Source organism: Nuphar pumila, chromosome 2 (genome assembly GCF_984573655.1).
Source record: "Nuphar pumila chromosome 2, dmNupPumi1.hap1.1, whole genome shotgun sequence".
Lineage (NCBI taxonomy): Eukaryota > Viridiplantae > Streptophyta > Magnoliopsida > Nymphaeales > Nymphaeaceae > Nuphar > Nuphar pumila.
Window position 1 is genome coordinate 14015959 of NC_143250.1, and position 144179 is coordinate 14160137.

General features: G+C 36.7%; 2 protein-coding genes across 4 annotated transcripts in view; both read right to left on the minus strand.

The window, feature by feature from the left end:
• Positions 1 to 44205: 44205 nt before the first annotated feature.
• Positions 44206 to 118825, minus strand: PEX1 (peroxisome 1). 3 transcript variants are annotated; one of them, XM_089995299.1, is made up of 18 exons: positions 118567 to 118825; positions 118150 to 118323; positions 103013 to 103112; positions 101015 to 101509; positions 92459 to 93199; positions 92242 to 92333; positions 69186 to 69259; positions 68835 to 69057; positions 68580 to 68673; positions 68319 to 68473; positions 66569 to 66796; positions 64274 to 64474; positions 54362 to 54487; positions 53805 to 53866; positions 45307 to 45424; positions 44764 to 45048; positions 44549 to 44686; positions 44206 to 44456 (listed from the first exon to the last, which is right to left on the minus strand). In XM_089995299.1, the coding sequence occupies exons 1-17, from the start codon at positions 118768 to 118770 to the stop codon at positions 44648 to 44650; spliced, it is 3411 nt and encodes a 1136-aa protein (XP_089851425.1). In that variant the 5' UTR covers positions 118771 to 118825; the 3' UTR covers positions 44206 to 44456; positions 44549 to 44647. The 3 variants fall into 3 exon arrangements, with proteins under 3 accessions (XP_089851425.1, XP_089851424.1, XP_089851426.1); XM_089995298.1 differs by having other exon boundaries at positions 44549 to 44689; XM_089995300.1 differs by lacking the exons at positions 118150 to 118323; positions 118567 to 118825 and having other exon boundaries at positions 44549 to 44689; positions 103017 to 103097.
• A 19077-nt stretch (positions 118826 to 137902) lies between these two features.
• The window catches only part of LOC149844823 (disease resistance protein Roq1-like), a 12088-nt gene continuing 5811 nt past the window's right edge, over positions 137903 to 144179 (minus strand). The window contains exons 2-4 of the mRNA XM_089997353.1: positions 140081 to 141185; positions 139690 to 139986; positions 137903 to 139609 (exon numbers count right to left, since the gene is read on the minus strand). Of these exons, the coding sequence (XP_089853479.1) occupies positions 138272 to 139609; positions 139690 to 139986; positions 140081 to 141185 (2740 nt within the window). The 3' untranslated portion in view covers positions 137903 to 138271. The remainder of the gene's footprint in view (positions 139610 to 139689; positions 139987 to 140080; positions 141186 to 144179) is intronic.

Sequence of the window (144179 nt, forward strand, 5' to 3'; positions counted from 1 at the left end):
TATAAAAGCAATGATTGTGATGATATGAACTATATTTTGGAACTATTAGAGGTTTTTCTTCCCTCTGGTTCAGAATAGATTGGTTTTGGATATCCATGAGTGTCCCCTCTTCTTTCTCTCCTTCGATTTCGTTCCTCTAGGATGGAGCTAACTTTGGGTTTGTGAGATTGATATCAGCTATACATGATACCCCAAAAAGGAATCCAAACATGGCCTAAACAAACAAGACGATATTTTAAAAAATAATAAGTACTCTAATTCTCTTAGTAAATTGCTCCAAGGATATGTGCGGTCACTTCGGGTTCTACGGGTTAAGGTTCCTTCCTAGGTCCACTACTCTATACCACGCAAGGTACTGATGTACAGATTATCAAACTTCATGGTACCACCACTTATATACCCAAACTAACAATTTAAAGGTATTGGTGGAGGGATACGAACATCCAAATAATATGATATGAGATTTTGAAAATCCAAATAAAAGAGAGGGCTCTAAATCCTAAAAGAATGATAATAAAACTTAAGGAACATACAATGTTTCAAACAAGTTCCTAACTTGCTGGAGGTGATATTTTCCTAATTTCTTGAAATGTCTCCAGGAAGTGTGTCTAATCAAGTGACAAGCTTGAGCCTAATATTTATACATGCACGTAATGCAAACCCCTAAATTTAGGATTCAAGAAAGAATAGGCACTTGATTATGATATTAACTTTTGAAAGAAACAAAAATCATGGTATTTGGATGTCGACGTGCAATGACATGCTACCTAGGATACCAACTACCCAATGAGGTTATTTATCCTGAAATGACATAATGAAATTTTTTGGGGAGCTTTTCACCAAAAAATTTATTTTTTTAGATTTTACTCTCAGAAGGTCAGAATTTTTTTTTGTTATGAAATAGGAACAACAATTTTCTAGGAACTTTTGAGGCATAAATATATTATTCAAAAATTTCTAGGCTCCTTACTAAAAATATCAAAGAAATTTATGCATCTCGACTTTTCAATTCATCCAAAATTGCTCAATTTTGATTTGGAGCACTGAGATAAACCTTTAGAAGAAAATTGTTCAGAAAATAGGCACAGTGACTTAAAGGCAAAAGGTGGTGATGGCAAAAAGGTTTTTGTCGTCCAAGTCTCTGATGACAAAATTATTTTTCTGTTTTGGTCCCTAATGACAAAATTTTATGTCCTTTCAATCCTTGATGTTGATCTTGTTTTTTTGTTTTAGTCCCTAATAACAAACTTTGTTTGTCATTTTGTTTGAAACCTTTTCAATCTCGAAATGAAGCTATTCTTTCTATGACTTTGTGTCCCACAAAACCCCAAATCTCCTACATTATACATTTCTAAACTACAAAAAATAAAAAATATAGTGTCCCATTGTGATCGCCAAAAACTATTAACAAAAAAATTATGATAAATAAAGTGCAGTCACCTTGATTTCGCAAAATCCATTTCTAAAATCAATTTAAAAGATGAAGGATACCCACTTCTAGCCTTATCTGTCATTCTCCATGAGAAGGTGAAGCAGAGGTAGGTTCGACCTTTGTAGCTCAAAATCCACTATCAAGAAAATCTAGATTCAGAGTCCAAAATTTCACTGAAACGATATGATATACAATTCAAATCAAGAGAGCGTATAAGTACTTATGCAGTCAATAATGAAAAATTAACATAAAACAAAAATTAACATAAAACAAAATTAAAGTAGGAATAACTGAATGGATTCAAATATTACCTTTATCAGACTCAGGGTTTGTTTAGTCTTTTAGGCTTTAAATTACAGTTTTTTTTTGCAAAGCCCCCTACTGGGGCATGTATGGTGGTCTAAGAGTCACCTCCCCACTACCCAACAACAACACAACATAGTTGTGATGATGTGAGGAATGGATCTGGCAGCACCTCTATGTAGGGGTCTAGGATCATGGCAATACAGAGACAGAGTGATGTAAGGGTTAGTGAATTCCTTCTCTCTAGGGTCAACACTTAGGTATGAGTCTCTTAGATGGGTCAGTTTCTATTGGTCAGTCCCTATTTATAGGTATCAAGAATAGGATAGAGGAGTTTTTGAATTTGGAACCACCTCAAATGGATCCATGTTCATCCATATGGATAGGATAAAGTTTATTTAGAGGATTTTCATAGAGGAATCTACACCTAAAATGCGCATGGAGGTTGGGGATAGAGGATAATGATGAGACCCTAGGCCTATCCAGACATTTGGGATAATAAACGACAAAAGTTTTGCCATCACTATGGCAAAAAGTTTTATCATCTAGACCAAAAGGGGGCAGGACTGAAGGGGGACAACAAAAACATTTGTCATCCGGCGATCAAACGAAAAAAAGCTTTTTTCATCCAAACCAAAAGGGAATGGCAAAAACTTTTGTTGTCCAGTGATTAGACGGTAAAAAGTTTTTGTCATCTAGCAATCAGATGACAAATTTTTTTTTGTTTGGACCAAATGGGGGCCAACTAAAGGGAGACAGTTATTGGTTAGACAAAAAAAAGTTTTTTGCCATCTGTAAAGAAAATTGAAAAAATTGGGTGTTATGGACAATTTTGGTGGTTTTTCCTAGAATTCTTTGGTTTGCGTCTATCTTTTAGAGATTTCCTAAGCTAAGGTGTGCAAAATGACCCAAGATTTTGAGACTTTCATCAGAGAACCTGAAAAAAATACTTTTTGAATTATCAACACTTGGGCATCATAAAAAATCGAGTGTCTACAATAGGGAAGGGGGTCATCCATCCAAAAGAAGGTCCAAAATCCATAACTAATGATGATCAGATGGATCTCTTTCTCCAATGTTTGAATGTTCCATTGCGCAAACCTTAAATATTTGTTCTTTAAAATTTATTTGGTAAGAAATATGCTTTACATTAAGATTTTACATCTAAGCATGTTTTTTTAAACGTGAAAAATTGATGGTTTAAAATGCATTTATACAAAGTAATTTGGATTGTCATTTTTAGTGCTTTAAAAATGCATCTAAATATCAAAAATTCATAATCTAAAATATGTTGCTTACTAAATAAATGACAAAGTTTCAATATATAGAGTTTAATCAATTAAAAACTTGATCATTAGAGAAGGAATGCTATCTAATCAACATTGGTTAGATTTTGGAATCTTTGGTTGGACAATCTAAATTCCTTGTGTGTGTGTGTATATATATATATATATATATATATATATATATATATAGTAGGAGTTGACTGCCTACCTCCTATTGGGCGAACCCCCACTTGATGACTTAGCAAACAATGTTATTTTTTCATTTTTTTGCTTTTTCTCACATCTAATACCACATATGTGATTTGCATATTTTTTTAGTGTGGACCAACTCTTGTATCGCTGGAATCTAACATGTACATAGTTTTTTTTCACAATCTAAACATCAAAGGCTATGAATGAAACAATTTTTTTGACTTAACAAACAATGTAGTTTCTTATGTTTTTGCTTTTTTCTCACATCTAACATATATGTGATCTGCATGTTTTTTAAGTGAGGGCCAAATTTTTGTATCAATGGAAACCAACATGTACATAGGTTTTTTTGGTAATCCGAACAATCAAAGGCTATGAATGTTACAATTTTTTCCAACTCATAAAAATATTTTTTTTTGTTGAAAAACATGATACGATGGTTAATTTCTACTAAATTAACCATACTAGACACATCTATGAGGTTAGATTGAGTAAAAATTATATTACATGATGAAATTCTAAGTTGATTGTAGCATATATATTGTAATGCCCAATTTTTTTTTGTAAACATTATTTTGAACTTACCTTTTTAAAAGGGAAAACACAACAAAAGATATTTTTTTAAAAAACCCTTTTTTTGCAACACAGGTTCAAAACCAGGACCTCAAATATTTAAATACTTTGTATATCTTTAAAAAATCACTATTTTCTTTACGTACCATTACAACACCAGCTATAGGTCAACATTACCATGTTCACACGTACCATTTCAGCATTGACATTACAATGTTCACACCGCATGAGAGGGTTGGGATGGATAAAGACTATGATCCTAGGAGTAGGATCCCAAGACTTAACCAACCCACTTCCTCTCATACACCCTTTCTTGGGGCGGGGGGGGGGGGGTCTTAGGAGTAGGATCCCAAGACTTAACCATATATGGATAAAGACTTTTTCCTAACAAAAAAAGGCATGTTGTCATTTTTATAAAAACTGAAAACAATCATATTTTTTGTCATGCATGCACTTTTTTTTTAATTCCATAGCCTTTAAAAAATTAATTTTTGGAGGGAGTGGTTGGGTCTTATCTTATCCTTCTATCTCCATGATTTAATCATAGCCACACATCACTAAAACTTTCACAAAACCCTAATTGAAATCTATAAATGAAGTGAAAAAGAAGAGAAGCTCATTTTTAAAATTTATTTCTCTCTTTTTCCTTACGCTCTCTCCTCTCCACTGAATTCTCTAAGTGTGCACTTGAGCTTGGAGTTGGTCTTCTTCCCTAATCTCAAAAGTGTAAAGTGAGATACCAAGAGGGACTTCACTCTACACGATTTCAAAAGAGGGGATTCTTCACGTTTCCTTGATTTTTCATGAGGTTCTATTCTTCAAAAAAAGGTAAGAAAAAACCCACTAAACATCTTTTATATATTCTATGGCATTTATCTCTCGTACTTGCATGTATTCTAGAAATACATGTGGGTCTGTGCATGGATATACATAGAAAATTCATGTTTATGTTTTTAAAGCTTTTATTAGTATTAATAGATGTATTTCAAGGCTGGTTTTATTTTTAATCAAAGTTGATGGCCTATTTTATTTATTTTTTCAGTGGATGGTTTCCACGTCAATGCATATTTTAATGATTAGCATGCATGTAAAATAACTTTTCTATGGCTAGTATGCATGTAGATTCTTTTTTTTTTACAGTTAAAATGCATGTTTTATGGTGAAAAAATAGATTTAGACCTTGTTTGATGATTTATAAATTTTTTTTTATGCATGTTTAATGGTTAACAAATAGTTCTAAACATTTGTATTTGTATGCATGTTTAACATCAAAAAGTTCTTTATCAAACATAAGCATATGTTAGACATTCGAAAATCTAGACTAATGTACATGTATAAGGTTTAAAAAAAAATTATATAGCCAAGAGATTCTTAAGATGCATATATATATATATATATATATATGTTTTGATTCAAGGATGAACCTTGCTTAGGTTCTGAATCTGGAACTAAGCAAGAGTTCTAGAATCTAGTCGAGTTTGAACTTGTTTTAAAAGAAATATATATATATATATATATATATATATATATATATATATATATATATATATATATATATATATATATATATATATATATATATATATATATATATATATACATAAATCCTTTTTTGTTTCTGTGTAGAGCAAGGCTGAGTGGGTGGGCCATGGCCTCAACCAAGATGGTCCAGACCATGGTCTTCCTTTTGGCTAGACCGTTGATGCGATTTTGCAAATGATTATTTTTTTAAAACAAGAACAGTGCATCAAATAATAAATTTAAAACTAGTCCTTGCACTCGTGTAGGGTGGCAAGTCAGATCATCTCCTAAGGGAACAGAAGATAAGGCACCCAAATTCACTTAGAAACCTCACTTTATTAATACCTCAAAAAAAAAAATTACACTATCTTTTCAATTATAATGCCATAAAAGTAAATATGCTTAAAATGAAAGCAAATCCTAAACTAACCTTGGGACTTTCTCTCTTTAGGCTTAAGGAAAGGAGTAATAATAGACATCCTTCCCTCCAAAGAAGCAACCTCTAAGAGAAAATACCTGCAAAATAAATTAACACAACTATTTCTATACTAACAAGACTATTATCAAAATAACAAAAGGGCCTTGGAACTAACAATTAAAAACTCACATAAATTAAATCTAACTAAAATTGAGAACAATTGAAAGAAAATCAACAACTAATCAACAATAAATCTATCTAATGTAACATTACTAAAAAAACAAAAACAAAAACAAAAAGATTATACTAATGGTCAACATAAAAAGATTGTGCTAACGTTCACTACTAAAAAGAAAACTAAATAAAGACACCACTAAATAAATCTCATTTGCACGATAATGTAATTTAAAAACTAATTGAACTAAACAATGCAATCTAATTAAATACTAATCAAAATGTAAACTATACGAGAATCAATTCTAAACTAAAAATAATCACTAACATAATGATGCAATGCTGAAAATTAATTAAAAACACTAAAACAAACAGAACCACATGATATTCTATCTACCGCTAACTTAAACAAGACCCGACTAATATAGACTAAATTAATCCGAAAAACATGGGTGATGATAGAATTTAAAGCAAAATAGAAAGATAAAAAAGAAAATGTAGTATAACTACTATTGAACTAAAATTAATAAATGACCGAAATTAACTAGGACACACTAGAACCGCAGGACACGCTATATTGATTGACACTATTCAAATAAATCTAATTTATCTAACTCTAATTAATATAATCTAAATAAACTTTCTAAAGTATGAGAGAACAATTTAATTAAAAAATTGATTTAACAAATTAACATTAAACTATATGTCTAATCAAATTAAATTTATTCTATGTTTAACTATAAGCAGTGGTTGAGAAGACTCACCTCAAGGGCTATTTGACGATTTCTAGGAAGAAAAGAGCGGTCCGCCTTCCTTGGAACCATGTACCCACGTCTCTTCGTTGCAACTTTGAAGCCCTCTTGCTGAAACACATCCTAGAGTGGAGTTGTCGAAGGGGAAGAATGGTAGAAAAGAAAAGAGATGTTGGCGGTTGATAGAAGAGGAGTCTCGGCTGCCAATGGTAAAGGTAAGTGGTATAACTGCACCACATTCGAGTTCTTGCTCCAAGATGATGTTCCTGTAGAGAACAACAAAAAAATAGCGAGGCACATGCCAAATACAAAGAAAAACAATGGAGGTGGAGGAGACAAATAAGAAGAAAACGATGTAAGAAGAAGAAAAAGAAATGTGAAAAAGAAGGTGGAAGAGGGGGCGGGTTTCCCAAAGAGTGATGGACAACTGCTAGAGTTGCTGCAGCCTTGATTTTAAACAAAATATTTAAAACAATTCCAAAGATAGTCTTATATTAAAATTATTTTCAAAACACCACCTAAACTATAAAATTATTCTAGGCACCACTTTTGAGGGTGGTTTGGTATTTCTCACCTTGGATCTTGGGTTCTTAGATAAATTTAGACTTGGATCCGATCCAATGTCCATGGTGGTATCTTTGGGTTGGATCTGGATCCAATTCTTATCGAAAACTGATCCAATTACTTTGAAGTCACTCTATCTCCCTCATTTTGACTCAATTTTGCATGAAATTAGAACCGAAGCCTCATTGCACCTCAAACATAACAAACAAGGGTACTTAAGCTATAAAATCAAATACAAATGCATGAATTTATGATAAAATACTATGCATCTCATGCATTATCAACCATCCAGGTCTGAACCGACTAGGTTCAGACCATGGTTTGAATCTGGCAGCGCCAAACCACCCTAGCAAACTAAGAGCATGGGCTGGCGAGCTTGCAATTCAAAAAAATGTTACACTGTTTTTTGTTTTAAAAAGGGATTCAAATCAGCTTGATAAAACTGATCAACTATGTTTAAAAAGAAAATCAGATCAGTTGTAAAACTCTAATCAGGTTTGGCCTTGTTTAAAAATACATATATCAAAACACTTGGCCTTTGAAAATATATCAGATATATATATTTTGCATTATGAAAATCTAATCAGGTTTATGACTTTGAAAGATATATATATATATATATATATATATATATATATATATATATATATATATATATATATATATATCAGATCAGTTGCTATTCGAGATACTGATAAGATGAAGTGTTGAGATCTAATCAGGTTCGTGCTAAAAAAAAATTGTTGTTCAAAATTCGACCAGGTATGATGGTCGTATCAGTCCGAGTATGGGTTTGAAAACTCAAATTTCCCATGTTTGAGAACTATATTGCCTATGGGTTTGTAAATTCAGATTTACAAGTGTATGTGGTCGAATATATATATATATATATATATATATATATATATATATATATATATATATATATATATATATATATATATATATAAGCACAATTATAAGGTATACACATATAGTAAATATCTATAAACAATTGTAATTTCATATGTGAGCATGTGTTTGGATTTGCATGAGCTTCTTAATGGTGTTATGAATGTAAAGCACATTTGTTATAAGTCATACAAATGATATCATGATTTTATTATCTTGCTTAAGTTTGCGTGAATGGTTCAAGGGACCTTCACGGTGCAATGTGCACACATGTGTGGATGTTTTTAATGTTGAAATTGGATATATGAATCACGTAAGCCATTGTTTACACATGGTTAGCTCATGAGCAAGCTGAGGTCTATTAAGAACTTATAAGGCACGTAAAGAAGTGTCATAATACATGAATAAATCCACACTTATAATTTTTGGCCGCCTTCAATGGTGGTATGCTCTTGTGGGCTAAAAGCGCTTGAGCATAAGTGGAAATGGGTTGGGTTCACATAATGACATTGATGTGACTGTGCACTAAGGGGGTACTTGGTCTTCTAGGCCGTGAATGGCCTTAAGGAATGAGGTGCATGATATAATAATAAATTTAATTAATATAATAGACCCAGTTACTCATCAACAACAAATCTACTTGGAGAAGGTAGAAGGTATAGCCTCGAGTGATGTTTGACATGTAGGTTCACCTGCTGTGCCACTTTGTTTTGGAAGTAAGGCATCCCATTGGTCTCGAATCACTTGAAGTAAGGGAGGCCAAGGTTTTCAATGTGTCATAGGTGATTACTCCATCTACTGCAGTAGTGTTGGGTTACCATTTTGAGAATTCTCTTAGTCAAGGGCCACCTGTTTTGGAACCCCTGGTCAGGTTGACTCTTCAAAAACATTAAATAATACACACCTGAAGTAGCATTGTTGATATAGTGAGAGCTTGAGAAATGCGAGCCCAATAATTAAAATGAAACAAAGATTTATTTATACAATTTGAGATTTGTTATCAATTGTTGATATTCATCTCGTATCACTGATATGTAGTTGATGAATTGTGAGATTTATGTAAATTATTGCATTATTATCGTATCGTGGATATGTCACTGAATGAATCATGTTGTCCATGCATTGTTGTTAGGTGAATGCTTTGATTAAAATTGTGACCACTGTGAGAAAATGAATACTTTAGAATGTACATGCTTTATGTGGTGTTGCATCTTACCAACTCAAAAGAGAGTAACCCCATTTTATGGGGAATACAGGTGAGAAATGTTAGTTAGAGCGATAACGCGGTGCAGGATCAAAGTCGATGAACCATGACACTATCGGTAGTTGTTCTTAAGATTATTTGAGGTTTCAGTTAGACGAGAACTATTTTGATAATATACATTGATGTCATACTCTGATGTTAAATTAATTGCATTTTTATTTTGATGGATGAATAACAAAGTTGAATGTATGAAATCGTTGGTTTCGAATCGGGATCAAAGTCCTAAGGGGAATGAATCCAGTCCTATGTAGTTGTATTTTCATTATAACTTGCACGGAATTGTTTAACTTGTATTCAAACATTTTTGTTGTTTGAAATATTCGTATTTACAAAAAAAAAAATCTCAAATTTTTAAGTTGAAAATTTTGGGGCGTTACACCAGCGGTGTTGGGTGTGGCTTGTGGTGGCGAGGTGCCAACGTTAGGTGAGGCTGACGGAGTTGTGTGAGACCGGTGGTGGCAAGGTGCTAGTGTTGGGCGAGGTCGACATTCATGCTTTCCGCACACTGTAAAACAAACATTGGATACAAGGAGCACAACCTCTTGTACAGTCAAAACAAATGTTTGACTTGAAATGAGTGTTTATTCAGTTTTGTTTGTTCATTTCATTCAATCCTCAACAAGCTATCAAACAAGCCAAAAAAGTTACAATAGATCTTGTGAACCCTCAAGGATCCCTTCAATTGAAAGGATCACGGGTTGCATCCTCCAACATCCATCATCCATTAGTTCAACGCATGTATTGGTCAAACTGCATGAAATTGGCCTTGAACTTTTGAAAAAAACTAGTACTTGTAAGTAAATAAGGACCATATTGGAACAATACGCCAAACTATGTTCTGTTCAAAACAAAAAATTTAAGCTTTGTCCTCGTCTTTCTCGAGCTTGATTTTCCTTTTCTTAAGTAAAATATTTAAGTATTAGGTCAATTACCTAGAAGACTGATCTTAACTAGGAATTAAACCCGACCACTCACGTGAGCAATTTGGTGTTTCTTATGAAAGTGATGAAAGATATTTTTTGCATTATAGCACACTACCAACATACGTCACATAGGTGCGGGATACACAGATGTGATTTAGATTCGAGACACGATTATATGATTTTTATCAAGACATGAACATGCGAACGTGATTTCTAAAATATTTAACATCAATTGTATGTTGAATAATTTAAATTTATAGACAACAAATGCAAAAATTAATTAAAACTTATAAATAGTGTTCGATACATGTCATAATGTGTCATGTGGTGTGTCCATGTGTCTTGTCAAGTCATGTCCTGTCTTCTAGGCATGTGACCACTAGCTTGCATGTCCCTATTACATAAATTCAACATTACCATTTATGAAAGATGGCAAGCTTTAGGCGTCAATGAGATAACATGATGGTTAAGTTGCACTATCATTATAACTGAAAGGTCTTGGCTTCGAATCCGGCGGGAGTTATTTTTCAGCTTGCTTATCAAAACAAAAGAAAAAAAACGATGTTAAGCTTTAGCTAAGCAATTTAAGTATACTAAATGCTTGATGATTACAAGTTCGAAGTAACTTTATACTGGAAAAGGCTGAGCTGAAATATGCGATGTGCGTTTGCTAACATAAGCAAGATATGGCTAGTTCATACTGCAAGCATGAACTTTTATAGACTAATTGCAAATTATAACATATTTATTAAAGAGAGAAGCATAACTTTCAAAGCCGCTAAACACGAAAATCACCTTGTAAACATGTAGGTTGAATACTCTCTTGGGGTCTCATTGGGATTTCTATACGAAGGCTTGTCACGAAAAGATGCCTTTGTTTTCATGTTACTCTGTTTTCCTAACATTGTATTACTTTCTGGATTAATTAAATTTATTGCTGCACATAAAAAAAATTTAATACATAACATTCCTATAGTCCACAGTGCATAACAACAAAGTGTTCTTTCTCAATCAAAGTACAAGTGAGATCCAAGTAAGATCTTCAAGTTTGAAATAGTGTACTATTGATTTTGGACGTTACACTACTACATAATGTCCTTCAATTTGCTTAGCCCTTGTGACATGGATTGTGTTTTATATGTTATGATATATTCTTGGCAATTTTATCACTGCCAAAAGAGAATTATTCTAAGGTATCAAACATTGTGATTTCGGATCCTCCAATCTTGCCCCCACAAAATTTAAGTTGCGGCGAATGCATCCGATGCCTATAATCTACTTGTAACATAAAAAACAAATTAGGTTCACGTTATACAAGTTAGACCCCTACAAAGATCCTAGAATCCAAATTACTCAATGTAGACTGCTAGACAACGTTAAACACTAAATGCATAATGGATACTACCAATCAGTTGCCCAAGATTGAGATTGATGGCAACTACCAGTAAGGCACCATATTTTTATGTCTCATGTAAAATCTTGGAACATTTGAAAATGGTGCAATAGACATTTGTAAATGGGACCAAAAATTCCAAACACAACCACAAATACAAAGAATAATCAATTCTTGATATCAATAACTTTGTATTGGATCAGTTTCTCCCAAACGAATACGTGTTTGTTCCAAAAAAATCCAATCAAATATAGAGATAGAGATGATAAAATCCTATATTAATCATTACAAAGCCAAATAAAGCAGAAAAAGATGGGTTGCTTTGTGAAAGAATTTTTGGGCCCAGTAAAAGTAATTGTGTTTGAGGAAATCATCAAGTAATCAAGGGTGAAAAAGAAGAACCAAAATTTTGCCAAGAGTCAAGTCTATTGATTCTTGAATTCAAAAAGATATCAAATGAGATACATCAAAATAGCATGTCTAGTGACTCGTGTGGTAAACTTTTTTTTATGACGAAGTTATCTGCCGAAATGGGTAAGCTTCGGGTGGCGTCACCGATACCCAAACCCTTACGCAACCCGCATACCTGGTGGAAGTCGAACCTGGGATGAAAGGGTGAGCACCTTCCCCTCAAATCCGCTACCACTATAGCGACACAGGCAGGTGTGGCAATTAATATTTAGTTTTTTTTTTTTTAATTTATAACCAGAAGAAACTTCACCCGGCACGAAGACCTAGTCGCGCTGGCTCAGCCTGCCATTACATCATGAATCTTTTGGATAAACCTCTTAAGGAATTAAAAGGTATAATGCAATGCATTATTTGACTAAAATTATAATTTTTCATCATGTGACATGAAAATCTACAAGTTCTAGAGAAGAGCTAGCTCGTGAATAATGGCATTTTAGCACTAGAGAAGAAATGATAATCACACCAAAAAAAAGTGGGGCAATGTGCAATGAGATGGGCCACCATGCAAATTATGGGCAGCACCATGAGGGCAACCGTGGCCCATCATTGAGACTCAGAGACTAGAGAGGTGGCCACGTTGGGACCCCATCGAGTGTGCTTGTGAAGTCATATAATGGTTTGGTGGGGTCTCATGAATCTTGTGTCCTATGGCCTGGCTAGATAATGGATTGTGGGGGTTCCATAATGCAGCATGACAAACCACATGATGCCCTGGTCTTCCAAATCATGAGACTCTTGGCTTATTTTTTTCTTCTTTATAGATATATATCACAAGTTACTCCACCCCGTTTCCCTCCCTTATTACCCCACAACAGGGAGAACCTAGGCCTCTCATTCATCTAAGATCTTATCCGATAAATAATGTTTTTCATCAAGATAAACTAGGTTAGTAAATCTGAAACGTGTGTATTTGCGCGTGTCTAGGGGTGGGCAACAGGTCGTGCCCGGCTCGGCTCGGCCCGGCCCAGTTTTTTCTGGGGGCGCCAGGCTTGGTTGGTGAGAATCAGCTCTTGGATTGTCCGATTACTATTTTATGAGTTTAAAGAATAAATCGCTTACTCTGTGATAATTTTTGGACTCGTCTTTTTTTTTTTTATCGAAAAACATGATCCAAGATCCGGCTTCTAGCATTTGGACCTTGCTGAATCCATATATGAGATCTGATGGGGTCGACGCAGACCTAACCTGTAATTTCTAGTTCATTTGAATGGTCAGGTTGACATGACCAAATATATATAAAATGATGAACACGGGCTGGAGTTAGAGCTTGTCTCAATTCAAACTGTCCAACCAAGATTGAAATTTGTTTAGTTATGTTCACTACTTCAATTCGTTTTGTTCAGAGTTTCGTTTGTTTTGTTTTTTCGATGTATTATTGATTTGAGCCTGTAAACGTCCCGTTATATGTACAAAAACTAAGTATATAAACTGACATCCTGCCATATGTAAAGGTAGTGTACTTTTTTCAGGAATCTCATCTTTTTCTTCCAATTCCCTAAATGCTTTTGTTCACTTGTGAACATTGAAGCACCTAATCCAGAAAGCAGCTCCACTGCTCGGGCTGTGCAAGACGGAGAAAATCACTGCCGGCCGCCTACATGCATCTGCCATGCACAGCAATTTTCTGTACTGTTTTGTGTGGCCTGAGTACTTTGTTAAGCACTCGGCCCCCGAATTCTGGATCTGCTCTCCTCGATCCACTACTATATATATATATCATAGCTATACCAGCAGCCTAGTTGGTAGGAGCTCTCAGTTCATGTCTCCTTGTGGTGGGATGTTGCAGATTCAAAACCCAGTGATACGTTGAATAATAACTGGTGGAGGTCTGCCGAACCCCACCTTGCCTTTCAAAAAATATATATATCATAACTACCTGACCCAGGATGGGTCTGGTTAGGGCTGCTTGTGCAGCCCAAAACCCAATAAGATCTCAGGTTAAGTGAATGACAGTTCAGGATTGAGGCCTGGCCCGTAGGCGCTAAGGGGCAGTGGATCTGGTCTGTCAGGCTAGCCTGATATCCACCCCTAATTCAAATCCTCACTGCTGTAATCAGTGGAACAGATCTCATCTTGTTGCTGTTGCATCTGGGTCTCCCAAGTGAGTCCAACATGCTACTGGGTACAGTTAGGTGTTATATAAAACACCTTTCATCGAGGCCCCATTTGGATATTGACACGGATGCAGATCCGACCAATCTCGGCGACATCTTCTTTCTTGTTTTTTTCTTCTTCGCAAGCTGGGGTTGGTCAGATCCCTACCAGTTATTCAATGACCTATGTACCAGTAGGTTTCGATCTTGCAACATCCCATCACATGGTGACATGCACAAACTGCTCCTACCAGATGAGTAGAGTAGGTGATGCCTGATACGGTCCGGGTAAGGGTCCTTGAAGCCCAAACTGGGTTGAAGGCCACCAAAGCTAACCATCCATCACTGATTGACTGTGTCCAAAGTCAATAATTATGTCCTTAACAATTTCATTAATTCATGTAGGATGAGCGATGCACAAAAAACTGTTCTGGAAGAAAAGTCCCTATAACAAAATTAAATCCAGATCCATTTGTAGTTATGGATTGAGATCAAGATCAAGTCACACGGAAACATATGAAAGCTAGTTGCATCCATATTCTTCTAGCAGATGTCCATATATACTGCATTAATTGATGCAATGGGAGTATATGCAGACAGACTTTGAGCGTGAACTGCATATAGATGGACTACTTTCATTGTGGCTTTTACAAATCTGACCTCACAGATGTATTCAATATGGAATTCATTTGCTAGGAATCAGCACTTAGATCATGTTTTTCATGAAAAAAAAATTATGATTTTTGAGCATTAATTACTTGTGAAAACTTTAGGCCATTGATTTTTCAAACACTATAAAAGCCTACTCATGTGTCAGAATCAAACAATCTTAAAGCCAAATCCTATAAAATCAAGCATGTAGATCACATCTAGATGGTTCAATTAAAAAAAAAAAAAAACTCCAGAAGACACTCGTTCATACGCATCTCACACCTACACCCTACTTTTGATTTGGCAAGGAAAGAATGAAAGAATATAATGGAGGATATATACATATTTTATTTTCTTATGATAACATAGTTTGTTCTTTTCTATGATATTTCCCTCTAGTTTGTTTTCTTGTGATATTTCCCTCTTAACCTAGCTTAGTTTCCCCCATTGTCCTTCTAGAGAAATGTTTTTTTATTTTATTTGCTAGCAGAGATGCATAGGGCTTTTAGGCCTCTTTATAATGCTGATGCACAAGACATTTTGTAACATTTTATGGACTATAGCATGATGTTGATTAAGTCAATAGCACCAAGATGATGGCTGCCAAAATTGTCCACTTTTATGCATGCACCATCACCATGATGTTTGTCTTTGAATTTATGAACCACTTGGTGCCCTAAGCCTATGTTGTCACCTATGTGTTCCCTCCCCTCCTCTAGGCCTTGGATAAAGCCTATGACTTAGATTGAAATCAATAGCTCAGTTTATGGGGTCCCAAAGAAGAGGTGTGGTCCATTAGGTTATGTTTGGGAATAATAGGAAATGCAACCAAAATCATGAACTACGAATTTTTTCTTATTTTAGATTTTCATTAAAGTATGGTGTCAGTTGGAAACATGGAACATCACCGTGCAAGCTTTGGAGTACCCTAAAGACGTGCTGTCCCTTAGATAGACAAAAGCCAATGTTTATTGTCTCCAGGGAACAGACTTAGATTTTGCAACAAGTATTAAGATTTGTTATATTTTATATAGATTGATTAAAATAGATCGTGTTTCATAAGATGCCAAAAAATCTTAATAAGTTTATTAAAATAGGTACCAACGGGGGCTCCGCTTGTTTGGCACAGGAGCAGTTAGTCTACGTTACCTTGTGTTCAGGGGTGTCAACCGGTCAGGTTTACCCGGACCGGTCCGGCTATGGTGACAAATAAGAAGACCCGATTAAGACCCAGGTCCAGACCCAAAGCTACGATTAATACATGGACCTGGGTATAGTTTGTGAAATTTTATACCAGACCCAGGCCCGACCCAAGTTCCGATTAAGACCCGCAATTTTCAATGTAAAAATGATAAAAAAAAAATATTATTTTACTGGGTATGGTCCAAGTCTGGTTCATGTAGTTCTTATTGGGTCTGGGTATGGTTTCTCTTATAGTAGACCCCATTAAACCTGGGTCCGGACCCGATACCATATCCGAAATTCTGCTCCAAGTCTGGTTCCACCTGGGTCTGAACCAAACCCGACCCATTGACACCCCTACTTGTGTTGCGACGAATCCCAATGGTATGGTTGTATAGCTGGTAGGGGTCTGCCAAACCCCAGCTTTCTCTGTCGAAAAAAGTTTATTAAAGTAGGTCTTGATTTATAAGCTGCCAAAAATCTTAATAAGTACATAATCAATAACTTGAGTGGGATCTAATGAGTTAGCTGGATGGTTACGTCACACTATCATAACCTTAGGTTCTCGGGTTTGGATCCCACGGGGGTTATTCCCCAGTTTGCCTATCCAAAAATATATAAAATTGAGAAGTTTACGTGACCATACCCTCATTAAGACCCGGATGAACCTCGGAGTAAAGTTGCATGTTTTATTTAGTATGGATTGTAAATTTACAAAATTGGTTCCTTGATCCTTTTAATCTGCAGCTTTTATGGTGACAGTACTGAACCATTTTAGGATCGGTTCAATCATATTTCCAAGGGTTCACATCCAAACACCACCACATAAATTAGTAAATGGCAAGGTTGCATTCCTTGCTTAGTCCAGGTAAGTAGTTTTTTTTTTTCATAATAGGGAAAACTGCCTCCTTCACTGAGTTCATTGGTGCATACCTCATATCCCTCTTTCACAAAAGGGATTACAATTAGGGGTGTCAACGGGTCTGGTTTACCCAGACCTGACCTGGACCAAAACCCTATAGGGTCCGAGTATGGTGATAAATAAGAAGACCCATTAAGACCTGGAACTGGACCGGAAGGTCCGAATAATACATGGATCCGGGTATAGTTTGTGAAATTTTATGCCAGAGTCAGGCCCGACCCGAGTTCTGATTAAGACCTGAAATTTTTCAATATAAAAATGATAAAAAAATTATTATTTTACCAGGTATGGTCTGGGTCTGGTTCATGTAATTCTTATTGGGTCCGGTATGGTTTTGCTTATAGTAGACCCGATTAAATTTGGGTCCAGACCCGATACCATACCTAAAAAAATGGGTCCAGGTCTGGTTCCACCTGGGTCCGAACCAAACCTGACCCGTTGACACCCCTAATTACAACCCAGTTTCTCATTGCAACAAAAGGACACACACCCTCAGGTTCCAAACTCATGACATGCCCTTAACTTGGACTTCACGAAACAGTAGAGATGCAAATGGATCGGGTTCAGGATGGAGGTTTTGCAAATTTTGGCTTTTCCAGATCGGACCGGACAGCTCCCCAATGCATTTCAGCTGTTCTGGATCCCAATCCTTTGAATCTCTACCGAGTCACCCCTAGCAGAAGCAGAGAGGAATGAAATGATGGAGAAAAGAAAGGTCCCTGGGAGAAATAAACTAAACTAAACATATCCAATTTAGGGCATGGTGACATAGTAGACTTTATAATAAAGAAAAAGAATAATGTGATCTATTTACAATAAGAACATGACAAGAACAAGGGAAGGAATGGCTCATACCCTGTACCTCATACCCATGGCCATAGATGCTGAAACTTGCCAAGAGCCATGACCATGAATAATGATCCAAAATTATAACATCCTTTGATAGGAAGGAACCTTACATGTATAAGGTCCAAAGACTTCAGCCCTAAGGAAACTCTGTTCTCCCATCCTGTTCTTTTTTTAAGAGGGAAGAGGGTGGAACAAAAATAATGATGTTTAAAAGTAGGGGTGGCAAAACCTGACACGACCGGCCAACCCGACCCGCCAACACGTCTCTTAGGTGGGTTCGGGTTGGGCTTAAGCCAACCCGTTTAATAAACGGGTCGACCCGCCTAACCCGTTTATTAAACGGGTCAGGTTCGGATTGGGGGTATGCCAACCCGCCAACCCGGCTGACCTGTTTAATAAACGGGTTAGGCGGACGGGTCAACCCGTCAACCTGTCTGCCAACCCGTCAACCCGCCAACCTGACCCGTCGACCCGCCAACCCGACCTGTCAACCCATCAACCTGACCCGCCAACCTGAGAACCCATTTACCCGACCCAACCCATTTATTAAATGGGTTGGCGGGTCGTGTCGGGTTACCCGTTTATTAAACGGGCCGGGTTCGTGTTTGCCACAACCGACCCGTTTAATAAACGGGTCGGGTTCAGGTTGAGGTATGCTGACCCGCCAACCCGTCCGGTCGTTCGGGTCGACCTGCCAACCCGACACGATTGCCACCCCTATTTAAAAGGATGCGATTAACGGTGTTTCACGCGTCTGCAGCATTGTTAAAAATATTGGTAACGATGTCACATAGACATTAGATATGGGTATGACCCGATACCTGACTCGGATGTGACAAGTTCAAATTTCTTTTTTATTTTTTGGAAAACAGGACACAAAGACATAGATTTTTTTGAATTTGAATAAATAAAAAAAAGTAACCTTTTTGATATTTTAACATATAAAAATGAATTTGGTTAAAAAGTTATTAAAAACTATGAAAAATATAAAGATCATTTTTATACGTGTCAGAATCATGTTAGTGTGTCATAGTGCGATTGACGTGTGTCACACGCTAGATGGCGTGTCACTATGACACCGCTAAGGGAAAACCAATCTCGCTATAAGAAATTAATCTTAAATAAATGTAAATAACAAAAAGTGCAAGATTTTGTAATGTAGTCAGAATTTTTAAAAGATCTGTCTCTTGGATCTAGACAATTTGGTTTGAACATCCAAGGTCCAATTTATTGGCTTTATCATAATTAGGGATGTCAATCGTTTTGATTTGGGTTGAATATCCATATATAGTTGGATCCATTTAGCCAGATTGATAAGACTGAGATTTGGTCTAGAATTTTGGCTCGCTTTCGCTTCTCAAATCGCTTTCCGCTCCCGCTTCTCTAAGATGCAAACTAATTCTGAGCAAAAACACCCTTTAGCGGCAGTCTCGACAGCACTAAAGGGTTTGTTATGCGCACAAGCGACTTGCTGAGCACGTCCGATGCTTGTTCGATGAGATGGGCCTCTAGTGTTATGCCCATCTTATGTGAAGTATATCTTGTTTATTACTACTTAACGAGTCTATATATGAGCTGAGCCAAGCCGACTGCTGTTCATGTTTGACTTGCTGGTAGTATGTTTTTGAGTTCAAAATGGTCTCTTCGCGAGCCCCCTCAGCTATGAGCAGCTCGTCTTGTTTCCTAGCCCTAGTGATAAGCATATCTAATAATTAGCTATTTCTATATTCAATGTTTGCTTTTTCATCCCAATATAACTTTGGCTCTAAATCTGATTAGGCCATATGACCATACCCAACTAAGTTGGATGCAGTAAGGCACTTACCGAATCCAACCCATTTATATCCCTAATTAAATGTGACACATTGCCTTCTATAGGACCTTGATGATGAACCAAGTCCATACAACGTCAGGCACATGGACCACAAATGGAGCTACCATTGGGATGATGATGCTTTTCAATTAAAATCTGCAAAAGCCTAGTTACTTAGTGACTAAATTGAGAGGACTCTACAATAGACTACTTTTACTATCAATAAAATCAGAAAAATACAAGAAATTCAAGAAAATAATTGAAAACTTAACAAGAAAGAAACTTGGATTCTCGTATCAATTCTGCCTAAACTCTTATATCTCTCCTCTTTTTATAGATAAAAGTTTTCTAATTATAATCAAATTAATTAACGTATATAAATAACTTTTCCAAAAGATAAAACTTATCTAATAACATGAATCAGACATGTTAATCCAATATCTAAGCACAAAGTTTCAAAACAAAATCTAATATCTAAACCAGATTCTTTATGGACCCAAGTCTTCTGCTTTACTCTTGCATTATTCTCCTTAGGTTGAAGCATACTTGCCCACAAGTATGAATCTAGCTTGCAATTTTTTTAATCTCGTTTTACCTTGTGGGTTATGGGTCCACAATATGAAATCGGGTCCCTGCACCATAAGCTAAGTTGATTGAGCAAGATCTTCTCCAATATTTATCTAAAACCTGAAGCATCATTTTCAAATAATCCAAAATCACATGAGATGCCTTCAAAGTAAAACAAGTCAAACAGAAATAAAGCAGATGGCTTAAATAAAATTTAGATTCACTCTAAAGGAACCTCATTTGTGGCTTCTTGTAGAAGTCCATACTAATCTGGTTTGAGCAAGTACAATGTCTTTAATGAGATTGGGTTGTGAGATATGGATATACAAAAATATTAGATCTAGATATTGGGGTTTGGATCTGAAATATATTTGAGTATGGATAAGGTTTCCAAAACGTCACTCTCGATTGGGTCATATGGATCTAATGTCGGATCTTTGGGACTTAAGGTAGTTTTAAATGGATTTGCTAAAAAAGGGTTTGGATTCATTAAGAGATATCATATCCAAATCATCTTTAATTCAATCTGAGACTTCAAATAGGTCTTGAATGGATGAAGCCTCATTTAAGATAGGCTCTAATTGGGTTTGGATATCTATTGGGCCAAAAGTGAGAAGTAGTGAACCCATTAAAAGTACCAGCCTTGATCCATATAGGATCACTCATTCCTCAAGCGAATAGCATATCCTTGAACTATCTTTTAGCTTTCTTGTGCAATGCAATCATGGTTAGGAGTGTTTTATGGCATTATGAGGTCCGGTGCTCTTTGAAGATCTGCTCCATTGCTTGAATCCAATCAAAGAATGTTTTTAGATCATTGTGGCATGTGAATTCTAAAAAACTAAATTCTTTGCCATATTCAACATAGATCAAATTTTTTATCCATTGTTTTGGAGTTTTTTATAGATATTTAAGAACTATGGCTTGTGCAAGTTGTGAGTGTTTGGTTAAGGTTTGAATTTGGCTTTGTTGTTCATAATGGGTGTTTGGGTTACACTGGATCCAAATAGATGGATTTTCAGACAATAGTGAATCCAAATACAAGTGGAGTTTGGAGTTGGTTCGGATCCAAAAGAAGGTTAAAATTAGTTAAAACAGGTTTTGGGTTAGGGTCAGTTGTTGCGTGTTCTCCCCGGAACACACTGTAGCTACAGTATGTGTTTCCGGGTCCTAACTGAGCACCACCGTACACCTGCCTGCAGGATGTACGGTGGTGTACGGCGTACCCGACTGAACGCCAGGCTGCACTCAGTTAAGACCCCGGAACACGCACTGTACCGGGGAAACATATAACCTGACCCGGGGTCAGACATGGGTTTTGAGAATGGATTTGCATTGAAAACTGGTATTGACTAACAAAGCTAGTTTACCAAGAGAGAACCAGGTGAAAAATGCAAAGGAGAATGGGTTGAAGACAAAAAGAAACGGTTCAAAATAAAATTAGTTCATCCCATCTCCTTCTCACCCACGATGGGTTGAGGGAGGGGGGCGTGGGAGTTAGGATTTTGGTAACCCCCTCCCACCACCCGTGTTAAAGGGAGGTCGGTCGAGACACCGCCGAACGACCAAGTGCTGCCAGCCTGAGGTGGTTTTCGGACACCCTTCGGCAGGATCCTGGCTACTGCGAACGTTGTCGGCGGCAACCGGATCAGAAGGAGAACAAGGGGAGGCTGACGAAAGGCCGACCCTGGTTGGACCACCGGCTAACGGCCAGGAGTGTCGTCGTTCTGGTGTGGCCAGCGGCAACCCCTCGGCGGCGTCTCGGCCAGCTCTCTCATCACCAACAACAGTCGGGTGAGGAGGGGAACCAGGATACGATGCCTCCCCTAGCACCAACTGCGTCGGAGCAAGGGAGGTTCCTCCGACTTCTGGCCAGCCACTCCGCCGATCAGAGAGCATTGGCGGGTGGTGGCCGGTAGCACAACCGTGGGTGGTGAGTCCGAACAAATGTGGTCGTGAGGGTTTAGTCAGAAGGTAGTAGGAGGATGGGGGCAGTGTAGGGCCAAGAACCAGGTGGCCTCCCAGCCGGCCAATGCTCGATGGTCAGGCAATGTCGATGGAGGGAAAGAAGGTACGTGTTGGGATAAGCCATACATACTGGCAGTTACCTACATATGATAACTTTCCATTAGAGTGTCCCTTTGGATAAACATAAGGAAACTAAGAGACGATTACGTTAACCGTTTTTTTCCTGCTACTATATAAACGGGTGTCAATGAGAAACCTGTACGAGGAAAAAATGCAGAAAAAGGTTAATAAAAATAAATACCTTCTCTGAGTTTTTCAACTAAAGCGGGAAGAAGAATCCTGCTAACCGACTGCTGAAGGAGCCTGTGCTCATTGGAGGATTGCAGTCCAAATGAGGAGCAAAGCTCACCCTATTCCAGCCACCAGCGCCACCACCATCGATCTGATTCTCCGATGGCCGCATCAGGTACGCACTCCATGCTTCCTCTTGTTGTGCACAGGTTCCTGTTTTTTCCAACATCGGGTTATGGGCCCATGCTCGCATCCGTTGCGGGTTCGTTGGGGTTTTTCAGCGACTGTCACCATGAGGAAACAAAGCTTTTCCGACAGAGCGACATCTCCATGGGGAGATGTTGAGGTGATGGCAGTCGTCAGCAGGTCACGCATGTCACCGGTAGTCGGCGACTCGTCGTGGGGCGATAGAGTAAAAAAAAAACAACTGATCTGGTTGTTTACCTATGGTCGTCGGGCTGCAGGAGTTTTCGTCGTCGTGGGGGGCAACCTCGAAATGTCACAGAGAAGGGGGGTTGTTTTCGTCGGATCTCCGGTATTCTGTCTGGTGACATGCAACATAAGGGTTTTAAAACCCCTTCTCCATGTTTTATCTGTCGTCGACAGCAGGGTTTTCTCACCGCCGTCTGCAGGATACCGTGGGTGCATCATCGGAAAGAGGCAGCTTTCGCCGACCACTTTGCCAGTGTCGTGGTCCGTCTGACGTCATGCGGCATTCGGGGCGACAGAAACCCCTTTTCATCATTCCCCTCTACCGTCGGGCGATGGGGGTTGCCATGAGGGTGTGTCACCGGTAAATGGCCGCGTTCGATGGCTGATTCGCCGGTGTCAGGGGTCGTCCGACGACTTGCAACTTCCGGATGTCGTATTCCTTTTCTTCTCAGGCGTTCGGGGTTTCTTCTTTCAGTCGTGGGGTTGTGTCAGGCGGCAAGGGCTCCGGTGTGGATTGCCGAAGATACATGGCTGACAGAGCTCCGGTGTGGGTCTCCGGCAGGTGACATCGGTCGTCGGCAAGCCAAGAGGGTAAACCCTCTTTTTTATTTTTACAGAAAACAAGAACCCTCAGGTTTTGTATTTTTTTTCTGATTTTAATGAAGGATTCAGATCGGGTTCAGGTATGGGTCCATTCTGGTTCATACCGGGTCGGACCCGGATATGGTTCTTGCCGGGTCTGACCCGGATTCAGTTAATACTAGGTCCGACCCAGATCCAGTTAATATCGGGTCTGACCCAGATCCAGTTAATATCGGGTCTGACCCAGATCCGGCCAGTAACTGGGTCAGACCCGGATCAAGTTGTAACTGGATCAAACCCGGATCTAGTAAGGGTTCAGGCACTATTTGGCCTGAAACGAATCAGGGACTGATTTGGCCCCTTTAGGGACCGATTCAGAGTCATTTTTGACTGATTTCTTCCAGTTTCTCACCAGTTCTGAGATCCTAAGACCCTATTTTCATAGATATAAGAAAATACAGGGATTTTGACATACGGTTATAGGGTTTTATGAACTTTTGTTCATACTTGACACCAGTTTATTAGGTTCGAAACCGGTTCGGACCCTTGGATAACTGATTTGGGGTTGTTTTATACTGAATCAGAGTGCTTTTAGACCGGTTTATGCTTATAGACCCAGGGTTTTACCCATTTAAGCGTGAATTTTGTTATTGTTCATGCATTTATTTATAATTATGCATGCATAAATGAATGTATAACATTGGCATCAAGGATACCTAGAAGACTTAGTGAATTTATGTCACCAAAGTAACTGAATACACGTATGTTGTCAAAATTTTATAGAATCATATGGATTTAACCAATATTACTGTTGTACTTAGATTCATAAAATGATAAACGATCCAAAGATAATTTTATCGTGTTTAGAATTTAGGTAGGGTAAAATAAGGTAAATGTGTTGAGATACATTGCACATGTGTATCCAAATGTACCATGTGTTGATGGTTTAACTTTACATGAGCCTCGGTTTTATCAACTATGGTCGATAGGCGTAGTGATTAAGTGTGTCGAAGCTCTTACCAAAGTAGGACTCTGATGACTCCCTACACTCGCCTGAAAATAAACAAATTCAAGGCCTTTTATTTATTGTTTTTTCCATCAAGATTGTCTTGTATATGTTTTTTTTTTTATATGTGTCTTTTGTTATGCAGTTTCTAGTTCTGTGATTTTAGATGACTCAAATTCTATATTTTTTCTTGATGAATCTAACTTTAGTGATTAGAAATAAATTATTCTATGTACATTAAGGTATATGGATTTACATCTGGCCCTAATGATAGATTAACCCACTGCCTTGACTGATCAAAAGATTGCTTTTGAGAAGTGGGAGTGTTCAAATTGGCTTAGCTTGTTGAATAATGACAATGAAGGAAACAAAATGAAATGGGACATCGTCCCTACAGAATGTGAGCATCCCTATGACGAAGATGGTGTTTTTATGAGATCTCCTGCCCGTAAATCTCAATCCTGCCCTGTGCGGATGATGGCTAGGGACTACCGACTCTAGTCGACCGTCTTCATTCTTGCCTAAACCCTTGAAAGGTTGATAGTCATGCTTCAGTAAAAGGTCAAATCCTCTCTTGGCTTTTATAAAGTGTGAGAATAAAGGATGATCTCTGAAACTGCTGTAATCAAGACGACCTCCGATCTTGAAAAAATATGGTCCTTGTCGTCGGACCATCGTTGCGATATGGTCAGTTGGTCGTGCTTCTTCTAGCTTCAATATTTTGAGGCTTTCGCTGAGGATTACCTCATCACTTTCCCTGATGCTAGGGATATCAACTGTATAGGTTGGTCTGAGAATTATAGGTTGCAACAGCCTCTCTTTTGGATCTTCACCCAAGATTGTGGTGATCATGCCGCCTTTGGACCACTTGATGCATTGATAAAGGGTGGATGGTACGGTATTTACGTTATGAATCCATGTACGTCCCAATAAAAGATTGTATGTCAGTGGCACGTTGACGACATGAAAGAGGACCATATGGACAGAATAGTTGATGAAGATCTCGAGGAAAATCTTTTCCTTCATAGTCTATCCATGGTTATCGAAACCATAAATGGTGATGGGATCAGGGAGGTATTCTTCTTTCTTCAATCACAAAGCCTTAGCAGTCACCTTCGGGCAAATATTGAGGCTACTACCTCCATCAACAAGTACGTGGGGTACGGTCATTCCCCTGGTCTATATTATAATATATAATGCATTATTATGAAACGCGTGAGGCCTTGGCAGGTCCTCATCTGAAAAGGTGATAGGGGCATTGGTCATGGCCTAGTTGACAATCTAAGTCATATCTTTAAGAGTTGTGCCTGGTTTAACCTTGATTTTTTGAAGTAAGTCATTCAGGACTTGTTGGTGCTCAGAAGAGGCATGCGCCAACTCAAGGATTGACACATTTGATAGGGCAGTGATCGATTTCTGGACCGAATTGGTGTTTTCATTAACTGTCCTGCTCTTATCTTGAGTAGTCTTGATAAACCGCTTTGGAAAACCCCAGAATTCTCTTGGCAACTTCAGCAGACGTCTTGGCGGGCTCACCCGAAACATTTAGCTTACTGAAGGTTGAAACGAGGTTCATCCTTTGGGCACTGGATTGGGCCCGCTGTAGCACCAAGACCTGATGCTGAACATGAATATCATCACTAGGACACGGTTGAATATGATCCTAAGGTTGGAATGGCCGATCAGATATTACTATTGTTGAATGCTGAATGAAGGGATAATTCAGTATAGTCATTTTTTCATCATTGCCACCCTCTATAAGGAGATTCTTATCAATATAATCTTGAATGATGTTTTTGAGAATGAAGCAGTTCTCAGTGTCATGTCCCACTATCCGATGAAACTTGCAGAATTTGTCCTTCATTTTTTTCATGACAACGGGTGGATCAGATACCTTTGGGAGCTTTATCATTTCACTCGTAAGCATATACTCAAGCACAATCTCGAGCGATTGATCCAAAGGGATGAATTTGCGGTTATAGCTCCACCCTTCATGTTTCACTTTTTGTTGTGGTTTTGGCTCCTGTTCGATGGCTGATAGAGGTGGTTTATTATTCTATATGGGCGACTTACTCTTCTACTCATTCTTGTTAGGATTCGGGTGATTCTTGTTGTGACCCGCATTGGCGGAGTAAGTGAAATGAGTCTTCTTTTTCGACTCCTGCTTGCAATCTAAGGTGACTAAGAATATTCACAGTGTCAACCCACAATGCAGGACAACAAAGGAATTCCTGAGTGTCATTGAGGCACAATTTGTGAGTTCAAATAAGGCCAGAGCTAGTACCTTAATGTCAAAGCTTATAACTATGAAATATTCTTGAGGGGGTAATATTTGCCAGCACATTTTGGAAATAAGGAACATAGCGTCTCAGCTGAATGACATGAAGCTAACAATTTCTGATTTTTTTCTAGCGCATTTGATTCTGGCGTCCTTACCTTTGGAGTATGGACCTTTCAAAATCTCTTACAACACACATAATGATGAATGTATATTCAATGAACTTATATCCAAGTGTGTTGAAGAAGAAGAAAGATTGAAAAGAGAGAATGTGCAAAGTGCACATATGGCTTCTCATGGCTCCAAGGTAGGACCAAAGAAGAATGCATTCAAGAAAAATGCTAGGAAGAAGCCAACAGGGGATAAGACATCCCAAGGCAAACAATCTGACTCTGCTCTCATAAAGTACTTCTTTTGCAAGAAGAAGGGACACAGGAAGGCATATTACATAAAGTACAATAAGTGGTTGGAAAAGAAATGTAATTTGTCATTTGTTTTTCATGAATGTAATTTATTACAAATTCCTGAAAATAGCTGGTAGATTGACTCTGGTGCTACTGTTTATATTTCCAATTGTTTACAGTCGTTCCTGAACAGAAGGGAACCAACAATGCATGAGAAGAACATCTATTCGGGGAACAAGATACGTTCACATGTGAATGGTGTTGGGACCAACAGGATCACTTTAGACACATGCGTAAATTTGGATCTTCATGATGTCTTTTATGTTTCATCATATAATAGAAACTTAATTTCAATTTCAAAATTAGATAAATTTAGATATTTCTTTAAATTTGAAAATTCCAAGTTATTTATATACAAAAATTCTATTGAAATTGGTTATGCATCAATTTATGATGGTTTGTATAAATTGAACGTGAGGATCCAAACCTAAGAGTCTTTGACTTCTGAATACGCATTGGTTGAGAATAAACGTAGCATGATTAATGATAAATTCTATATGCTTTGGCATCGAAGGTTGGGTTATATATCTGAAAAGAGAATAAAGAGACTCGTAAATGAAGGGATCTTGAAATCTCTAGATTTTATCGATAATGACCCATATGTTGATTGTATAAAGGCTAAACAAATAAACACATATAAAGAGGGTGTCAAATATAGTAGTGAGATATTGGAAATAGTCCATACAGATGTATGTGGACTGTTTACCCCCTGTTACAAGGGCGAGAAATATTTTGTTACATTTATTGATGACTACTTACAGTATATGTATCTCTACTTGATTTTCGAAAAATCTGATATTTTTCAGATGTTTAAGGAATTCAAGAAAGAAGTAGAGAAACAAACTGATAAAGTTATTAAGATAGTCAGGTCTAATAGAAGTGGCGAATATTATGGTAGGTTTACTAAGATGGGGCAAAGAGAAGGACCATCAGCGCGATTTCTAAAAGAAAAAGGCATTGTGCTTCAATATACCATGCCTGGTAGTGCCTACCAGAATGATGTAGTTGAAAAGAGAAATTGTATGCTTAAAGAAATGGTCAGAGTCATGTTGAATTATTCAACACTTCTCATGAAGTTGTGGGGTGAATCCTTAAGAACTGTTGTGCATATTTTGAATAAGGTTCCTACGAAATTCGTGACTAAAACTTTCTACGAGTTATGGACAGATAGAAAACCATCACTGTCTTATATGCACATATGGGGATGTCCTACAGAGGCTAAGTTGTATAACCCCCACATTAAAGCCTTTGATCCAAGAACAACTAGTGGATATTTCATTGGTTATCCAGAGAGATCAAAAGAACCATCACTGTCTTATATGCACATATGGGGATGTCCTACAGAGGCTAAGTTGTATAACCCCCACATTAAAGCCTTTGATCCAAGAACAACCAGTGGATATTTTATTGGTTATCCAGAGAGATCAAAAGGATACCGATTTTATTGTTCATCTCATTCACTACAAATTGTTGAAACAGATAAGGCAAAATTCATTGAAGATGGTTCAGTTGGATTAAGTGCACTTCAAAACCTTAGTTTTGAGGAAATACAGGATCCAGTTTCATTACCTGTTAAGGAAAATATCGAAAGATACTATATTATTATTCCTAATGATGATGTGGTTGATCACCCGGTTGTTGATGCACAAATCCAAAATAAACCTATTATGGACAATTCAGAAGAGCACGAATAGGATGAACAAGTTCAATTTGAGCCTGAAGAATGACCTGTTTGGAGATCCACAAGAGTTAGAAAATCTGCCATACATCCTGATTATGTGGTGTACCTTCAGAAGCCTGATGATTTCATAGATATAGATGATGACCCATTGACTTTTATGAAAGTTGTTGAAAGCAAATAATCTTCGCACTGTATAAAAGCCATGACAGAAGAGTTGGACTCTATGGCTAAGAATCAAGTATGAGATCTTGTCGAGTCACCTAAAGGAGTAAAACCCATAGGGTGTAAATGGGTCTTTAAGACCAAAAGGGACTTCAAAGGTGAGATAGAAAGACATAAGGCAAGATTGGTTGCTAAAGGTTTCACCTAGATGGAGGGCATTGGCTATAATGAGACATTTTCTTCTGTCTCAATGAAGGAGTCAATGAGGATAATTTTGGCCCTCGTAGCTCATTATGACTTAGAGCTACATCAGATGGATATGAAAATAGTGATCCTCAATAGGGATCTGAATGAAGAGGTATACATGAAACAACCTCTTGGTTTCTCTGAAGATGATCGTTTTGTTTGCAAGCTTAACAAATCAATATATGGACTTAAACATGCCTCCCAACTGTGGTATATTAAATTTTTTCAAGTCATTGTGACTTTCGAGTTTATAGAAAACATTATTGATCAATGTATATACCTTAAGGAAAGGGGGAATAAGTTCATTATATTGATGTTATATGTGGATGACATTTTGCTTGCAACCAACGATATAAAGTTGCTTTTGAAGACAAAACAATTTCTTGTATCACATTTTAATATGAAAGATATGGGTGAGGCTGCTTATGTTCTTGGCATTGAGATCCGTCGAGATAGAACAAAAGTTTTTTTAGGCCTCTCCCAAAGATCCTACATAAATAAGGTATTAAAGCGATATGGGATGGAGAATTGTTCTCCTGGTTCAACACCCATATTAAAAGGTGACAAATTGAGCCTAAAGAATTATCCACAGAACGAAGTTGACAAAGCACATTTGAGTTCTTATCCATATGCATCAGTTGTTGGCAGCTTGCAATACGCGTAGACTTGTTCACGTCCAGATATTTCTTTACAGTAGGGATGCTTGATAGATTCTAGTCTAATCCAGGCATATCTCATTGGAATGCTGCTAAAAAAGTCTTGCGGTGTTTGCAAGGGACAAAAGTCTATATGTTGACGTATCATAAAGTTGATCACCTCAAGGTCGTTGGCTACTTAGATGTGGACTTATGAAGATGCCTTGATAATAGAAAGTCTACTACTGAGTATCTCTTCTTACTTGCTCGAGGGGCGATCTCTTGGAGGAGTGCAAAGCAGACGACCATTGTTGCTCACACCATGAAAGCAAAATTCATAGCATTGTACGAGACTACCTCGCAGGCCATATGGTTGAAGAACTTCATATCATAGTTAAAGGTGGTCGATTCCATTGAGAAGCCACTGAAGGTCTACTGTGATAATGAAGTTGCGGTGTCCTTTTCGAACAACAACAAAAGTACTACGTCATGGAATCATATGAAGCTAAAGTATTTTGTTGTTAAAGAAAGGACAAAGAATCATCTTGTGCATATTATTAATATTGGTACCAAAGAGATGATTGTTGATCCTCTTACCAAAGGGCTAGCACCGAGATTATATTCCGAACATGTATTGAGGATGGGCTTGTTAAACTCTTTTTAACATATGCATATGAATAAAGTGATCACATACAGTTTATTAATTTTCATTATGGTTGTTGTTAATCTCATAAGGATTAGAGATTTAACTAAGGATCTGTAAAATAGATTTGTAAAGGCCAATCTATTCATCAAGTCATTCCCATAAAGTTTATTGGTTTATCATCGAAACAAGTGGAAGAATGTTGGGATAAGCCACACATAGTGGCAATTACCCACATATGGTAACATTCCCCTTACAATGTCCATTCCGATAAACATAAGAAAATTAAGAGAGGGAATGGTTACGCTAACAGTTTCCCTGTTGCTACTATATAAACGAGTGTCAATGAGAAACCCGTATGAGGGAAAAACGCAGAAAAGGGTTAAGGAAAATAAATGCCTTCTCTGAGTTTTTCAGCTAAAGAGGGAAGAGGGATCCTACTCACCAACTGTTGAAGGAGCCTGCACTCATTGGAGGGTTACTGTCCGACTGAGGAGCGAAGCTCACCCTATTCCAGCCACCAGTGCCACCGCCATCAATCTGGTTTTCCGATGGCTACATCAGGTACACACTCCATGCTTCCTCTTGTTGTGCACGTCCTTGTTTTTTCCAGCAACATGTGTTTATGGTGGTAGTGGTGGGTGAGAAGGCAACATGGAAGGTGGAGATGAGGTGGCATTAGGCTTGGGTGGCATGCTGGGGTATGGTGAGCAATGGAGGTGGCTGGTTGGGTGGGCGACAACAATATAAGATGCTGGGAAAAAGGAAGAGGTGATGGGGTAGCTAGGGGACAGAGGTTTTGGGAACGTCTGACACCGGCATGCGAGGATCTCGGCAGCCAGCCTCGACCAGCATAGGATTGTTGGATAGGGTCCAGCTGGCTGCAAGGTTTTGGCTGGCTGAAGGTTAGGTCAAGGAAGAGGGTGATGGGGATGGTGGTGGAGATGAGTATACTTGGGTGATGAATTGGACTACCATGTGGTATAGCTGGTTGCAGTGGAGACATGTAAATTGAGAGGGCTCGATTTACAATAAAATCTACGTTGAGGTACTTTTATGCTCAAGAATTTAGAAAAACAAAAAAATATGAGAAATTCAAACAAATAACTAAAAATTTAACAATATAGAAACTTGGACTCTCATATCAACTCCGCCCAACCTTTTAGATCTTTCATTTTTTATAAATGAGAGTTTTCTAATTATAATTAAATTAATTAACATATTTAGATACCTTTCTCAAAATATAAAACTTATTTTATTAATATAGATTAGATATATTGATCTAATATTTAAGTACAAAGATCCAAAACAAAATCTAAAATTTAAAACGGATTCTTTATGGACCTAGGTCCTGCTCATCACTTAGCTTCATATTTATTTCTCATTTTTTAGAATATTTATGAAATTTCTCAATTACTCTCTCTTTTTCCTTCATTTTGAGAATCTAACTATTTCATTCCTTATTATTCTCAAGCTTTCCTATTTAAAGCTACTCAAGTGATTGTGACGTGGTAGGCAACATTGGCAATGCAATTTGGGGTCATGTTTAATGCAAGAAAGTATGGCTTGTTTCTTAAAATCAAGTTCACAGTCAACATTTTTGCATAAAGTAGTCAACATGAGAAACGACAACTATCTCTTTAAAGATAGTGTGTGCATGTGTGTCTTCAAGAAAAAACTTAGTTTTATAAGTATTTAACTAATTGATGTTGTCGAGTTTGACTATATGAAGTGGTAATTTCCAGCACGTATTTGGTTTAGATTGAGTCTGGATTCTGGTCATGTGAATTGCAACCATTGAATAGATTAATAGTTATCGGGTGATTAAGGTGTATAAAGCTACCTGCTAGCTTGCAAATTATCACCATTACTCTTATAAAAACTGATTTTCTCAACAATTCCTATGGCCATCCATGGAGCAGATCTTATCATGTCCTCTTTTTATATTTGTTTTAAGTATTGCTCAAGATTTAATTTGGTCGAAATTAGTATTAATAAAAATAGAGCTCCACCAAGAGTCGTGATCATATTGAAGTGGAGGGGAAACTCTTCACTCACGCTCGTTTAAAGAAGTTGAGCCATTATTTGCCAAGCAGATGTGTATTTTGTGAAGGAGAAGAAAAAGAAAAAGAAAGAAGAACATCTCTTAGGTGGAAAGAGACAGCATGGTACTTTGGGGAAGAATGAAAGCCAGACATGAATATTAAACAAGATAGTTTCTTAGGGTTCACTAGATATTATAGGCGATTCATTCAAGACTTTTCCAGGATTGTGAAAGGAGATTACTAAATTAGTTACGGAGCATGTGATGAAAATCATATCTTACTCAGATCATAAAATAGCAAATCGGTGGAGACATATGCGTGATTGGGATCCTCCTCCTCAAAGGTGGACCAAGCTGAGTATATACAGTGTTCTAAAATGAATGGCATATCAGTTACACATTGTGAGTGAGCGGTGGAAACATCCTTCAAGCAGGTTGCTTTACAAAAACAGGGAATGGACAGGATGGACGACGCCCTTCAAAGAAACAAAGGTTTCAGGTAAGATTATTATGGAAATAGGTAGGGTGGATGTGGCTCAAATGGTCAGATCAGTTTTGGTTCACAAAGCAAAATCATATTGTTTCCACATCACTCAGAAAAAGTGTATTATTTTGATAGAATACGGGTGGAATAAATCTCATTTTTTTGTGGAAAGTTCTTGCCAAATTAGCTAGGAGGGGGGGGGGGGGGGGTCTCTTAATGAATTTGGGAAAGACCGACCTCATATAGGAGTGGGATTTGGAAGAAGATTGGAAGCATTCGAAAAACATTTGACTTTGACCGTGAAAAGCTCCAAATAGGCACACGGTAGTTTAGAGTAGAAGGAGCTCGAAGTTGGAATTCAATAGTCTACAAGCTTGGAACCCCTTATTATGAGGGTGATTTTTTATACAGATGTAATTTCCTTAAGTTAATACACAAATAGGGCCTAAACCCAGCTTAACTATAAAATAAAAATAAGGCCCCATACCAACTATCTGTGATAAAGTGAAAAATATCATATGTTGCTTTCACAAATGTGGTTTGGATCTTATAAATTGGCTTGCCAACACCAATACCCACCCCCTCCCCTTCCCTCTTACCTTTTTCCTATTTTATAAGGAACGTGGGGCGGTGGTTGAGAATATTGGTATATAGGCGGCCTTGTGATTTTCAACATGCAATTGACATTGATGCCCACAATTACCTAGGGTGTATGTCCTTTGCCTTTAGGCCTAAGCCAAATGGAAAATTGTTATCAATGGTTGGTGGGAGGGAACTTATGGAGCTTTACACTGCGGACACTGTGTGACACCTCTCAGACTGTAGTGAGACTATAATTGATAAACCAATCGAGCAGCTTGTGACTCAGCTCAATTCAGCTTGTCATGAACTTGTTTGTGATCGATTCGTATAGCTGCCGAATTGAGCCACGAGCAGCTCGTTTAGCTTAAATGAGTCAACCTTGAAAACAGGGTGCTTGTCTAGGCTCGGCTTGGCTCAAGAAAGCTTGCATATATAATATATATATTTATATTATGTATAATATATATTTTAAGTATAATTTATAAAAATAATAATGCATAATATATATATATAAAGACAGATGAATGAAAAATATATACATAAAATATGAACTATTAAGTGTAATAATATATATGGTAATTCATTTGTGCTAAGTGAAACATGCTAAATGAGTTTTTTGGCTTTTTCATTATTTTTTTTGTTGTTCTGACCCCATAAATGTGTTGGTCATGCTAAATTTACTAGGAATTCACACCTGAATCATGTGCTTTCGATGAAAAAAAATGATATTTTGAGACTCAAAATTTTATAAAGATTTTGGACCATTGATCTTTCAAACCTTATAAAAACCCACCCATGTGTCAGAATTAAACGCTTCAAGAGATCATCCTTATAAAATCAAGTACATAGATCACATTTGCATAGTCAAAATTTAAAACTAAAACAAAAAAAGTCCAAAAAACTCATTTAGCATGTTTCATTCAACATATTTCATTTAACATTGTAAGCATATAATTTTTTAGGATTATAAATAAATAAAAAAATTTCTTTTATCCTCAAGTTAGAAATATGTTTTTGGCTTTTAAATTTTATTTATTGGTATTTTACAGGTTCATTTACTCATTTATGGCCAATAAGGGCATAATTAGCATTTTTAAAATTGTTTTGGACCATTAACTATTTAAAATATTTAATTTATAATTAAAAATATATACTTTAGTGAGTTATGACTTATCAAGGTATGTTCAAAGTGTTTTGAGCTTAACTAGATGTATTTTAAAAGCTTGTGAAAGGATTTTGATCAAAAGGATATTTTCGTTATAAATAATTTAATTAAAATATTTTAATCAATATAATTCTTAATTTAAGAAAGTACTAAAACAATAGAATATTTAAAGTTAGAATAGTTTGTTTTGTTTAAGCAAGATGTAAGATTTAGTTTTGGAAAAGAAATAGATTTGTATTATGGACCCAAAGTCTAGATGGGTTTGGACCCAAATGGGCCAACCTAAATTAGGATTTTAAAGAGAATTTAATAATTTTATTTTTAATTTAGAAAATATATATGTAAGATATAAGATTTAGTGTGCATTTTTTAGAAGTTTTTAGGCAAACTCGATTTGGGGGTTTGAGTTGGATGGATCCAAACCGGATCTGAATAGGACCTGGTTTGAATAGGCAGATAAGTGGGACTAGGTGCAGCCCACTAGGGCACCCCAACCCCCTTATCCTCTCTTTTCACTCCCTAGGAGGTCGACACCCCCATTTTTACCCTTTTTCCCTTTGAGTTTTAGAGAAAAACCCATCTCCTCTCTCTTCTTCACCCTAGCTGACCTCACCTAGGGATTCATGTCACCCTCTTTCTTGGGATCTGCATCACAGCTCCAACAGCATTGAGGTGAGTGTCATCTTCCCCATCTCCTTCTTCCTCTCTTTTTTTTTTGAGGATTTTTCATAGTTTTTTTTGCTTAAAGTTGATATTTCTTGAGATTTATGCCATTTCCATCCTTGGGAATCATGTCCCAACATATTTGAGTCATACCACAACACCATTGTCGTGTAGAGGCATGTATTTCTTGTCCTCTATCATCTTCTTCATTGATTCCTTCCTTTTTTAGCATTTTCCTCCAAACTGATTTTTCTAAATTAGGATTTCTTGATTTGTGTGCACATTCTCAACATTGGAAACCATGCTCAGCTGATTTAGCTCTATTCTATGTGTAGAGAAACATCATCTCCATTCATGCCACCCCTTTCTTCTTCCATTTCTTCAATTTTCCCAAGGAAATTGGGTTCTTATTGAGAATTGGGTGCCTTAGTAACCATGCAACAATGTAGGAGGCATCTTGAGGTGTGTACAAAATATGGAGGTCGTCCAGTCATAGAGGTTCAGTCATCTTGGGGTGCATGCAGAATGGTGTTATAATTTAATTATTTAGTGTAGTGAGCATATAATTGGCATGATTAAATTAGTTATTTATTTCTGAAATACATGTTTATATTTTTAAAATTTTAATTTATACTTTGGAAAATGTGTCGCATGCTAAGTGTTCGGTAAAATGTCTAATAGAACATAATTTCTAAAATTAGAAGCGGTTTTAAACAGGACTTAAAACCATTTTCCAAATATGAATCATGTGTATTTAAAACTCAACTTTGATGAGGTTTTATACATAATTGCATCATGTTTATGATTATGTATAAAATACGTCATAAAAATGCATGTGAGTAACAACGAATATGCATAGTTAACAAGGTTAATACATACATCGCAAATACGGTTTGTGCACGTACTCATGCATTTTTTATGTTCGCTATTGAAAGTGCTTAAGGACACATGACAATTTAGTTTAAAATTAAATAATGCTTAAATATGTGTATCATGCGAATATGTAAAATGTCATGCAGGTACTGCAAATAACACAATATTTAATGCTAAGTATCGTAAGTGGCTAAAAAGCCAAAGTGCATTAAAAATGCAATGGTATATGAAAATCAGGTAAATGCTCACGATAAGTGAATATGAGGCAAAAGTATTGACTAAAAAAATGATTGAAGTTTGGATATCATGCTGAGTATGATTTGAATGTATGAGAATAAAAATGTTCTTTTATTGTGGTTCAAAAAATCATGCTTGACATGATTTTAGATAGCAGAATATGGAGTGTTTGTGTAGGTACATGTGTGTATATGTATGATTAAAATGAATGTTGCGTAAATGATGTGAATGCATGATTGAATTGTATGTTTGTGCAAATGATTGCATGTGAAACCCGTCATGTATGCAATGAATGAATCATGTGTGTGAGCATGAATAAATTATGACATGTATCATGCATCAAAGCTTAGTTAAATGTGTCATGTATCATGCATAAGAGCATGAATTAAATATAACATGAACCATACATAAGAGCATGAGAGGGTTATCATGTGAGATAATGACACTGAAATGTGACCTATGACTTTAAAAAAAAATAACCCTAGAACCAGGGGTTCATATGAGGCACCAGTGGAACTGAGCTCTCAGAGATGACTGGGTCTGTCCTAATCTCAACGAGATGGCTGGGTTTGTCTCGATCTCATGTCTTCCTTGGAAAGGAAAATGCGGTACAAACCTCGTAGGGTATTATGATGTTGGAGGATTATGTGTGCCTCATCCACATCCCACGGTGGTTGTATGGATATGCCTACTCGAGGATTCATAGGGTAGGGCTAAAAACTCTGCAGAGTAAGGAAAGACGTTCTTTTTGTTTATAACCTAGGCAGCGCACACAAGCATAGGTCAATACAAGGAGTCTGTGTTATTCTCTTAATCACTGCATTGCAGGATTGACCGCCTGGGATAGACTCGATTAAGTCATAGGAGAAAAAATGAAATACATAGAATAATAAATACTCTTACAGTTGTTTCTAGGCGGTTATATCCTCTATTGTACCAGATGAGTTTAAATAATCAAGAAAAGCAATGCATTAAATTCGTAGAATCACTTGTATTATGTGCATAAATATATAAAAGTAGACATGTATAATTTCTAATGTTTATATATGTCATTGCATATGAGCATACATGTGAATGAAAAAAACATGTATAGGGTCTCGTGATGGACCTGATGATTCAAGTCATGGAATTGATAGTCTTGCACGTAAGGTGCATGCATGTAAAACACACAAGAAAGGTCGAGAGAAAGGACCTATTCCTATTTGATAAAAATGCAAAAAGTGCACAAGTGGTCATGAGAATTAACCAAATTCTTATAAAGTGTAATAATGCATAATATAGTCATAAGATTAACGTAATTATGCTTTTCTGTAAAAAATGAATGTGAATGCTTTTGTTGTCATAGACTTATATATTTTATTTACTTGAAAAGCATGCACGTATACAATACACTGGAATGGTAGAATATGATTTTGACCTATTTATCATATGCAATATTGTGTAAATGCATATGTTATGATTGCAAGGGACTCTTATGTCCTAACTTGTTTGAAAAGCATGTGCATGTGTTTCACACTGAATATGGTTAATGTGATTTTACTTACTTTACACAATTATATGTGAATTGCTTGATTATTATTCATTTATGTGAATGAATGTCATGCATGTGAATGAATGAATAAATGTTATGCATATGAATGATTATTATGATGTAGATTCCCTCATTTTATAAATGATGAGAATCACACTTTGGTTGTATTATTACAAACTTTATTTTTATTTTTCAAGTTTGGTTTTTGGTTTTTTACAGACATGTTGTTAATGCCCCACCATATTATAGATATCATCCTTGAAGATTAGAGCGAAGAATGAGTTGATGAGTACTCAGAAGGACACTATTACCTATTGCAATCCATGAGAGATCTAGACTTTATTCTTTTTTAGACATGTAAACATTAAACATTTGTTCTGGATCATTACCATTCCAACGACTTAAATATTTTGGAATAAGATAAACTCGTGGATGTTGTCATTTCTTTTCTGCAATAATTAATATATGATTGCAAATATCAACTTTTATGTAACTCCTCATCTGCCTTAACCTTTAAATAAGTCTTAACTTTTATATGTGGTAACTTCAATCGAATTGTGTCTATGGATGGTTCTGTACTATATTTGATACTGAAAGACTAATATATACTTGTGTTTGCGTTCAGGCATGCCGTCCAATATTTGGAACGTGACCGTAGATGAACTCGTTGATACATTACTCTCGAGAGTCATGTAAAACTTTATAACAAATGAAAACTTTTAAATTTTTTTGAAATTTCAGGTTTTAGAAAAAGTTTTACAAGGTTATTTTAGGGACGGTACAAGCACAAATGTGTGTGTGTGTGTGTGTATATATATATATATATATATAACATGAAATGTTTTTACACGAGCCAACTCGTGTTCTACTTGTCTCATTCACAGAAAAGGTTAGCTCAAGCTCGGCTCAGCTAAAAATGAATATGAGCCAAGCCATGAGCCAATCCCATACATGCCCTGTTTGGTTGGTTTGGCTCAAACCTAAGTGTGATGTACAAGCCTTAGTGGTGGTGGGTTCTTCACGCTAGAAAAAAAAATCAACATTGATACTTAGGGCCTGTTTGGAATCTCGACGTTGGGATGGGTGTTTATGCATTTGGTGGTTCCAAAGTAAAATCTTGGTCAAACTATTTTGGTGATCCTGTTTGAAAACTCGATGTGGGATGGGACGTTTATGCATTTGGGATGGGAAGTTAGGCCCTTTCTCCTTTGTATTTACACTAAATCATGGATTTGGCAGCCACCAGCTCCTAGAGGTAGGCAGCTACCAGCTCTTCAAATGCATAAACTCCATTTACGCCCATCCTAGATTCCAAACAGTCCCTTAGATATGAAAATTTTAGTAGTATATTCCTAGATATGCCATATGGACATGCCAAAAAGGATTGGAGACATGCCTTTTTTAATTTTCCATTATAAATAACATATATGGCAAAGAACAAGGAGCAAATTAGAGTATCCTTATGACAGATTCTTAGTCTCCCTCTTTCAGGGATGAAAATTTAAACATTATCATGGCTTTGTTTGGTAGCCTGCATTGAGATGAAAACTTCATTTTCTTGTGTTCCTAAAATATCATTTTACAAAAATGTGCTGTTGCTAAAATATGGATAGAATTGTCAAATACAGCTTTTCCTGAATGGTGTTGAAATGTAATGGTTAGGGTTGCCAACTTCATCTCCTAAGATAGGTTTTTGACAACACTATTGTTTCCAAAGATCTGATATTCGGATAACCACACTGAACTACTCTCAAACAGCAAAGGGTCTTGGAAAAACTGCAAGACACCTCCAAATTCAAAACTCCCAAACAAAGCCTTGATGATGGTGATAGCTATGGAACTTGACAAACCCATCAATTGTAAATGTTGGGTGGCTTCAAATCATAGGTCATGGTGGATGTGAATCTCCTTAAATAGGAACAACTAAAATGTTGTTTATTCAAGTTAATAGAGCATGTTTCTATTTCAATTTTGGAATACAAAAACGAGAACCTTAGAGGGGTTTTCAGTTTTGACTCAAAACAGAAAAGTTACATGCCTATGTCTCAACCTTTCAACGACTATAAAAACACAAGTTTTCAACATCGGATCAGAGAGATACAGATATGAGGATAGAGTATTTTTCAAAAAATAATCACATATTTGAGAGAAAATTTGCATATATTAAGAAAATCGCATGTGCAAAAGGTAAAAAAGGTCTTTTTAAAATAATATATTTGTGATTTTAAACATGAAAAGAATAGCAAAAATTATAAAGCATTTTAAAAAATGCATCATATTTTTCATACAACAAGATCATTTTTCGTTGTTTATATATATATATATATATATCATGGTGGTACACACTCTTGTTTATATAGAATTAGCCACCAAATGGTAAATCTAACCGTACATGTGTTTAGTATGGTTTATTTACTATCTTATAAGATTTTGTTTTATTATGTCTAATACACCATAAAATTTCATTTTTGAGAAGGTGAAAATCAATGGCTCACAATTTATGTAAATAAGGGTGATTTAAAAATAGTATAAAGCATCATATTCGAGTCAACTTTAACACATAAAAATAATAAAATAGAATAGGCTGAACATTATCCAACAATTAGATTTTGCTTTTCAAGCTTAGTTCTATGTAAGTGTCTACCACCTAAGCTATGGTGATACAATGTAAAGTGACTATATATAGGAAAAATATATGGTGGTTTTGTTCCATGATACCATGGTGGTACACTTTTATTTGCATAAATCTATTCAATATTGTGAAAAGCATTGAGGCATAGCCTAGCGCTCTACCAACATATGAAGTGAGGCATAAGCCTCAAGGCGTAAAGTCGTAAGCTTAAAAAATATAGTTTTAAAAATTAAAAAAACTTTAAAAATATTTTAAAATATAAATAAATAAATAAAATATGTTTTTTTAGGCAAGTTGAGTTTAGGCAGACCCCTACCGGTTACACTATACCATTGGGTTTTACTTGCAACGTCCCAACACAAGGTGGCGTGCACTAGTTGCTCCTACCACACAAATGGAGCCCTTGTCGGTAAAAAAAATATGTTATTGACGAAGCAACAACAATTAAGAAATCAGAAATCTTAAATAAATATCGAAAAATATGATAATAACATGTAAAAGTAATATTAATTCAACAACTTGATCTAGGTAAGTATTTACCAAATAAAATATGAGCTTTCAATCAAAATTTAAGTAACAAAATCACTAACAATCAAATTCTTCAATATCATGTTATCATAATATAATGCATATTAGCATTAAGAACCAAAAGTTAATGTATTTGTCCAAAACTCTAGAAAATGAGTTTTAAAAACATAGTTATCATAACTCATAAGAAAAGACAAAAATCAAAGAGTTCTAGAAACAAAGAATCAATTAAAATTTATATATAAAGCACAAATAAAGAGTTATGAAAACAAATAATCAATAACAATTACACATAAATCACAAACAAAGAGGTAGATAAACAAATCAATGAATCAATGCATATATTAGAAAAATATACATATTAGAATTACTATATATATATATATATATATATATATATATATATATATATATATATATATATATATTGATTGAAACGTTTGCCTATATTGAGAAACACTTGGTAAATTAAAAAGGAAAAAAGCACTTTGTGATCTTTAATTTACCTTTACATCTTGAGAAAGTACTTTGTGATCATGAGAATGAAGTTAACATGCGGATTTAATCATCCCTCCACTGTGTATCTAAATCCTTTGAATTTAAATTTTTTCCTTTTATGTTGTTTGAATTATAGTTTATGTTCATAACAAGAAATTTTTTATTACTACCTTAAAGTCTTAAAAACCATGAATAAAAAAAACTTATAATAACTGAAAGCTTCAATTTAATTTTTACATTTCACTAACCATCTAAAGAAAATAAGACAACATTTATTTATGATATTTTTCTTAAACTAATTACATTTATTGCTGAGTTTTTTAATCAAATTGTTATACATATGTCTATCAACTTTTGGAAAGAATTTTATTGATTTCTAAGCAAATAAAAAAAAGATTCACATTATGGATGGTTTTCTTTGCTATTTGCAGTTGGAATGACTAAACGGAGCAATAAAAAGAAGGGACGAATAAAAAGAAGAGAGAGAGAGAGAGAGAGAGAGAGAGAGAGAGAGAGAGACCTAAAGGGGTCAAAGTCCCATAATTTGTGTCAAATGGGGCCTTTGACACCCATTTGACCCAAATTACTTGAGGTGTGCACCTTAGCCTGAGGGGTGCGCCTCATGGTCTATGAGGCGCACGCCTCACCAAAGGTGCACTATTTCAGCGTGCCTCAACCCTTGAGGCAATGCACCCTTTTCACAACATTGGATATATCTATCAAATGGTAAATATAACCGTGCAGATGTGTTTAACATGATTTATTTTCTATATTATAAGATTTTTATCATGTTTAATACACCGTAAGAGTCCATTTTTTAGACTGAAAATCAATGGCTCATAATCCATGAAAATGAGGGTGGTTTAAAAATGATATAAATCATATTTGAGACAGCTTTAATACATGAAAATAATATGTAGAATATGCTAAACATGATCTAACAGTTAGATTTTGGGTTCTGAGCATAGATCTATGTGAATCAAATATGTACCACCATAAGCTATGGTGAAACAGTATCACCATAGACCCATTTATATATATATATATATATATATATATATATATATATATATATATATATATATATATATATATATATATATATATATATATATATATATATATAGAAACCTACAAAATACAAAACCTACTGAATGAAACATGATAATGGATTCAGTGTTTTTTCGAAATTCCGACCCCATAGATTTACTAGAAATTGACACTTGGATCATGCATTTTGGATAGAAAAATGGTATTTGGAGCCTCAAAAATTTATGAAAATGGTAAGCTGTTGATTTTTGAAACCTTATAAAAACCTATCCATGCATCCGAATCAAATGTTCCAAGAAGTGATTCCTATAAAAACAAGCATATACATCACATCTATACAGTCAGAATTTCAAAAAAACACTAAAAATTCATGAAAATCCACTATCATGTTTCACTTAGTAGGTTTTGTATTTTGTTATATATATATATATATATATATAGTATTTGACCCTACAAAAAAACTCATGTATAACTTTATATGATCAATCCAACCTCGTATATGCTTTGGGCACAGTTTTCATTTATTAAGAACTGCACCTTATCTTGATAGGTTTCAGCATAAAAACATGATTTTTTTTCAATCATTAAATTTTGGTTCATTTTGGCCATTGAATTTTATTGTCTTTTAGGAGGAAGTAAAATTCGTTCGGAAGGTGGTGATGAGAGGTCACCACAGGAAGGAGAAACAGAATAGAGATGTAGCAGAATGCACCCAAAAACAAACTGAAGACACCTCGGTCCACAGTACTTGTACTCCTGATCAGGCCATTTGTAGCCATTGAATTTTAAAGCCACTAAAAAACTTGCCTCAGCATATAAATGTATTATTGGCAAGCTCATACAAGCACAACATAGTTGAGAACATCACTTAGCAGCCTGTCCATATATGGTTAGATGTACTAAACGCTTGCCATACATCCATACTGCAATACAAAGCATTGGCCAGTCGCCACACTATGGTGTTCCCGAGATGTAGCTTTCTTGTTATTGTGTTTGCCTTTTTTTTTACTGAGGAGCTGGACTATTGGTCTCTTCATGCCATTTTTACCACTCCAGACAACAATATTTCTCCCCTTTTTAATTTTATCTTATATTTCTCATTCAATAACTTCTTAGAAAGGGGTCAATTTTCCCCTACAGGTTGATGGGCGGCAAATTCTGCAAATGCTTCAGCCCTTTTATTCCATATAAAAAAATGCACAAGAAGACATCACAATTTTACGTTAGGATTAAAAAACATTTATTCACAAGGTAAATAACTTACAAAAACTATACAAGCCAATATGAAGCTAGCTTTGGAAGAAGCATGTGTTGAAAGCAATAATCAAAACATATATCGATATGTACAATGTGGTTTGCTTTGCCCTTCTTTGATGTAGCAGGTAACTGAGTAGTGCTTAGTAATACAGCTAAAAATGATTATTCACAATTTGGTGATGAAAACAAGTGGAAAATAAGAATAATAAGAAGAGCATAACTCCATCAACAAACGGACTGCATCAGCACCCGTATTACCAAGAACTTGACAAACAAATATATGTTGTTTCCTGCATAAACCAGGAGGGATAAAAATCATGTGATAATTTTACTAAACACTCCCTAAATGGAAAAGGCATCATGATGGCTTTCATAAATCTACCTTGGTAAGGGTTTTACCCAAGCATAAGACAGTATCATAGTATCACGCTGCTGAGCCCAGTATATTGATGCCATGAACGAAATTCTGGCAGGTGGTCTATCAAGCTAAAGTAGCCCTTTTGCCCTTCACATCTCTTGACTGCTAGAATATAGAGATTTCAATAAATGAGAGAGAGAGAGTGTGTGAGAGAGAGAGAAGGAGAGAGAGAGAGAGACCTGTGCACCAACAGATTTTTTTGACTCCAAAAACTGACTGTAGATTCCATAAAGTCTCTGCCTCTCAGATGGTGAGACAGACGGCCTTGCTTTCGAAGCTACCGACTTTAAAAGTGCATTGTCAATAACTGGAACTTTTCCAGGCTTTGGACCATCCATGCTTTCCAAAATTTTATGAACAGATACAAGTTGTGCATCAGATAAAAGAGCTTGCAGGTCGGCACCACTAAATCCATCAGTTAAGGAAGCTATAACCTCTAAATTAACATCACTTTCCATAGGAAGCTAACCAAAAAACATAATACAATCAATAGGTTCCCAGAAACAAAGGGAATACAAATAATACTCGAGAGTAAAAATAACAGCTGATAAATTTCACCAAACGAAAAGCCTATTGCAGATGTAAAAGTAACATTGAAGTGCATCCAAAGTTATTAATAAGAGTAATATTCAAATACATTCAAGATGATCAATTCTAATCATCAGACATATAGAGCAACTAATATAACATTACATGGTTTTAAGCAAGGATATCATACTAACCTTTCGAGATAGAACTTTAAGAATATCCAGCCTCTCATCTTTTGATGGAAAATCACAGAAAAGAAGTCGATCAAGTCTTCCAGGACGCAAAAGAGCAGCATCAAGCAGGTCCGGCCGACTGTTGCATTGTGCATAAAGATAAGCTTGAATTACAAGCAGCAGATCGCGGAAAAAACAGAATTGGCTAGGATATATTTTAATATGTTATGTTTGATAACCAATTTAATGGCATTTATAAAGTTGAACCCGAAACATGCTTTGGATGAACTAGAAAAATTCCACGTGGTGGTAAGGGCCGACCATTTAAAAGATAATTAGACAATAAGATTAAGTATTGTTCAAACAAAGTGAACATCATAAAGTAGTAGAGTAATACTTCTGATATTTCAAACAAAGTGAACATCACAACTCAGCTAGATGTGCAAGCAAGCATGACGATTTTTCTTAAAACTACATCACATATGAAACCGCTTGCACAAATATCAGGAAAAATCAAAGATAGAAAGTAATTTTCATAGCATGGAAAAGAACTTATGGCACAACTAAGGAAATAGGTTACATACAGTCTATGATTAGTGAGAATTTTTGTTTGAAATAATGAAACTATCGCTCAAATAAAAATAAAATCTGGCAATATAATGCCCCTAAAATCTAGGTTAACATGGTGCTACATTATACATTTAGTGGAAGGGCATGCTTGTCACTTCACAGGTTCAGATGAACAAGGTCCAACTATAGCTTCATTTGTTAACTTATTCATCAATTGAACCACCAGAATGTGTATGATCTGATATTTTGGAGGCCCTTGAATTTGTGTCCAGCACGCAAGAGGAAAGAAGAAGAAAGAAACGCAAAAAAGGAAAGCAATTAAGGCACGCCTAACCTGTTGGGGCATCCCTTCTTTTATATTAGAAAACATATCACTATTTACAAACATGCCCTTAATGAATAAAATACAAAGCTGGACCAAAATGCCCTCAAGTTACAAACATATATACGTTCCAACACGCCCCCTCAAACTGTACATGGGTTTTTAACAATCATGTCTTAGAAACCAATGTCTCATGATAGGTAAAAGCTTGGTGAACAAATCTGCAACTTAATCTTCTCCACGGACAAAAATTGGTTGTAGTTCTCGACCTTCAACCTTTTCTCACACAAAATGTTGATCTCAACATGTTTCATCTTATCATGTTGTACGGGATTAGTAGCAACGGATACTACACTTCGATTGTCATAGAATAGAAGTGATTGGGAATCTCTGTTGTAACATATGTCATTGCTCTATACTCTACCTCTGTACTAGATCTCACCACAGTCTTTTGCTTTCGACTTGACCATGATACTAAGTGTGAACCCAAGAAAACAGTATATCCTGTTACTGATCTCCTGGTTGATATATCACTAGACCAATCTACATCTGAATATGCAAGAACCACCAATTCCATGTTCACATATTTACCTGGATCATGTTTTTTATACACAAGACCATCTCCAATGGTACCTTTAATATATCTGAGCACTCTTTTGGCTGCCTCCATATGGCTAACTTAGGAGCATGCATATATTGAGAAACCTGATTCACAACAAAGATCAAATCTGGTCTAGTGATTGTAAGATATTGTACAGCTCCAATTAGACTTCTAAACTTTTCAGGTTCTGACAGTAACTCGTCCCCATCAACATCATGAGATAGCTTTACATTTATTGTTGCAGGTGTTTAAACTAGTTTGTAATCAATCATGCCAAAACGAGTAAGCAAGTCAAAGGCATACTTACGTTGTGTAAGGACTAAATGATCAAGTCATTGATCAACCTCGACGCCGAGAAAATACCTTAGAGTGCCCAAATCTTTCATGAAGAATTTTTGTGTAAGCATGTTCTTCAATTTCAGTATCCTTGATGGGTCACTTCCTGTGATAACAATATCATCTACATAGACCAAGATAATGGTGATGTGCAAACCATCATGAGTAAAAAGTGAATAATCACACCAACTTCTAACAAAGCCCATAGAGCAAACTGCATTGCTAAAAGTTCCAAACCAAATGACATTCTTTAACCAAAGAACCGTGCTTTGGACATCTGATTCTGGATACCCTAGTGGATGCTCCATATATACTTCCTCTTGCAAATGCCCATATATAAATGCATTTTTTACACCCATTTGGCTAAGACTCCATCCATATATTGCTGCCAATGATAAAGAAACTCGTACAGTACCCATTTTGACAACGGGACTAAAAGTTTCATCAAAGTCCATTCATGCTCTTGAGTGTAGCCTTTTGCCACCAACCTGGCTTTATATTTAATTTTGTATACCCATCGACACCCCCACAACATTTTTATCTTTGAATCTTGGGACAACTTCCCAAGTATCACATTCATGTAGTGTATAGATATCTTCATTTATGGCTTCAACCCATTTAATGTTGGTTCTAGCTTCACTATAGAATTTGGGTTCTCGATTAACATCCATGGAAGAGGCAAAAATTTGAAAATCAGCTGAAAAGGTCTCATAACTAACCCATCTCTAAATAAGATGTCGAATTCTGGTCGATCTTCTAACTTCATTGGGCTGTTTCTGTGACTCCTTCAACAATGTCATTTCTGGACTGCACTGTTGAGATGGCTTGTTTACTATTTTCCTGATATGTTGGTTGTACCTCTGGTTGCTTGTTCCTATGATAAACCTGATTATAGAAGTAGAAGCTTGAAGATTTTGCTGGAATCTCCATCTGTCTTTCACTGTTCACGGCATCTTCATCAAAAGTGCTTTGGAAAATTGTTTGTTCTTCATTTGCCTGATGAGTTGTTTAATTCATAACATGCTGGTCACGTTAGGAAGAGAGGGCAGCGGCTTTATCAATTCCATGATCATTATTAAATTATATGTAATATCCTAGGCTAACTAGGAATTGTTTAAGTCTAGTTAGAATAAGATTAGTCTAGTTAGAATAGGATTTTTATTTTTTCATTTTTGTACTGATTTAGGCTTTTTGACTAGTCAATGTTTGACTTAGTCAAAAAGCAAGAGAGTCGTTGGACTCCCAACGACTCCCTCTCCTACTTCCCTCCAATGTATTATAAATATGGGGCAAAGCCCCCTCACTATGTATGATTTTCCAAGGGTGTTTACCCATTCAATAAATATATTTTTCTTCTCTTTATTGTATACCCTTTTTTTGGGTATTTTTGTATGCAACCCTGTGGTTCATGTGAGTGATCTTTTTTGGTATTTTGGTTGGAGCTATTTGAAGCTTCGTTTGGTGATGATCCAAGAACTCATTTTCTTACATGGTATCAGAGCTTGGTGATCAAGCTAAGTTTATTTTTGGTGCATCAGGAAACGTGTCATTCAAAGTTTGAAAAAAGAGTGAAGTTCTTTTCAAAATCGTGATCGTGTAAAGAGCTTGGAAGAGCACTCGTACTCATTATCGGTGGTGGAGTACTTATTATCCTCTCTTTCATCTCTTCTCTTTTATATCTCTATTCTTTCTTTATTTATTTTTTCTCAAAACCATGTAAAATGGATGAGAATGATAATGTCACCATTAAACCCATCAAGCTTAACGACTCTAACTATGTTACATGGGCTTCAATAATGAAACACCTCATATGGAGAAAGGGGTTGTGGTGATTAGTTAATGAAACCGATTTGGAACCTAAGCTAATCCTTACAAAGGTATAAGGAGACAAATAAATACCTCTTACGGAGGTTGAGAAAAACAAAGTCATTACCACTTACGAAAAAAAGTTAAAAGAATAGAGAATGAGACATGCCAAGATTATGTCTTGGCTCATAAGTAGTGTCGACCAAGGTTTTAAAACACAGTGACTCAGGACTCGACTCGTTCTTTATTGACTCGTGACCCAGCGGGTCAACTCGGTGACTCGGACCGGGTTTTGTTAACTTTTGATTTTAAAAGAAAAACAATTTATAATTTGTCTCAAACCATGTTTTTCAGTAAACAAGAGATCCTTGGATTGTGTTAAGGCATGTAATCACTGAAACTGTGAGAGAGATGTGACTCTTTGTTAGGTTGCTTTTGAACTGATAACAATTGGCATCAACTAAATTAGCTTGGTTTTTGTTTGTATTACTTCCTGGGTTTGTTATTTTCTAGTTAAACCATCCAATTAAAATATGATAGAATCCTTTAACTGCAATTGTTTGACAAGGGAGATAAGTCATCTACTTGCAATATCTTGAGCTTTTGACATTTAAAATGAAAACATTTCTCGGGTGGTGACCCTAAAAGTAAAATCCAACATTTGAAGGAAAAAGCAAAAACTTTAATAATCAGTTGACATGACTAGATGACAGCCACATACACATGCATGCACAGGCAAATAAAAGAGCAGGTTCAACCCAAGTTTGCAGATGGATGACAAGTTTAAAGAAAAAAGACAAAAGGGAAGATGCTCGCTCCACTGGAAGTGTGAGGAGAGCCTTGCTACTAATCACAAAAATCACCTTTAACAGAAAGAACTGTACTACAAAAATTCTGTCTCTGCAAATGGAAGAAAGCTCTTAGATAGGAGTAGGCGGCACAGGAATTTCTGGAAGAGATCCCATACAATCAATTCAATGTGGAGGAAATCATTTCAGACAGAGCTTGCCTCCATGCACCACGGGCAGGCAATGGATTATATGAAACATACTCTATGTTTAGATGAGAGGCAACTATGTGAAAATGACATGACACCAGTTTGTTGTACCATAAATACCTTTCTTTTCTTTCTCCAAAACTTACAAACTTTTTCCTTGGTGATATTCTAAGTTGTGAGCACAAGATAATTGAGAAGAAACTGCAATCTGCCCCAGAATCAAGGCATTAGGCCTTAAATCTGAAGTAGGTTGCATTCTTATTAAGGATAAAATGCATGACAAAAGAACATGAAAAAATCCATCATTGAGGGAAGTCATTGATAAGATAATATAAGTTATAAAACAAAGAGCTATTTTATTAGCCAATCATAGAACCCAAACAAAGGGTTCATTGTGGAAGTTGTTCTTTATTTTAATGAGGAGAATACAAGGATCTCCTACATCTTTTCTATGAACTGTAGTCTTGGTATTTTTTGTTAGTGTAAACAACACAACCCAAATCATCACTCTTATTATGTGGTCATGTTTATTCTGAAATACCCAAATACCATTAGCTCGGTATCAATTTTTTATTCTGAAATACCCAAAAAATCAAATTTCAAACATCCCAGAACTCGCCCAAGTCAAGCCGTCTGGCCGAGTCAGCAGCCGAGTCTTTGCAAACCGAGTTTGCCTTGCCGGATTGACTCGCTGGAGGGCTGAGCCGAGCCGAGTCAGCCGAGTCACCGAGTTGACTCGGCGAGTTTTAAAACCATGGTGTCGACATCAAAAAATGTTCAAGTCTTGCAAAATTTGAACATGCTAACGATGTTGGAGACTATCTTAAGATAATGTATTCTCTTAAAGACATTGCACATGTGTGCAACTTGTAAGACAAAGCTCGAAATATAGTTCAAGGGAACAACAGTATTAGAAAATATTATAATATTTTATCCGAATTATGGGAAGAAATGGATCTCCTTGAACCAAAGTGGCATTCTCCACAAGACATAGAACTCCGCCAAAATCAAATAAATGTGTAGCACTTCTTTCAATTTATTAGTGGCTTAAGATCGAAGTTTGAATCAACCAAATATGTTCTTCTTCATCGAGGAAAGGTTCCTTCCATAAAAGACACAATAGAAGAGTTAAGTGTGAAAGAGAATAAGTTTAAGAAAAGAATCTCTAAGAGTGATGATGACTCGGTTTTAGCCGTATCTAGACCGGGAAATCTTGTTTGTACATACAAACCTCCACACCATGGGAGGAAAAATAATGAAAAGCAAAGGAATGAATTTGAAAAAAGAAAAGTCATTTGTTACTATTGTCGAGAACCAGGACATGTAAAGACTTATTATCCAAAATTGAAGAAACCCTATGAAAAGAAGGTCGCTTTGATCGAATCTCCACAAAATTCAAGTGATCCATCCATTGAAAGCATGTCCTTAACACAATTAGTAGAGGCACTTCAACCACTACTCAAAGGAGCATCTTTACCCACTGGAAGAAAATTTAGCAGTTTGTCGAAATGGATCCGGAGTCGGATCGGATTGGATCGCCTAAGATCCGAACTAATATGGATTTGGGTCTTATTTAAGTCCTACTTTAATCTGGATTTAATCCAGATCTTGATCCATTTTCGTTTTGGGTATGAGTTTGGATCTTGGACCCGGATCCGGATCCAAATCCAAGCCCAACGTTTTTCCAGCTTTAAATTCATTATAAAGCCTTAATTTGAAGTCTAATAAGGTTGAGAAGCCTTTTGGGTTAATTTGGTAATTTTTGGAAGTTTTTAGATAATATTTAATAATTAATTAATTAATATTAATCCTGGATTTTATTTTTGGGTCTGAGTAGAACTCTTTAAAACAGTCCTTATTCCAGCTTAAGAGAGGTTAGGAAAGTGTTTTAAAAGAATTGGAAGTTTTTGTTTTGAAAAGTCAACATTTGGTAGTATTTCCAAAAAATTAGGAAACTAGACGAAGGAGAGAGAGTTTCTATCTTTTTGGGAACTCTCTTAGAGAGGGCTGGAGAAGGAGGGGCGACCTCCCCTATGGGGGCTTATAAAAAGACTTCAAAAAGAGAGAGAAAAGAGAAAGAGAAGGAAAAAAAGAAGGGGGAGAGATAAAGTAAGAAAAAGAGAGGTAAAAGGAGGAAGAAGAGGAGGATATTTGATCTTTTTCAGCCATCCAACCCTTGATCCATCATTATTTTCCTTCAATTCACGCAAAGGTACGGGTCTTTCTCTTGAATTGAACGAGAAAAAGATTTTTTATGAGAGTATCACTTAGAAACCTTGAGAAAAAGATGTTGGACACGCATCGGACACGTGACGTGCCCGACACGGGTTGGACACGCGACGTGTCCGACACGACACGCGATTTTTTTTTTCACGGGTGTTACAGAAACTGTATTACAATGGGCACAAATGGCCCTTATTTATAGAGTGCTGGCTCACTTGAAAGAGTTGTTGGGTTGTTCCCAACGGCTCTAATTAGAGCCGTTGGGAGTAGCCCAACAGCTCTTTGTCAACAGTCAAATATTGACTGTTGACTGTACATTGACAATCATTATGACTATACAGTGACAGTCATTATGACTGTTAGGGAAAAAGACAAAACATAAAAAAAAAAAGAATAAAAAGCAATAAAACAAAAATACTGAAAAATAATGATTACAAAGATATACATATATACTTTAAATATATATTTATATACATATACATACTCTTTTATTACGAAGAGTATATATATATATATATATATATATTCAAGTATATACATATATATGTTATTTTCTAACACTGATGTCATCCAATGATGTGAGCATGTGTCTCGAAATACGTGTATGCAGATCTGATCTAACAAGTCTAAATGCACAAACGATTGAAGGATTTGAAAAAACTTGGATATTTAGAGACAAGAAGAGAGTATTTATGAAAGCAATAAGAAAGAATCTATAAAACATGGGCAGAATATTGAATATAGACTCTGAGATAGACTTTGGGAATGACCCAACAAATCTGGTCTGTGCAAACTGACAATAGATCCTGTTACGGTGAGGAAAAAGGAATTTGATTGAAATAGAATAAGTTAAAGACCAAAAGGAATGTAAAATAATGTGGGTTTAAAGAAATCGCAGATCTGGATTGATTTCTGCATGAAAAGTCGATCTGCTGTTTAGAGCTGATCAGATCTGACCCAAAATAGATCAAATCTAAGGCAGAGAGAATGGACTCAATCAATGAAAGAATAAAGAAAAAGAATAAAAAAATGACAAGGGAAAAACTGATTTGAATATAGAAAGAGATGAGAGAAAGAATATGTTGTTTGATCTGCGGGACTTACCCAAGAACCTGCTCTGATACCATGATATTTTGGAGGCCCTTGAATTTGTGTCCTGCACACAAGAAGAAAGAAGAAGAAAGAAAAGCAACAAAGGGAAGCAAATAGGGCACGCCTAACCTGGGACGTCCCTTCTTTTATATTAGAAAACATATCACTATTTACAAACATGCCCTTAATGAATAAAATACAAAGCTGGACCAAAATGCCCTTAAGTTACAAACATATATACTTTCCAACATGACCAAGTCCTCCAAACTTATTAGGGACTTCAATTGACTACATTGCTTGATAGCATGCCCAATCCATATTAATTTGGATAAATTATCCAAGTTAACAAAAGGAAGTGATTAACCAAGTCTTAGATCAATTCTTTTGTTGAAATTTACTCAGGAATGTTGGAATCTTATCCCTTAATACCTATAAATGCATAATTAGCTAAGAAAGCAAAGTAATATTTAACCAAGGAATACAGAAAAAGACACATTGCAGCATTATAAGTTTAATTATCCCACACATATATACACACCCAGGAAAAAAAAAGAAAAGGAAAAGAGGCCAACCTGGTTGCAGCAAACATAAAGACTCCAGTTAGTGCTTCAACACCATCGAGTTCAGTTAAAAGCTGCCAATCATAATGGGCAACATAAGGAAAATGATAAACTTACTGTTTAGGTAGTAACCAGAATACTCTACAACAGTCATCGATATCGCCAATATTTTGAAAAGATCGCGATATTATCGGTATTTCAAGGTCTGATGATATTTTTCCAAGATTTTCAAAATATCACCAGAACCAAAAATATCACAATATTATCGAGATACTTTCCTAAGATTTTCAAAAAAAAAAACTTTTTTTATATGTTTTTAAGTACCTTTTATTGTTTCTTTTATATTTTAAAACTTTTCTAATTGTTTCTTTATATTTTTGCAAGAAAAATACTATAAAACCTTTTTTTCTTATCTTTTTCAATCTTCATTATATTTTTTCGAATTTTAAAACTTCTGATATTCTCCCAAGTTTTTTCCGAGAAAAAAACTTTTTAAAAGACTCCCAAGAAAAACCTTGCCAAGAAATTGCCAAGAACGATGCTGTTGATTATGCTCTATAATAATATACCTGGTTGACAACACGATCAGTAACACCAGTATTATCATGTCCTCTTTTGGGAGCAATGGAATCAAACTCATCAAAGAATAGGAGACATGGTGCTGCCGAGGCTGCTTTTGAGAATATATCACGGACCTGAAGTGATATGTAATATTACCAAAATAGAAAAAACTGATATGCAACATAAAGACATAAATGTTCAGACAATATACAATAATATGGTTTCAAAGCTTTCACTACACAACAAAGAAGATCTGTAAGAGTAGCAGATGATCATTTTTTCCTTCCAATCATAACCATGTCAAACTATCAAACTGGGGATTTACAAGTTTAAGTCAAGCTTGAACCTAACCATCAAACTTACTGAATGAACCAAGCTTGAGAAATATTAGTTTGGCATACAAAAGACCTCTCTTTTTCCTTTCTTTTTATCATCTTTAGAATGAGAGTGTTAAGAAATGTAATATATTGTACCATTACTGTGAGTGCTACCCCTTCATGTACATTGTTAAGACATATGTAGCATTTCCCTATGTTGTATTTGTCTTGTATATACAAAATTACACCTAAGTGTACATTTAATTTGAGTTGTATTCAAGGTATACTTTATGTAGAACTTTTATGTTTTTTAGGATAGGTATACTCTATGTATACCTATTATATTAGTAAGTATACTTATACTTATGGTTAGATTAGGTTTTTTGTCATTATTAAAATGACTAAATATTTTATTTTTGTATTTTTTTTGTCATTTTTGAATGACCAACTAGTCGTTGGGGCTTGTAACGGCTAGCTTGACTAGTCAAACTAGCTGTTGGGATTTGCTTTTGTAATGAAAATCACAGAAGCACCAATAATCAAAAGATCTCTTTGAAAGAGACAAACCAAGAGCCAAGAACACAAGCTCGTAAAGTGCACAAATAACCCACTAAGGGGTGAAGAGCCTAAAAGGCAAAAGGATATTATTGAAGAGAGAGACAACTTGGGCTGAAAAAGCCTATCTTTACAAGTGAGAGAGCTCCTCTATTTATAGAGGAGCCAACATATTAGAGAGGGACCACAAAGGGGATCCCTTCTAGTCGTTGAGAGCCCCAACGACTAGATGGGTGGGGCCCCTTAGTGGTCCAAGTACAATGAAATAAAAAAAGAAAAAAGGAAAAAATAAAAGGATAAAAAGAAATAAAAACCTAAAAACAAAAAGTATAAAGTAATTTACCAAAATACCCCTATCGGGTATTTGGATGAAAAAGGAAATATATGTATATATATATATATATATATATATATATATATATATATATATATATATATATATATATATATAAGTATTATATATATATATGTATATATAAGTATTATATATATATGTATATATATACATATTTTAACACACCTCCTCAACTTTACGGGGAGAAGACCGAAAATTTGTCAAGAAGAAACATAAAACGCAGAGTCGAAAGCACTTTGGTGAAGAAGTCAGTCAACCGATATTCTAAAGTAACATGGTAGTTGATGGTTCCTCTGAGAAATTCGTCTCGAATATAGTGACAATCCATTTCAATATGCTTGGTACGCTCGATGAATGTATGATTGCTTGCGATGTAGATCGCGCTCTTGTTATCACAACACATCTCGGTGGAAGAAGAAATGAGGATGCCCATGTCACAGAGGAGACTTCTAAGTCACACAATTTCCATAGTTGTCATTGTCATGGCCTGATATTCAGCTTCAATGGATGATAGAAAAACTTTTTGTTGCTTCTTACATCTCCACGAAATGAGGGAATCTCCTAAAAAAATACAAAAATAAGTAGTTGAGATTCGATCATTGGGATTCCCCCCCACCAAATCAGCATCAGTATAAGCAGTTAATTCAAGAGATGAAGAAGAGGATAAGAAAAGCCCTTTGGAGATAGAGTTCTTGATATATAACACAATTCGCACTACGGCCGCCATGTGAATTGTACTTGGAGCATGCTGAAATTGACTTGCAGCCTATGTCACATGGTTGTGGGTGCGGGTGCGGGTGTGACACGAGTGCGGCGCAATTTTAAAAAATTTAGACACGGGGACTCGGCTATATATATATATATATATATATATATATATATATATATATATATATATATTTAAAAAAAAAGTGCACAGCACACAATCACTGTGACTGTGAATAGTGCACAGCACAGTGACTGTGCATAGCATAGTTGTGACTGTGTGCAGCACAGTCTCTCTCTCTCTCTCTCTCTCTCTCTCTCTCTCTATATATATATATATATATATATATATATATATATATATATATATATATATATTTTTAAATATATAAAAAAATAAAAACAACAACTACGCCTTCATCCCAAAACAATTGGGGTCAGCGATATGAACCAAAAAAGAAATTCATTTTGGGTCTTCCACATGAATCCTTTTCCTCCAATCATTTCTATCCAACGCCATGTCCTCGGTGAGGTTCAAAGCATTCATATCCTTTCCTATCATCTCCATCCAAGTCTTCCTAGGCCTACCCCGACCTCTTTTAACTAATATATTTTCCCATTTCTCCAACCTTCTAACTGGAGCATCATTAGGCCTTCGCCGAATATGTCCAAACCACCGTAAACGATTCTCTCGCCGAAAATTTTGTTTTTTTTTTATATAAAAAAATGGTTTTTTTAGTTTTTTCACTCTCAAAATGGACGAATATAGACTCAGTCAATGTTGACCGAGTCCAAAACAACGACGGACTCGGCCTCAATTTGTTGACCGAGTCTGACTCGTCGTTAACTAAGTCTGGACCGTGTCCTAAGCCGCACCCGTGTCGGGGCGTGTCGACTCGGGTGATGCGCCTCCCTAGCTGAGTCCGTGTGACTTAGCTTGCAGCATGAACCGCATGAGCAATATCCAAACGGGTGATGGATAAGTAAAGGATCCAATCAATTGTCGATAGGGGGTAGGATCCTGAAGAAGAACGCCATCCTCAAGTCTCAACTTTGTATTTATAACTTCAGGAGTTTCTACTTTCTTTTCATCTGAAACTCCTGATTTTGTACAGATGTCTACTACTAATTTCATTTGAGATAGAATGTATCCTCGAGGAGAATACGCCACTTCAATACCTAAAAAATATCTCAAAAACCCCAAGTCAGACATATCAAAAGTTTTCTTTAACATAATCTTAACATCATTTACTCCCTTTTTGTCACTTCCAGTGATGATCATATCATCAACATACAGAAGTAGAATAACAATGGAGTCATATGTTTTCTTAACAAAAAGAGCAGCGTCAGTATAACAAGAGATAAAACCCAAATTGATTAATACATTACTAAACTTGTCATACCAAACTTTGGAAGCTTTCTTAAGACAATATAATGCCTTTTTTAATTTCAAAATTTTACCATTTAAATTCATGTCAGGAAGTGGTTCCAAATAAACTTCTTCACCCAGTTCTCCATCTAAAAAGGCATTATTTACATCAAGTTAAAAAATGGGTCATTTTTTAATAGAGGCTATTGCAATAAGGGTTCGAACACTAGTCATTCGAGCAACAGGTGCAAAAGTCTCATCATAATCCACTCCATATTCTTGGGCATATCTTTTGGCTACCAACCGAGCCTTAAATCTTTCCAAAGAACCATCACTTTTAGTTTTTACTTTGAAAACTCATCTAAATCTAATGGGTTTCTTGCCATTAGAGGGATCAATGATTTCCCAAGTTTGTGCTTTATTAAGTGCATTAAGTTCAAGTTTCATTGCTTCATTCCAATGGGCATATTGTTTGGCATCATTATAATGGGATGGTTCCTGGAAGGAATGAAGAGCTAACAAACAAGCTCAAAAATTTAGAGAAAAAGAATCATAAGATACAAATCTATTAGGTTTTTTAGAAATACGATTTGATCTCCTTTGAGAGGATTCTTCTAACGATTCGTTTTGAGAGAATTTTCAAGGGCACAAGGAAGATTAGTTTCATTTCTTCTAGTATAAACTTGTGTATGAATTGTTATATTTTCATTTAGATTTTCATGTAGATCATGTTGCTCATCATTTTGAGGTTCAATATGATCCTCAATGGCAACTTCAGGAGGATCAATAGTTTCAACATGATTGTCCATGCAATTTTCTTAAGGTAACAAGTCAAACAAAAAAGAATAATCAACATTTTCATTTAGGTTATGCGAAAAACCATTTTCTTTTTCTAGAAAAGTGACGTCTTTTGAAATATAAAGTTTGTTATTTAATAGGTCAAAACAGCGGTAACCTTTTTGCTTTTCGCCATATCCTAAGAAAATACATTCAATTGCCCTTGAAGAAAGTTTATCGTTTTTGTGGGGGTTTTAAGAGATGCGTGAGGGTCGGTGAGAGAGAGAATCTGGGAGGAGAAATTGGTTACCAAAACCGTGAGAAGGAGGGGTGGGGGAGTCGTGGTCGGTTGTTGCATACGCAGCCGCCTCCACCCTCCTCCCCTTTCTGTTTTAAAAGAAATCGCAAACCCCCCTTAGGGTTTGCGGTTTCTTTAATATATAATTTATTTTTTAACTTAACTTGTTATTGTTTTTAACACATGTTATTATCCCTTCCTCATTGTATTTTTAACGCGCATACATCTGCGGGTTTGGGTCGACCAAACTCGTGACCCGCGACCCACCAACAGTTGGGTCCACGCCTTAGGCTTATCCGGATCCATCCGCGGATCCGGATCTCTTCTTCTTTTTTAAACACTAATATTTAAAATTCTGAAGGATCCAACATGAATTATTATGGATCCAAAATCCGTTGTGTTCATAAAACTCCTTAAGAAAAATCTGGATTTAAGGGTTCAAACGTTCTTCATACTATGCTTTGGACCCATGGATCCAAGCAAATTATGCATGGATCTAAATTACACTATCGTGGATCCAAGTAATTTTAATTGGATCCCTACCCTACTTACCTCTCTGATATCCAGGATTCAAAAGGAGTAATGTAGATCCAACTATCGCTTGTGCTATTATGGATCCCTCTAAAATGTTATAGGTCCAATATATAATTTTTCTCATTAAAAATCCGATATAAACACCACTGATCCACTCAATTTGTCATTCATCCAATATCAAATTTGATTATGATATTGAGGATCCAATACAAGAGATTCCATTTGACCGCAATCTATTATTAAATATCAATTTAATGACCCGATATCTAAAATCCAAATGGAATATCGAAGATCTGAATAGGATATTATGGATCCGATATTAAAGATTCCAACAAAATATCTGAGATATGAATATGAATAAACAAATAAAACAACAAAAATATCTTTGTTTCAGCTTAAGTACATAAATTTCAAGTGTTTTTATCTGATAAAATTCGCGGTTATTATACAGGGAACAAGTACTAAATAAGAGGGAATAATTATTTATGCAATAAAGAGCACACATCATGCAATCGCTCATATAACATAAGGGAACAAGTAAATATACATGATCTAATGCTTAGCATGAATATACATGATTTTTATGCATATGCATGAATAACTTATTATCTTTTATTAGGGTATTATTTCATATGCATGTCCCTATTAAATGCACATAATTTAAGTTTCGCTTTTTATTACCGTTGCCCGACACCAAACGGATAGAAATTCTCAAGGTCAAATAGGGTTCTCAAGGTAACTTAGCACACAAGTTGTATTTTATTACTGGGTTTCAAACTTAGCCCTCGACTGAATTACCTTCGGAACATTAAACCTCAACATCTAATGTCAGGACACTAAGGACCTCCATATCTACAAGTGTCATTTTTTGGTATACCAAAACAGCAGCTGTGTTTACACACCACACCGAGGTAAAGTGACGGACTCTCCCTAAAACCGTGGCTAGAAGAAAGAACCTCAATATCGGGTTCAAAGGTAACAATAATGCACACAGAGTTTTTGTATACTGGTGGTCCCCTAAAACCAAAACTCTAAGAGTCGCATTTTAACAACGGAATATCTTAGAACGTATATTACATTGTTCTTTTATCTTTATTTGATTATTATTAACTAATTCTTTAATTTGCAATTCAGCATGCAAACAAAGGCACAAACTCGCATATTCTCCTGCGAGAACCATCACGGGACCACCGCCCATAGAAAAGTATAGAACAATGTAATTCAGTGCAACAATATTAATGTGATTTTTGATATGCATTTAAAACAAATAAAGGATCAAACCAAAGCTTGAGGCCCACTAGGCCAACGATGATTCACTTCGATCATCGATGCACCATATGCAAAAACCATAACAATATGCCATATATGAAATAAATCACATGCTTTCCAAATGCACATTCATATATGCAAATTTTAACTATGTGCATGAAACAAGGATATTCACAAACATGGTTTTATTCAATTCATAAGCTAGTGACAAGTGCACGCTTTCATTTAATACACATATTCAAGTCAACTACATGATTCCGTTTATTAGGCATAATCATGTCAAATGCATACTTTCATTGCGTACACATATCCACGTCAATGCATGTTTTCTTTGAGTATACATATTCATGTCAATGCATGTTTCCACTTATTAATCACATGTGAACATTTGTGCCGCTGCATTCATATGTTCCCATATCAATTTAGGTAGGCACCTGCACATGAAACAATTATGCAATATTTCTTTGTTTGAACATAACATAATGTGCCTTAACCATACACCATCTGTTACTCATGTGTATGCACAACCACATGTATACAAATGTATACCAGTCCAATTCAATTCCAATGCAAACATCTGGAAATTTATATTTGCATAAGTGAACACTTATGTATAGCATCCCTTTTTTTTTAAAGAGGGGGGGGGAGGGGGGTTACACCCAGCCGACCTAGTCGGACCTAGTCGGTTGGGGTCCCAAACAGGCTCAACCGACCCTTGCCGGCTGGGTCTAGTCTTGACAGACCCCCAGGTTGGGCCTGGCAGTGGACTGCCAGGCCTGTCCCAGTCCTGCCTAAGGGCTGGACTGGGCCTGGCAAGTCCCTGCCAGCCCAACCAAGCCCATCGGTTGGGCCTGATAGCTCATGCACAGACCCAGCCCGGGCCTGTGTATGTTGTAACGGTCGTACTGCCCACCAACAAGAATACATTTTTTTTTTATACAGAACTTTCTGTTTTTTTTTAACCTGAGCCGACTCAGCCGAGCCACTCGGTTGAGCACTGCGGCTTGGCAGACCCTGTCAGGCCGGATGGATTCAGTCCAGCCGGGCCTGGCAGATCTATCAATGCCTTGACAGGTCTGACCAGACCTGGCCAGCCAAGCCATGCTTGGCTTGTCTGTTCTGCCAGACCGTGAGGTCCAAAAACACAAGGGTCCCTACTGACCTGGTTTCCTTCTTTCTCGTATTTTATAGAGTTATGCATGAACTATGCACATTTATATGAATGAAAAACATGTATTAAAACATCTTCAGATTGTACATACATGCATTTACAGATTCGTGGCCCAGATATGCAATGTTTAAATATGATCACATTCACGTAAGGTTATAAACAAATCAAACCATGTGCATGTTCAAAAATGTAACATGGACATTAAGCCTACTTGTGAATACCTATTCAAGAATGCATGTATATTCAATGTTTTCAATAAGCACACCATTACACACACGTTTACTGAAAAATACTTGCATACAACATGGTTTCAACATATATTTTCATGCATATACTCAGTTCATATCATGATCCATCCATGGAAATCGATATTCATCAAAGAGGTTTCTAAAAGAACCACTCTTACCACCCATAAAAATTCTGTTATAGCATGTACAGAATCTTATTTCATGAAAAAGATGAAAGAAAAATCAAGAATACAGCCATGGAGGAAGATCCATGAATCATCCTCCATGTATTTTTGAGAAAACCATCACATAACATTTTCTCATGGATTTTCATCCAAGATATTAAACCGGCATTCGATTTCTCACTTGAATCCAAAAGAAGAGACGTGTACCTTTGCAAAGATTGAAAGAACAAGGAAAACCACCAGTGAAAAATATCGGATGGCTGGAGAAGAAGGCTCCTCCTTCTTCCTTACTCTCTTCCTTTTTCTCATTTCTTTCTTTCGTTCTCCTCCTTGACATTTTTTTTTCTAGGCCCTAAGGCCTATTTATAAGCATAGGGGGTGATGCCCCTTCCCCCCCCGCCCCCTCTCTCCAGCCCCTTCTAGTATGGACTGGAGAGACAGCCTTCAGCTTATGTGACTCTCTTCCCAAGTTTTCGAAATTTTTTAAATTCCTCAAGTGCTGACTTTTCCAAATTTGGTATTTTTAAAAGTCTTTTTTAATCCCTCTTAGATAAGAATAAGAACTCTTTTAAGAAGTCCTAATCAACCCCAAGATAAAATTTCGAAATTAATAAAATTTAATTAATTAATTATTAATTGTTTAATAATTAATTAAATATTTTTGAAATTCCAAAGTTAGTTTAATTACTTTAGGAGTCTTCCTAACTCCAACTAGCTTTAGTTTAAAGCTTTAAACTGAATTTAAAGTTATGTCACATGGGTGCGGGTGCGGCACAATTTTTAAAATTTTGGACACGGGGACTCGGCTATATATATATATATATATATATATATATATAAAGTGCACAGTCTGTGACTGTGCACACAGCACAGTCTGTGCACACAATACAGTTTGTGCACATCACAGTCTCTTTATATATATATATATATATATATATATATATATATATATATATATATATATATATATATATTAAAAAATATATATATATTAAAAAATATATAAAAAATTTATTTTTTTTAGTTTTTTCACCTTAAAAATAGACGAATATAGACTCGATCAACGTTGACCGAGTCCAAAACGAGGATGGACTCGGCCTTGATTCGTTGACCGAGTCTGACTCGTTGTTGACTGAGTCCGGACCGTGTCCTAAGCCGCACCCATGTCAGCACCCGTGTCTGGGCGTGTCGACTCGGGTGTGGCCCCTCCCTAGCCAAGCCCGTGTGACTTAGATTTAAAGCTAAATTTTTATTGGACATGGATTTGGGTCTGGATCCAAATCCAAATCCATATCCAAAATGAAATTTGATCATGATTTGGATTAAATCTTGATTAAAATGGGCCTTGAATAAGATCCAAATCCATATTAATTTGGATCATATGCATTGGATCCAATCCGATCCAACTTCGGATCCAATTCGACAAATTGCTCAATTTTTTAAAAAATATGATTTTCGTGACAACCGGAACTCGAATTCAAAAGAGTAAAATATTGTTGCACTCAGAATTTTGAGACGCACCCAACGACATATTACACGAATATCAAATTCTGAATTTTGCACAAAAATAACCCAAATTTCGCTTGAATTTAAAGGTCAAAAATAAAACTCTTTCTCACGCTTCGATTGGTTTATCTCGACCTTGTTGATGAGACCTGAGCTAAGCCCAAACTCAAAAACATCGGTCTAAAATCGAGTTTCAAACGATTTTTCTCTCAGACTTAGACAAATTTTCGACAAAATCATAAAATGACTTAAGTACAAAAATATGTGACATTACACTTTCCATGAGTGCTACTCCTCTATGTACATTTCATTATTTATAGAGGCATTCTTGTACTTTTTAGCTTTTTGTTGTTAAGTCAAAGATAGAAGTCTATTTTAATCCATTTTCAGGTTGTCTTTTAGTGAGAGGGATCATTCCCTTATATTGTTGTAACCTCTCCTTTTTGGCTCAATGAAGTTCCTAGTTTCCTCTCTCTTTTGTGCTGACTTTCCATGTATGCATCTATGAAGCTATGAGTGTTCATAGATAGGACCAGTTTTAATATGGGGAAAGAAGTCTTATTGACACTGCATAGCTACTATAAAAACCTTTCACTCAACCACCTTAAACACCTTGAAAACAAACAAGTGAAGGACTCAGAGATAAACTTACAGCCTGTTCCGATGCGCCAATATACTTGTTTAAAAGTTCAGGACCTTTCACAGAAATAAATCTCAATTTACATGCTGCTGCTGCTGCGCCAACTATGTGTGTTTTCCCACAACCAGGGGGGCCATATAATAGTATGTTCGATCGTAACCTAAGAGGAGCTTGCTTAAAGACATTTGGGAACCTTGAAGGTAGCTCAACCATCTTCAACCAGAACAGCATGCAAAACATATGACCAACAAAAGAAGTAAAAACAACAAAAATTAGTAAAGAGAGCCAAAACAATCTATACAAAGTGGATAGTATCATGTGTAGTGTTCTTATATGAAAAAAGAATCTTTGAATGGAAAAAAAGCAAGACATTTGCATATAAGGGTTCAATCTATCTTTAATATACAAGAAAATAATTTACAACTGATAATATTAATAGGATCACATACATCAGCCACAATGAGGAGCCACAACTAGATAAAAAACCTAGATCGTGATCAAGAGCAGGACCACGGTTTAGAAGGTTGAAAAGGAACCCCCCACAAAGCAATTGCCCTTAAATATGTGAAAGGTGTGAAAATGTGCATGTGTACGCATGTAGTTTATGGGTTGAGGAAATTGAAATAAAACAGCAAGGAAAGAAAGCAATGCATTAGGTTCAGATGGTCTCCTTATACAATTTTTGGACTTCAATGGGCACGAACAGCATGATTAGCTAAATTACTCAACAATAACTAAATTACTCAACAATACAAGAGAGATGCCCAACGAATAAAAGGATGCATCTTGGCCCCTATGTAAGTCCAAGTAGGATGCTCCAAACTACACCAACAATTGGGGTGTCCTTATGAGCCACACTATGAAGTTCTAGAACAAAGAAACTGGATTCATGTCAGAAAAATCAACAACCATTTTCTATTAGAATGATTTATCAAAAATTTAGGGAGTAAAAATTTGCATGTACTTTTCTTTAATTTGAGAAAGGCTTATAATTGAGTTTTGAAACAACTATAGTAAAAAATAAGAAATGAATCTCCTGTAGATATATGAAAATAATCTAAACTCTAGACTGAAACTGCTCAAACAAAAAGTACAAAGAGACAAGTATTTTTCCAGATAAAGTTGGGTTACAATAAGTATCAGATTTATGTCAAAATTTATTTGCATTAGTCATGTCATTATACAACAAAATGGTGTGTTTGATGAAAAGGATGAAATCAAGACTAGCTAGTGAAGAATTAAGTTTAGGCAAATGCCTCTGTGATTGAGAAACACACTCTTATATGATGTTGGTTGTTGGAAAATTAAACAGGACAAAAGAGAACATAAGTTGTGCATGATAGGATGGTATTTGAAAGCAGATATATGGGGGTAATAAAGAGGGATAAAAGTTGGAGTTTTTGGGTTTTTCAAAAAAAAAAAATACAGTAGAGCATGTAAAGATTTTTGCCAAAAAATTAGAATGAAAAAACAAAAAAACCTATCTAGCCATAATGGTTTAAACATGCATGGAATCCCACCACGCCACTAGTAAAAAGGTTGATAGATGTGAACGGAAGAAACTAGTAAAGGGCCAGCAGCAAGGACTTGGAGAGATTATGAAGGATGTGAAAGATGCCATGATGATGACATAGGCTTGGTAAAAAAGAACCCAAAAGCTGACTGTATGTAATTGAGATAAGGTTTGATATTGATAATGTTTTTGTTGGCATGTATGTGTGTGTATACGTGCATGCATTGCGAAAAAGTATTCATGGATACAATTACCTTTTATACTTTCTAGAAGTAAAAATAGATTTATGAATGACAAAATGTTTGTTTGATGGTCAAACTGCCAAAATGAAAATGTTTTTAATCTAAGTAATTTTAAGATTTTAGTATTCCTTGCTAAATTATGATTAAAAGCTCGCACATCATGACAGAAAGTTCCACAGCTGTTCAAGCAAACAATGAAAGGGAATAAAACTGAAAACAAGTGCTAGCAAACATCAGGCTCCAACCCTCAGGAATGCACTACATACTCGTACAGCACACAAAAGAAATGATCATCGCAAGTGGTAAGAGAATGCTCATTCAAGAGTATATCTTTCCACATTTTTATAGATTTAAATCTCATGTTTCTTCTAAAATGCTACATGGAAACCTTCTTTCAAAGAGAATATAGAATACATATGCATATGCCTGCTATAAGTGAATGTATATGCTCGTTACAAGTGAAAGATTGTTAATCTAGAAGCTTCATATACTAAAATGCACGCAAATGAGCTCAATGGAAGTAAGCACCAGCCACAAGCTAAGAGAGCATACCTCCTGAATAGCATTTCTGATCTCGCTCAGACCACCAACATCTTCCCATCCTACCCGACCACCTTCTGAAGCAGATTTTGTAACACCACGCATAGCTACAGGAAGGAAGCCATCCATTGCTTGGAGAAAATCTTCCATTACTAAGGCGGGCTTTTCTTGCTTTTCAAGAGCTGGATGAGATACAACACGTCCAACAGCAGCATGTACAGCCCTATCAACCAAAATTTCCTGCAAATCAAATAAAGCATGCTTACACATTCAGAGACACACATAACAAGCCTATTTCTGCTTTCCAGTATTTAGTCTCAAGTCTCAACTGTATGTACAAGTCGGGGAAAAGGGTGAAGACATCATGAAAACCAAGAAAAAAATGAAACAGAACATGGTTTCCCTGATTACAAACCTCAACTTGCTATCTCTATACATATATTGGTCAGATTGAATAACTTATGCCTTCACACAGTGTAGCTTCTAAAAGAGAAAAAAACAGTTAAAACATGTGTGTCAGGTTTGAAAGACAGCTGATTTCTTTCAACAGGAGTGAATAAGCAAACACACATCACATCCACATATGAATATTTTTATCATCATGGTCATGCTATTGTCAAGGATTCCTCACTTTTCCGATTTGTCCCAATGGTAATAAATCCTTTTAAGTATTGAACTTTTATGCAAAGGAAAACGAGGAAAATCATCATCTGGCCTGCTCATCGGCAAAAAGAATTATTCAAAAGGGGTAATATAAATAACTTGATTTTCTTCCATAAGCAATAGAATTGCCAAGGAAGGGAAGCAAAGAATGGCCTACAAAGGGGCTAATTTCTAAAATTAAGAAAGAGATTAAAAAAATCTAAGAAATAGTTTAAGCTGAAATACATCTTGAACAAGTAGAATGAAACGGAAATGAAAATGAAGCTACAGGATAACCCTCCCAGCTAAGATGAGGATGAAGTTCCAGAGTCCATCTTAATCATGCTTGGTCTAGGCAGCAAAGCTTTTACAAGGTTGGCCATCAAGCAGATTTTGGCCTAACAAGATCAGCCTGGATCAAACTGATGGGTCTAATGTGGGTCAGGTAATATCCAGATCCAGCTTGGGAAAGTCAGGTCAGATGGCAGCAAATCCACAGCCAGTTAAGGGTTCCCGAAGATTAGAACCATATTCATAGAATCGTCAATATTTTAAAATGGCAGGATATTATCACTGTAAAATCAAAAAAACAATTTACAGGAAAATTTTTGTGATATTTGGAAAATATCAGGAATCTAAATTTAGCGCGATAATATTAGGATAATATCAGGAAAATCTCAGAATTTATATTTATGTTTTATGTTCATGGTTTATTGCTTCTTTGCATAACATATGTTTTTTCTTATTTATATTTGTATTCATGTTTCATTGCTTCTTTGCTTAACATGTATTTTTTTTATTTTTTCACACTTTCTTAATTTTTTTATTTTCCAAGATTTTCCGTGTATTTGTCGACAAACAATAACATCCTGAGAATTTCCCTTGCCAAGATATAGTCAAGACCAATATTTGTGACTATGATTAGAACAAATTTATGGCCATAGCAGCTAGTAGGTGGCCGTACCTAATGCATGGTTTCATATACCACAGTTAATACACAGCTTATATTTAATCAAATTGATAATTTACACAAGGGCTTCCCATTATCTCTAAGAACCAATAACTAAGTAATGAGGTCATCATGAATAGATCTTAATAGAACAATAAATGCAAACCATACCAAGTCATATGCATCATATCCATCACATTTTGTGGCAATGTCAACAAGGACATCTTCTGAACACAACAAAGCACGTCTGTGGAGCTCATGCTTCAATATAGCACCACGCTCAGCAGCAGCTGGTGCAGGTAACTGAATGTGGAAATCAAAACGGCCTGTGAAGAAGAAAATGATATGTGACATGATGTGAAAGAAAATCAAATCTCAAAATGATTCTTAGATATGCTGAATAGAGGCTCACAGCAGATGCACGTTACTAACCTGAACTACTCAAACATTGGGGCAGAGAGTCGAGGGATCGAGCAGTAGCCATGAAGGCAACTGGTCCAATTCCACAAGAATTCTTCCTCTTGTCCTGCAGATGTCAATAAGTATGATCTGAAGGACTGACTAAGCACATTGAAATGCAACACAAATGTGAACCCAAAAGAATTCAGAACTAAATAATAGAAATTCAAAATTAAGAACCATCCAAATCAGGTGCAAGAATAATGTGAGGCCTAACAATCACATTACCCTAAATTCATCCAGAACATCTGCAAGAAATTCAGCAAGAGAGGTAACAGCATTGGAAGATGGAGATGCCTCAGGTTCAGAAGATGATGAGAGAACATTGTCAATATCATCAAATATCACAAGTGAAGGAGAATGATCAAGGGCTTCAGATATAAAGTTAGCAAGGCCCTGTCTGACTGTCTGAAGCTTCTCTATGGCAAGTTTTGAGCAGCTTACGAAAACTCTGTGGGCATCAAAATCTTTATCAGAGAAATGTCAAAGGATGATGAGGCCTTGAAGCTCTATGAAATCTAAAAATATGTAATTCTAGCTCTTGGAGTCTTAATTCTACACTTTCAAACAATCACTTACATGTGTGCCAAGATATCTTTGTGGTCTCCAAAATGTTTGGCAACAGCAGAAGCCAATAATGTTTTCCCAGATCCCTGACAAATAGAAAATTAATCTCAATAACAAGGCCTAGAGAATTCAATATTCATTAGTTAATTCTCCGAGTGACTCTAGAAATTGGAATAAATATTAAAGTGCATCAATAATTTATAATGTGCAATAAAGATAGAGCAAGAGCATTTCTTCCTCCCCACCCCCACCCAGTAATATCACGTATTTTCATACTTAGTCATTTTATGATTTTTTTCCGAGATTTGGCTAAGTATAGAAGGAAAATCGTTTAAACCTTGATTTTAGATCGATGCTATGGCCCAGGTCTCATCATCTAAGTCTAAACGAGTCATTTAAAATGTAAGAAAGAATTTTATTTTTGACCTTTAAATTGAAGCGAAATTCGAGATATTTTCAAGCAGAATTCGAAATTTATATTCATGTAATATACCGTTGAATGCGTCTCGGAATGTCGAGCGCAACGATATGTTACTTTTCTGAATTCGAGTTCCGGTTGGCCCAAAAATCACATTTTTCAAAAAAGTAGTTTGTCGGTTTGGATTCGAAGTTGGATCGGACTGGATCCGATGGATTTGATCCAAAATAATATAGATCTAAACTCTATCCAAGACCCATATTAATTTGGATTTGGTCCAGTCCAAAATTTATTTGGATTTTTGGAAATGGATCTTGGATTCGGATCATGGTTGCCAGTTGAGAAAGCGGGAAGCGGGAGCGGGAAGCGGGAGCGGAAAGCGGGAGCGGAAAGCGGGAGCGGAAAGCGAGGCACTTTCAAAATTTTAGGAAGCGGGAAGAGTGGGACTACTTATACCATGTAATAAACCCAAATATTAAAACAGAAATTTTTTTGAACTTCAAAGTACCACTGCGTGAGGACTCAAATCCCTACCAGTCATACAACTATACCATTAGATTTCGTGCAACTTCCATATGAAATAAGAAAGATGACCAAATAAACTCAGTTAAAACTTAAAACACAAAATGTGAAATGCTTCTCAACCAATATATTGTTCTTTTCTTTCATGGGACTCACATAAGAATATAAATCACCATCGTATTGATAACACAAAAGATAAAGACCATCATGTTATTGCAACAGAAAAATGAAACAAATAGTCTCTAACAATCCCCTATTCCCTAAATGTACCTTCTAGAGAGAATGAAGGGATCAAACCTGCAACACAAACCTCTACTCACGAGTTGAACCTCACACAGGTCAGACACTAGCCCTATATCACTTGAAAACTCTTCATCAACGCGAAATACGGGCCCACCATTTGGGGGAAACAATTTGGATGGGTCGAAACAGGTCTAAAGTCTAAACTCATTGACTGACCTTATTTCCCCACCTTAACGCCCTCTGAGTAGCCACAAAAATCTCATATTTCTAGAAAGTGCACCACAATAAAATTAAGTTAGACAATGATGTCCCAAACCCTAGGTAGAGAATCGGATCTCCAAGGACCCAAACTTTCAGAAAATAAAACTGATAAGCTTTCCGTTTTCAGAAGATCAAGGTTACGGTTACAAGGCAACGGTAAGCTATAAGCAACCCAATAAATAATGATAAACATAGATAGAATAAATTATTTCCAACAGCATGCACATGAATAAGCAATTCTGCAGAACAGACAAAGAGTGTAAAACATATTCCCATTTCATCATGCTATTCATAACCTAAATGTCATATTGTATGACTGCAGAAGGATTGCTTGTTCCCTGGAAACGAAAGGGAGAACAGAGATGGAGGGAAGAGATGGAAAGAGAGAGGTCGTGGGAGATACAGAGAGAAGAGATGGAGAGTACGTACCTGAATGGATTCATCGTCGTGGAGGTCGCCGGATGTCGATGAAGGTCGCCGGATTCTGGGTTCCGCCGATCGGTTGCAAGAGAGAGGAGAGAAGAAGGGAGGAGACTCGAATTGAGCTGCGTGAAAAAACCCTAAAGCCCTTTCGGGTTTTGTTTTCACGGGTTTTTCAAAATCTCTTTTTTGCCCCTTTTAAAAAACTCGTTCTTTTAATTTTTTTTGGAAAAAAGTTAAAAAAAAAAGACAAATCTGTAAAATCGCCCCTTCGTACCCCTTTAATGGGGGTGCGCGTACCCCATTAAAGGGGTACAAGCTTCCCAATTGAAATGTGTGCTTCCCCACGCGTTTCGGAAGCGCGTCGTTTCGCGCTTCAGAAGCGTGTATCGGGAAAGCGCGCTTCCCCTTCTATAGGGGCGCTTCTGGTAACTCTGATTCAGATCCAAATCCATGCCCAACGATTTTATAGCTTTAAATCCATTTAGGAGCTTTAAATTGGAGTTAATTAAGGTTAAAAGCCTCCCTAGTTAATTTGACTATTTTTGAAAATTTTAAATAATTATTAATTATTTAATACTAAATAATTAATAAATTAAACTTAATTCTGAATTTTTGTTTTTATGGTTGTTTAGGACTTCCAAATGGAGTCCTTAAACATACTTTAGAAAACTAAGGAAAGTTAGAGAAGAGACTTTTAAAAATTGAAAACTTTGAAAAAGTCAATTTTTAAAAGAGTTGGAAAATTTTAGAAAGGGAGAGAGAGAGAGAGTTCTAAGGAGGAAACTCTCATTCTCCAGCCCATCTAGAAAGGGCGGGAGAAGGGGGAGCGTCACCCCCCTCTTGGGTTATTTAAACAAAAAAAAAGAAAGAAAAGAGAAAGAGAAAAGAAAGATGAGAGAAAAGGAGAGGAAAAGAGAGAAAGGAGGAAGAGGAAGGAGGAGCCTTCTTCTCCAGCCATTCGGAATTTTTTCACATCAATCCATATTTTTTCACGGTGAAGGTATGGGTCTCCTCTTTGAATCAAGTGAGAAATCGAATACCAATTGGATTTCCATGCAATATTTTGGTGGGAATCCACGGTAAAGAGTGAATCTATATGTTTACTCTAGAAAACATGGATGAGGATTCATGGATCCTCTTCCATGTGTGTGTGTTTTTTTGTTCTTTTCACTTTTTCAAAGGTGTAAATTTCTGTATATGCTAAAACAGAATTTTTGTTGGTAATAAAAGCATGATTTAGAGTTTGCTTTCGATGGAAAATCGATTTCCATGGATGTGTTCTTGATTCTCTTTATCATTTCAAAGTAAAATTTTGTACATAACTATTTTTATGCTAAAACAGAATTTATTTCATGATAAAATTTAGTTTGTTAGGTGTTTACATTATGCTATTCTCGATTTCCACGGATGAGCCATGATATGTATTGTTAGAAGCATGTAAAGGAGCGATAAATTATTGAATATACGTGTAATCTTCGTTGAAAGCTTGCATAATGGTGTATGAATGAGAACATCTTTTAATGAAGTAGCATGCCCATTCTTGCATGTTAGTTCAGGTACATGCGTAATACATATGCTTGAAGGCATGTACGCAAGTAAATGCATACATAGATCCTGAAATCTGGATGTGTTTGTAAGAAGAAAAAGAAAAAAAATATTATTTTAAAAAGTTTTATGGAGGCTTTCTGTTCTGTCTGGCCGGACTGTTTTATGTTGTCGGGCCTGCTTTTGACAGGCCTGATTAGCTACTGCAGGGCCAGTCCAGTGGCTCAACCTGAGCAGCAGATTTTTTTACAAAAAAAAAGGTTGTACCTGCAGGTCTGGTAAGCAGACCAGCCGAGTGGCTCGGCTGGCTAAGCGTGACCAGACCTGGCCACACACTGTCAAGGCAGCCGGCCCAGCTGAACCAGAACAGTTGGCCCAGTCTGCCAGGCTTTTGGAGCCCAGCCGAGTGGGCTCGGCTGGGCAGGATTTTGTTTTTTTTTTTATGTATATGTTGTGTTTAATTGGTTGAAAGTGCAACCTCTCTTGACCTGAATGTTGAAGTTACATGTGTAACAAAATATTCAGATTTTCATAAATGGTTGTATGCTCAGTTCATGCATAAGGGCCAACTTAAATACTTGATCTTTCAGTGATGCTCATGATTATGGAAATCTGGAAACAAGTTCAGTTATGTATGAAAGTTTCCAGATTTCTCTAAGGGTGGTTGTTTAAAACATGTTAAAAGTAATATTCATAAATTTGGAGGTGGTCATACGCAATTTAGCAGAATTACGTATGCCTACTTGTAATCACGTTCCACCTAATCACCTATTTAAATAGGTGATTAGGGTTAATGAAAAGGATCTCTCTCTCTCTCTCTCTCTCTCTCTCTCTCTCTCTCTCTCTCTCTCTCTCTCATAGAATCTAGGGCTGACAGATTCAACATGGTATCAGAGCAGGTCTCCCTTTTGGGATGACGTTGTTGCCGTTGATCGTTGAAGAAGGACTGGATGCCGTGGATCAGATGACGGTGCTGCTGCAGTTTTAAAAAAAAACTGTGTTGCCGTGACCAGTGTTGTTTGTGTGTTGCGACCGTGATCGTGTTTCTCCCTGCTGGTGTTGAGGTCACTTGTTGCTGCTCGATGTGATCTCTATCATGTCTCGACCTCAGAACTCAACCATTGATCGTACTGTTGTGACTTTGTTCCTTCTATTGGTGTGGTGTTGCTGTGATCATGTTTCCTCTACTGGTGTCGTGAGCAGTGTAGGTCGTGTGTGCTGGTGTTGTGACTGTGGTTGTGCTGTGGTGAGGCTGCTGCTGATCAAGAAGCGTGAAGAAGGTTTGGATGCTATGGATCATGATCAGCTTGTAGGTCCGTGTTTGATCATCGTGTCGCATAAGAAAAGTACGTTGATCTGAAGTCACGGCTCAGATCAGATTGGTGTCATCCTAGGTGAAGGTTGTTAAACTATGTTGCAGTCAGTGATTTGATTGTTATCGAACGTCGGCGATCAGATCATTATCGTGAAGATTAACTGGTAGGTGTTCCAGTCTTGAAGTTGGTCATCTTTGCTGGAAAAAAAATCCAGTCTTGAAGTCGATAGTCATTGCTAAAGAAAATTTTCAGTTTGTGGTTGGGATGATGATCTGATCTCTATTCAGATCTGGAAGTAGATTACACAGGAGACTCTTGTTGCGCAGAAATAGTGAAGAAAAAAAAATAATTTTGGTAGTGTCTTGTTGTTGTCCTTGGTGAGCAAATTTGTTTTTATGGCTTATTCACGTGCTCTAAATAACAACCAAAAAACAGAGGCCATTGGTGAATATAAGGCCTTTGCGAACCCCTTTTCATATGGATCCTCAGTTAAGCTATATGATACTAATTATGCAAGGTGGTCTCGCACCTTCAAGATATATGTTTCTGGTCATCGAAAAAAGCATATCCTGTTGGAATTGGAGCCCACTGAAAGAACAGGAAAATATGTCTCCTGGGACGAAGACAATGACATTGTGATGTCATGGATAATGAACAGTGTACAATCCCATATAGCTGATGGACTGATTTATTACACCTCAGCTAAACAAATGTGGGACAATCTCCGTGATACATATTTTCATGAAACTAACGTGAGTCGTATTCTACAAGTTGAGCGGGATATTTATCAGTTGCAGCAAGGAGATCAGACTCTGGCCCAATACTATGTCTCTGTTAAATTTGCTTTTGAGAGGCTGCACCAAACAGAAGACCCATCAAGAGCAGACTATGGTTGCCCGGTTCCTTACAAGATTATAATCTGATTTTTTAGTTGCCAAAGTTCAAATGCTAACTAGTTTTGATGTTCCTACTCTTGCTGTAATAACCTGGAAAAAAATTTTGTTTAGATCCAGGCCGAATCCGGTCCCGGATCCGACCCGGGTGATAAGTCGGTTGTGTGCTTTTAAAAGCACGCAGCGACGAAGGGGGGAGGTTCTCGAAACCTCCTTCCCCCTCTCGTCTCTCTGTCTCTGCATCCTCTCCCCCTCTGTCACCCTCTCGCTCTCCTCTCCGTCCTCCGCAGTCGTCGACGGCCACAGTGACATACGACCGAAGCCGCCAACCACCACCTTCCCCTCTCCTGCTCTCTCGTCCTCTCTCCCCGACTCTCTCTCGTCGGCGACGCCTCCGTACCCGACCCCCATACTCTCGTGCCTCTTCGGTTTTGCAGAGGAGCCCCTGACGTAGGAGCTCCCTCTGCTCGTCGGAGACCCCCTCCGTTGTTGCCATCGTCGACTGCCTTCGTTCCCTCCGCCGACGCCAACAACCCTCAGGTATGCTTCTTTTTCTCCTTCTCTCCTCTTCGTCTCCCTCGACCCTCCTCTTCAAGGGTCGGTGGACCAGAGCCACCAATCGTGATGGCTCTGGGTCTGCCAGGGAGGGAGGTGTTGAGCACCTCCCCTCATTTTTCCCCCCTCTTCTTTTCGATAGGCGGCAGGGCTGCCGCCTACATCGCCTCTTCTCTTGGGCGTAGGGCTTTAGGGGAGGGGCTGCTCGTGCCTTGGACAGTAGGGTGGCAAGCCCCGCCTCCCCTACCTGTCTCTTGTCCAGGTAAGTCGACAGGGGTCGAGCCCCTGCCACTTAGCCGACAGGTCGGTAGGGGTACAACCCCTATCGCCTGTGAGAAGGGTTGGCAGGGGGTTTTGGAGCCCATGCCTGCCCTTTTGTTTTCACAGGGAGGGTCGAGACCCCTCTCTGTCCCTTCTTTTTCACAGGGAGGGTCGAGCCCTCCTTGTCCCCCTTTTTGTCGCGCAGGGGGGGGGGGGGGGGGGGGGGGGGGAGTTTCACCCTCCCTGCCTCTGTTTGTTGCGGGGAAGGGCTCGAGCCCTCCCAGCCTACGTGCTATGCAGGGGAGGGTTCAACCCCCCTATGCTTTCATAATATGCAAGAGGAGGGGTCGAGCCCCCTCCTCGGTCCCTTGATGTTAGGGGAGGGGTCGAGCCCCTCCCTGCTTGTTTATTGCGCAGGGAAGGGGTCAAACCCCTCCCTATTTCGGTGTTTCGCTGGGAAGGGGCCGAGACCCCCTTCATCCCTCTATTGTTCAGGGGAGGGCTGAGCCCTCCCTGTGTTCTGTTTTTACTTGGCAAACAGGGGCTCATCCCCTGTCTTTGTCTCTTTTTGCAGGATGGAACATGGTCGTCGTTGTTGCCCTTTTGCAGAGATGGCGGAGGACGGAGTCCCCTAGCCCTCTTTGCATACTTGGCAGGCAGGGGCGAAGCCCCCTGCCTCCCCCTTAGTGGCTTGCAGGGAAGGGCCTCGCCTCCTTGCTCTCTTGGCAGGCAGGGTGAAGCCTCCCTCGTTGTCTTCTTCAGGCAGGGGTGCAGCCCCCTGCTTCTCGCTGACAGCAGGTCTATAGGGACTCGCAACCCTAGCCCCTGCTTCTTGCACTTATGGCAGGTGCGCAAGGGCACGATGCCCCTGCCTCTGCTTCCCTTACGTCAGGACGGCGACAATGCTCCTGACCTTCTATTTTTGGTATTAGCTTGCTACGATCGTTACTTTTGCAGCTCGTGCGACGGATCTTGCTCGCGCTCCGTGACCCGAGCCGTCCATCACTTACACTCGCAGACGCCAGCAAGCTTGCAACTCTCAAATGTAGGGGAAGATTGCACAGAAGACTTGGACAATTGAATTTAGTTCAATTAACTAAAAAGGACAATTAAATAAATATATATCATATATATTTATACGAGTACGCACTTAACTCAAGGACGCAGTTTCGCGATTCTTGTCATTTACTTTGCCGTCGTGCATCGCGCAAAGGTTCTGCATTGCACTCCTGCCTATAGTCCTTTACTTTGCCATCGTGCATCGCGCAAAGGTTTTGCGTTGCACTCCTGCCTACAGTCTTTACTTTGCCGTCGCGCTTCGCGCCCAGGCTTTTGCTTTTGCATATGTGTTGTTACTGTTTTGCTATTGCAAATGACGCTCAAGTTTTCGCTCATTGCATATACGTTTGAAGCATCCTCGTGGAGGATGCAAGAGACATCTACCACTCTCCCTCTTGCGACAAGAGTTCAGTCGGGAGCGAGCGATGCATCATCGTCTAAGGAGAGGGATACCTCGCAAGGATCCTGGATCTTCAAGTACGCAGTTCCTGCATAGTAGACTTGAGATTTAGGGAGCTGCGCAAAAGCATCAAAGGCTGCCCCAAATCGAAACATTTGGAAGGATGTGATTGGCTTGTTCTGTTCGCCTTTCGGCATATCTCGGGTGATCCCGAATTGGGGGTTCGAGCGAACTTCTTAGCGGGTGTTCTATTGAGAAACCCACATCTCGTCTATCGAGGCCAATATCTGTTAGATTTTCAATCTCCAGGTCGTTCCACGCGTGAGAGCTGAGAAACAGAGAGAGATAGAGAAAGGGAGAGAGAAGTTGGGGAAAAACCGATACCCTATTTCCTTAGAGTCGGCTGCTGTGTATACTCATTTATATTAACATGCTATTACAAAATTAGGGTACTAAAATACCCTCATTACAATAAATTATATTACACAATGCCATTAATGAGAATTGAATGTCACGGGTCTGGATCTCCAGATCCATGACCCGTAACAAGAGAAAACACTTCTTTTCACCCTCCCTCAAGTTGTGCATGATCTTGAACCATGAACAACTTGCCTTTTAACATCCAAAATTTGTCTTTTGTTAATCCTTTTATAAATATATCTGCCACTTGATCTGTAGTTCGAACAAATTCAGGCTCAATCTCTTTCTCTTCTACCTTTTGTCTCACAAAATGCTGGTCTATTTCAATATGTTTGGCACGACTGTGATGGATTGGATTAAAGGACATACTAATGGCACTCTAGTTGTCACACAAAAGAAGTGATCGAGAGATCGATTCTCCGACTTCTGTCAGTAGGTGTCTAATCCAAGTAGCCTCAACAGTGGCGGTTGTCATTGACCTGTATTCAGCCTCTGTACTGGATCTGGCAACAGCCTTTTGTTTCTTACTACTCCAAGAAACCAAATTCATCCCAACAAAAACACAATAGCCGGATACTGATCTGCGTTCATCTGGGTCTCCCGCCCAGTCCGCATCAGAATAAATAGTGATCTCATGTGCATTTTACCCATTTGTCTTTCGCTTATATATGAGGTCATCCCCAACCGTTCCCTTCAGATATCGTAGTATCCGTTTAACTGCTTCCATATGCCCTTCACATGGTGCATGCATAAACTGAGAAACTTGATTCACCGAGTAGACTATATCAGGGCGAGTAAAAGTGAGGTATTGTAACATACCCACTATGCTACGGTACTGTGTGAGATTATCAAATGGATCTCCGTCTTGAGAGCTAAGCTTTTGATGAAGAACGCTAGGAGTGCTCAAGGGCTTGCAGTCTTTCATACCCGCTTTATTGAGAACATCAATGGTATACTTATGTTGAGTGAGAGTCATCTCTTTAGAAGCACTGTCGACTTCAACTCCAAGAAAGTACCGTAGTTTGCCAAGGTCCTTCATTTTGAACCTCTAATTCAAGAGATGTTTGACTTCTTTAATGTGCTCATTGGAATTACCAGTGATGATGATATCATCCACATATATCAACAACAGAGTAATTGTGTCTTGTTTCTTAAATATAAATAAGGAGTGGTCAAGAAGAGATTTCTTAAAACCATATTTTTGTATTTCAAGAGAAAAGTTGTCGAACCAAGATCGAGATGTCTGTTTCAATCCATATATCGCCCTTTTTAGTCTGCAGACATATTTTGTATGATTGCCTTCTGCGTAACCAGTGGGTTGTTCCATGTATACTTCTTCTCTCAAATCTCCATGAAGAAAAGCATTCTTCACATCAAGTTGGCTAATAGTCCATTGATGTTCAATAGCTAAAGAAAGTATGACTCTGATTGTCTCCATCCTCACCACTGGACTAAAAGTTTCATCATAATCCTGTCCTTGCTCCTGTGTAAAACCTTTGGCTACAAGTCTCGCCTTGTATCGCTCTATAGTCCCATCTGGTTTATACTTTATTTTGTACACTCATTTCGAACCAACAACGTTTCTGTCAGGTGGTCTTGGTACGACATCCCACGTACCACATTCATGTAGAGCTTCCATCTCCTCATTCATTGCTTCAATCCACCTTCTGGAATTTGACGCTTGAGAGAACGTTGTGGGTTCATCTTCTTTATTCAAGGCTGTTAGAAAGAGTTGAAAATCTAATGAGAAATTTTCATAACTGACCCACCTTTCAATTGGATGGCGAGAACGTGTGGATCTTCTAGTATCAACGATGTTGGACGTAGAGGATGCGTCCATATCCGAATTAACTATGGTGGGCGGCTCTCTTTCTCGTCGAGTGTAGACGAGGCCTTTATACCTTTCTGGATTCAAAATTGGGTTTGTATTTTCATGGGCAATCATTTCATCAGTAGACACAGGTCTCTTATCCTTTTGAGTGCATTTTGAGCAAACATCACTAGCTCCTGAGAGAAATTCATAATTCAACAAAGGATAATAAGCCTCAACTTTAGGTTTTGATTCTGAAGAACTAGTACATCGACAATCAAAATTCAATTCATCGAAGATGACATTTCTTGATATTTTGATGTGCCTGCTCGCCGGATCATAGCACTTGTACCCTTTATAGTCATCAGCATAACCCACAAACCTGCACTTCAGGGCCTTATCCTGAAACTTATGTCTCATTGAACTGTCAGCATGAACATAGCATAAACAACCAAACACATGCAAATCATAGTAGTTGGGATGTACACCAAAAAGAGACAAGGAGACTTGTTTTCCAAAACAGTCATGGGCAATCGATTTATCACATGAACTGCAGAATGAAAAGCCTCTGTCCATAAAGTGATCGGAGGACTACTGTCATGCATCATTCTCATCGCACTCTCAACAATATGGCGATGCTTCCTTTCAGCAATCCCATTCTGCTAAGGTGTGTGTGGGCAAGACACTTTTTTTCTTATCCCGTTACTTTGAAGAAAGTTAGTAAAGTCAATGGAAGAGAATTCACCTCCTCCGTCACATTGGAAACTTAGGATGTTTTCAGAAAATTGGTTTTTGACAAAGGAATGGAAGTTACAGAACAACTTGAAAGTCTCAGATTTGTGTTTCATGAAAAATATCCAAGAATAGCGAGAATAATTGTCAACAAATAAAAGATAATATCTAGTTCCAGATATGGAAGCAACTGGAACAGGCCCCCAAACATCAGAACAGATAGTCTCAAAAGGTCTTGAAGTTCTTTTATTAATAGAATGAAATGGTAAAACATGGCTCTTATATAAGAGACAACTAGAACATTTGTTGTCATTGACATTTATTCCTAAACTTGACTTGGGAATGAGGTTATTTGAAACAAGCTTTTCAATGAAACTACTACTGCATGACCTAGACGACCATGCCAAAGGTTTGGCTTATTGATTTCAGAGACACTAAAAACACGATTTTCAGAAGACAACGATGATTGGAGCTTCAAGTTTGGGTCTGCAGAGCGAATATGTGTTGAAGGATCTTCTTGAAAAACATACATATTGTCTTGTCGTTTTCCTCTAGCGAACGTCTCCTTCGTGCAGAGATCCTTGACAAGAACAGAAGAGGGAGTAAATTCAACTGAGCCTTTGATATTATCAACAAGTTTAGAAACTGAAACGATGTTTTTCTTGATATTAGGAGCATAAAGAACCTTTGAAAGGTTGATGGAAGATTCGGGCAAGGGTATAATGGAGTTTCCAATACGAGAGACAGAGTGGTGTGATCCATCTCCAGTAACTATACTACTACCAATGTAAGGAACAAGTTTTAGGAGCTTACCTGCATCACCAGTAACGTGAGTCGCTGCGCCAGAGTCCACATACCAAGTACCTTGCTCATTTTGTTTCAGATTCAATTCTGCTAAAGCTGACAACAATAACTCATTTACTTCTCTGTTGGTCCTTGTATTGTCTGTGCCTCTTTTTGCTTCAGTTTGTGTTGATTTTCCTTTATTTAGGGGATTGAACCAGCAGTTAGCTTTGATATGCCCCTTTTTATTACACAGAAAGCAGGTAGGAATTGGCCTCTGTCTTTGTGGATTGGTATATGTGTTGGGTGTAGGCAATAATCCACGACCTCCTTGACCACTTCTCCCTTGTGCCCCCTTTCCCTTGATATCATAGCTTCCTCGTCCTCGTGCATAAGTAACCCTTGTAGCAAGAACTTCTTGTGCCCCAGTATGCATAGATGATTCTTCAGAAAATCCCTTTAGATTCATCTCATATTGTAACAATTTTGCACGCAAATCTTCAAAGTTGGGCAGCTCAGGTAAACATAACAGGGAAGTGACAATCATATGATAGTCGTGTCCCAATCCACTGAGGGTTTGTTGTACCAAATCTTTATCAGTTATTGTACTTCCAACAACTGCTAGTTGATCTGTGATAACCTTCATTTTGTTGAAATATTTCATGATGGTCATGGAATCCTTTCTTAACATTTGAAATTCTCTTTTAAGAAACATAATCCTGGCCTGAGAAACCTGTGAGTATGTCTGAACAAGTCTGTTCCAGAGTTGCATGGCAGTGCAGTCATCTGGAATGGCTACAAGTACCTCTTGTGACAGTGTAGATGTAATATAAGCAACTAGTGCTTGGTCTCTTTTCATCCAAGCCACAAATTCAGGCTCTCTAACATATACTGTAGTGGATTCCCCTTTGTTGTCCCTTTTTTCTCGTGATATGAACTCAGGAGGAACTGGAATAGATCCATCCAGATGTCCAGAAAGATCCTGACTCCTAATGAAATGTATGATTTGCCTTTTCCAAGTCAAGAAGTTACTATTATTTAATTTTTCAGACACGAGTTGGCTGAGGAAACTTGAAGAAAGAACTGACTGGCTAGGAAGTGAATCCATGTTGCACAGTATTAAGAGTGTGTTCAGCACAATCTGCCTACAGTTTCTGTAACCTTTTTTTTTTTTACAGAAACTAATTCAAATCAATGGCTATCAGATTGCTTATTTGAAACAGAAATTGAATATCTATCAGATTTCTGATTTGTATAGGAAATGGAATATTGGGTATGAAAATCACAAAAAAAATGTGAATATGAATTCCCACTCGGTATTGACCCAATGCTTTCAAGCTAAAGGAGATAAAATAGTAGGAATGAGAGTGTATCGGCTTGATCAGATCTGATCAAGGATGCAGCTGAATCAAAATAGGGCCCGATTGTGTGATTAGATCATGCTGTGATCAAGAACGATAAACAGGGTATATTAATGACAGAATGAAGAAGAAGAAAAAGGTATTTTCAACAAAGGATTTGGGGTCGAAAATCTGGGCTGAGTCACTCAGTCCTCTCTGAGTTGACTCAGATTAGGTAGGAAGATAGTTTGATCAGATCTGATTAACGTCAGATCTGATCAAGTTCAAGGGACAAAAAAAGAAGACAGAAACTGTAGGGAGAAGAAGGAAGGAAGATCTGATTATCGTCAGATCTGAATGATGTCAGGTCTGATTGAGAAGAAAAGAATGGACTGGGTCAGTCGTAAACAGAAAAAAAAAATTCAGACGAGATGGGGAGACAGAAAAAAATATTTTCTTGACTTAGACTAGGAAATCGAGAAGAGAAGGATCTTTCTGACGTACCTTTGAGATCGATTCCAGTTTCAGCTGAAGCGTGACTCTGATACCATGTTAGATTTTCAATCTCCAGGTCGTTCCATGCGTGAGAGCTGAGAAACAGAGAGAGATAGAGAAAGGGAGAGAGAAGTTGGGGAAAAACCGATACCCTATTTCCTTAGGGTCGGTTGTTGTGTATATTCATTTATATTAACATGCTATTACAAAATGAGGGTACTAAAATACCCTCATTACAATAAATTATATTACACAATGCCATTAATGAGAAGTGAATGTCACGGGTTTGGATCTCCAGATCCATGATCCGTAACAAGAGAAAACATTTTTTTCAGTATCGAGTCATGCGAGGCATGTAGATACCCCGATAGCGAATGAGATTCTAGAAAATCACATACATAATGTTGGCACAAGGTACTGTTGTTTCAAAAGATAAACATTACATCTTTGTAAAACACTCTTGTTGAGGCTTCTATTGAGGAGCTATACCTCCTTCATCCTAGAATACTTGTAGTTGTGCATGACACGTCCAGTACTGCGATGATCGGATGAGATGGTCGTGCGACCTCGAACAGTGCTAAATACACAATGTTGTAATCACATAAATGGCCTCACATTCGCCTTCACAGGCAAGATGCTCGAGTGGTTTGAAGACCACAACATAGGATGTGTCGTTAGTTAAGCAACCCCTAACGCACCCATTCGCTTCTGGTTGTTCTGTCAAGGGAGAGGACAAAGCGGTACAAAACTCCAATGGACAGGTTGTTAACAACCACCCCACGGGCAATGATCCGACCTCCCCAGTCATTGGAGTTAAGAGGAAAGGGGCTACAATAGTTAGCTCAACACTTCTGCAGAAGTTGGATGCATCCGTGGCACTGCCTCCTTTGGGAAATCCTCTCTCGGCTAAAGCCGACCCTTTAGGAGCGGACTCAACTAGCTATTCGAATTATTGAAAATACATAGAATAACAGACGCCCAAACTAGTCTCAGTTGTTTCTACGTTTTGCCTGCACGTACCCGCAGGCCAGTAATATCGAAACATAAAATCTGTTCACACTGGTCGATCGCTTGCTTGCTTGCTCGGTAGTTCAGTATGCTACTCGTCGAGTTGTACCCGCCTGTCGAGGCGTTACTCTAGTTTGTTAAACTGCTTGCGCAGTTCTTTGCTAAGTAACATCTAGCTTCTCATACTAGTTAAATGCTTATAAGAATAGCATTATGCCAGTTGTTACATATTAGCAAATGACTTGCTTTACCTCTTGGTCGAACTGTTTGGTGTTTATTGTAGCGTAGCACTTGTTGGCTTGTATCTCTTATGATTGATGTGATTCCATACGGCTCGTAATCTACGAATTGGTAGCAACTAGGATTGATATGGCCGCTTGTCTTATAAGTTGCTTACGTATATAATTGTTGTCGTATGATTGCTTATGTATGGCTTGTGATGCAACGGTTTATGCCTTACGATTAATTTAATTACTTGCTGATAGACTGAGCCATTTGATGGTAATTGTATGTCTTACGAGCATTGTTATGAGTGATTGTCTTATTCAGTTTTTTTTTTTAGCTGTCGGATAGAGTTAGTTACTCTTCACCTATAGAATCAGCTAGATTGTCATATCTGCATGTTTTCGTGTGTTTTGTTTTACTAAGTGAAGTGATACGATGCATATTGCTGATATACATGCTTGTGCCCATATTGTGGCTACTGACCCCAAGAGCGATCAATCGTTTAGAGCAGTCGATTGTATAGATGCATGTATCACTGAGTATGGTGTTTATGGAGGACCTGATCTCCAAAGGATTATCTGCGAGGGCGTGTATGACCAAGATCAGGTGACCTGGCTAGAGCGGTAGATTCTCTGTGAGGATGTACACTGTCCACGAACGGGTAGCCGCAAAGACGGTGAACTGTGACGAAGTGTATGGTCCAAGACTAGGTATACCATCTAGGACGGAATTCCTTGTGAGGTTATACATTTCTCAGACCAGGTGATCCGGCGTTGATCTTGTTGATTGTAATAGTGGCTATCGACCCTGAGAGTGGTCATTTGCGCTGATGCATGTATCGCAATGATTTTCATTGGATATGGCATTTGTTGCGGACCGGCTTCCTAAAGGTTTCGCTGTGAGGGTATGTATGATCAAGACCAGGTGATCAGGCTAGAGCGGTAGATTCTCTGTGAGGATGTACATTGTCCACGAATGGGTAGCCGCAAAGGCGGTGAACTCCTGTGAGGAAGTGTATGGTCCAAGACCAGGTATACCCTCTAGGGCGGTAATTCCTTGTCAGGTCGTATATCTTCTAGACTGAGCGATCCGATGTGGATCTTGTGTTTTTGTTTACCATAAACAGTCATGGTGAACTGTGATGATCTTCTGAGATTGTTTGAGATAGCCAGATATGAATCTATAGTTTTGGCTTTCTGCTTTAGCATGATTACATGTTGATCCCTGATGTGAGAATCACATCTTTAGCGATTTTAGATCATGATCATGTTTTGGACCTTCTACGGAAGAGTGGACTTTTCTGAGAAAGTATGACGCCTTAGAGAGTTATAACCGGTGACAAGTGGCCGCGTAAGGCCTTGAGAGATAGGAATAGTTTAAGGTTGTTCAGGACAAAGAGTTTGTTAGAAATAGTGAGAGCGACAAATGATGTCCTGATCAGGGTTACCGGAAGCACCTAGCTAAAAGGGGAAGCGCGAAACGTCGCGCTTCCGAAGCGTGGGGGGAAGCGTCCCCCTTTTTTGGGAAGCGCGCTTCCCTTTAATGGGGGACGCGTTTCCCTTTAATGGGGGACGCACTTCCCTTTAATGGGAAGCGCGTTTCCCATCACGCTTCCCCCACGCTTCACCTGTTTGTTTTTTCCAATTTTTTTGTATTTTTTATTTTTATTTTTTTCGCTTCCCCCTCGCTTCCGAGACGCTTCCTAGGTCGCTTCCGAGACGCTTCCTAGGTCGCTTCCGAGACACTTCCCGAATCGCTCCTAAGTGGTCCCACGCTTCCCCGCTTCCTAAAATTTTGAAAGTGCCTCGCTTCCCGCTCCCGCTTCCCGTATCGCTTCCCGCTTCCTCAACTGGCAACCATGGTCCTGATAATGATTAGATGCAGAGACCCCGGTCTAAGAACGAGAACAAGCTTGTTGTGTGGTAGTTCATAACTTACGATCAAATGAATCGTTTTTGCTACGTTTTGCACTACTTACGCGTTTGCACTACTTACCCGTTTGCACTGCTTACCTGTTTAACTGCATATCTGCTTTAAACTGCTCAGCATACTGAATTAAATGTACTTAATTCAGTTTCATGTAGTCCTTCTTGTGCACCTACTAGTTTTTCGCGAAACTAACACATTTTATGTGTACAAGTGATGATCAAGTACACTACGGGCGATGGCGCAATTGCAAGATGGCTTCAAGACTTCTTCTTCCTGCTCCTAGCTCGCGTCCTGGACGCTTTGGGTTTGTATCAGATTTTCCTTAGGATACCCGAATTTTGTGAGTTTTGGTTCTTTTAGCTAACGTGCCCAAAGTTGTCAGCTTGCCTTCTGATTTAACAAAAGAAAAATCTTTCGCTGATTTCATAAACAAACTCTGAAGGAAAGAGATATTTCTAGTCTCTTGCCTGTTTTTTTTTTCTGAAAAGATTCGCAAGTTTGAAATTTGGGGCGTTACACTTGCAGAAGCCTATAATCGTCTGAGTAGGCTTGCCATCACTCTTCCTCAAATTCAATCTAAATCACAAGCATCAGCCCTAGCAATCACCTCAAGTCGTGGAAGAGGTACTTTCTTGAATTTTCGAGGAAGAGGTCGCGGTCGCAATACTGGAGGAAGAGGAAGGCTTTAATGTACATATTGTGGATTCGGTCCAAGGCTCAAGTTGCTAAATTCGAGGCAAAGAACCCCACTACCTCCTCCAGTGATTCGGTTATTCTCAGTCGTGCAGGGTATGATGAATTGGTGTCTCACCGGCTTCCTAGTTCGAGTGCTCCTATGCATGTTGCCGATGTGGCATGCTCTACAGGTGATAGCCTGAGTTATTATGGTAGTAGATGGATTGTTGATTCGGGTGCCTCTAGACACTTGTGTGGGACTTCCCATAATTTTTCTAAGCTACATCATATTGTTGAACCTCGCAAAGTTATACTTACTGATGGGAGATCTTCTCCTGTTGTAGGCCAGGGAAACATTCCTATATCCCCCACACTTTAATTGTCTAATGTCCTTCATGCTCCTTCATTTCCTCAAAACTTACTATCTGCTAGTCGTATTGCTAAGGAGAATAATTGTAGGGTGATATTTGATCACGTGTGTTGTATTTTTCAGGACTTGCTGACAGGGAAGAGGATTGGTGGAGGCCATGAGGAGGGTGGTGTCTATTATCTACATCAGCCGGTTGGATCCATGAATTCTGTGTCTGATCCATCTTCCAGTGCCTATCAGTGGCTTCTCCGTCTTGGTCATATTCCTTTGCCAAAGCTTCGTAGACTTATTCCTCAAATTTCTCCGTCTGATTCATTTCAGTATGACACCTGTCAATTGGGCAAACATCACAAAAGCTCCTTTCCTTCTCGTGAGAGTCAATCGAGTCAAGCAATGCTTAAGATTTTGCATGTTGATGTATGGGGACCTAGTAGAGTACCTAGTCGATCTCAGTGTCGTTATTACTTAGTTATTGTTGATGATTTTTCCATATTGTCATGGGTTTTATTAATAAAAAAGAGGTCAGAAGTTGTCTCCATTCTTATGTTTTTTGTCATTAAAATAAAGACTCAGTTTCATTCTCTTGTCAAGATTATCCGCACTGATAATGCTCTCGAGTTCAAGTCCAATGAATTGTTACAATTTTATCGAAATCGTGGCATCCGTCCTCAAACTACTTGTGCCCATACATCTCAGTAAAATGGCGTTGTGGAGAGAAAATATAGGCATCTTCTAGATGTAGCTCGCACTCTTATGTTGCAATCAAATATGCCACCCTCATACTGAGGGGATGCTATTCTCACTGCTTGTTATCTCATTAATCGTATATCGTCTTCATCCTTGGAAGAACAAATCCCTTTTCAAATTCTCTATCCTAATGCTCCACTGTTCCCGATTTCTCCCAAAGTATTTGGATGTGTCTTCTTTGTTCATAAACTTGGACCTAACCGTGATAAATTATTTGCCCAAGCCATCAAGTGTGTCTTCCTTGGATATCCAAAAAATCAAAAAGGCTCCCGGTGTTGTGATCCCATCTCCCGTCGAGAGTATGTTAGTGCGGATGTATTTTTCTTTGAATCTGTTCCTTATTTTTCTACCACTGCATCCAGACTACATGTTGAACATGGTGATGCCCTGTCTCTTCCCATTCCTCCTTTTCCTTTGGAGTCGTTTTCTCAGACTATCTCGCATTCTCAGTCTCCCCCAACTGCTCGGTATCATCATCCTCCTCTGGTGTACACTCGCAGATCACCACCTGAATCAGCACCTACATCACTGCCTTCTTTAGAAGTAAGTTCTCCTGAAAATATTGAGATGTCTAATGTTGATGATGATAGACCTGTCGCTTTCAGTAAAGGTAAAAGACAATGCACATTACATCCTATTTTCAAGTTTGTTACTGAGGCACGGCTTGAGGTTCACATGAAGAATTTTATCTCTGCTTTATCTGCCACTTTTGTCCCACTTAATCATCATCAAGCGTTATTAGATCCTAAGTGAAAGCAAGCGATGCAGGTTGAGATGGATGCCTTGCTCTCATGCGACACATGGGATTTGGTTGTTCCTCCCACTGATGCAGACATTGTTGGATGTAAGTGGGTCTACACCATTAAGTATAACTTGGATGGCTCAATTAAAAGGTACAAGGCTCGGTTAGTCGCTAAAGGGTATACTCAAACATATAGAGTTGACTTCTTTGAGACTTTTTCTCTAGTAGCCCGTCTTGGGACTATTCGGTTGGTCATATCTGTAGTTGTTTATTATGAATGGAGTTTATGTCAGTTAGATGTGAAAAACGCCTTATTATATGGGGATCTGTCTGAGATTGTGTACATGCAGCAACCGCCCGGGTTTGAGGTTGAGGGGGAGTGTAGCAAGGTGTGCAAACTAAAGAAGGCTATATATGGTCTTAAACAAAGTCCCTGTGCATGGTTTCAGAAGTTATTTGAAATCATGTGTGCATTTGGCTTCAACAAGTCATCTTCAGATCACTCCTTGTTTATCAAGAAAACCTCCGCTGGTATTGTGGTTATGGTTGTATATGTCGATGACATTATTCTTAAAGGGAGTAGTGCAAAGGACATCTCAGACACAAATATTCATCTTCAGAAGCACTTTGTCACAAAAGATCTCATTTCTCTTAGGTATTTCTTGGGCATAGATGTGGCCAGAAACAGTGAGGGGTTAATTCTATCACAAAAAAAGTATGTACTTGACCTACTGCAAGAAACAGGAATGTTAGGTGCCAAACCGGCCAATATACCAATGGATCCTAAATTGCATATGTATGATGAAAAAGCAGAACCTATTGACAGTAGAAGTTTTAGATCTTTGGTTGGTAAACTTTTATATGTCACTGTAACAAGGACAGATGTCTCCTTAGCCGTGAGCAAGATAAGTCATTTCATAGACAAACCTACTCGAGTGCATTGGTAGGCAGCTATGATGATTATCAGGTATTTGAAATCCTCTCCTGGAAAGGGATTGCTATATAAACAAAACTCCAACTTTGATATAATTGTGTACTCAGATGCAGATTATGCAGGGGTCATTGATGATAGAAAGTCCACTACAGGGTTTTGCGTGTTTGTCGGTGGAAACTTAATTACTTGGAGAAGTAAAAAACAAACTGTGGTAACTCGTTCCAGTGTTGAATCAGAATATAGAGTTATGGCTCAAACAGCTGCTGAAATGATGTGGGTTAGGTCCATTCTAAAAGATCTACAAGCATCCCCAATGTTGATGATGTGTGATAATCGAGTAGCCACCTATATAGCTAACAATCCAGTTTTTCATGAGAGAACGAAACACATTGAAGTTGATTGTCACTATATACATGACTTAGTACAGGCGGGGCATATTTCTACTAGTCATGTGACTTCTGAAGACCAAGTTGCAGACGTCTTCACCAAGCCTCTCGCAAGTGCAGGTTTCTCAAGATGTTGCAGCTATGCTCCAGCTTGAGGGAGAGGGTTAAAAGTAATATTCATAAATCTGGGGGTGGTCATACGCAATTTAGCATAATTACGTATGCCTACTTGTAATCACGTTCCACCTATTTAAATAGGTGATTAAGGTTAATGAAAAGGATCGAACTCTCTCTCTCTCTCTCTCTCTCTCTATATATATATATATATATATATATATATATATATATATAATAGAATCTAGGGCTGACAGATTCAACAAAACCCTTATACATGTTAATGAATGGAATTCCTCGTATGCTTTGACCTATCATGACATGATATGTTATTTCAATTTTGTTCATAGTGCATGTGCACACATAAAGTGAATGGGTCCGATTATGTAATAAAATTTCTAGATTTTTTATTTGCATTAGGTTTGCTTATGATAACAACATTGGTCTTATACGTGAGCATGAACCTTCTTCTCATTTGACTTGAGTATGTCATGCTTAATTCGAGGTGTTATCACAAACTTTGTTTCAACTGTATGTGAATCATGCGATAGATATGTTTTCCATGTACATAATTGCATGCATGCTCACAGGTTCAGTGAGAGTGATTCATGAAGGAAGGAATGTATGTGACATGAATACGTGTATCAAATAGATGCGTACACTTAACATGAATGTATGAACTCATGCACATGCACATGACCATTATTGTTTCACGCACAATGTTAAGTTGGCATTATGAATATGCATTGGAAAGCATGTTGACATCATTGCATATATGGCATATCATGATTTTTGCATTTGATGCATCGATGATCAAGATGGATCATCATAAGTCAGGTGAGTCTTGAGTTTTAGTTTGCTCATTCACTTATTTTAATGCATCGTAAAAGTCACCTTAATATTGTTGCACTATATTGCATTATTCTATGTTTTTTCGCAAGCCGTGGTCCTGTGATGAATCCTGCATTTGGATGTGCGAACTTGGATTACTAAATTTGCATGCTGAATTGCAGATTAATGAATGAGCATTAATAATAAGATAAAGAATAAGAACAATGTAATATACGTTCTGAGATAGCCCGTCTTTAGAATGGTGTTCTTGGAGTTGCGGTTTGGCAAACCGTGAGAATACAAAAACTATGTGTGCATCGTTGTTGCCCCTTAACCCGATATTGAAGTTCTTTCTCCTGGCCACGGTTTTAGAGAATTTCTGTCACTTTTCCTGAGAGTGGTGTGTATACACAGCTGTTATTTTGGTATACCAAGAAAGTGACACTTGTGGGTGCTGATTTTTCTGGTGTTCCGACATTAGATGCTGATTTTTAATGTTTCGATGGATGGTACTGTTTTTTTATATCGGTCGAGGACTGAGTTTGGAACCTAGTAATAAAATACAACTTGTGTGTTAAATTACCTTAGGAACCCTACTTGACCTCAGGAATTCTCACATGTTTTGAGCATCTGCGGGCAATGGTAATAATAAAAAGTAGAACATAAATCTATGTGCATTCTAATAGGGACATGCATATGAAAGAGAACTTGATTAAAAATAATAAATTATTCATGTATGTGCATTGAGATTATGTATTTTCCTATTATGCATTAGATCATGCATATTTACTTATTTTTTTATTTGTCCTGTAATATTAATTGCATGATATTGCATCTTGTTGCATGATGAATATTCTTATTGGTTACTTGAGATATTGTGCAAACATTCTAATAGCATCTCTCTTAATTATTGCATGAATCTTATCAGTATTTTTTATGCTTATTTATTTCATTAGAAGGATTCGTACACAGACTTTCTTGGATTCTGACACCGTACTTTTTATGTTTTTCGAAACCCCAGATGCCCAGTGAGGCGACTTGCTCGTGAGAGGAGCTACGAGGGGTTTACATGATTGTTCGGCAGACTTCTATGGACAGCGGGGCTCTCTTTATTTATTTTCTTTTATGCACTCTGATGTTCTTATTTAACTGTCTCATGACTTTATCATTTCTGAATTAATAAATGTTGGTTTGTTATGGTTTGGATGATGAGTGTAAGATCCCTAATGGTTTGTCGAGTTTCCTAGTTGTATGGAACTGTAAAGGCCCCGGGTCTCTGGGAAGATTTTCGCAATTGATTTAAAAAAAAATCTGCACTTTTTCTTGGGTATGAGTTGGGGTCGTTACACACCCTGTTCAAAGTGAGCAAAAAAAGAGCAAAAAGCTAATAGATAGAGAAAGAAAAAATGACAGAAAAAAGGACAGCCTGTGTAGCAGGCCCGCAACTGAAGTTACGCATTTAAAGATGTCTCTCACACAAAGCACTGGTAAGAAAATCAAGTGTAACTGAGCATTGAGAAAGCCAGGGCTCTACTAATGTGGCAGTAATGCTGACCTATGTAGAATAATTTCTCAACTAAAAGGGAAGAATCAGTAATGAACAAGAATAGAATATATGATGCCAAACTCACTGGAGGTCCATAGAGGAGAACATGACCAGGGAATGGTAAATTGTAAGTGGTAAACAACTTTCCAGAGCATGGCGACAATATCATCATTATTCCTGGAAAAGAAGCAAATCACAAAGTAAGACTTACTGATTAAACATTTGATATCTTAATTATGCCAAGCAAAAAGCAAATACAAATAAAGCTTTATCTATCACAGGATATCAACACAAAAGCTTACTATTTAAAGCTTGAGATGAAGCAGATTCCATCCAGTGCAAAGATGATACTGCTACTCCAGAGATTGCATCAGATCTTCTTTGGTCAACATAATCAAAAGAAACAGGCCTACCCAGACACAATTTATCAGACAGCATCTCTAAGTCTGTATAGCTATTACGTCCTTTGTTGTCTGTTGATACAGAAATCTCAAAACTGCTCTTCTGGTCACTATCCCCAATATTAGCTGTCAAAAGAAATAGGATTTCTACTGTTGAATTTTCATCCTTGCTGCTCTTCTCACTAGATTGTAAAGAGGATGCCTGGCCCATTCTACAGCCACCAGAGAAACAGCCCATATCCAGCTCAAGATGAAATAAAGTTTCCTTTCCCAGTACAACAGAACTCATATTGCTTTCTCCAGTCTGTGAGGCCTCCATATTCTGTTGCCCAATAATCCATTTCCAGAAAAGGCATCCTTTAACCAGGGATCTGGCAGCATCCCTCTCATGTTCAGGATATGTGCATGGAAGAGTAGCAAGAAGTTTTTCATGAATTGACCAATCTATCATCTCAGTACTGATGGCAAAATCTTTTCCACAGTCCCGTCTTCTATTAGTTAACTTAGGTTTGCTCTCGAACATGTTCAAACTACTTGTTTCAAGGGACTTCTCATTGTTAGACAACTTAAACCAGCAAGGAGATAGGTCCAGTGTAGGAATGTCCTCGACAAGAGTCTGGTTGTATTTCTTTACATAGACCCCTGCATATATGGGAGTGAACTATGTAGTTGATCTAACATCATAAGCACGTCAAAGAGGATATGTAGTTGATCTAACATCATAATCAACATAAGACACCTCACTGTGCTCAAAGAAACAGCATAGGCCAACATTTGTGAACAAATCTAGGAATGACCACAGAACAGAAGCAAGCCAAAACATGGAAGTTCTAGGTGAACATATATTAAAGCAATAAAAAAGCAGGAAAAATGAGGCTTCATATATCAAGTGACAGCATAAAAACTAGAATTCAAATAGAAAATATTTTAAAACAACAATGATAATAACAGTAGTGATGGTGATAGTAATTGCAAAGGGTCGAACATGATAACTAGATCAGCAGAGTAGTGTTATCTTTAACAAGGTTTGGGCATGAATCCAACTGGGGCCTACCCCAATTCTTTTGCTTTTGCATTTTATGTAGAGAAAACCACTACTATGGTTCAGACATCCTGTTATGGGCCGAGAGCTGTCACCTTGACCGTGGACATCAATAATAAATAAAATTATTACTATTACTAATATTAATGGCAACTAGAATGACAAAATGATTTGGATCAGTCTCAGACACCCTTAGAGGGTGATTTGAAATTGATAGAGCCAAGAAAATGAGTGGAGGGAGGAAAAAGAGAAGAAAGAGGAAGAAACAGGAAGAGAAAAGAAGTTGAGAATGCTATGGAATGAGGAGGTATACCCTCTATTCCTTCACTATGTTATGTATGAAGTCCAAAAATTACTATAGTTCTCATGTACAAAATGTGTACATCAATCAAAAAGTCAAACCCCATTGAACTGGTCAACACATCGACAAATATGACGCTTTTACAACACTTCCCTTCATGTCCATCATCCCCAACTTGCCAATTATATTAGTGGATTTGGTAACAGATCCACCAATTATTTTGTAAGCCCCCACATGAGGAGCTTATTTGACCTGCTTCTCAATGTTCTTATGTTTGAAGTGAGAATCTAGATCAATATGTATAGTAAGCTCGTGATTTACCGAGTTATGGCAATGTGTATGGCTAATTTGTCACAATATAGAATAATGGGTAGATGCACCTCTATGCACAATTCATATAAGATTGACTTGATCAACATACTCTCACAAGCTCTAAGTGTCATAGCTATGTACTACGATTCAACATTTTCAGAAAAGAAAAAAATTGTAAGCATGAAATGCAGTTTGAGGTAAATCATCTACTTGAAGGTCTCCATTGTGTTGGGAAATGTAAAACTCTGTATTTCTAGTGTATGTGCTGCCCCACTTGTACATTATGTTATTCATAAGGGGTATTTCTGTACATGCTGTAATTATGTTGTAGTAGTCAAATGGTCATATGGTCTTTTGTGACCATCCTTGATAGATAGTTTGAAAAAGGTTTATCACCCTATATAATGTTGTAACAAAGTTTTCTTGATAATGAAGTTTTGTATTTTATCGAGCCTTCTCCTCGTTCTATCTCCCTTCTCGTTTATGTATATCTTTGATACAGTATCAGAGCCAAGAAGGGGAGATTGAGACTAAGGCTAATCTGAGGAGGGTCCAGAGTCCAGACTTCATTTTGCTGCTTGTGAGAAGCTTGCTTCAGGCTGTTCGTGCAAGGAAGGTGATGTCAGCAACACCTATACGGACAGAGAGTTTTCAGCCATCTGAGGTAACCAATTGATAGACAATGATTTTAGAAAGGTTTAGAATCAAGAATTGGCATCATTAGGGTTATATCTTTCTGCAAATTTTCTTGGATTTTTTTGATTGTGGGGTGAACAGTGTTCAGATTTGAGTCTTTTGCTTATTGCAATTCTATCAGTAACTTTTGATGTCTCTCTTATTATGTTTTGGGGTCGTTTTGGGTGGAAAATATACTGTAGGTAGATTTGAGTAATAGTAAATAGAGAATAGTGAGTTTTGGCAAGGTTTTGTGCTCTATATAGGAGGCAATAATCTGAAATAGAGGTTCTCCTAATATCGATAGACTGTATTGGCTTTGTTTTTGGCTTCTAAGTATCGTTTGGCTATATCTAACTCTGTTGTTGAGGTCTGTACTCAAGCTGTACCTGGTTGGTGTGTTCTCTCATCTCGGTGGTGAGATTTGAGGTATCAGCTGCTGGTGTCGTGGAGTATTTGAAGTTTTCGGTTGCGGCTTGTCTGTTATATTGACTTATTCTGCTGGGTTGTTTGGATATACAGCATATCTTGTGTTGTTTTGCTGTGTTCTTTTTGTCTTGTGTAGCTTGACTTGTAGTTTGGGGGTTGGGGTGAGATGGAGAAGAAGGAATTAACTCAGATTATCCCTATTAAGTTGGATGGAACCAACTACACTTATTGGGCAGAATACATGAGAATTGTTGCTAAAAGTTTTGGTTACGACAGGTATTTAGATGGATCAAAAAGGAAGGAGGAGGATTATGCTGTCACATTCCCTGAGTGGGATAAAAAAAACTCAAAAACAAAATCATGGATATTGGGATCAGTTGAGCAAAATATTGCTCTAAATATAGTGAAGTATGAGAATGTCTAGGATGTGTGGAGCTACTTGAAGCAAATTTACAGAAAATCCAATTGGGCTTGTAGGTATCAATTGGGACAGGATTTAAAGGCTTTACAACAAGGAGATGAAATCTTTCAAGTCTTCTTTACCAAGTTTCAGTAGTTATGGGATAGTCTTATGACTACGTTGCCTACAATGAAGTGTGCTAAATGCAAAGAATGTAATGAATGTAAGAGACTTGAGGCAGAGGCTAAAGACCAACAACAAGTGATTGATCTCCTGATGGCCTTACAAACAGAGTTTGATAGTGTTCGCAGTGGCATTCTTCATCGTCCCACTTTACCCACTCTTGTGCAAACTCTTGCCAAGCTTATAGCTGAGGAGACCAAAAATAGGTTTGTAAGTGCTCGATCCACTGAATAGAGGGGGAGGGGGAGGGGGATGTTGAGATATTTTTTTTTTGTTATTCTTATAAAAAGAAAGGGGGGGTGGGGCAGCCTTTTCGTAACTCCCACCCCCCACCCCACCCTCTTCGTAACTCCCACCCCACCACCTCTCTCTCTTCTTCCTCTTCTTTTCTTTCTTCCTCTTCTCCTCCTCCTCTTCTTCCTTTTTCCACTTTTTCATTTCCTTCTTCCTCTTCAAAACGTACCCATGTCACATCTGATACCCACATCTGTGTTCAGGCATGTCGACACGGGTACACTGGGTCATATGGCATATTCGTGTATCATATCTTCCAATTCTTCTTATGTGAGGAATTTGAACATTTTTCAAGTATACATGTATCTTCTTTAGCTATGAATCTTATATTCGCTGGTCAAATTACCAAACAAACGTTGTAATGTCAACTTCTCTTCTAGAGATTGTATTGTGCAGGATCAGCTATCAGGGAGGAGGATTAAGACTGCCCATAGGAAGGGTGACCTATACTATTAGGACTGGCTTGACTTGAGCTTACAAAGGAGGACGAGAGGCAGACTTGGTAAAGCAATTTTAGAAGAGTCGATGTTATGGCATCAACGACTTGGTCATATTAACAGTTCTAGACTTCAACATCTTATGTGTTAAAGAGTCTAAAGTGTTTGTGTCTGACCATCTAAAAGAATGTCAGAGTTGTAGGCTAGCCAAAAGTCATGCTTTACCCTTTGGGTCTAAAATAGTAGAGTCAAAAAGATCATTTGATTTTGTACATTCTAATGTGTGGGGTCCATCACCAGTTGTGTTGAAAAGGATGACCAAGCCTTTTATGTCAAGTAACAACATCTTTAGATTGGACATGAATACAAAATGATTTGGATGGCAAAGACAAAAAAATCATATAATATAGGTCTCTTCTTTTATTGCTTTGTCCAATCCACTTCCCTGACTGGAGATCCTACACATAGCAATTGGTTGGTAAAAAAAAGACACTACATTCAAAATCGGTTATTTAAGAAACAGAGAAAAGATTTAAGTTTTGGAATAATCCTAATTTTTGAAACATAAATTTTTTTATCTTTGCTTAAAAAACTTTTAAGGTTTCTCATCCCTTTAACATCTAATGATGTTCCATCGGCTGTGGAAACAAATGATTTAAAAGAGTTAAGACTTGGTTTGGATAAAAGAGATGCATTTGGAGACAAATAAAAGGAGGCACCAGAATCAAGGATCCAAGAGGACATACCAGGAGTTGATGAGATCGTGGCACCGAAGGTGGAAGGTGTGGAAGAGTTGTTTCTCATGAATTGTTGAATAGTTTTCGTAAGTTGAGCAATAGAGTCATTTATGTCTCTATTTCTTCTTGATTCTTCACTTGAATTGCTTGGGCTATCTCCAACAAAAAACACCTTCTTTTTAAGCTTAGGATGATCGGGTCTAAGATGACTCGGTTTATTACAATGGTGACAAACAATTTTTCTTCCTCTACCATTGTTATTTTTTCAAAAATGAGGAGGTTTATATGTCCTCATATTATTTTCCGGTTTAGATACTGCATGACCTCGTCAAAGTCTTTTTTAAGAGCAAAGCGAGTTTCTTCTTGATATAAATCGGCAAAAATTTCACTAAGAGGAGTAGAAGCCCTATGAAGAAGGGATCCTCTTAGTTGTTCAAATTCGGGACGAAGCCCGTGAATAAGATAAAAAAAACTTTCTCTCTCCATTTTCTTGAAATAATAATGAATCTATTATTGAAATGCTTGAAAAAGCATCAAGGAGAATAGGGGAGAAGCCCCCTTTATATATACTACAAGAGGGGCCAAGGGGAGCTCCCAAAAGAGTCATTGGGAGCTCCCCAACAGTCACATTTGTGAGCGTTGGGGAGAGTCCCAATGACTCTTAAGGGAATCCCCTTTTACCCCTTTAATTAACAAAAAGAAAAAGAGAAAAATATAATGGACATGTCTATTTACAAAGAGATGAAAAGACCATATTGCCCCTAGTGGGCATTACAAAAGCTATATATATATATATATATATATATATATATATATATATATATATATAACATCCATATATTTTAACAGTATAACCTTTATACTTATCCATGATCTTCCTTGCAAAAAGGATTGGTACATATGTGGCCACTGCAGCATAGTCAAACTGTGTACTGGAAACTGGCCTCACCAACCAATCAATTTGCTAAATTTTTCTTATCCACCTTTAAGTTGAATACATCCTATGCCATATCATTCAAGCCTGACTGCCCTTATACGCAAATTTTATGGTTTAATGCTTAGCAATCATTAAGAATTAGTAGAGTCCACCCACCCTATAGATATGATTCATTATAAACATATTGGTTTCCATTATGAACTTTTTAGTATAAATAACTTTTGCACATCACTTTTCAAGTCCATGACCGACTTTACTATTCTTGAGCTAGCAAATATTTCTTTCAAATCTTCAATGAAAGTGAAATCTATGATCTTGGGAAAGTCTACAAGTGCTACAACTGGAACTTATTCTATGTTCTAAAACTTGAATCAACTGCAAAATTTGTACTATTTGCAATCTAGACCATAAACAACACATCTCTTCCTCCATGACAAGAAAACATTATGCTCAGGGGAAGAAATAGTGGAAATAAAATATTCTTTTTCTCTTCCATGAGATCATCAAGTGTGCATAGCAGTAACTCCTTATGGAGCTCAAAAATTTTACCACATCTATCAACTTCCAAAGGATAAAAGTTGTCTTCGCATGGCTTAATTTTGAGGACAATGTTTTAGTTCATACATGAAAAGCCCCTTCTCTCCACCCTTTGGGTTTTAAAAGCTCTTGGTGATGCAGTATGCACAATAACATACACACGGATTAATAACCGTGATCTTAGGATTTTGAAACCTAAAACAATAACACTATTGCTGCCCTCTCCAACAAGTGGTATGCATGGAGGGTGCAAGAATCACCATATCATCCTTGCAATGCAAAAGGATAAAAGGAAAGAAACTAAACCAGAGAAGAGAGTGCCAGTGTTGGACTCACAAATTATTACTAAATAGTACATGAAGCCTGAGGACATAAATGATATAAACTGTGTATGTTGCACAATGAATAAATATTTATGTTTGCTAGGCATGAGATCATGCTGACATGACGTAGCAGCAATTAAGGTTATAGAAACCTCAGCATGACAGATCCAAGAGCTCTGATACCATGTATAACATGCTTTCAACCAGTTCTAGACATCCTTAGAAGGTGATTTAAAAAATGCTCAAGCCAAGAAAATGAATGGAGGAAGAAGAGAAGAAGATAAACAGGGAGAGAAGGAAGTTGAAAAAACTATGGAATTAGTTCTATCTGGCCGAAGCTCTACTCCTTTATTATCTTTTAATTCCAAAAATAACTGTATATAAATGCATAATATATATCTTTCAAAAAGTCAAACTCCCTTTTGGCACAATGAACACGTTAGTTAAATATGACCTCTCACAGCAAACAGCAACAACAATAACAATAATGCAATTAGAAGTAGCAATATAGTAGCTCGATAATAATACTACTGACACTACTGGTGCTAGTAGTTTGAACAATAATTTATTTGCTACCAATTAATGTATGCTGGCAGTATATCCTCTCATGGAATGGTCAGAAGTAGCTCTGTATTGTAGAGGTGGATGTCAAAATGAACAAGCAAAGATAAACAGAAATCTTACCTTCATATGTAGCAGACAAAGAAGGAACTTGCAAACAAAAGCCAATAATTTTTTTTAAATCCAGCACAACCTTTTTTAAGAATGACAATGGACCACTTTTTACAGGACATTCAAAATCCTGATAGAGTACATCAAACTTTACCTAACCTATATGAAATATAAACTAATCTACAAGCATGCAATTGTTTTATGCCAACCATCTTTCAGTCTTCACTATATTGTTCATGTGGCTCAAACTGATCAGAAAGAAAAGGTTGCTAGTATGATATACAATCAGTTCATTCACCCCATACATAGGGATTTCAATTGGTTTTTAGTCTGATTAGCACAGCCACCAGATGTGGATCCAAAATATTGGTTTGAGAAGGGCAACAAAAACCAAATCCAGGTTAGATTCAGATTTCACATGAATCAGTTCTGTCATGCATTTCATCAAATATCTAATTCAACCAACCAACAGCTTGATACACATGTGAGAAGCAAGGTCGCACCTGAATACAGGACCATTTAGAGTAAAGAATAAGTGTAACCAGTGATAGTAATGATTTATGATCCACATCTAGACTGCACTGTAGGATACTATCTGTTTGGTGTGTCACAGAACTGTGAGGCACAGAGCATGCTGTTTCATGACAAGGCTATCATGTCTGCCATATCCATACTACAGAGTGAGACCAATGCTAAAAGCCTACAATGTGCAGCTATAATGAAAAACACGACATCTGGAATATAGCAAATGGAAATGAGACATGTTTTATGTGTCAATTCAAAATTGAAATACTCAATGTTGAAGAAATTATGGCCTACTAACATATAATCCACTGGAGAAAAATAAGCCAAAAATAAAAGGAAAACAATGTCAGCATCCCTTCAAGAATGTGGCAACCAAAATAAAGCAGTAAGACTTAAATGTAAAAAAATAAATAACGAGCCCTGAACCATGAATTATGAAAACCTAAATAACTCCTTTCAAGAATTTCAAATAATTGCAAGCTTTTGAAAAACAGATATTCAGTCCTTATCCATTTAGATGCACATAGCATCATTAATTCAAAAGCAAATATTACAAAAATCGTAACTGGGAATCTTTCTAGGTACAATCACATCAGCATCTGCTTCATACATTCATAGGACATATTCAAAAACATAAAAAGGAAAATACTTACAGGAATGCACTGCTGTCCCCAAATAAAAACGAAGAGACCAAGGAAGCATGATGTGTCCTTTTGCTACTGAATCTGAAAGGAAAAGGCGGGCAATCAAATGCCTAGAGGTTTTCTTTCTGGTAGTTGAAGAGCCATAATTAGCATCTTTATTATTAGAACTACTCTTCTTTCCTGTGACATTCTCTTTGCCATTTTGCAGATTCCCATCCCTTGATACTCTAGACATTAAAATAACTAATTGTGAACTACAAAACTCTGAAATTCTGGCAGTTTCTGGATGAACGAAAACAAGAGAAGTTGGGACGACACCCAACTTAACACCATTCACCTCATCCTGTTTAATCAACTTCCTATCTAGTTCCTGAACACGCATGAGTGCCCTACTTAAAAGATGTTCTTTCAAAGAATAACAGTTCATGGAATCCCTCTGTGAAGATGCATTCTTCTTGCGCATCTTGGGCGCAACTACAACTTCAGTTCCCGGCACAAGTTGCACTACAAAATGCCCCAAAAATCCAAAAGTAAGATGAAATTTCTAGCCAACGTGAATCACATTCTGACAGTACAGTGATGAGATTGAAAAGAAATTCAAATGGAATATAAAATAATTGTTAAAATATATGTAATTCATATATATATATATATATATATATATATATATATATAATACCCGATAGGGGTATTTTTGTCCTTTCACAAGTACCCGATAGGGGTACTTGTTTTTCTTATTTTATTTTTCTCTTTATTTTTTGTAAAATCTATTTTTTGTTTTTTTGCCCACACAAAAGGGGCCCCACCATGTAGTCGATGGGGCCCCCAACGGTCACATTTGTGACCGTTGGGGGCTCCCAACGACTACATGGGGAGCCCCCTAGGTGGCTCTCCTTTTAAGGCCTCTTGGCCCTCTCCCTCTCCTTCTCTTGTGTATAAATAGGGGTGAACCCCTCTTGTATTCCTTACTCTTGAGAGCTCTCTCTCTTTCAATAAGAGGCATTTATATTTTTATGTTGGGTTGTCTCTTGTGGGTTTGGGTATTAGCCCTTCTTTGTTTGTTCATTAGTAGATGTTGTAAGTGCTTAGTGCACTCTTTGCTTTTCCGCATATTTCATTACAATAATCACCAACAATTCTTGCTCATATAGAGGAACAGATTAACAATAATGACATAAAAAAGTTACACCATCATGAAAACTTATGAACTAAAATTTTGACATAATAAATACACATTAGAAAGCAATTATCAAAAAATACAAGTTGAATGGTTGTTTTGAACAATGGTGATGTGTCATACACATGATCAGAAAGTGTTTGATCTTCTAGGTTTCCTTGCAAAGCATGAAGCATGTGGCAAAGACATGTGGAGCCAACAATCGACCCTGAAGAGACCACCAAAATGTTGTTTTAAGAATTGTTAGAACTAAAAAGATGGTGAACTTGTTAACCTTTCACCAAAAGACAATTCATTAACAATACTAGCATATGTGTACCTGCTTGTGTACCATTTCTGCGTGATTTTTTCCAGCAAGATAGGCTTAGCATATTATTTCCATTTAAAAAACAAATCATAGACGTAAGACACTCTTAAAAAAGAAAACAATTTCAACTAAAGTTTAACCATGTCTAAAAGTAGGCTAATGAAAAGAAAGTTCAAGATAGAGAATCTTAACGAGGAAAATTATCATCCTAAAAGAATTAAAATCAGCTGTTACTAACACATATATTTAAGGAAAGGATTATTCCAAGAATTTATTTCTATTAACCACATAGCAACACATTTTTTAGGGACAAGGGGATCCAACAGCCTAGTAGTTATCAGTTCTATTTTCTTTTAGCATAAGGATCTTCATGAAGAAGACATATGTCAGAGCATATGTTAAGTATGGAAACAATTATGTATGATTAAATAACAAACTGAATGAGGCAGAAGCCCAAAATTCTGGTAATTATACTTGTTGTCTGCTATATCAAACCAAGATGATGTAATAGAATCAACCTTACCTACCGATTGCTTAGGTAAAGCTGAAGCTACCACAAAGAGAACAACTGTGTGTGCATGCAACCATAAGGGAAATTTCATCCCCTCATACACAATGCCAACCTGCATTTGAAGTGTCCTGTCATTAACTTTGACAAAAAAATAACTTCAGACTAATAAGATGTAGAATTTTCAAAAGAATTGGTCTATCAGTTATCTCACAAGAAACATCTCTGATATAAAGCAGCTGCAAATAAGCTCAGTCTGATGAGAAGATGTTGAATTTCAAAAGAATTGGTCTAGCATTTATCTCACACGAAACATCCCTGACATAACAAAAGCAGCTGCAGTACAAGGACAACTTTTTGACTAAAAACACATAGATTAAGCTTGATTTCTCTTAATATAAAAGGGAAATTTCAGGTTTCCAGCAACATCTTGTTACAAGGGCTAACATACAAAAATAACACAAGCTGTCAAAACCCAAAGGGCTTAGTTGTATAAAACAATTATAAAGATAAAAAAAAAAGAGGCCTTTCTAGTTTCACAAATACCAGATTACACCTACAAAAGAACTTCAACCCACAAGCAATGTTCCACAATATTGATATCTGGAAAAAAAAATCATGATATTCATGTAATAACATGACAAGTTCCATATTATGTTCTTTTGCAAATGTGTGGTGGGATAGGTTTTGCATGGAGCTATCAGGTTGACCTTATTTTCTCGGTGCATTTACGCTAAACATGCACTAATAACTAAATAGTTCATAGAAAATGACACAGGCAAAGCTATGCCACATAAGTACATATGCAAGTACAAGGAACATATATAATTAACTAACAATTAATAATAAAAAAGTATATAGTCAAGATTGAATGCTTTTGATCCCCATTCTATCCTTTTTGCTATGTATAAATATGAGATCTCCTCCATATATGGAGGTGCTTTTCTTAAGCATTAGACACTAATAAAATTTATATTTTTTACTTTGTGCTCGTGTGTGCCCTTGTGGCCTAGGTGTCATTGCCCTTAGTGGCTCTTGTATCTTTGTGATTCCTTTCTTGTGTTTGCCTTTTAAGGCACTTTGTATTCTTTTGTGCTCTTTGATTCCATTACACCCCAATGTCGACCACACATGACTGGATCAATAAAATGAATAAAATGGGTCATGTAGAGCCCGAAACCCATTTGACCATACCCCAAGTACCCAAGTAGCAGTGCAGGTACAACCAAAGGTTATAAGTACCGTATCATTACCCGTATCGATCGGGCCCAAAGTAACATCATAACATATCGTATCATATCGTAACATAAATTTTTAATAAAAAAATCCAAAAAATCAAGAAAAATCAGAAAAAATAGCAAAAAAATCTAAAAAATTTATAACACATGAAACAATGATGAATTGCACAAAATATGACCATAAAATCACATTTATGTCTCTATAAGCTACATAAGACATCATCAAACATCAACTACTATATAATCATAGATAATATTGGATGCATATCTCACAAGAACAATGCCACAAGACTCATACTTTCATATTATATAAGCATAAGCAAAATAACCAAGTTTATAAAATACGATTAAAAAAAAAAGAATTTTATTGTACTGTATCGTACGATGTGGTACGATATAGGGGTGTATCGTAAATACATCTGATACATGTATGATACACACACGTATCTATAATGAAATATTAATGAAAAGAAATAATGTCACTAAGTGACTAAGAGATGCACAAGCATACAAGCAATAGGCCACTAATGGGCAAAATACAATAGGCCATAAAGTGGCGATTGACTAGGACCCACAATATGAGAGAGAGAGCTAAAAATATGTAAACTTTTATTGAAAAAAGCTTTAACAAGCTTACTATACATTGGAGCAAAGCCCCTTATTTATACACAAAAGGGAACCAAAGAGGGGCGCCCATAGAGTCGTTGGGAGCCCCTCCAATGGTCATATTTATGACCGTTGGAGGGGTCCAATGACTCTATGATGGACCCCTCTTTACAAAAGGAAAAAGAAAGAAAAAAAATAAAGAAAAGAAAAAGCATATCCCTAATGGATATGCGTGTATACATGTGAAAAGACTATTTTACCCCTGGTGGGTATTACAATATATATATATAGAGAGAGAGAGAGAGAGAAAGATAGCCACATAGACATATATATATAATATATATGTATATATGTCTTTATATATATATAGATATATATATATAAAGTCAATATAATTTAATACCCCCCTCAAACACACGGTGAGATCATCGAGAGTTTGCTAAGGAGAAAGTAGAAACGAGGCGATGGAAAAACTTTGGTGAAAAAGTCTGCTAGTTGATACTCTGAAGCATTGTTATCAAGAACGCGCCTTGAGGCGCAAAAGGCGCACCTCGCCTTGAGGCGCAAAAGGCGCACCTCGCCTTGAGGTGCGGCCCTCTATGCCTCAAGGCGCAAAAAAAAAAATTACAAAAAGATTTCTAAGACATGATCAACAAGATTTTTGTAGGTCAATCTCATATATTTTCCAGTTATTTCAGTTATGTAATCAGTTTCTTAGTATATTACTATATTTTAACTTTTGTTGGTTAATCTCGAATATTTTTCAGTTATGTAATTAGTTTTTTAATATATTTTAACTTTTATTGGTTAATCTCATATATTTTTCAGTTATGCAATCAGTGTTTTAGTAACTTTTATATGTTAATCTCATATTTTTTAGAATAATCTCATATATTTTAACTTTTGTAGGTTAATCTCATATATTTTTCAGTTATGTAATCATTTTTTTAGTTACTTTTATATGTTAAACTCATATTTTTTAGAATAATCTCATATATTTTAACTTTTGTAGGTTAATCTCATATATTTTCCAGTTATTTAGTTATATAATTAGTTTCTTAGTATAGTTTAACTTTTGTTGGTTAATCTCATATATTTTTCAGTTATGTAATCAGTTTTTTAGTTACTTTTATATGTTAATCTCATATTTTTTAGAATAATCTCATATATTTTAACTTTTGTTGGTTAATCTCATATATTTTCCAGTTATGTAATCGGTTTCTTAGTATATTTTATCTTTTGTTGGTTAATCTCATATATTTTCAGTTATTTAATCATTTTTTTTGTCATGATATCGGAGAATCGATTTGGTTTTATGCCTGGAAGATCAACTATGGAAGCTATACATCTTCTTAGACAACTTATTGAGAGAAATAGAGAGAGGAACAAAGATTTGCATATGGTTTTTATTGATTTGGAGAAAGCATACGATAGAGTACCTAGGGACGTTCTCTGGTGGACAATGATGAAGAAAGGTGTTTCTCTTAAGTACATTAGTATAATTAAAGATATGTATGAAGGAGTAGTAACCAATGTCCACACTTGTGGAGGGGTAACAACCAATTTTCCTATAACGGTTGGGTTACATCAAGGATCTGCTTTAAGCCCTTTCCTATTTGCTATAGTGATGGATGAGCTTACGAGATCAATTCAAGAAAATGTGTCGTGGTGTATGTTGTTTGCTGATGATATTGTTTTGATTGATGAGTCTAGAGTTGGGGTTAATGCTAAGTTAGAATTATGGAGACAGACATTGGAAGCAAGAGGTTTTAAGTTGAGTAAGAGTAAGACATAATATATGGAATGTCGGTTTAGTAAGCAACGAAGTAGTGATGGGAGTGTAGTGAAGCTTGGTGAGCAAGAAATACCGGTGGATGACTGTTTCAAATATTTGGGATCTATCATTCAAAAGTATGGAGAAATTGATGGAGATATAAATCATAGGATAAAGGTTGGGTGGATGAAATAAAAAAGTGCAACTGGAGTATTGTGCGATCGTAGAATGCCATTGTGGTTAAAGGGAAAGATTTATAGAACGACAATTAGGCCCGATTTACTATATGGTACGGAATGTTGGGTTGCCAAGAGACATCATATTCAAAAAATGAGTGTAGTTGAGATGCATATGCTTAGATGGATGTGTGAAAATACAATAAAAGATAAGATTCAAAATGAGGAGATACGTAAGAAGATAGGCGTTGCATCCATTGAAAATAAGATGAGAGAGAATCGTTTACGGTGGTTTGGACATATTTGGCGAAGGCCTAATGATGCTCTAGTTAGAAGGATGGAGAAATGGGAAAATATATTAGTTAAAAGAGGTCGGGGTAGGCCTAAGAAGACTTGAATGGAGATGATAGGAAAGGATATGAATGCTTTGAACCTCACCGAGGACATGGCATTGGATAGAAATGATTGGAGGAGAAGGATTCACGTGGAAGACACAGAATGATTTTCTTTTTTTGTTCATATCGGCGTATCGCCGACCCCAATTGTTTTGGGATGAAGGCATAGTTGTTGTTGTTGTTGTTGTAATCATTTTTTTAGTTACTTTTATATGTTAATCTCATATTTTTTAGAATAATCCCATATATTTTAACTTTTATAGGTTAATCTCATATATTTTCCAGTTATTTCAGTTATGTAATCAGTTTCTTAGTATATTTTAACTTTTTTTGGTTAATCTCATATATTTTCCAGTTATGTAATCAGTTTTTAGTTACTTTTATATGTTAATCTCATATTTTTTAGTACTTATTTAAGATTTTCTATTTCTTATTGGCTTTTATTTTATCAATAAAGCATTTTTTATTTATTTGTATTTTTAGATATTTTTTTATAATTTTTTTAAAGTTTTTAAAAAAATTATTTGAGGCTTACGCTTTACGCCTCGGTTTTTGGTGGAGCGCCTCGCTACGCCTCAATGCCTTTCACAACACTACTCTGAAGTAACATAAGATAGTTGAATGGTTTCTCATAAAAATTCATCTCGAACATAGTGGCAATCCATTTCTATATGTTTTGTTCATTCATGAAATGTGTGGTTGCTAGCAATGTAGATAGCACTCTTATTGTCGCAGTACAACTTCGAAGGAGTAGAGAGAAAGACGCCCATATCTTGGAATAGACCTCTCAACCAGACAAGTTCAGCGGTAGTGGTAACCATCGCCCGATATTCAGCCTCTATGGAAGAAAAAAGCACCTTTTGTTGTTTCTTATATCTCCAAGAGATTAATGATTCTCCAAGAAAAACATAATATCCTGTTGTAGAAATATGATTATTGGGGTTACCCCTCAATTAGAGTTAGTATAAGCAATTAAAGTAGGAGATGAAGAGGAAGATAAGAATAGTCCTTTGGTTATAGTTTCCTTTAAATACTTGATAATTCTCATAACAGCAGCCATGTGAATAGAAGTAGGAGCATTCTGAAATTGACTTGCACTGTGAACAGCATGAGTAATATTTGACCTGATAATAGACAAATATGTTAGTAATCCAATCAGTTGACGATAAGAAGTGGGATCTTCTAAAAGAGTTTCATCATTGGCTCTCATCTTAGCGTTGATTACTTATGGAGTTTTCACTTTCTTTTCGTTAGTTAATTCAGACTTAGCAATAACGTTGGATGCAAGCTTTATCTGAGACAGAACATACCCCCGAGGAGAGTATCCAACTTCGATCCCTAAAAAATACCTTAGAAATCCAAGGACAGACATATCAAAATTATTTTTAAGAATATTTTTAATAATCTCAATGCCCTTTTTATCATTCTCAGTGATGATCATGTCATCAACAAATAATACTAAGATAGTTATATGATCTCCTGCAGACTTAACAAATAGAGTAGTATGAGTATAACAAGAAGTAAAACCATTAGCAAAAACAACCTTACTAAAAAGATCATACCAAGCTTTCGGAGCTTGTTTGAGGTCATAAAAAACTTTATTAAGTTTAATAATTTTTCATTTATCAATCTCAAGACTCGGTGGAGGATCTATTAAAGTTCTTACACTGGTCATCCTAGCAACTGGGCAAAATTTTTCCTCATAATCTATTTCATATTCTTGTGCGTATCCTTTACCAACTACCTTAACTTTGTATCTTTATAATGTCTCATCACTCTTGGTGTAATATCACGTATTTTCATATTTAGTCATTTTCAGGTTTTTTGAAAATTTGACGAAGTATAGGAGAAATATTGTTTGAACCTCGATCTTAAATTGATGCTTTTGAGTCTGGGCTTGGCTCAAGTCTCATCAGCTAGGTCTAAACGAGCCATTTAAAATGTAAGAAATGGTTTTATTTTCGACCTTTAAATTCAAGCAAAATTTGAGCGAAATTCAAGTTATTTTTGGGTGAAATTCAGAATTTATATTCCTGTAATATACTGTTGGATGCGTCTCAGAACGCCGAGCACAACGATATGTTACTTTTTAGAATTCGAGTTCCGGTTGGTGCGAAAATCGCATTTTTCAAAAAATGAACAGTTTGTCGGATTGGATCCAAATTTGGATCGGACTTGGTGCAATAGTTTTGATCCGAATTAATATGGATCAGGACTCTATCCAAGACCCACACTAATCTGGATTTGGTCCAGTCCAAAATTTATTTGGATTTTTGGAGATGGATTTGGATCTTGGATATGGATCCATGCTCAATGATTTTCGAGCTTTAAATTCATCTAAAAGCTTTAAATTGGAGTTAATTAGGGTTAAAAAGCCTCCCTAGTTAATTTGGCTATTTTTGAAAACTTTTAAATAATTATTAATTAATTAATACTAAATAATTAAAAAAAAATAGTTAATTCTGAATTTTATTTTTAGGGATTGTTTAGGACTTCTTAAAGGAGTCCTTGTACATGCCTAAAGAGACTAAAGTAAGTTTTAGAAAGATTTCAAAAAAATTGAAAACTTTGAAAAAGTCAATTTTTTAAAGAATTGAAACATTTTGGTAAGGGAGAGAGAGAGTCCTCATAAGAGGAAACTCTCCTTCTCTGGCCCATCTAGAGAGAGCTGCAGAATGGGGTGTGGGTCACCTTCCTCTTACTCTATTTAAGACTCAAAAAAAGAGGAAAAGAGAATGAGAAAGGGAGAATGAAAGAAAAAGAGAGGAAAAGAGAAGGAGAAGGGGAAAGAAGAGGAGGAGGAGAGCTGCTTCAGCCCTCCTCCCACGTTTTTCAACCTTTATCCTTATTTTTTTTTCATTGGTTATTCAAGGTATGGGTTTTCTCTCTTGAATCAAGTGAGAAATTGATATAGATTGGATTTTCATGCAATAAGTTGATGGAAATCCATGGAAAGAGTGGTTATATCTATGTTTTTGCAAAGACACGTGGAGGAGGATGCGTAGATCTTCCTCCATGGTTGTGTTCTTAATTATTCTCACTCTTTCATACAATAAAAATTCTGTATATGCTAAAACATAATCTTTATTATAGTATATGTACTTATTTAGAGGTTCCGCAAAAATCTGGAATCGTAAACATAATTGGATTTTATAAGTTGCACAGCCATTTCTCTCTTTTAATTCATGAATCTGTAAATCTGTAATTTATTCATGAATCCAACTATACATATATGATATTTTAATTCATGAATCGGTAAGGTTGCATGGCTGCATAAATCTGCAAATCTGTGTATGTGTGGGAAGGTTAAAAACCTGTGTATGCGTGATTTGAAACCTTTTGTGAGCATAGAGCTGTATGAATGCATAAACAGCATGAAGGATGTTGTGTATAATTGTAGAATGAGATTTGTGAGAATATACAGCATTTAATATGCTGTTTATGTTTGCACACTTAGGAAAAAGCACATATGCAAACACGTTGAATGTGATTATGGCCATGTATGCAGATTTGCAGTATGATTCTGGACTTGCATGTTAATTTGATTGTAGATAAATAAATATGGTAGAAAAGAATAATTACCATGAAGCATGTTTTTCCTTCGTTTAGTACTAGTTGATAGTGATTGCCATCGAGAGTGAATTAAGCTCCCTTGATCCTGTTAGCCACTCTTCCAACTATGGCTCCGAGGTATGGGGTGTCATTCGATTGTTTCCAAGTGGGTCTTGGCTGACTGCCAGACCTTGGCAGCATGGCAAGGGGTGCACAGGCCTAGCAAGGCCGTGTGGCACCCATGTCAGCCCCAGCCGACTGGGTCGGCTAGGCACTGGCCTTTTCATATAACAAAAAAAAAGGGAGAGAATGTATCATATTTCCACTGATGGCCTAGCATACGAAAATGAAAGTATATAGACCATGCTAAAGTTGTAGCTTGTTTAGGATTTGGAAAACATACTATGCATGAATGAGTTTCTTGTTCTTTAAGTGATGTGGCATTCTTAAGCCTTGTGTCATATGCAGCTTGCTTCAAGTACATATGTGTACATGAGATGATGTATGGTTTGCGGATATATGCATGTTTACATTTTTAAAATTTAGCTCTCATGAATAGAAGCATATATGTGAATGATTACACATAAGTTCATGGACATGAATGTTGTGAACATATGCATATGGATGTTTAATGCATACGCATTGTCATTCGACATATATGAGTGTGCATGTTGAAAGCATGTCAACATCATTGCATTTATAGCATGATTGTTACAATTTTTGCATATGAAGTATCGACGATCAATGGATCATTGCGGGTCTGGTGATCCCTGAGCTTGGATTGCTCCTTTACTTATTTTTATACATCGCAAAAATCACATTTGACATTTTCCTCTATATTGCATTGTTCTGCATTTTTCCACGGGCTGGAATCCCGTGAAGAGCCTCGCATTTGAAAATGCGAATTTGTGATATTAATTTGACATGCTGAATTGCAAATTAATGAAACAACTATTAATAATAACTTAAAGAAAAAGAACAGTGTAATGTAGATTCTGAGATGTCTCGGCGGGAGTATGAGACTCTTAGAGTTGCGGTTTTGGAGAAACCAAAATGATACAAAAACTTTGTGTGCATTGTTGTTGCCCCCGAACCCGATATTGAGGTTCTTCTCCTGGTCACAATTTTAGAGAGTTTCTGTCACTTTGCCTCGGGGCGATATGTAGACACAACTATTGTTTTAGTATACCAAGAAAAATGACACTTATGGATGGGTGGTCTCTGATGTCCCGACATTAGATGGGTGGTCTAATATTTCGAAGGTTGTTTTTGTCGAGGGCTAAGTTTGGAACTCAATAATAAAATACAACTTGAATGATAAGTTACCCTGAGAACCCTACTTGACCTCGAAAATTCTTACTCGTTTGGTGTATCTGCGTGCAACTGTAATAAAAAGAGGAACTTAAATTGTTTACATCTTAATAAGAATATATATATAATAAGAGAACTTGATAAAGATAATAATTTATTCATGTATGTGCACTGACATCATGCATCTTCCTGTTATGCATTAGATCATACATATTTATTTATGTTCCTTACGATGCATGGTTGAATTTTATGATATTGCATCATGTTGCATGATGAATGTTTTTACTGCTTATGAAATTATGAAAAGTGTTCTAATAGCATCCCTTTAAATTATTAGATGAATCCTATTTATATTTTTTATGCTTATTTGTTTAGGATTCGTACACAGAATTACTTAGATTCTGACACTCTATTTTTGGTGTTTTTCTCAGCCTCAGATGCCCAACGAGGTGACTTGCTCACGAGAGGATCACATGACTGTTTGGCAGACTTCTATGGACAGCGGGGCTCTTTCTTTTTATTTTTATTTTTGCACTCTGATGTTCTTATTTATTTGTCTCATGACTCTATCATTTCCTAATTAATAAATTTTATTCAGTTTGGGTTTGGATTGAAAGATGGGGTGCAAGATCCCTTCTGGTGTGTTGAGTTTCCTAGTTGTGGTGGAACTATAAAGGCCCCAGGTCTCTGGGAAGATTTCTGCAATTGATAAAAAAAAAATTGCACTTTTTCTTGGGTATGAGTTGGGGTCGTTACACTTGGTTTTGACTTTATAAACTCATCTACATCTAATAGCGCTTTTTCCTAATGGTTGACTTACAGTGGTCCAAGTGTTAGCCTTGTTGAGTGCTTTTAGTTCAAGTCTCATAGCATCAACCCAATGTGGATGTTGCTTAGCTTCTTTAAAATTAGAAGGCTCATGATAGGAATGTATTATCATTAGACAAGTTCTATAATTTAGAGAAAATGAATAGTAAGACAAATTTTTGAGGAGTTCTACTATTCCTAGAAGATCGCCTGGGTTGGATTTCTTCAACTTGATCTTCTAAAGAGATGTCTTGAGAGTATATATCGAAAGCACTTTGATGTTTATAGCCCTCACGCCGAGTATACACATGCATATTATTAGGACTCTCATTACAAGAATCATTGTTTTGATAAGAATTGACATCACAAATATTATTACAAATTAAATCATTTTTAGACTTATTTCTAGGTAATAAGTCAAAAAGGAAAGAATAGTCAATTTCTTCTTTAGATTTTTGAATTTCAAAACCATTTTGCACTTCAAAAAATGTCACATTTCTTGAAACATAAAGTTTGTTATTTTGAATGTCATAACATCTATAACATTTTTTATTTTCGTTATATCCAATAAAAGCACATTCAAGGGCTTTTGGTAAAAGTTTATCTTGTCCTTAAAAAGAAGGAAGCACTTACAACCAAAAATCCCCAATCTTTTAAAATTCAGAGATATTTTGAACAATTTTTCAAAGGGAGAAACATTTCTTAAAAAAAAGGAAGGCATTCGATTTATGAGATAAGTTGCGGTAAGAGTGGCTTCGGCCCAAAAGTTCTTTGGAACATTTTTAGGAACAAGAAGAGTCTTTGTTGTTTCAATGAGATGCCTATGTTTTCTCTCGATAAGACCATTTTGTTGGGGAGTTTTGGGGCAAGATCTTTTATGTATAATGTCATTTAGTTTAAGATAGTTTTGAAATTCTTTTAACATGTATTCTCCTCCAGAATCGGATCTAAAAATGGTTACGTTGCGTTGAAATTGATTTTGAATAAGAACATGAAATTTCTTAAAGATGGAAAAGACATCGGATTTGTTTTTTATAAAGTAAACCCAAGTATATCTAGTAAAATCATCAATAAAGACAACATAACATGAATATCTTCCTTTAGACATAACGGGTGCAGGTAAAGCACTAATTCAAATGGTCTTTTGGAAATAAAATTGCTATGTAGATACATAAGAGAATGCCTTTTTCCAAGGATACAATCATTGCAAGTAAATATTTTTTCATTACAAAATTTTTCCAAAAAAAAAAAGATACAACTTCGAAAAATTAGGGTGACCAAGCCTTTGGTGCCAAGTCCCAAGATCTTTAGATTGAACGAGATTACAAAAAGATTTGGATGGCAAAGACAAAAAATTCATGTAATATAGGTCTCCTCTTCCATGGTCGTGCCCAATCTGCTTCTCGGACCGGAGATCCTACACATAGCAATTGGTTGGTAAAAAAGAGACACTATATCCAAAATCGGTAATTTGAGAAACGAAAAAAAGGTTTAAATTAAGTTTTGGAATTATTCTAATTTTTGAAACATGAAATTCTTTGTTTTGACCCAAAAACTTTTTCAAGACTTCTCATTCCTTCAACATCTAATGATGTTCCATCGGCCATGGAAATGAATGATTTAAAAGAATTGAAACTTAGTTTAGATAAAAGAGATGCATTTGGAGTCATGTGAAAAGAGGCACCTGAATCAAAGATCCAAGAAGACATATCGGGAGTAGATGATATTGCGGCATCGGAGGTAGGTGTAGAAGAATTGATCATCATGAATTGTTGGAGAGTTTCGGTAAGTTAAGCAATGGAGTCTTTTATGTCTCCGTCTCTCTTTGAATCTTCACTCGAATTTCTTGGACAATCTTCAACGGAAGCCACCTTTCTTTTGAGCTTAGGACAATCTGGTTGAAGATGATCCGGTTCATTACAATACTGACAAATAATTTTTCTTCCTCCACCATTGTTATTTTTTCAAAAATGAGGAGGTTTATATGTCCTCATGTTATTTCCCGATCTAGATACCGCATGGACCTCATCAATATCTTTCTTAAGGGCCAAGTGAGTTTCTTCTTGGCATAAATCAACTAAGATTTCACTAAGAGGGGTAGAAGCCTTATGAAGAAGGGACCCTCTTAGTTGTTCAAATTTGAGACGAAAGCCATAAATAAATTGAAAAAACCTATCTCTCCATTTGCTCTTACCTCATGGCAATAGCACTTCCTTCCCATTGTAGTTCGAGAAGAGCAAGTTCATCCCACAACGGAGATAGAGTACTATAGTAATCTCTAATGCTCATATCCCCTTACTTGGTTTCTCTTATTTTTTCTTGCAAAAAAAAAATGCATAGCAAGGTCTTTTTTAGTGAACATGCCTTTCATAAAGAACTATGTTTCATTTGCTTTCTTGAATTTGGCAAGATTGACACAAATTTTGATCTCAACATTCATGAACCATGCCAATATTTTGGCATGCTCACTTTCCCAATCTTCAACTTTAGATTATTATTCTTGAATAGCTTTGGCCTTTTCTTCGTCATTGAAGGCTTTTTCTTTATTTCCCTCCATTTTGGTAAGCTTTAAGTGTGGTTCCGAAATGGTTTCACATACATATCCCCAAAGTCTTTTACCTATGAGGTTGTTTTTCATGGCGGCCGCCCACATTCTATAGTTGGTTCTATTCAATTTGAGTGAAAGATTGATCTTTGTATCTTTGTCGGCCATCATGGAGGGAGTTGAAGAAGAACAAATGTATGATACTTAAAACTTCTCACACGTAAGTAAGAGTACCCCAATAATGTTTTCACAACCTTGCTCTGATACCATGTAATGAAATACTAATGAAAAGAAATAATGTCACTAAGTGACTAAGAGATGCACAAGCTTACAAGCAATAGGCCACTAATGGGCAAAAATACAATAGGCCACAAAGTGGCAACTGACTAACACCCATAATATGAGAGAGAGAGAGAGCTAAAAAATATGTAAACTTTTATTGAGAAAAGCTTTAACAAGCTTACTATACATTGGGGCAAAGCCCCTTATTTATACACAAAAGGGAACCAAAGAGGGGCGTCCATCGAGTCGTTAGGAGCCCCTCCAACGGTCATAAATATGACCGTTGGAGGGTCCAACGACTCTATGATGGACCCCTCTTTACAAAAGGAAAAATAAAGAAAAGAAAAAGCATATCCCTAATGGATATGCGTGTATACATGTGAAAAGACTATTTTACCGCTAGTGAGTATTACAAAATATATATATATAGACACATAAACATATATATAATCTCTCTCTCTCTCTCTCTCTCTCTCTCTCTCTCTCTCTCTCTCTCTATATATATATATATATATATATATATATATATATATATATATATATAGATAGATAGATAGATAGATATAGATATATATAGATAGATAGATATATATAAGGTCAATATAATTTAACAATATCGAGATATTGTTTTCCCTCAAAGTAACAATATGTATTGTACCGTATCGTACGATACGGGTGTGTATCATATCGTTTCCCCTCAAAGTAACGATACATATCATACCGTATTGTATGGTACGATACTTACAACACTGGATACAACATAGGTATGGGAGGCTGGTAGAACTACCCATGTTACAAAGAGAAAAGGGTAGCAGTCTTTTATTGGTTGTGCATATTCGATATAAACTTTTGGAAATATCAAATTACCATATATATTATCTATTATTTATTCTTTATTATTTTTAAGCTATTATTTATTCTTTATTATTTTTAAGCAAATACAGGAATTAAAGAAGCAACAAGATAGGAATTATTTGAATGTATCAACTTGAATGATGTAGATATCCTAGAAGAGTAGGTGCAAGATGAAACTACAATGCTTTGTGAGGATGCTATTTCAGAACAACCATAATTGGAGACGGAAATATGAACCAATGGAAAAACTAATCATTATGTGGGACCAGACTTAGAGGATCAGGGAAAAGGAAAGGAAACAACTTTAATAGGTAAAGTTTCATCATGATATATGAAAGCAATTAATACTTTGATTTTTTTTGTTTTTCCTTTTTGTCCTTTAATTATTTGAAGAGCTGAATGACTTATTATATTCTTGAACCTAGTATTATGTACATAGTTATATTCACAGTTTCACACGTGCACATACACATGTGTATGTACGTGTCTATGTTTTCATATGGTGTATTTTGTCATTTTCCTTGAATTTCATGTACATGATTGTGTGATTATGGTCATTTTTATTATCAGCATCATGTACTATTCACTAATTCTTACATTTATTCATGTTCTGTTTATTGCATAGTTATGTTTGGTAGTATCTTTTTTTCCTTTCTGGTCAGTTGATTTTAGTGTTTTACAATTTCTCCATTATCCAGTTTTTATTTTTGTCAATTTTACTTTTTCTTGCATTCTACAGTACAGTGCATTATCCTATTATATAACTTACTCCGTCCTAGTACATGTAACAATACACTTTTTCAACACCTTCAGAGCCAATTTTGTCCTGACCTTCTCAGGAATGAAAAATGTGCAAGTTACAGATGAGAGTGCTTGCCGGAGCTGACTAGACAAGGACAATTCAAGTGGTGATATTGTTTCCTGAAGTAAGACTTGATGCCAGTGCCTTCTATTCCAAGCACAATGTTGGAAGCGTCCATGAAGGCGATGGAACTCTTGCTCAGAGTGAAAAAAAAAACTCATCAAAACCTCTAAGGAATGGTAATCCTACACCTACCACCACAATTCCCTCAACTTAGCAAGAAGGACTAAACCAACTTGGTCGGTTAGGTTGTCAGACAGTGCACACCTCTGCATCAATATATCCAATCACCGAAAGAAGTGAAGTTGAGCATGATGTTTTTCAAGTTCAATCAAGATCCACAAAACATATCACAGAGTGAATCACAGAGTGAATCACAGAGCACAATAAATTTGAACTATATTCTTGGGAGGTTCTCACCCATATACTGACAACAGTTTTGCCATGATCATAGTGGTGGAAAATGCTATAAAATTCATGACACACCAAACTCGTCCTAATGTTTATCACTGAATTTTTCACATAACAAGAACAGTAAGAACTAGAAACAAATACGAATCCCCGAACGTTTCTTCGACAATTTCAATAACTAAAACAGAGTAATCACGTGAGCCCCCAACCAAACTCCGCCAACCATAAATTGCCCAAAAGTTCGGTCTACCAGATACAATTTCTACAATCAACAAAGACTGGCAAAGCATCACAAGGCGAAAGCGATAGAATTATTCGCAGATTGCAAGGGAACTTGCCTGTTTCAGTATCGTCTCCTCGGCGAAGTCAGAATTGAGTTCCAGAATCTCCCAGTCGTCTTCACTAACAGGCTCTATCGACACCATTGTAGCTCTCGGAAAAGTAGCCATCGCCCTTACTCGCATCTTAGCACGGTCCGGTAACCCAATGGACTCTGCCAATTGCTGTGCCACCTGAACCAACAAGCACTTCAAGAATTCACGTACCGAATGAAGTTCGTGCCGTGTTTTTGGGGTTTTTATTTAGAAGCAAAAGACACCCAAGTGGAATTACAAGCAGATGGTGCTATGGGGAGAAGAGGGTGAAACTTGGGGGTTTTTTCTATGAAGAAGCAAAAGAGGCCCAAGTGGAATTACAAGCAGATGGAGCCATGGGGAGAAGAGGGTGAGATTTAGGCGAAGAGTACATATACAAACCTCGATAGCGGTGGAGTGAGAAGCAGAGCCGGACCAGGCGAGGTGCCATCGATGGTCGTCGTTTTTGTTAAGAGGGCGGAGCTCCAGAGCAAGAATGGGAGGGAGGAAGCTGGAGTGGGTGGATTGGAGGGTGTGGATTAAGGAGAGGGGAAGAGAGACGAAGCATGTCTCCAGACCTCCCACCGTTCTCACCTCCACCTCCATGGCCTCTCTCTCTCTCTACTGTGTGAGGCGCGTTTCTGCGGGTGAAGACGGCAAAAAGCAAGGTAACCGGTTATTTTGGATGGCGTTATCACGGTACATACTTGAAAACAGTGCCATAAACATAGATTTTCATGGTAGAAAATTTTCAAAAAGGAACTTAAAGTTTGGCCATAATTAAAAATGCACCTATATTTTGAAATATTTAAAAAACGCACCTAAGAAATATGGTGGTTAATCACAAAGGCCCAGACCAGGAGTTTACTACCGTAAGTTTGCTGTTAAATGCAATATAGAATTATCATCTTATCCTCAACAGCATATTTTTAAAAAATACACCTAAAAAAGAGGAAAAGAGTCTTTGATGGGTTAACTAGTAAATTTGCTCTCTTAACTGAGTTAGTAATAACTTGAAAGTTTGTTTTTTATTAAGGTGCAAAAATTTATGTGATCATTTTTAAATTTTTCAAAATTTAGGTATAATTTTTTTAATGCCTAAACGTTAGGTGCCTTATGAAGATTTTTCTTTTCTTGGCGTGGGAAAATCCATCATAAAATACAAAGAATATAAAAAAAATTTCTCACACATACGCGTATATATATATATATATATATAAAGAGAGATAAAGATTAAAGGGTAACTGCTGGGTTTATAAATTGTTTTTCGTAAATCTGACCCAACAGATGCTTTGAGAATGGTCAATTTGAGAGGAGCCAACACTTAATCGTGTTTTCAAATAAAATATAATAATTTTTTAAGCTTTTAATTTTTATGATATTTATAAAAGTTTTATACCATGAATTTTCAAACTTTATAAAAACTTACCCATACATCAAAATTAGACGATGCAATAGCTGATTCCTATAAAATCAAGCATGTGAAATACATTTATACAATCATATTTGAGAAAAACATGAAAAAAAAATCTTTCAAAAGCTAGATAGGCTCTGGTAGTCACTGATCGGAGTATGCAACTATCTTCTTTCTCTCTTTATATGTATAAGGATAATCTAACATTAAATTAGTTGCGTTTAACATTAACAACATATTTCAATCGTATTAAAAAGACTAAAAGAATATCACTTTTTTGTAATGATAGGTTACTTTTTTTAGCATTACAAATCTTTTGAACTTGGGAAAAATAAAAAGTTAGACACCTTTTACAAAAAAAAATAACTTTATGAATATATCAAAGTTACTTTCCTAAAAATATATATATATATATCAAAGTTACCTTTCTTTACCTCAAAAAGTAGTCATAAAATTTTAAAAAATGATATCTTTTAATAATATTTTAGTCATATTAATAAGTAAGGTTGAATTTTATCTAATATAACTAGTTCAATTTTAGATAAACCTTATATATATGAGAAGTATTTTTTTTCTTTTAAAAATAGGTAAAACAAATTTTATTAATTAGGGCATATTACAAAACTTAGTATGGCCTCACCAGCCATAAGTTTCAAGAAACAGGTTGAGAATAGTGGTTTATTCCATTTGAGATCCGAATTATGCCACCTTAATTTTACCATGTGAAAAACATCAGATAACACTAATCACAACACCGAGTGAAAACTGGAGTTCTTATCCTTCAAGGTCTTGTTGCGCTCCTTTCATATTGCCCACCATGCGGTCAATAGCCAACATGGTCAAATGAAGTGCCAATATCTGGACCGGTGAAAGCAGGCAGGCCCCAGTAGCAGGTCTCAGGCGAAGGAAGACTGTTTAACTGTCAACACTGTTGAATCAGGCTTCCAAGAGGCAGTAAACATCAATTAGGTGAAGGGACAGACCCAACCCAAAATAGATGATAAGCAGTTTCAACTACCCGGACACACGAGACATAAACTTTACAACATAGAAGCCTCTGCAGCAAAGGCCCTCATGTGTGAGAACCTGGTCTTTAAAGACAAGCAAGGTAAAGCACTTAGAGCGGGGAGATGAGTCTAGGCTCCAGATGCATTGGACAGGAAAAAGATCTGCACCAGCCCACTAGAGAGAGGAATAAAAGGAGGAAACCGAAAACTCACCCGAGCTAGGGCATCACCACACTGTCCGAGGGGGGCCACTTGAAGAGGGGCCAATATGAGAGCTGAAAGTAGTCCATTCTGAGCACCAGTGGAACCAAGTAACGAAGCCGTGTTGCCGGTTTCGGGGCGGGTTGGCAAAGATCATCCCTTGGAGTATACTACTGTAGCATGTCCACAGTAGCCAAAGATGGTTGTGGCGACAATGGAGGCGAGGGCGTCAGAGTCGAAGAGAAATAACTCACTCTTAGCCTCATTTATTTTGAGGCTCGATATTAGGACAAATGCATTCAGAAGGACAAAAATCCTGCTCATTTGCCCCCCATTGAAGCTTCCTCGAAAATCACAAAATCATCTGCAAACTGAATGAAAAATTAGTATTGTAAAATGAAATTGGTGATAGAAAACCTTCCACTGACGCATTCATAAATAGGGCCGCTAAACCTTCAATCTCAATGGCAAACAACCTTGACGAAAACCCCTTTTGCGATCAAAATGATGGCCCAATTTGTGAAGAAAAACAAAGAAGTGAAGGCAAAGCTAAGTTTGCTTTGCTTATACATATGGGTATTTATACAAGCGAAATAAAAAAAATGTAAATGCTTAGAGTTTATCGATAACATTTGACGATAATGTTTATCGATAAGCTATCTGAAACTCTCTGATCTCCTAGAACTCTAGTATGACTAGAGTTCGATTTTCTTAACACTCCCTCTCAAACCAGTGCGTGGAGATTGCACACACCGAGTTTGTCTAGAAGATGAACAAACGCTTCCTTTCCCAAGGCTTTAGTAAAGAGATCTGTCACTTGATCTTGGCTGCGAATATAACTGGTCCGAATAACGCCTTGCAACAGTTTTTCTCTCACAATGTGACAATCAATGTCTATGTGTTCGGTGCGCTCAGAAAACACTTGGTTTGTTGCAATGTGCATAGCCGCTTGATTATCCCAGAATATCGTGATGGATTGTGAGTGTTCAACATATAAGTCACTTAATAATAGTTTAAGCCATACAATCTCACACACAACATTCGCCATGGCACGATACTCTAACTTGGCTGACGATCGAGAGATGGTGACTTTCTTCTTTGTTTTTCAGGAGATAGGAAAAAGACTCAAAAATATACAATACTCGATTACCGAGCGTCGCATCGGGGGACAGGCCGCCCAAACTGAATCGCGGAACATCGTAATGTGAATTGGATTATTGCTATGCAGCAATATTCCTTGTCTCGGTTGTGACTTCAAATATTGAACTACTCGAAGAGCGGCTTGTAAATGCGAGAGTCTTGGTTGCTGCATGAATCGACTCAAGACATGTACTGCGAATTGGATGTCTAACCATTTAACACTCAAATATATCAATCATCTGACTAACTGACGATAGTGATGAGGATCATGAACTGGGTCTCCTTGTTCTGAGCTCAATCTGTGTTTTTGTTTCATAGGAAAGGAGACGAGTTTGGCACCAAGAAGGCTCATCTCAGTTATGATATCCAAGGCATACTTCTGTTGGGACAAATAGATTCTTTTATCTGAACGAACGACTTCAATGCCCAAAAAATACTTAAGAACTCCCAAATCTTTCATGTGAAATAATCGTGAGAGATATAGTTTCAAATTATCAATTTCTCTTGGACTATTACCAGCAATGACGAGGTCATCCACATAGATTAAAACCACCAGAAAAACATGACATTTATTATACTTATAGAGTGAATGGTTTGCGTGAGATTGCTTAAACCCAAAACTTTCAAGAGCATTAGAAAGTTTGTGGTACCAGTTTTGCGGTGACTGCTTCAGACCATATAGATATTACCTTATGTTGAAGATGTATTTGGACTTGGTGAAGAAATCAACGAGCAGTAGAAATCCTTTAACCACGTATTGGGTTTTCTTGGTCTGGATGATCTTCTAAGATCACTTTTGATGAAAGATGTGGGTTCTGTGTCATTGGGGCTCATGACTTCTGATTGAGGCTCTATAGAGAGACCTGAAGTTTCATGGGTTGGTATTTCAGGAACTGAATCCTATAACAGGTGTGACATGATAACGGTTTCTTGATCTTCGACATGATCTATGGGCTTAGACAACACGGTTACATCCTTTGTTTCTTCAATGGATTTATAAAGAAATATGTTTTAATGAAAAATCACATTTCTACTGGTAAAACTTTGATGATTTTCTAAATCATACACCTTATATGCCTTTTTTACTTCTGAATAGCCAAGGAAAACACAACGCCAGGCAATTGAGTCAATTTTGCTTTTATTTTGGCCGGTGTCTGTTACATAACACAATGAACCAAAGACACGTAAATGTTTATAACTGGGTTTTTTATTATACAATTTTTCAAAAGGCATTTTCCCCTCAAGTTTGGGTGTTGGTGTTCTATTAATAAGATAGGATGCGGCTAGAACACACTCACGAAGATGACGATGTTTATGTTCAACTACCCCATTTTGTTGGGGAGTGGAAACACAACTATGTTGATATATTACACCGTTATGTTTTAAGAAGTCTTGGATCTCGTGTGAAAAGAATTCTGACCTTTTATCGGAACAAATGGTCTTGATCTGTTTAAGAAATTGATCTTTTACAAGTTCAAAAAAATCTTTTATATTAGCAAAGGTTTCATACTTGTGTCTCATAAGAAAAACCCAGGTTGTTCTTGTAAAATCATCTACTATGCTTAAAAAATAATATGCACCGGAAAAAGTGGACTTCGAATAGGGTCCCCATATATCACAATGAATCATGTCAAAAGGATTTTTTTACTCAAAGAAAACTTTATTCTAGTTTGTTTGGCTTTATGATAGGTATCACAATAATGAGATTCATCAAAATCAAAGGCTAAATTCAATTGTGACTTTACTAATTTCATTCTTGAAGATGAAGGATGTCTGAATCGCCTATGCCACAATGCATGATTCGTTTTTGTAGTGAAAAAGGCTTGGATACTATCGTTTGGTCATAAGAAGTATAACCCATTTCTTTCTTCACCTTGTCCAATCACCATCTTCGACTTCATGTTCTGAATAACACAAGACTTGGGATAAAAGATTATTGAGCAATTCAGAGATTTAATCAATTGACTTACTGATAGCAAATTCATTTTGAAAGAAGGAATATAGATAATGTGATCCATATTAAACTGAGGAAGGAAAATTAAACCTTGATATGACATAAGAATATGTTTATCGTTGGGTAATGAAACAAGTGTATTGCATAGAATCAAATTATTAAAATCAAGAGTTTTGGTTCCCATATGTTGACTAGCACCAGAGTCGATTACCCAAACATGATTAGAAGAAACCGTGAGTGGAGAAGTCATACCTGCAAAGTTGACTGACGCGGGTTGATTTTTTATAATTGATAATATTTTATGATATTCGTTCATAGTGAATGCAAGAGCAATATTATTTAGCCCATCACCCTTACCAGTAACATTATGCATATCCGTTGAAGTGACCTGAATATCATTGCAAAAAAGATGCAGCATCAGTGTTGGGTTTAAAATTCGGGTCATATAGCCGATGGCCTAGAGGATAGCCTATCAGCATGAAACACTTTTCTTTGAGGTGACCGGCACCATTGCAATAACTACACATGGGTCGGTTTTGCCGGCTACCGCTAAATTTCTGAAATCGGACTGTCTGTTCTCGTCTGAAGTTATTTTTTATATGGTACAACTAAGGTTGTACCTGTCTGGCCATTGATCGGCATCGTGAACCTGACTTCATGTTGTTTTTCTTCTTGAAGCACTCGTGCATATACCTTAGTCGCATTGGGCAAGGGTTTGAGTAAGAGGATCTGCCCTCTTATTGCATTATAGGAATCATTTAGTCCCATCAAGAATTGAATAACCCTTTCCCTTTGTAACTGATCAGAAAATATTTTCATTGAGCTACATTTGCACATTGGCACTTGGGAGTACGAACTCAGTTTGTCCCATAGAGATTTGTTTTTTGGTGAAATAAGTAGTGTCTGCCATGGTTTCTTGTTGCAGGCGACAAATAGAGTTTTGGATCTGATAGATCCGTGGTGCCAGACTTTGAGTGTACCTTTCTTGTAGCTCTTTCCACACCTTGTGAGCCATGGTGGAGTAGATTACACTATTGGCAATCTCTTTACTTACCAAATTCAAAATCTAGGATAATATCATGTTATTACAGTAGATACAAGATGGGTGATCGATTGTTCGTTCTTCAGGTTCAATGATAGATCCATCAATAAAATCAAGTTTATTTTTTGCACTAAGCGCCATCATCATGGCTCTACTTCAAGTGCCATAGTGATCCCCGGTCAACTGTTGGGAGACCAGAACGTTGCTGGGGTTATCAGAGTGATGAATGAAGAAATAACTAGAAGCATCCTGACCTAATTCTGTCTTGGGAAACATACCTTTCAAACTTCTTTTTTCTTGCACCATTGGCATAAAGAACAAAGCTCAGTTTTGGTAATGTCACTCCTTACAACAATGAGGCTTAAGCAACAAGGATAGTGAGCAATATAGGAAGTACCAATGTCAGAACCTAATCAGCTTGAATACTCCCTGGCTAATGAAGAAGATCAAGCTCAGCGGTTAATGAAGTCATTAACTCTAGTTGTCATTAACGTTCTGTCACCCTTTTTCAGCATACCTCTTGAGCGAGATTTGCCTTCTCAGCTTGCCAAAATCGAAATAGAAGGCTATTCTCGTTTTCTTATCCTTCTTTTACGAGATTCCCCATCTGAGGCAGTAAAACACAGATTCAATCTCATCCCTCCATTCAAATTTTATTGCCTACTAACCGTCTCTCCAAATAGATTTCTGATATGCAGGAAACATATCCAGATCCACGTAAAAAACCTATAAATAGGGATGCACCCATCCCTATTTCATAATCTGGTCTTTAAATCCTCTAGCATTGTTACTCTGCCAGAGTCCTGACATAACCTAACCTAGCTGAATCAACCCACCTATCCCACTTGGCCTAGTTGACTAACCTAGCTTAGGAACCAGATCCCTATCTCACTCGTCTTTTGGAGCTCGTGCCTAGCCGAATTGTTGTCCGCACTCTTTCATGCTCGTCAACCGTAAAAAGGGCTACCTAAGCTTGATGCGAGATTTTATTCTTGTCTTAATATTTATTTTTGTTACTCAATAGCATGTGTTTGATTATGTTTTGGATTGTCTAACATATCATATTTTGTTTGCCTCATGTTCTTTTCAAGTTTCGGTGGTTCCCACCAACAAACTCGCCTTTTTTATAGGATTTGCAAAAGGTACAAATTGTTGCAATATCGTCGCTCTAGACACAATGATAGAGAGTTTTTAGTTAGGTTGATTCCTCATCCATGGAAAAGAAAAGGTTCTTTACCTTGAAGAACGTAGCCCATATCTTTTCAAATTCAGATTCAGTTTTTTGGACCTACATTTGAAACAATTTTCTGAACTAAAACTCTTGTTTTTGTTTTCCAAAAATAAAGGGGATTCACAAACATAAGGCAAATCAATGATTCCTTGAAGATATTTCTCTCAAACATAATGGCAATCCATCTCGATGCACTTCATTCTTTCGTGAAAAGTGTGGTTGTTGTCGATGTAAATAGAACTCTTATTATCACAACACATCTTTGAAGCTCCTTCAATTTGGATTCCCATATTAGCCAACAATCTTCACAACTAAACCACCTCCATTGTTGTTGTGGTCATGGTCTGGTACTCAACTTTAGTTGAGGAAATAGAAACCTCCTGTTGCTTTTTACACCTCCATAAGATTAATGATTCATCTAAGAAAACACAAAAACCCATGATTGAATGTTTATTATTAGATCACCTCCCCAATCTACATCAGTATATGCAAGCAAAATCCAATGCAGATGAAGAAGACATGAACAAGTCTCTAGAAATATAATTTTTAAGATATCTAATAATTCGCAAGACAACTCCTACGTGAACAAATATGAGAGCATGTTGAAATTAACTAGTTGTGTGTATAACATGTGTTATATCAGGTCTATTAATTATTAAGTAAGAAAGAGCTCTCATAAGTAGTCAATAACAATTTTTATTTTGACATTTGTTACTTCAAGAGTGTCAATCATCTTGTCATCCATGATACTAGACTTGAGAATAATATCAGAAGCAAACTTGGATTGAGATAATAAATACCCTCTAAGAGAATAAGCAACTCTATACCTAGAAAGTATCGTAAAAAATCCAAATCAGTCATGTCAAAATTAATTTTATGAATCTTTTTAATATTTTGAACTCTCTGTTTGTTGCCTCCATGTTGAAAGAGTGTGGAGCATGTTTTCCACCTAGATATAAATTCTTAATTTTTGTGGATCCAACTACAACTCTTTAAATTTGGATAGGCTTAGAGGGTATTTTTATAATTTTATCTTAGACTCCTTGTAGAATCAAACTATAACTCTTGTAGTTTCCTTGTTGTATCCAACAACACTAGTAGACTCCTATTTAAGGAGGCATCCTCCTATCTATTGTGTATATCAATCGAATAGAGAATAAGACTCAGTGTGGTCACAGACGTAAGCAGTTCTTGCCGAACCACATAAAATCTTTGTTTTCATGTGTGGTTGTTTTTTTCTTTTGCTTTTTCATACTTGTTTATTCAATCCATTAGTAGGTCGAAGCATCGTTCTCTAATACTCTAGTGATTAGCATATCATCAACATAGAGAAGCAAAATAACATTACCTATATTAGAATCTTTAACAAACAAAGCAGTGTCTATCAAACACGATCTAAAGTCATTATCAAGCATAACTTTGCTAAATCTGTTATACTAAGCTTTAGGTGCTTACTTCAAACCATACAATGCCTTTTGTCGGCGAAGGGCCTTCTCTTGAGGAATGCCCATACTGAGGGTGTCTCTATGTATATTTCTTTCAAAGAATTTTCATTTAGGAAAACATTTTTGGTGTCCATTTGATATATGGACTAATTTTTTATTGAAGCAACTGCAATGAGTGTTCTAATCGTGGTCATGCGGGCAATAGATGCGAAGGTTTTTTCATAGTGAATATCTTTTGGCTAGTAGCCTAGCTTTGTATCTTTTAAGGGTTTCATCATTCTTAGTTTTTATCTTATATACTCACCTACAACCTATGTGTTTCTTTCTATGTGAAAGATTTTGTATAGACCAAGTTTGAGCCTTTTTTAATACTTCAGTTCTACTGTCATAGTTTTAACGTATTCATAGTGTTCTTTGGCATGATCATAAGATGGGGGTTCCACATAAGAATGAATTAGAGCTATGTATGCTTGGTATTTTGAAGAAAATGAGTCATATGATACAAATTTTGATAGGAGTTTTGATACTCTAGATGATCCCTTAGTTTATAGTTCATCTTTACTAAAGTTAGAAAATTTTTCAAGTGCACATGGAAGATTTTGATTTTCCCGTCTAGAATATTACATACTGGTTTAATCATCATGAGACAATTCATCAAGTGGTTCAATATCTCTTGATTCATTGACATTCTCAAATTCACACTCACAATCATAATTATCAGTATCTTGTTTTGAAGCAAAATAAAATAAAAAATACTTTGTTACCCCCTTAGCTTGATCCTTATCAAAGAAATTTTTCTTTTCCAAAAAGGTTATATTTCTTGAAATGTATAATTTCTTATTATTAGAATCATAGCACCTATATCACTTTTTGTTATCGGCATAACCAAAGAAAGTGCAAGGGATAGCTCTAGGGAAAATTTTGTCATTCTTATTAGTTAAGATAAAACATTTGCAACAAAAAACTCGTAATCTATAATAATCAAGAGTGAGTTTAAAAAGTTTTTCAACAAGTGAAATATTTTATAAAGAAGACGATGACATTCTGCAGATAAACAGTAGTCAAGACAACTTTTGTCCACAAAACCTTAAGCACATTGCTAGCAATAAGTAAAGTTCTTAAGTTTCAATAATGTATCTATGTTTTCTTTTAGCTAAGTTGTTTTGTTGTAGTGTGTGTGTGGAAAAGATCTTTGATGTATGATGCCATGTAAGTTGAGGTAATTTTTAAATTTATTGGACAAAAACTCTCTCCCTAAATCAATACGAAAAATAGAGATTTTATTTTCAAACTTATTTTTAACCAACTTATAAAAGTTTTGAAAACGAGAAAAAACTTTCGGTTTATGCTTAAGAAAGTAAATCCAAGTATGTCTAGTAAATTCATCCACAAATACAACATAATATGCATATCCATCTTCTGATAAAATTAGTGTTGGACCCCAAAAACCTAAATGAACTAACTCAAGTTGTTTAGATGAAATAAAAATTCTATCACTAAATGGTAATCTCATCATTTTTTCAAGAATACAGTTTTCATAAGTAAAACCATTAATATTATAAAAAAAATTTAAACTTAGAAAACATTGGAATTTAGATACATTAAATGTCCTAATCTTTTATGCCACAAATTTAAATCCAATTTTTAGGCATTATAATAAAAAGTATCTTTGGCTATCTCCAAAAAATTCATATAGTAGAGACCTTCTTCTCTATGACCTTGCCCAATCAACTTTCCTGATTGGTGATCTTACACCAAACATTCATTTGGAGAAAAATAGATATTACAACCATAATAAGATATTTGAGAGACATATAAAAGATTTAAATTTAATGTAGGAATGTATCTAACTTTTTGGATAAAAAACCTTTTTGAGTTTAAAAGATCCTTTTAAAAAAATTTATTTATTTGATTTCAAAAGATGTACCATCGACCATAAAAGCATTTGACACACTTGAGTTGTTATGACATTCAGATAAAATATTAACAGTGTGAATATTATAAAATGCTCAAGCCTTGAAAAATTTGAGCATGCTAACAAAGCATGAAAATACTTCAAAAATATGTATTCCTTTAAGGATATTGCACATGTGTGCAATTTATTAAACAAGGTTTAGACCATGACTCAAGGAGAGAAAAGTAGTAGAGAATACTACAATGAGTTGTCCAAACTTTGAGAAGAATTACCTCTTCTTGAGTCAAAGTTGGATTTCCCCCAAGGATATTGAAATATATCAAAAGCAAATGGATGCAAAGCAATTTTATACATTTATAAATGGTTTGATAACTGAATTCGAGTCTACCAAGTCAGCTCTCCTTTATAGATGAAAAATGATCTCTATTATAGATACCATTGAGGAATTAAGTATGAAAGAAAATCGTCTAAAGAAACATATCTCCAAGAATGAAGATGATTCTGTTTTGGTCGTTTCAAGGTCGAGATTCTATACTCGTACTTATAGACCACCCCACTTTAGAAGACAAGGAAAAGAATATGATAAAATAAAAATCATTTGTCATTGGTGTCATGAACTAGGGCATATTAAACCTATGTACCCTAAGCTAAGAAGAAGGGAGGACAAGAACTACATGGAAAAAAAGGCGGCTATGGTGGAAACACCTTAAGAGACTAAGGAGATGGCTATGGTTGGCAACTCTCAAGACACATCCATTGAAATAGCCAAATCATTATCTTAATTAGTTGAAGCTCTCTAACCTCTTCTTAGAGGATCATATTCTTTAACTGAAGTTGAGGTCTCATCTTACTCCAACCCGGTAAAATTCTTTGACTTCTTGATTTCAGTTCATTTTTCACATGACCCTAACCTCATGAAATGAGGCTCAGATAGAATCCTTAACCTGAACAAATATGGAATCTTTGGATAAAGAAACCATGATGGGACTTCCAAATTTCGCAAAAGAATCCAAAAGGAGTTGCAAAAGGTGAAAAAAATGGGGTCCCTAAAGCTTTGGAAAAGGGATTAAAGAAAATGGGTCGTCTCATGACTGAGACTGAAATAGCTTTTGAAATGACCTTCTGTGAAAAACCAGGCTTGACCTAGAACTTGAAAATAACTGTCTATGGTGGGACAATGGGGAAAGCAGAGAAATGTGCGGATCTTAGAGCCCGAGCGCTCAGACCAAACAGAAGGGAAGGACCTTGAAAACTCCGGTTATCAAGTCCTAATGAGAGATGAAGCAACTCTTTCGACTATGCGAGAGAGGGATGAAGCAATGCCATGATATATCAAAAGGAAATCAAGTTTTTATTTCATATTAGGATTGCCAGAAAATTTTGCCAATAAGATAAAACTGCAGCTCATTCAAATGTTGAAGATGTACACGTATGTGCAAAAGATATTCCCTCTTTTACCTAGAGTATTTCCTCCAACGAGGTTAACTCCATTGATTCAAAGGTCAAATTCGAATTTTGTTGCTGTTAGGCTTCTTCAAGGAGGTTATCCATTTCCTTGATATGAAAAGAGATGAATTATTCTTAATTTCATAAAAGCAAATGATGAAAAGACATTGATGAAAGAATTTTGCATAAGAAAGGATGATTTCTGGCAATTTCAGCAGTTTGATATCTGGGGTTTTCCCATGATGATCTTTTTGCACTCTTTTTTGAGACATAGAAATTAAGCTCTCTTGGGGTTTGGCAGAAATTTCATCATATCAGCCTTCAACTTGATGATGTTCTGATTTTCTCTGGAAGGGTACGTCACACGCTCCTTCAACATGGAGGTCATCTGAGTCTTCCTTATCCCTGAGAATTAAACTTAATGACATTATCTCTTTGATTGAAAATCTTTTGATGATAACATAGATCAAATATCTTTTAGGGTTTGTTAGGAGGTTCATTGCATTAGCTTTCAACTTGGCGATGATCTGAACTTTACCTGGAAGGACACATCACATGCTCCTTCAACTTAGAGATGATCCAAGTCTTCTTTGTCCCCAGGGGTCTAACTTACCTATCAACTTTCAACTCGGTGATGATTGAGGGATCCCTTTTGCAGATAATCAATTATGCTTGCATTATTGAGAAAATTGAGTGAATTCTTTATCGCTCAGAATATCATCACTTCCTTATTGCTAGAAGAATTGTCTTTAAAAATGTGACATAGCTATGATCAATATCAAATCATTTTTGGCTTTTCAAAATCATTGAATGTTCCTTTACGGTCATATCAGGGATTTTCCTTCATCCTTTCGGTTGACCAACAGGAAAAGAATTGAATTTTGCTTTTTTTCGCAAAAAGTTTTACCCCTTTTGAGAAAGAAAACTAGAGGTAATTTGAAGTGATTCTTTTGTGCAATAAAATTTTGAAATCAATAAATAGTTTTAGTAACAAATTGGCAAAATTTCCTAGAATCTTTGGTGAAAGAATTACCTGATGTCAAATTAATAAATTCATGGCTGAAAATTACTTTATTTTTTCCCACGAGAAGTTCAGGTTTAACAGTTGGCCTGAATGGGGCGGTAAGAATTACTCTTCTTTTCTCTAAAGAAGAGGTGTTTGCAAAACAGAACTTTTAAAGAGAAATTAAGTTTTCGTCAAAACTCTCTAAACTTAGGCTTCTCTTATGGAAAGGTGGCTAGAAATGGGGTCAGAAATTATCATAAAAGAGTGAGTCCATCACACTCTTTCTGGAAAAGGATCCTCTATGACGGGGAGGCCAAAATGAAAAATTGGGGGGCCATAGAAGAATACAAGTTTTCGTCGAAGCTCTCCCTGAAAACGGTTTCTTTGTGTAAAATAAGAATTTTGTTGTTTTGCAAACAATTCATGAAGAAATGAGTCCCTTTAAACTCTCTCTGAAAAAGGGTTCTTGCGAACAAAAAAAAATGGGTTGCTTACAAAAGGAACGAGCTCCCTCGAACTCTCCCTGAAAATAGGGTCCTTTGTAAATGAAATGATAGATTGAGATATTGGGCCAACTTGAAAATGGGTTCAACTCGAAGCTTGAAAGACCATCATTAGTAGAATTGCAATCCAAAGGTTGGGAAAATGATTGATATTGATAAAATTGTAACCCGAAGGTTAGAAAATGATTGAAATTGATAAAATTGCAACTCAAAGGTTGGAAAATGATTGAGATTGATAAAATTGCAACCCAAAGGTTGGAAAATGATTGGAATTGATAGAATTGCAACCCGAAGGTTGGAAAATATTTTAGAATTGATAGAATTGATGACCCAAAGGTCTGATTATAAAAACATGGCATTAAGCACGAAGCTGAATTTGGAAGTTCGACCAACTCAAAAGCTGGATTTTGAAGAAAAGTATTCCATCTGAAGATCGAATCTTTGAAAATTGCCAGTGCAAGGACTGGGTTTTAGAAAAAGGGGTTCGATATAAGATCAATTTTTTTTTAAAATGACCAGTGTTGGGACTGTGTTTTTAGAAAATTATTCGATCCAAGATCGAAAATTTTGAAAATGACCAGTGCTGGGACTGAGTTTAGAAAGTGGTTTGATCCATGATCGAAAATGACCAGTGTTGGGACTGATTCGTTCTATGATCAAATTTTTTGAAAATGACCAGTTCATGGACTAAGTTTTGAAAATGGTTTGATTCTAAGATCGAGAATTTTGAAAATGACCAGTTTGAGGATTGGGTTTCAAAAATGGTTCGATCTAAGATAGAGAATTTTGAAAATGACCAGTTCGAGGAATGGATTTTGAAAATGGTTCGATCTAAGATTGAGAATTTTAAAAATGACCAGTTCAAGGAATGGGTTTTGAAAATGGTTCGATCTAAGATCGAAAATTTTAAAAATGACCAATTCGAGGACTCAGTTTCGAAAATGGTTCGATCTAAGATCGAGAATTTTGAAAATGACCAGTTCAAGGACTAGGTTTCGAAAATGGTTTGATCTAAGATTGAGAATTTTGAAAAATGACCAGTTCGAGGATTGGGTTTCGAAAATGGTTTAATCTAAGATCGAATATTTTAAAAAATGATCAGTTCGAGGACTGGGTTTCAAAAATGGTTTGATTCTAAGATCGAGAATTTTGAAAATGACCAGTTTGAGGACTAGGTTTCAAAATGGTTTGATCTAAGATCGAGAATTTAAAAAATAACCAGTTCAAGGATTGGGTTTTGAAAATGGTTTGATTTAAGATCAGATTTGAGAAAAATCGGTAAAAATCATTAACTGAATCTGAGGATTACCAATTTTCTGAAGACTCCTGATGATTAAGATGAGAAATTTATGAGAATTCTTGATCCAAGATAGTTTATGATTCGAATAAAGTTGCATTGTTCATGGTGGCATGATCTCAAGATTATCCCTTATCCTGAATGGGTAGGAGAAGAAATTGATGAAAATCGATGATGAAAGACTTTATTTGGATTCTGCCTGCATATAGAATCTTTGGAAGTAAAATAAATTTTATAAAAGATGCCCCAATATAGTGGAGAAGAAGGTTGGAATAAAAGATCATTGTTATTGAAGAAGATTCTTTGAAGAATACAAAGGAAAGAATAAACATCTTAGGTATAAAATTTCTTCAAATGTAGAGCATTGATAGGATCCAGCAACTCCACCCCATTTGCATTGATCAGACGATATGAATTACGGGGCAATGCTTCTTTAACTATGTAAGGACCTTACCAATTTGGTGACCATTTACCATGCAAACAGTGCTTGAGATGAGCTGTTGACCTGAGGACCAGGTCATTGACTCGAAATTTTCTCTCGATGACAGACTTGGCATAATGTTGGGCAATCCTTTGATGATAAGATTGAGCATGTTCGACTGCCTTGAGTCTTCTTTCATCCAAAAGATCAAGCTGGATCATCCTTTGCTGTTGATACTGATCAAACAGTAATTCCAAGAGTGACGCAAATTTGAGGGCAGGCTTTTGAATGTGGAGAGATAATACACCCTCAATCCCATAAACAAGCTCTGAAGGAGTAGCATTGGTTGGAGTCCGAATGGTTGTTCGGTATGCCCAAAGTGCATCATAGATTTTCTCATGTCAATCATGGCCTGTTTCCACAATTGTCTTCAACATGCGAATCAGGATTTTGTTGGTGGCTTCTGCCTGACCATTCCCTTGAGGATAATAGGGGGCTGATAAATGATGATGGATCCTGAATTTTGAACAGAAAATCTTCATCCTCTTATTCTTGAAATGGCTACCATTGTCTGAAACAATGTCATGTGGTATGTCAAAATGACAAAGAATGTTTTTGTGAATGAAAGAAACCACATGATGGCCTTCTATTGTACGCAGTGTGACATTTTCAACCCATTTCGTAAAATATTCTGTGGCGGCAAGAAAATATTTTTGGCCATTAGAAGTAGAAGAAGTGATTGGGCCCACGACATCGAAAGCTAATGCATATACCATAAGTTCAGTGGGAGTAAATTTATTTTTTTGGTTTTGTATATGGATGACATATTGCTTGCCAACAATAATATAGGCATACTGCACGAAACTAAGAGATTTCTGACAAAGAAATTTGAAATGAAAGATCTTGGGGAAGCCGCTTTTGTATTTAAGATTAAGATACATCGAGACCGTTCTTGGGGTATTCTTGAATTATCACAAAAGAGCTATATCAAAAGGATTCTAAAAATGTATGGCATGAAGGACTGCAAACCAGGGGATACTCCCATTTCTAAAGGAGACAAGTTTAGTCTCGCTCAATGCCTCAAACACCAGTCTGAAATTAAAGCTATGAAACAGATTCCCTATGCATTTGTTGTAGGGAGTCTAATGTATACTCAGGTATCTACGCGCCCGGATTTAACATATATTGTTGGGATGTTAGGCAGATATCTTAGTAACCCAGGTATGAATCATTGGAAAGCAGTCAAACGGGTTATGCGGTATTTGCAAAGAATAAAAGGTTACACGCTCACATACAAGAAGTCAGATCAGTTGAAGATCATTGGGTATTCTGATTCTGACTTTGCAGGATGCCAAGACAGTCGTAGATCCACGTCAGACTATATTTTTCTATCGACCAAGTGAGCTATTTCTTGGAGGAGTGCCAAGCAGATACTCATTGCTTCTTCGACCATGGCAACAGAATTCGTGGCTTGTTATGAGGCATCCAACCATGGGATATGACTACGTAATTTTGTCACAGGGTTGTGAATTTTGGATAATGTTGAAAGACCGCTAAAGTTGTTTTGTGACAATAATTCAGCAGTGCTATATTCCAATAACAATAGGAGTTCCTCGAAGTCAAAGCATATTGACATTAAGTTCCTTGTTGTTAAAAAAATAGTGCAGAATGGTCAGATGTCGATAAAGCATATTGACACAAACTCTATGATTGCAAAGCCGCTTACTAAAGGTTTGCCACCCAAGGTCTTGCACGAGCATACTGTTTGCATGGGTGTTTTATCATTTTCTGATATGCTGATTTAGTAAGAGTTTGTATTTGAATGTTCTATAATATAATGAAGTCCCTTTTGCCACTTTGGTATAAAATTAAAGTTTTAGTTTCATTCTATACTCATTATATTGTGATCTCACTAATGTTTCAGGAAGGACCAGTTAGAAATAGGCATGTTTGATCACATTGCATGTAATTTCCATGCTTCACATCCATTCTTGATTCATGTCATTTGATTGTGTCTATATACGTGATCATTGATAGGTCCAATTACATTATTTGTAATGAAGACCTCTTTGGTTCTATGTTGACATGATCAATGGACCAGATTGATAGAGTTATCAATTGATAAGACAATATTTTTTAGCTCATAAGGTTACACTGTGTGATTATAAGGTTACGTATGTGGCTCAAGTGGAAGATTGTTAGAAAATTGTGTGGGCCTACATACGTTGAACAAAACATCGTAAAACTGTCTTAGGTTTAGGTTCAAGCCCAGTTTGTGTGATCTAATTCAGATTGGCCATGTGGTATCTCATATGGTATGAAACACTACGTGGAGAGACCTGCCCTGTCTACAATTCTGTAATGGGCTGAATTGGAGACAGACTCTTAAGCACATTAGGTTATAATCTCCAAACCTTATATAAAGACCCTCCCTCTTGAGACTTCCCATTATAAAAAAGAGAATCCAGTCTCTCTCTCATTAAGTTTAGAGAAAAGAAAATGATGAGATATACAAGTTCTGAAAGATCATACTGTTCTCGATTTGCCGGAGCACCAATAGATTCAAGTACACTTCCGCATCAAGTTTGGTTTTAGTTTTTTGTTTCAACGGGTTAACAAGAACATGTAAATCGGTCCTGTTTGGTTTTCAGTGGATCCTAAATCCATCAAGGAGGTGTGTGTTCAACACCCACTCTCTTAGATAGAGAAGAGAGAGAGTGTCGTGACTATCTCTTGCACGCACAAGGAAAATAAAAAGAGGAAGTGGGGTGTAAGGACTATGGCAGGCCTATTGTTTCAAGCTTAGCTAGGTCTTGTGAGGAGTCTCATGCATGAATCAGGGCAGTTAGGGTTCTGGGGAGACAGAAAAGGTAAAGTTAGCGGAGACATGGCTCCAAAATGGAGTCATGAGTTTTTTTTTTTAATCCCAAACCTTTGGGGTTAGTTTATTTGGCTCATGATAAAAAAAAAGAAATCCAAGTGAGAGTCACTTTCCAAAGTGAATCCGGATTTAAAAATCCAATTCGTGCGAGTAGACAATTTTGAGTCCCCAAAAGGATCCTAATCCAAAATTATGTAGATTTTTGGTGCCTATAAATATTTAATTAAATTTATTATTTAATTAACCAAAAAAATAGTTTGCTAATTAATTACTAAATAAGTAAATAGTAATTAATTTCTAAGTAAAATGCACCAATATGAACTAAAAATAAACAGAGTCCAATATATTTCATTTAAATATTCTTTGAAATTTGCAAATATTACACTCACCCTTCAGGATAACTGGAGGCTTCCAATCATCCCTATGACATAATAATGAGTAAACTAGAAGTAATAAATCTTTTTTTAGGATTAAGGCAAATTGAAAGATCGACGATACCATGACTATGGATTTCCAGGAGTCCTCGTGAGGACTTCTTAGAGTTGGCTTGACTCACCAACTGATTAGTAACTGAATATATTAGGATTAGCATCACCAGAAGTCCCCACCCCCAAAAAGGGCATTCACATAACCGAAGTTGTGGTCGTAATGGGCTCGTGGGCATGGGTCTATGGTATCATGTCCCTTTTAAAATGGGAATACAAATTGGACTAAAGGCGGGAAAGAAGAAAGTAAGCAGAACTGGACAGACTAATGCATGAGATTGTGGTATCTGTCACATTTAGAAAGGATTACATGAGAACCGCATTAGAGTTAACAAAACAGGGAATATTAAACCATCACAAACTTTCACATATCCAATAGGAAATAATCAAATATCAATGACATTGACTCAGGAAATGAAGCCATACACTGTTTTTAAAAATACAAAGAGATTACTTCAATTATTTGTACCAAACAAACTCCTATGTGGAAAGTGAGCCTTATCCAATTGCTTGCAGCCATCCCCATTGCTTTCATATCTGCCCTTGAAAACAAATGACACATTTACTGCTTCCCTGATGTAATCAACAGTTGCCACCAAAATCAAGACCTGAACAAAGTCATCATTAAAATAAAGCAGGTAAACATCATGAGTTGACTGGAGTTGACTGGCCCATATCCTGAGTGAGTCAATCAGCAGATAAATAGAGTCAAGTGGGTCTTAGTGAATTCTTGGTTTCTTACAACTAGGCTCATCATCACTCATAAACCCATTGGGGAAAATGAGTCCCAACCACTGCATTCCTCTGTGCCAACCCCACTCCTTCATGTGTGTCTCTTCCACTTGGATCACTCTTTCCTGATTCTCTACCCTGATAAACAACTCCCACTGAACTTCCCATGCATTATGCTCTTCCTTATAATCAGTGACTTGGATCCGCCTAAATTCTTGGCTATGTTGACAGTATCCACTCTTTGGCACCATAGTTTCTGACACTTCATAGTACTCCTGATCTTTAAATTCTTTTTCCCCATTTCCCATGACTAATAAACGTTGCAAGCTTTTCATCATCCCCAATGGTAGGCCTCTTGGTTTTGTGCACCTCATCATTCTGAGTGTTCTTAGCTTCTCAAGGCATGCCATAGAATCAGGTAGATGTTCAATACCAGTAAATGAGAGGTCAAGTTCAACCAGATTTCTCATATTGCCAATGGAATCGGGTAATGTTCTTAAAGACTTGCAAAACCTCAAGTCTAACTTCTCAAGTTTGGTCAAGCATCCAACTTGATTCGGTAGATACTCAAGCATGCTGAAATAAAATAACTTCAATTTTTTCAAGTTTGTAAGAGATACTATGGAGTCAGGAAGCTCTTTAATGCACATATGATGAACATTGAGTTCAATTAGATTCTTCAGACTACCGATATCATTAGGCAAAGTTGTCAATTTCCAACAATTGCTGATGTCTAACTTATCCAGTTTGGTCATGCTATTGACTGAATCTTGTAGTCTGTTTAACTGCCTGCATCCCTGTAACTTCAGTTCCTTTAGGTTCTCAAGAGATGCTATAGAATTAGGTAGATATTCAATGCCGCTACCATTGAGGTCGAGTTCTGTAAGATCTTTCATGTTGCCAACAGAATTAGGTAATGTTCTCAGTGAGGCACAACCATTCAAGTCTAACTTTTCAAGTTTGGTCATGTTCCCTAATGAATTGGGCAACTCTTCTAGGTCAAAACACTCATATAAGGAAAGCTGGTGAAGGTTGTCCAAAAGGCCTATTGTGCTAGGTAGCAATCTAACTTTCAGGCGATCAAGAAAAAGTTCTCTTAGGGAACTCAACCCACATAAACTATCTGGCAATTTCTTTAGTTTAGAGCATGAACGCATGTCCAAGATTACCAACTTCTTAAGGTCACCAATTGATTCATGCACCTCTATCAAATTTGCACAGCCACAGAGATACAATTTCTCTAACATTGGTGAGCTTGAGAAATCAGGTGTGGCCTTGAGGTTCAAGCAATCACTCAGATCAAGAACTCTCAATGCATCAAACATCTGTCAAAAAAACAAATGTGACAAAACAATCTAAACCAAAAAGATGCAAGACATATGAAGTGCTAAAATTTACAACTTACCTTCTTACTTGACCACCACCATCTTTTCTGCCATACTTGTTGAATCTTGCTCTCAGATAAGTTGAGGACTGCAACTTTATCAAGAACAAAATCATCAGGCAGTGATCTTAGTGGGCACCCTTGCCATTCTAACCATCTCAATTCTTTAGGCATATGTTTGTAATATCCCCTAAAATTTGAAAATTTTGTGCGAAGCAGCCTTAGACTAGACAGCTTTGTGAAAGCTCCACAACTAAGATGCTTTATAGGAACAACTCCTTTGACATCAAGGCTAATGCTTTCAATATGTATTGTTCCCTGTTCATAAACAAGTTAATTGACTTAGCAACATTTGGGTACGTTGTGATGGACTAAAGAGCTAAAGAAAAAAGTTGAATATATAGTTTCATACCTTTTTTTGTTCCAATATGTTGAACACTTCTTCGCGAAGCCATAACCTGCTGTGCATGTGAGGTTCATAAGGGTGGCTTTCTCGGACAATCCATCTACCCATGTCCCTAAGCTGGTCATGCATGTCTAGCTTGTTGTCTTTGTCAATCTTAACAAGAGACTTATGCAAGAGGACCTTGATCGTTAAACTTGAGGATAAGTCACATGCTTTCCAGGTACAAATTGCATCATCTTTATTCATGCCAATGAAAAAACATGCAATATCAAGAAATATTTTTTTCTCTTCAGTATCAAGTCCATCATAGCTTATTCTCAACCTTCTCTGAACATCTGTAGGAGGGACACGCTTCAACTTTTCTAAAAAGTCTTGCCATTCCTCTATGCTGTCCTTATCATTCAAAAAGCAACCAAATACTTTTAGTACTAATGGAAGTCCCCCTGCAGCAGATACAATTTTATTTGATATCTCCACATATTTTTCTATTGAATGCTCTATACCAAAAGCATGATAACTGAAGAGCTGAATTGATTCAACATTATTCAAGTAATCAAACTCGTAAATGCCATGATTCTTTTCTTTATGAGCATTCAATACATGTTCATCTCTTGTCGTAATAATGATCCTACTCCCTGCACCAAACCAGTTTTTCTTGTCAGCTAATGCTTTTAGTTGATCTTCGTGATCAACATCATCAAGTACAACAAGGACTTGCTTGCTACTGAATCGTTCTTTGATTAGAGCAGTTCCTTGACTGATGTCATCAACTTTGATGTCCTTATAATTTAGAACATCAGAAACAAGTTTTTCTTGCAAATTGACCAGTTTGTGTTGTTCAGCTTTTTCTCTAATATTTGGAATGAAGCTACAGGCATCAAAGCTATCAAACAGTTTGTTATAGATTACCTTAGCCAATGTTGTTTTTCCTATACCTCCCATTCCATGGATTCCTATCATTCTAACATCTTTAACTTCAACACATAATAATTTCATCACGTCTTCTACACGAGAGTCAATCCCTATAAGGTACTCAACTACATCCAATGGTGCCTTGTCAAGCTCCTTGAAAACCTTTTTAACTATCAGCTGGATAAACTTGGCTTCGTCGCTGCTTGTTTTACACATCAAAACAGAAAAAAGGCATAAAAGTTGTTAATTATTGACATTTTTAACTTTAATGGTGTCAAATAATAAACAGAACCACGACCAAGTTCATGCACTTGCATTCTTCTAGAGTTTGAGAATGGTGATGAGTAACTTTCATCATATGATCACATCCTGAAATTTATTTGCACAATACCTCTGGCCCTGAATCACCAACAGAGACTTGCCTAGTCAAAACTGTTAGAAAAGTTTTAAAATATAAAATCCTTTTAAGTTTTGTTTCCCACCAAAAGTGCTTTGAAAATATTTAGTCCCATATCTAAGAGAGAAAAGTTTTTCAAGTGGTTTAAATAGAGGGTTTGTTATCTATTCTTTACTTTGGTAAGCCTTGAGTCTTTAGGTGGCTTGCGGACATTGTTGCGCATCGTGCAGCAACGGACGCACCGTTCGCGCACACGTGCGCGCGTGTGCGCAAGGGCGCTTGAGGCGAAATGTGGCGTTTTGATGGTGCACTTTAAACTTCGCACGCTCGCAGCGGTGCGAGGTGCATATGAGGCGCAAATGTCCATTTTGTCTTCGGTTTTGAGATGTCTGACAGTTTGAAAGGTTTTAATTGCATTTATATTGAGTTTATGGTGCATTGTGGTTGTTGGACGGTTTTGAAGGCCTTTAATTCAAAGGTGGGTGGCCGTTCAGGGACCTTTTCAAATCGTCAGATTTATGGCAATTAATCTCATTTATCGCAAAACGTTTTGGCCTTACTAGAAGTCTATAAATCTCTTCGTTTTCTCATCTTTTGAAATATACTAATTTCTGACTCTCCAGTTTTCTCTTTTCTTTCTTCCTGATTTGGCTTGCAGAGTTCAAGTGTGGGGAGATGTCATATGTTCTTGCGAAGCAGTGACTCTCTGAGGTTCAAGCCTAGCTGTATCCTGGGAACTCAGTCGCAACAAACCCCTTTTCGCATCTTCGGAATTCTCAGAGTGGGGCGATTGAAGTTCTAAAGATAGCGATCTTAAAAACGTGCCTCTAGGCGGCTTGAGCTCTCCATTTCCTTAAATCCTTTTTTGTCACCTGTTTGCACTAACAATTTTAGAACTTCAATATGGCCTCTGGTTCGACACCTAACACCATCAATCTGCTTAGCCGTGACTTTGAAAAAGTCGATCGATTTGATGGGTCAAACTTCAAGCGGTAGCAATCAAAGGTCTCTTTCTTGTTGTCTGAGCTGCATATCGACTATGTCCTCAGAAAGGCCTGTCCCACTGTTGTTGCTGGAGAAGTTGAGACAGAAGAACAGAAGAAAGAGCGAGAGAAGTGACATACTGACAACTACCGATGCAAAGGGCATATCCTGAACACTTTAGCTAATTCTCTCTTTGACTTGTATTCACCATTGAAGTCGGCTAGAGAGTTGTGGAATGCTCTCGATATCAAGTACAATGCAGAAGATGCTGGTAACAAAAGGTTTATCGTAGATCAGTATATTAATTTTTCTAATAAGCCTATACTTGCTCAAATTCATGAGATGCAAATATTGGCCTATAAAATCAAAGGAGAAGGTATGTATCTTGATGATGACTTCCAAGTTGCTGTCATCATTGAGAAACTACCGGATTCCTTGAAAGAATATAAGAATCACCTAAAACATAAAAATGAGAAAATCACTTTAGATGGTCTTCTTAAGGACATCCGAATTGAGGAGGAAACTCGTCTTCGTGACAAAAAGAATTCAAGTTCTAAAGAGGGTTATCTTAAAGTGAATTTTGTTAGTAACAAGGGTGGAAAAATCATGAAAACCCATAAAATAAAAAAGAATTTCGTGAAAGGGAAAAAGCAACTGATAAAAAGAAAATAAGTTGCTAAGTTTGTGGTAAGTTTGACCATTTTGCTAGAGAGTGCAGAGAAAGGAAGAAGACTGGTCCTAAGCCAAATGAGTCAGAGGAGAGGCTTGTTGCTATAATCTCTGAAACCTTCATGGTGGCAACAAATAAGGACTGGTACCTAAATACTGGAAGCACTATTCATGTGGCAAACGACAGGAACTTATTCAAGTCGTATGAAGTAGTGGGGGAGGGATGTAATCTCTTTATGGGAAACTTTTCCTCAACTAAAGTGTTGGGAAAAGGGAGTGTGAAAATTAATTTCACCTCTGGGAAAATCCTAATACTTAAGAATGTCCACTATGCTCCAGAAGTTCAAAAAAATTTAATCTCTGCAGATCTACTGTCACAAAATGGTTTTAAGATTGTTATTGAGTCTGGGATTATAACTGTGACCAAAGGAAAAATCTTTGCAGGAAAAGGGTTTGCTACTGGTGGTATGTTCAAGATGAGCATAAATGAAGTTATTACTTCTGTTTATATGGTTTACTCCTATTTTCTTTGGCATTCACGATTAAGACATATAAATTCTCGTTGCATTCATAATATGAATAACTTTGGTCTTCTTTCTTGTCATGTTAGAATAGAACATAATCATAAGTGTGAGACATGAATTCAAACCAAGCTAACTAGATTCTCATTTCTCAGTGTAAAAAAGAATTATAAATTGCTTGAATTAGTGTATTCAGATGTGTGTACGATGGATAATGTTTTGAGTCGTGGCGACAATAGGTACTTTATTACCTTTATAGATGACTATTCAAAATTCTGTTATGTTTATTTGATGAAACATACATCTGAAGCATTTTCAAAATTTCTCCTTTATTTTATTGAAGTACAAAATAGATTTAAAACAAAGATTGTATATTTAAGAACAGATAGAGGAGGTGAATACTTAGGTGGAGAATTTGATAAATTCTGTGGAGATAATTGTATTATCCATCAAAGATCAACTCCTAGAACTCCTGAACAGAATGTAGTAGCAGAAAGGAAAAACAGAACACTTGTAGAAATGATGAATGTTATGCTTCTTAATACAAGTTTGCATTCCAACTTATGGGGAGAGGCTATACTTTCTGCTTGTTATATTCATAACCGAGTTCCTTATTCCAAAT

Bases quoted from the DNA above. Each gene is read 5' to 3' on its own strand.
- PEX1 (XM_089995298.1), bottom strand. From the start codon at position 118,770: ATGGAGGTGGAGGTGAGAACGGTGGGAGGTCTGGAGACATGCTTCGTC. The intron at 93,200-101,014 runs GTAAGTATTTTC...CCATATATGCAG, and splicing joins GGGGACAGCAGTGCATTCCT to GGGTCTATGTAAAGAAATAC. The intron at 53,867-54,361 runs GTATATTATTAT...TATGATTGGCAG, and splicing joins CTGATCGTGTTGTCAACCAG to CTTTTAACTGAACTCGATGG.